The 120,201-nt window shown below is 38.0% G+C and overlaps 1 protein-coding gene across 8 annotated transcripts; it reads right to left on the bottom strand.

The window, feature by feature from the left end:
• Nucleotides 1-34,484: 34,484 nt before the first annotated feature.
• Nucleotides 34,485-94,506, bottom strand: ENTPD6 (ectonucleoside triphosphate diphosphohydrolase 6). 8 transcript variants are annotated; one of them, XM_072634639.1, is made up of 15 exons: nt 94,338-94,506; nt 81,254-81,575; nt 77,344-77,420; nt 75,520-75,663; nt 69,194-69,269; nt 67,994-68,029; nt 66,540-66,628; nt 65,505-65,584; nt 64,878-64,942; nt 62,859-62,951; nt 47,228-47,368; nt 46,369-46,409; nt 40,934-40,990; nt 37,223-37,335; nt 34,485-36,379 (listed from the first exon to the last, which is right to left on the bottom strand). In XM_072634639.1, the coding sequence occupies exons 2-15, from the start codon at nt 81,543-81,545 to the stop codon at nt 36,274-36,276; spliced, it is 1,410 nt and encodes a 469-aa protein (XP_072490740.1). In that variant the 5' UTR covers nt 81,546-81,575; nt 94,338-94,506; the 3' UTR covers nt 34,485-36,273. The 8 variants fall into 8 exon arrangements, with proteins under 8 accessions (XP_072490740.1, XP_072490741.1, XP_072490743.1 ...); XM_072634640.1 differs by lacking the exon at nt 94,338-94,506 and adding an exon at nt 93,997-94,201; XM_072634642.1 differs by lacking the exon at nt 37,223-37,335.
• Nucleotides 94,507-120,201: the final 25,695 nt, after the last annotated feature.

Here is a 120,201-nt window from a genome sequence, read left to right as displayed (position 1 = left end):
TTTTATGAAGAAAAACTCAGCTTAGTAACAAATGAAGCCAGTCATGCTTTCCAAAAGAGTATAAATCTGGCAGTTACAACTTAGGAAATTATAGTAAGGAAAGGAAGAGATTTTGAATTTCTGTTTTTTATTATTTTCTGTCTTTAGGTACTTGTTAATCTTGAGAACTGTATATCTATTATGAAATATAAAAGAGATATACATAGAAGGAACAGGTATAAAGTAAATGATGTGATGATAAAAATATGATTTAAGTGTGCAACAGCATTGTAACAGGAGATACAAAAAGGAGGAAGCAGAAAATGATAAATTATATCATAGGAAGAAGAACAAAATTATAGTAGAGGGAAAGAGAGGAGAGAAATGAGCATTGTTTGAGAGGTACTCTCATCTAATTTGATTCAAGGAGGGAACAATAAACTTAAGTATATAAATCTAACTAGCTCTATAGGCAGTAGGAAGGGAAGGGAGAAGAAAGGGGAGGGGAAGCTAAAAGGGAGGGAAGAAATAGTAAGGGTAAAAGAGAGTAAAAAGAAGGGAGCTGAAAGAAGGAAGGGAAGACTGCAGGAGATGGTGGTGAAAAGTAAAAACTATGTTGAGGAGGGGAAAGGAGACGGAAGAACTAAAAGCACAAACAGTGGGAAAGAGGATGGAGGGGAAGACACAAATTGTAATCATAATTGTGAATGTGAATGGAATGAACTCTCCCATAAAACAGAGATGGATAGCAGAATGAATTAAAAGCCATAATCCAACATTATGTTGTTTACAAGAAACACGTTTGAAATGGGGGATACACACATGGTAAAGGTAAAAGGTTTGATCAGAATATATTGTGCCTCAGCCGATGTAAGAAAAGCAGGGGTAGCAATCCTAATCTCAGACAAAGCAAAAGCAGAAATAGATCTAATCAAAAGAGATAAGGAAGAAACATATATACTGCTAAAAGGCACAATAAACAATGAATCATTACTAAACATGTATGCTCCAAGTGTTATAGCTTCCAGATCTTAGAGGAGAGGTTGGGGGAGTTGAAGGAAGAAACAGACAGCAAAACTATACTAGTAGGGAACCTCAATCTCCCCTTCTCTGAACTTGATAAATATAACCTCAAAATAAACAAGAAAGAGGTTAAGGAGGTAAATAAAACTCTGGATAAGGTAGATATTATAGATCTCTGGAGAAAACTGAATGGGAGTAGAAAGGAATATACCTTTTTCTCAGTGGTACATGGCACATATACAAAAATTGACCATGTTCTAGGGCATAAAAACCTCACAATCCAGTGCAGAAAGGCACAGATAGTCAATGCATCCTTCTCAGATCATAATGCAATAAGAATTATATGTGATAAAAGGCCATGGAAAGATAAACCAAAAATTAATTGGAAACTAAATAATTCTAAAGAAGGAGTGGGTTAAACAAGAAATCATAGAAACAATCAATAACTTCTTTCAAGAGAATGACAATAATGAGACAACCTACCAAATCTTATGGGATACTGCAAAAGCAGTTCTTAGGGGAAGTTTTATATCTTTGAATGCCTACATGAATAAAATAGAGAAAGGAGATCAATGACTTGGGCATGCAGCTGAAAAAGCTAGAAAAAGAACAAATTGAAAATTCCCAAGTAAATACCAAATTAGCAATACTGAAAACCAAAGGAGAGATTAAAAAAATTGAAATTAAGAAAACTATTGAATTAGTAAATAAAATGAATAGTTGGTTTTATGAAAAAAACTAATAAAATAAACCTTTGGTCAATCTGATTTAAAAAAAGAAAGAAGAAAATCAAATTACTAAAATCAAAAATGAAAGGGGTGAATTCACCTCCAGTGAGGAGGAAATTAAAACAATAATTAGAAGTTACTTTGCCCAGCTTTATGCCCATAAATTTGACAATCTAAATGAGATGGATGAGTATTTTAAAAAAAATACAAATTGCCCAGATTTACAGAAGAGGAAATTGAACACTTAAACAACCCTATCTCAGAAAAAGAAATTGAACAAGCCATCAATGAACTCCCTAGGGAAAAAATCTCCAGGGCCAGATGGATTTAGAAGTGAATTCTATCAAACATTTAAAGAACAGTTAATACCAATACTATATAGACATTTTTGAAAATTGGGAAAGGAGTCCTCCAAAATTCTTTTAATGATGCAAATATGGTTTTGATACCTAATCCAGAAAGAGCCAAAACAGAGAAAGAAAATTATAGACCAATTTCTCTAATGAATATAGATGCAAAAATTTTAAGTAAAATTTTAGCAAAAAGAATACAGCAATTTATCATGAGAATAATACATTATGATCAGGTAGGATTTATACCAGGAATGGAGGACTGGTTCAATATTAGGAAAACTATTAGCGTTATTGATCACATCAACAACAAAACTAACAGAAACCACATGATTACTTCAATGGATGCAGAAAAAGCTTTTGACAAAATATAACACCCATTCCTATTAAAAACACTGGAGAGCAGAGGAATAAAGGAAACTTTCCACAAAATAATAAATAGTATCTATCTAAAACCTTCTGCAAGCATTATATGGAGATAAGCTAGATGCATTTCCAATAAGATCAGTGGTGAAAAAAGGATGTCCATTATCACCACTATTATTCAATATGGTACTAGAAATGTTAGCTATAGCAATTAGACAAGATAAAGAAATTGAAGGAATTAGAATAGGCAAAGAAGAAACTAAGTTATCATTCTTTGCAGATGATATGATGATATACTTAGAAAATCCCAGAGATTCATGTAAAAAACTACTTGAAATAATAGACAACTTTGGCAAAGGTACAGGTTACAAAATAAACCCACTCAAATCTTCTGCATTTCTATATATTAGTAACAAAGCCCAACAACAAGAGATAGAAAGAGAAATCCCATTTAAAACTAGGGTAGACACTATAAAATATTTGGGAGTTTACCTGCCAAAACAAACCCAGGGACTATATGAACACAACTATAAGACACTTTTCACACAAATAGAGTCAGATCTAAGTAAATGGAAAAACATCAGTTGCTCATGGGTAGGCCGAGCCAATATAATAAAAATGACAGTTCTACCTAAGTTAATTTACTTATTTAGTGCCATACCAATTAAATTATCAGATAATTATTTTCTAGAGCTGGAAAAAATAGTATCAAAATTCATCTGGAAGAAAAAAAGGTCCAGAATATCAAGGGGACTAATGAAAAGAAATGCTAGGGAAGGTGGCATAGCGCTACCAGATTTCAAATTGTATTATAAAGCAGCAATTATCAAAACCACTTGGTACTGGCTAAGAAACAGAAGGGTAGACAAGTGAAATAGGCTTGGTACTTAAGACACAGTGAACAATGAATATAGCAATCTACTGTTTGGTAAATCCAAGGACCCCAGCTTCTGAGATAAGAACTAGCTGTCTGACAAAAATTGCTGGGAAAACTGGATAAAAGTATAGCAGAAGCTAGGCGTAAACCAATGCTTGATACCATACACAAGAATAAAATCCAAATGGGCACATGATCTAGGTATAAAGATTGATACTATGGACAAATTGGTGGAGCAAGGAATAGTGTATTTATCAGATTTATGGAGAAGGGAAGATTTTTGACTAAAGAAGAGATAGAAAGCATTATGAAGTGCAAGATGGATAATTTTGATTACATTAAACTGAGAAGTTTTTGCACAACCAAACCCAATGCAACCAAAACTCTGAGGGATATAGAAAGCTAGGAAAGAATTTTTACAGCTAATTTTCACAGCTTATCGGGGATAAAGGCCTCATTTCTAGAATATATAGAGAACTGAGTCAAATGTACAAAAATACAAGTCACTCCCCAATTGATAAATGAACAGCCAATTTTCAGAGGAAGAAATTAAAGATATCTATAGTCATATGAAAAAATGCTCTAAATCACTTTTGATTAGAGAGATGCAAATCAAAACAACTCTGAAGTACCACATCACACCTATCAGATTGGCAAACATGACAGAACAGGAAGATGATAAATGTTGGCGAGCATGTGGGAGAGTTGGAATACTAATACACTGTTGGTGGAGCTGTGAGCTGATCCAACTATTCTGGAGAGCAATTTGGAACTATGGCCAAAGGGCTACAAAAATGTGCATATCCTTTGACCCAGCAATAGTGCTTCTAGGACTGTATCCCCAAGAGATAATAAAAATGGAAAAGAGTCCCATGTGTACAAAAATATTTATAGCAGCACTCTTTGTGGTGGCCAAAAACTGGAAATCAAGGGGATGCCCATCAACTGGGGAATGGCTGAATAAATTATGGTATATGAAATGTAATGGAATACTATTGTGCTATAAGAAATGATGAACAGGAAGACTTCAGAGAGGCCTGGCAAGACTTATATGATCTGATGCTGAGTGAAAGGAGCAGAACCAGGAGAACTTTGTGCACAGAAACGACCACAGTGTGTGAGAGTTTTTTGTGGCAGACTTGGAACTTCATCACAATGCAAGGACTTAAAAAAAAAATTCCCAATGGTCTTCTAAGGCAAAATGCCTTCCACATCCAGAGAAAGAACTATGGAATTCAATCACAAAATGTAGCAGATCATTTTGTGTGTGTGTGTGTGTGTGTGTGTGTGTGTGTGTGTGTGTGTGTGTGTATTGCGTTTTGGTTTATTAGATGATATGTCCCACTCATTTTAATTCTTCAACACAGCATGACTATAGTGAAAATGTATTTAATGTGTAGAACCTATACAAAATTGTATGCCATCTCAGGGAAGGAGGAAGAGGTAGGGGGGAGGGGGAGAAAATAATAATCTAAATTATATGGTAGTTATTGTAGAACACTGAAAATAAATAAAATTAATTAATAAAAAAAAGAAGAAAAAATATTCTATCTTTAGGAAGAAATTGAATAGGGTTAATCTTCTGGGCACATAATAATGTAATTGCCAGTTCAAATAGGAGGGGAGTTAAAGTAATTTTCATGCATGCATTTTTTTTAAAGTAACAATTCATATTAAAATGCTTGCAAAATTTAACCTTCTCATACTTAATGAAGTTTTCTTTTGGACCCATCTCTAGAAGTGTGCTACAATGGTGATAAGTGAAGTAGGAATCAACTGGACATCAGAGAAGCTAGCAAATCTATTTACTTTAGCTATAGTTTTTAATTGAGGGCAGCTAGGTAGTCCAGTGGATAGAGCATCAGTGCAGGAGTCAGGAGGACCTGAGTTCAAATTTCACCTCAGACACTTGACACTCACTAGCCATGTGAGCTTGGGCAAGTCACTTAACCCCAATTGCCTCATTCTGGATCATCTCTAGTCATCCTGATGAATATCTGGATCCTGATGAATCACTGGATTCAGATGGCTCTAGAGGAAAAGTAAGGTTGGTGACCTGCACAGCCCTCCCTCACTCAAAACAAAGTCAAGTGCAAGTCATTTCTCTGATGGCATGGTCTTCTTCGGCAACAAAGGATGAACACACACGCACACACACACACATACACACACACACACACACACACTTTTTGATTATATAACCACTTTTACTTGCTAGCGTTGATTTGAACCCTTAATGGAAAATCCATTAAGAAAACAGACAACAGTTTGAGTTTTGATTTAAAAGGAAATTTAATAAAGGTATTTGCTAATATTCTTTTGGAATAAGACCAACATTTTTAACATATGTGGCTTTCAGTAGTATTGAACTGGTGGACTTTGAAGAAAAATGAAAAAAAGTTATAACTTAATATGGTGGAAAGACGAGTCAGGATTTGGATCTGGAGTTAGAAGACATGACTTTGTAATGGCAATTTAAATGGGAAGATCTTTCCCATTCATTAATAGGTCCATGTGACCTGCTAGGTCACATGGAAGTCTGCGTCACATGAGCTGGTGGTGGGAGGAGCTTGCTGAATGAGTGGAACAGGAAGGGGTGGAGCAGAAAGGGTGGAACAGAAAGAGGAGGATCTGGAGCAGAGCTGAGAGGAAGTTGGTCAGACTAGTCAGAACTGAGGGAGAGAAAGAAAGCAGGCAGCTGACTGTGGGTTTTTGTTTGTAGGAAGGCCCTAGCAGGGAGAAGGCTTGGGGATGGTGTTGCCCTCTGCATTGTTATTGTGTATAGATTTCTTTGTTGCTATGATGGATATGGCTTTCTTGTGTTGGGGTTCAGCTTGCTGGTGTTTGAATAAATGTTTTTTCTTTTGCCTTCTGTAAGGAGAGTCTATTATACTTTGTGATTCAGAACTTTACTGGCATATTCAGTCTCTACCAGTTCTGTGAATATTGCCTTGGTGATACATTTGGTATCATGAACAGGATTGCAAGGTATAAAATCTCTATTTGGAGGCAGAATGGCTTTAGAGGAAGAAGCAGATATTCCAGGATGGGAAGATTTACCTTATTCCTCCCTAATAAGGGAATGGGCTAAAAGTTCTGGACCATATGAAAACTGGGAACCAAGGTTACAAAAGGGAGAACCTACAGATTTGGAAAGATGCCTACAAGGGATACCAATAAAATCTGGGAAGAACTGGCAGGGGTGTGTAGGAGAGGCTGGATTTTATTGACAAGTTCCGGTACTAAGTGTAAAAGCAAAGACAAGCTACTGAAGGAAAAAATTCATATGAAAAAAGAGTTAGCTAGTTTGCATAGGAATTCTCAGTGTTTGGGCTCTCCTTTAAAAGAGAATGCTGGAGGGTCACAGGTGGAAGAAAAGGCTGTTCATTTAGCTCAGGAGAAGAACCAAAAGTCTGGCAAAAGAAGTGTGCATGCAAACTTTGTATAGACCCAACCTAGTTGCCATGATGATGACTTCCAGGAGAGTGTGTGGGAGGAAAATGTAACAATGTCATTGGGGAAAAATGAAACAATGGTGTAGGAGGAGGCTTCTCAGGCAGAAGCACGCTCAATATAAGGCGATAACAGGAGAATCAGTGGGGCAACACAGTATTTAGGGAGATCATTTTACTCAGCAGGAGGTCACAGATATTTTGAGTTGGTTCACCCAAAGGATGGGAGAATTGTTAATATCTTGGATGGTGAGAATCAGTGATGAAGGGGTCAGAGGACTATCGATAGATGGTGTGGATTGCTTGAAATTCAGAATCCTTTTGTACAGCAAGGTTTTAGAGATTACAACATGCAAGGAGATAACAACACAACTAATCTGTTAGCTTCAGCTGCAGAAGGATACAGTGAGCAGTATCCTACTAACTTTATGTGGTCTAATGGAGATAGACCTTGGTATTTACTTAGAGACTGTTTGAAAAAGTTAAAGGAGGAGGTAATAAAGACAGTCATAATGACTGAAAATGCAGATGCCTACTATGATACCACTTTGGCAGTTCCTCATAAGAATAAATAGTGCAGATGGCTCCTGCTGCTTATAAGCACCTAGTTCTGACTTTAATAATTGGGAAAATTGGGCACCTTCTCTTGGAGGTGCTGGACAAGATTTCACAGTTAAGTGACTTAGGGGACTGGGGAAAAGATAAATTTCCTTGAGAGAGAAGAGTAAACAGCCAGCAGATTCAAAGTCAGAATAGACTGACAAGGAAGGAATTGTTTACTGCTCAGTTGAGAGCAGGGGTAGATTTTGGAAGCATAGATGGGATTCCAACTAATGAATTATAAAAAATATACTGAGAAAAGGGGTTTGATATTAGACTGAGCAGGGGAATAAGAACTGCCCCTACAAATCCTCCTGAAACATTGTATCCAAGTTCATTACACCTGCAGGGAGAATGGGAGGTTGGCCAGGCCAGCTCAGATTAAAGAAAATATGCCTCTAGCCAGAATGATGACTCCAAAACTTCGAATAATAAAATAACAGTGAATGAGGATATGAGAGTGGGTTCGTGGACTCCAAAAGCATGGCTGAACCTATCCACCCCGCTTCTGATTATTATCTCCTTGTTTCTTTTTGGCTTTTTGTCTACTCACCTTGTTTGTCAGACTTGTTTTCTCCAGACTTAATACCTTATACCTGCAGATGCCTGATCACTTAAGCTGGATGTCATCCCCTGTCCAATATGCTGTGTCACTCTTGGATCAGTCATAGACTGAGCTCCAGATACTGGCTGAGGAAATGACCCCTCAAATGAGAAATCTTGGGGTAGAGATAGCTTTACATCCAATTTCAGCAGGGAGTAGCTATGGAAGAAAAGACCTTCACCACTTATCTCAAGGGATCTTGGGCCCCATTCATTTGAGGGGGAAATGATGGGGTGCTTGAGCTCAAACCCCACCCTGAGATTGTTTTACATGCTTATTTTCTGTTATCCCTGTTAAAGTTCTGTCAACGTTAAAGATTGACACCAGTTGCCCCATTGACCTATGTAATGAATATGAAAGATCTTGGGGTCAGATGTAATGGTAATTTAAATCGGAAGATCTTTCCCATTCATTAATAAGCCTGTGTGACCTGTTGGATCACATGGAAGTCAGAGTCACATGAGCCTCTGGTGGGAGGAACTTGCTGAATGGGTGGAACAGGAAGGGGTGGAACAAGAAGAGGCTGAGCTGGAGCAGAGGTGAGAGGAAGTTGGTCAGAGTAGTCAGAATTGAGGGGGAGAGAGAAAGTAGGTGACTGGCTATGAATTTTCATTTGTGGGTAGGTCCTGGCAGGGGAAAGGCTTGGGGGTGGTGTTGCCCTCTGCAATGTTATTGTGCATGGATTTCTTTATTGCTATGATGGATTTGGCTTTCAGGTGGTGGGGTTCAGCTTTCTGGTGTTTAAATAAATGTTTTGGTTCTGTCTTCCCTGTGGAGTCTGTTGTATTTCGCTATTCAGAATTATGCTGGCATATTCATAGCCACTGTAAGTACTATGAACATTGCTTTGGTACTATAGTCAGACTTCTCTTTCATCCTCTGCTATTTATCATTTGTGTGATATTGGGAGAGTTGTTTTACTGTGTTACTCCTACTTTTCCTCATATGTAAAATAAAAGGATCGGCATAAATCATATTTAAATTCTAATTCAGATTTCTAAATTGAAATTCTAACCCTAAATCATATGACATGTTTATGAATTGGGGAAAAATAGAGCCATAGGCTTTCAGACTGGAAGAAAATAATGGGATGCAGTTGGATCAAAAATAAATGTTTTATAATGCCATCCATTTTTCTTAAAACTGTTGCTTTCCTAAAGATCTGAAATTTTCTTTTATAAATTCTCTGAAGTCTCCTCTCCAACACAGATCAGGACTTTGGAAGTCATAAGTCCTGTTTATATTTTTATCTTTTCCAATGATTTGGTCTAAAAACCTTTTTTATAAATCAACAAACATTTATTTTTCTCTTTTCCATCCCCCCACCAATGGGAAAAATACTAATAATAATAAAATTCTTATAACAAATATGCATAGTCAATTAAAACAAATTCCCACATTGGTCATGTCTAAAAATGTATGCCTCATTCTTCATCTTGAGTCTATTGCCTCTCTATCAAAAAAGAAGTAAATATTAAGCTTCCTCTGTCCTCTAGAATCATGGCTAGTCTTTGCATTGATTAGAGTTCTTAAGTCTTTCAAAGTTGTTTTTCTTGATAATATTGTTGTTGTATTAATTTTTCTTTTGGTTCTGCTCACTTCCCTCTGTATCAATTCAAACAAGTCTTCCCAGGTTTCTCTGAAAGTAATCCTTTCATAATTTCTTACAACATATATTCCATTATATTTCTATATCAAATTGTTCAGTCATTCCCTAATTGATGGGTAGTTTTCAGTTCTTTTCTACCACAAAAAGAGTTACTATAAATATTTTTGTGTAAACGGGTCTTTGTCCTCTTTATTTGATCTCTTTGAGATAGAGGCCTAATTGTACTATTGTTGGATCAAAGGGTATGCACCCTTAGTGACTTTCAGGTCACAATTCCAAATTGTTTTTCAAAATGGCTGGAACAATTCAACTTCTCCAGCAGTGCATTAGTGCACCTGCTTTCTCATGGCCCTTCCAAATTTTCCATTTTCCTTTTTTGTTAATATGATGGCTGTGAGGTGAAACCCCAGATTTGTTTTAATTTGCATTTCTCCAATTATTAGTGATTTGGAGCATTTTTAAATATAGTTATTGACAGCTTGTATTTCTTCTTTTGAAAACTGCCTAAATATCCTTTAACCATTTTCATGTCAAGGACATGTCTTCTTCTTGCAAATTTGAATTAGTTCCTTATATAGCTTGGAAATGCAACTTTTACCAAAGTAACTTGTTGCAAATATTTTTTCCCAGTTAACTGTTTTTCTCATATTAGCTGTATTTTCTATCAATGATTCATTATATCACCTTTACTCTTCATTTAGTTCTAGTCTCTATGTTCCTCTGAATTCTGGCATATTTATCTTCCAAATCAGACTAACACATGGATGGTTTGGAAGTACTGTTAGTAATAATGAAATCATGTCTATAAAATACTTTGGGCTTCTGAGAAGGTACTGTACAAATACAAGACAGTATTTATAGCTCACCTCATCTACCCTGTGTTTATTGTGCCTTCCTTTCACTTATCTGGTATTATTCTGACTTTTATATAGCTAGGCAAGGAGACTTGTATGGTTGGGCTTGTTCAACACTACATAAATAATTTGTCAGAAAACCAAGAGTTACAGGGCATAAGAACTATATGATGTATTGCAGTTCTTAAACAAAAACTTTTTATCTACTAAATCAATAAAAACAAAAGGAAAGACCTGTAAGGTATTCGTATGTTCAAAGGAGGAAATTTAGGCCTGGAAGAAGTCCAGTTCACATTTTTTGTTTTGATCATTAACTTAAAAAAAATTATTGATATAATTTGCTTTTACATCACCTTCATTTCCAAATATATCTCTCCCTCTTCCCTCCCCATAGAAGCTTCCCTTGTAATAAAGAATAAAAAAGAGAGGGAAAGTAGTTCAGCAAAACTAACCAACATATTGACCAAATCTGACAGTACATATAATGTTCTGGACTGTTGACCTGAAAACTTGGTTAAAGAAAAGGCAACAGGCTAAATGCATACATTTTATGATTTAATTAATTAATCAATTCCCCATGAGGATAACAGCTACATAGCACTATGGAGCCAGGATCAGAACTGGCTGACTCAGTACAGAAATTGACTGTCTTAAGTACATTTTGTCATGAGAAAGGAGTTTTCACATGGTAAACACATTGTAAACAAAGTGGTGCCGATTGGGTTTTATGACCCCAGGCTATGGCGTCTTCCTTCCGTAGCATGCCTTTGTGATTCAAGATAAGGAAAAGTCCCATTACCCAGATTGCAGACATTCTGTCCTAAACAGGCCTTTGAATTTGTTTATCTTAACAGAGTTTGACAAAAGCTGAAGACATACCCCAAGGTATTTGTGTTTTTCTCTTAACACTAGGATGCTAGAAGAAGGGTCTGATAAGGAAGTCCCATTTGCCCATCAAAAGGCATCCTCTAAACAAAGGAGACTATTAGGTTCAGGCTCTTCTTAATTCAAACTTTGGCCCTTATTAAAGTCTAAAATTTATATTAAATATTATCAGGACCTATAGTGTCTTATTTTGGCAAAAAAAAAAAAGTGAGGGAGAAGCATTTTTAACTCTATTCTGTCTTCTCTTCTTTGGGGTCAGACTTGCTCATTATAATTATGTAGGGTCCTCTCCTGAGAGACAGCAAGAAAGACAATGCATGGAGGGGACTGATGTGTAATAAAGTTTGAAAAGTTGGATGGAGACAAGTTGTGAAGAACTTTAAATGCCAGAAGTTTCTACGTTTGATCTTAGAGGCAGAAGAGAGTGACTGCAATTTTTTGAGTAGGGGTGGGGGTGATGTTGACATGGTTAACTGTGAGATTTAGGAAAATCATTTTGGTGGCATTTGACCAGATGGTGGTAATATCTGTCTCAGCCTCAAGGTGGAGTGGGTGTGGGGGGTGGGAGGGAGTGTACAGATTAAGAAGTTTTAGCTGCTGCTCTAGTTTAGGGGGATAGATGTTGCCCTAGGCCTGGTTCCTTTGTTATTGCTGCCTTCCTCTTAATGCTCTCTTGGTTATCTCCAATTAAATCATGTGACCAATGCCCCAAACAAAAGATCTATTGTTTTCATCTGTGGTTCTTTTGTAAAGCCCCTTTAATTACTAGCAATAGGTCCTAATAATTGGTACTGGGAGGGAGAGAAGGGTGAGGAATTAAGTTTTAGACATCTTGATTTTTAGTCAAATGATGGACACCTAGGTTGGATATTTAATGGTAGCTGGAAATGTTCTGGATCTTAGGATACAAGATGGAGTAGTAGAGAGAGACTTGGAAGGCATCCACTCTCATCCACTGGTGACTGTAGAAATGGACGAAATTTCTAAAGGAGGAAGTTTCTGTAGACAGGGGAGTGCAAAGAGGAAGAAGAAAAACCATTGAAAGGTTCAGAAGTGGGAGTGGAAGTGGGAGTGCCTGAAACACAAAGAAAGTCTGGAGCATTAGGAAACAACTAGAGGAACAAACTACACATTGTGCGAATTGTAACTTTTAATTACAGGTATACACTGGCTAAAAGGTTATTGATAAATACACTCCACTGTCTGTTTTTTAGAGCTACTGCTAACTTCCTTAAGAAGTCCAACTATCCAAGCTTTTAAGTTTCATTTGAACTAGCTGTTTCAGGTCCCTATTTCAAAACTATTGAAGAAACTTTTAGGAAACTTGACCTGCCTTCCACTTAAAACTAACAGTGAAGGTGATGGGGATGGGATGTAAACCCCTAAAAGCAAAAGACCATGTCTTTGGGATCTGGATCCCCAAAAGGAAAAGCCCTTAGACTTTCCCACTAGGCCCAGGTCCCTGGCGTTCACCTGGGGCAATGGGCCCTTCCCAGTCAACTAACTGCCCTTTCATTGTCTGCACCTAACCCCACCCTAGACCACCATTCCTTTAAATCCATCTAGACCCCTCTCTGTTCCCACAGTCTTCTCTATAAAAGATCCATCTTGCCTCCATGAAAGTGCTCAGATTCAGTCTGGCCTGCTTGTCAATACAAGCATCACAAAGGCTCAGATTCCTTAAGAGTCTAGTCAATGCTCAGATCATTTAAGAGTCTATATGGAGGATTTTTAGAATCACGCCCACCTTCTATCAGTGTTCTAATAAACCTTGTCTTTGGCTGAAAAAAGCTTAGGTTGAATTCATTTGGCCAGGACTCACATATCACTATTTTGGGGTCCTAGCACCCCTAAATCTCACAAAGGAATGAAGCATCTTTTTGCCCCTCCTACCCATGTCTATCTTTTTTTTTTCATGTGGAGCTACCAGAGCACAGATAACACAAATATTGTATATGTTTTCTGTTCTGTAGAAATTTCATGAGCATTATACTAAAATCTTACCATAGTAAGAAAATTTGGCTAAAAGTATCAAACTACCTGTAATTTCATGCAATTTTTTAGCTAAAAGTCAACTTCCTAACTTATTAATTCCTAAGATTATATCAAGTGAGCTGGAGCTGGGGAGAAGGGGTCCAAATTCTTCCTTCCTATTCTACTTATATAGCAAACTTCCAATATATCTACAAACACTTTACTCTATATTAAAAGATTTGGTTATTCTACTTGATTTCTCTGTTTCTTTTAATGCCACTATCATCTCCCCAGTCATTCAGGTTTAAAATCTAGGAATCACCCCATTGTTTCTTCTTGCTTGCCTGTCACCTCCCACATTCAATTTGCCACATCTCTGTAATGTTTTACAGAACTACCAGGAGCTCTAGTATAATGGTGATCTTTTTTCTTGAGGGTGGGGGGGGTGGGAGCAGTCCTTTAATTAGAGGGATTTGGGGAGATATTCTGAGCAATATTGTCAGGTTTCTCTTTGCAGCAAGGACTTGACTTTTTGGAAAGTTGAGAAGTAAGCTTTCTTCTTTTCCTCCAGCAGAAAATGACTAAAGAATGTGTTCAGCCTTGCACTCGTTGGGAGCTGACTTGCAATATTAGTGGTCTCCCCACTTTATTTCATAGGGGAAACCAATTTAATGCAAAAAACTCCTTAGAATATAGTTTTTAAAGACAATTAATAATTATAGCTAGCATTTTATAAAGTGCTTTAAGGTTTGCAAAGCACTTTCTAAAAGCCAGCTCATATAATTCTCCCAACAATCCTGAGAAATAGGTGCTATTATTATTCCCATTTTACATGTGAGGAAACTGAGGCAGACAGAAGTTAAGTGACTTGCCTCAGTCACATAGGTAATAAGTCTCTAAGGCAGGATGTAGACTCAGTTCTTCTATCAAGCATTCTATCCATTCGGAGAGTACTATCTGTACTATAACTTTGAAAGTGTTGGGGTTGTGGAATACTACTGTGCTCTAAGAAATGACGAGTTGGTTGATTTTAGAAAAAATAGGGAAAAAAGAAAAACATGGAAAGACATGCATGAAATAATGAAAAGTGAAATGATCAGTAACAAGAGAACATTGTCCTAAGGACAACATTAAATGACTAATTCATCTTGAATATTGTAAATACTCAAACCAACAAAAGATCTATGAAGGAAGATGCTAGCTAACTCCAGAGAAAAAAGGGATAAAGAGAGATATATATAATATGGTTTTACAAATGCATATTTGCATTTAAGCCTTCTCTAGGGTGGGAAGGGAGGAAGAAAAAAAGTGCACAGGAGAAAACAAAAGAAGACTTTAGAAGGAAGCACAGAAAAGCCAGGTAGCTTTGGAAATAATGTGTAATATTTATTACATAGGTGTTTTTTTTTAAAGTAAATCATTTGAAATGGAAATTCATGGTTTTATATTGAATCCCCTCTTTATATTTTGTTGTGTACATGAAAATGCTCTTTTCTTTGTTTTTCTGTATTTAAGTTCAAAATGAATAAAAAATTTTTTGAAGAAAAGAAGAGGTTGGGGTCAAAGGGTGTTACTCTAAAAAAGCTATTGAGCAATAAAATTACACCTGTGTGATGACTACAGGATGCTTTATTTAGAAAATACCAGAAAAGTAGCTAAAAAAAAACTAATTGAGGTAACCAGTAAAGTAGCGGGATATAAAATAAACCCACAAAATCAATAGTATTTCTATATAACAGTAGCAAAATCTAGAAAAAAAATAGAAAAGAAGTCATGTTCAAAATAACAATAAAATGATAAAATGTAACAGTTATTCTTTGGAGGTATATACAACATCTGTATTGTTACAAAGCACTCTTCAAAGAAAGAAAGAATGAATCAATCAAATAACCATATAATTTAGTGCTCATGGCTGGCCCATATAATGAAAATTACAAGCTACCTTAATTTCCAGATTTGGTGCTATGCCAATCAAATTATATATGAAATTATATGTTCTATAGAGATAGAAAAAACAATAAAATTCATTTGAGAGAGCAAAAGTCTAGAATCTTAAAGAGAATAATGAGAAAAAAAAGTAAGAATGAAGGAGAAATAACACCTCCAAAACCCAAGTTACCCTATTATGACCAACAGGTGTTCACTGCCATAGGGCAGAGGACTTTCTTGCCAACTGTATTAGCTGGAGCTAATTCTCCCAAACAATGTTTCCCCTTACCAGAGTAAACTTCCATCTTGACTTTCCCTTTTTATCGTCACCCTTTCTGCCTTTCTTCTTTCTCTAGTCAGGTGCCAGAGAAATGCCTGTGGATTTAAAGTCATCTGGATTCAGTACAGGCAAAGAGCTGGGTATTAGTCTAGGGGTAATGGCCCTCTCAGGTAAGTCAGTCTGTCATCAAGCATTTATTAAGGCTTAGTATTGTCAGTGTCAGCTGGGTTTTGCCGCTATCCCTGCATTAATCTGCTGAGGATCAAGGAGCAACCTTTGGAAGTGGCCCAGAGATAGCTGAGACACATGTATTCATCTGTTCATCATGCTGTATCTGAATATGAACTTGGTGGCACCAATGCTATAGAGAAACTGAGCTAAATCTTTTTGTTTTCCCAGAGGCTGAGATGACATAGCGGACAGTATGTCCTGCAAGTGCTGAGAGATGTCTATGTTTTTTCTTGCTCTATCTTTGAAATAAATATTCCTTTGTAAAAGCTAGTCTGCGTTAAATGGTTTAGTTAAACAGGGCACTAGTCACAGGCCCTTAACAATGGGAGGAACATACATGGCAGGGGCTTAAAAGGCAGTAGAGGAAACACACTAATTGTTTAAGATACTCTAGAACCCCAAAGGGAGATGTAACCAGCCTGGCTCTGGAAGAGAGAGCCAGAGCACACTGCACTACAAGCACAAACATGATCCCTGCCCTAAAGAAGCTCACGATCTAATGGAGGAGACTACATGCAAACCACTGTGTACATATAAAATGTATGCAGGGTGTTGGGGCCCAGCTCTGGACCGTGGCCTCCTGTAGGGAAAGTTGAGACACCTGGAAGTGCTAACCTGCTTACGTGGCACTAGCTGGTCTAGTAAGCTGCATGGTACTGGGAATGCCTCGGGAACAGGATAGGCTCTGCCTACGGGGAGGAACATGGGAGGAGCTCAGATGCCCAAAGATATACTGGGTGCATTGAGGGATCTGGGGAGTGATGTAGCCATTAAAATGTGTGCAGCTGCCAACTCGGGTGCTCTGTCTAGTTATTCCCCTCCCCCACAGGAGGGGCCAGAGACGTCTGAAGACTAACAGAGATCTAGATCTAGATCTTGAGGTAAGATTCCAAGCGAAGCCCAGGGAGGGAAAGTTAGCGTAGGGAGCCCGGGATATTTAAATTAGTGTAGAAAGCCTGGGACAGCAGGGTAAATGGGAGATAGTATGAGAAGGAAGGAAATGTTGGCAGAGGGACCTAGAAAGATACCTTTTGATGTGAGATTTGAGCTGTCTTGAAGGAAGCTAAGAGGTGGATTTGGGAGAAGGAGGAACATTCTAGACATGGGAGACAAAGAGTGAAAAAGTATCCAGTGGGGCGACAATGTCATCTGTGAGAGACAGTAAGTAGGCCTGGATACCTGGGATTATAAAGTCTGTGGAGGGCAGCAAATCATAAGGTAGGGAGGGGCCAGTTGTGAAGGGTTTTAAAAGTCAAACCAAAAATTTTATATTTGATCCTTGAGATGATAGAGAGTCATTGGAATTTATTTAGTGTGTATGTTGTGTATAGGTAACAAGGTCAGATCTTTGGTTTAGAAAGATTAATTTGACAGTTAAAAGGAGGGTTGACCGAACTGGAAAGAGACTTGAGGCAAGTAGATCAATCAATAGGCTGTTGCAAGAGTCCAGTCATGTAGTGATGAGGGTTTGCATCAGGTGGTGGCAGAGTCATAGGAGAAAGGGCGGCTATGAGAAATGTTACAAAGTTAATATAAATAGGACTTGGCAACATATTGAATTTGGGAGATGACTAAGAGTGAGGAGTCAAAGATGACAATATAAGATGTCAACATGGGTGACTGGGAAGATGGTGGCATTCTTAATATTAATAGGCAAGTTTGGAAGAGGGAATGGGATTAGAGGGAAGATAATAGTTTCTGTTTGGGGCATGTTGAGTTTGAAATGCGTACAAGATACTACTTGAGATGTCTTATAGGCAGTTGTTGGTATAAGACTGGAAGTCCAAAGAGAGGTTAGGGCTGGCTATCTGAGAATTATTTGCATAATATACATGAGTTCATGGGAGCTGTTGACATAACTATGTGACATAGTATAGAACAGAGGAAGAAGGGAAAAAGATTCAGAACTGAGCTTTGGTAGACACTATGTTTAGTGGGCATGACCTTAAAGATATAGCACAGGACTGAGAAGAGGTGGTCAGAAAGGTAGGAGAACCAGGAGAGAGCATTTTCATGAAAGCCTAGAGATGAGAGAGTAACAGAGAGAAAAGGATGATCAGTCCATATGAATCTCTTTATCTGCTATTTTGAGGAACTTAGTGGACAAAAGATAGTGCTACATGTTTCTACTCCAAAGTCCACAAACCAAAATAAAAATCTTGGCTTTCTGGACAGAGGTGTAATCAGCTAGCCCTGATAATTCTGTGTGTTTAAGTTAGCTGCTGGCGTCTGAGCAATTAACCTCTTTGTATGCAATCAGAGCCTAAAATAAAAAAAACAACTAATTAATGTCTTTTATTATTGTGAAAGTAGTGAAATATGAGCTAGACAACAATTAAATGAATTCTAAACACGCTGAATCCAATCAGATAGCTAGAGTACTGGACCTGGAGTCAGGGAGACCTAAGTTCAAATCCAGCCTCAGATACCTACTAGCTCTGTGACCTTGGGCAAGTCACTTAACTTGTTTCCCTCGGTTTCCTCATCTGTAAAATGGTGATAATAATAGCACCTACTTCCTGGGATTGTTATAAGTTGCAAATGGCTCAGGAGAAGAAAGTGAGGCTGGTGACCTTTCACAGCCCCCCCACTCAAATCAAGTCAACTGCAAGTCATGTCATCATCTTGATGTCATGGTCCTCTTTGAGAACAAGACTAATACAACAACAATGAGTTGCAAATGAGATAATAATTGTAAAGTGCTTAGCACAATGCCTGGCACAGAATGAGTGCTACATTAATGTTAGCTATTATTATTATTGTTAAAGTATTATGTCATTTTGGAAGGTCTCCATGGAGTAACATAGAGATTTGTGCTTGGCCCTATACTATTATGCTAGTTATAATTTTTATCAGTGACTTGGATAAAGGCAAAGAGGTTATACTAATCAAATCTGCAGATGACCCATTCATCTCGAGAAAGGACTCCAGTTCTGGTACCTTATCCTGTCAGGTGATCTTCAGAATCTGCCTAAGGCAATTCAAATAGAAGCGATTCAGTTTCCTGGCATGGTGCTGATAGACTGTCCGTGTTTCACAGACATACAACGAGGACAGCACAACGGCTCTGTTGACCTTCAACTTCCTAGGCGGCCTAATACCTTTTCTCATTCATACTTTCCTTCAGAGCCTCCCAAACACTGAGTTAACTCTGGCAATGTGTGTGTCAATCCTTGTTATCAATGTGTACGTCCCTGGAAAGTACACTACCAAAGTAAGTGAACTTATCCATAGTATTCAAAATTACTCCATTTGCTGTAACCAATGTAAGGATGATGCAGTGTTGGCTGATGGAGAACCTCTGTTTTCTTAGTGTTGCCAGGCCAAAATTAGCACAAACAGCAGAGAATTGATCTATACTCTGTTGCATAATGCACTTGATGATGAAGTTAGGATTCAAAAAGAATTAGACAGGCTAGAAATTTGGACCACATATAATAGGATGAATTTTAATAAGGAAAAATGTAAACTCTTATACTAGGATTCAAGAAACCAATTTCAAAAGCACAATATGGTGGAGGCATAGCTAGATAGCAATCCATCCAAAAAAGATCTGGAGGTTTTAGTGGACAGAAAGCTCCATATGAGTCACAATGTAATATGACAATCAGGAACACTAATAAAATCGTAAGCTGCATCAAGAGGGGCATAATGTCTAGCTCTGGGAAGATGATTGACCCTCTATGCTCTAATGAGACTATATATGGAGTATTATGTTCAGTTCTGGGAATCATATTTTAGGAAAGATATTGATAAGGTAGAGAATAGTCAGAAGAGGGCAACAGAATGGAGGGTAAGGGGGACAGAGTCTTGAGATCATGCCATATAAGAACATAGATTGAAGGAACGAGGGACATTTATCTTGGAGAAGAAAAGACTTAGGGAAGACATATTAGTGGTAGAGGAGTTAGCCATGTTGTTTTACTCTAGTGAGTAGAACTAGGAACAAGGAGAGGTAGATTTAGAATTGATAGAAGGAAAAAATTTCTAAAATTTAGAACTACCAAAAGAGGAATAAGTTTCCTTTTAAGGCAGCAGATTCTTCCTTACTAGAGGAAGACTTCCTTACTCATCAAGCAAAGACTACTTGACTACCTAGATAGAATGGATTCTTGTTCAGTTATGGGTTGGACTAGATGCCTTCTGAGGTCCTTCCCTGTTCCTAGATTTTTTTATACAAGATCCCATGAGATTTGTTTTTTGGATATATGAACATAATAATCAACAAACATTTTGTTTTACAAAATGGAATTGTGCATAAATTCTAAGCTCCTGTCATGTAGTTTTAAAGGCAGTTAGGTGGTACAATGGATGGAGTGCCAGACCTGGAGTCAGAAGGACCTGAGTTCAAATTTGACCTCAGACATTTACTAGTTGTGTGACCCTGGGCAAGCCACTTACTTCTGTTTGTCCCAGTTTCCTGATCTGTAAAATGAGCTGGAGAAGGAAATGGCAAAGCACTCTAGTATCTTTGCCAAGAAAACCCCAAATGGAGTCATGAAGAGTCAGACATGACTGAAAAACAACTGGATGACAACAAAGTTACCCTGTTTATATCTCCTGGTTTCTGTTAGTTTGTGTATTTCAAGTGGTTTTGGTGCTCTTTTCTTTTTCTTTTGTGTATCTCTATTCTGACTCACTAACAAGTCCCCCCCCACACCCCCTCCTTTATAACAAATAAGTATAGCTAAGCAAAACAAATGAAAATGTTGACCATTTGTGAAAATAAATATTTCATTCTGTCCCTCTAGTTCATCACCTCTCTGCCAAGAGCTAAGAGGCTTGTTTTACCACCAGTCTTTTATAGTCATTACTGGTCACATCATTGATGAGAGTTCTGAAGTCTTTCAGAATCATTATCCCTTATAACAATATAATATTATATAATATCTTTTAAAATAAAATTTTAAATTTGACTGCACATCAGTTCATATAACTATTATCAAGCTTCACTGAATCTGTAATATTAATTTCTTTTGCCACAATAATATTCCATTATATCCATATGCTACAGTTTGTTCATTCATTTTCTCAACCTCACTGTTTTCAGTGCTTTTTACAACAAAAAGGGCTACTATAACACATGTGGGTCTTTTTCCTTCTTTGACCTCCTTGGAAACTCTACAGTGTTACAGATGAGAAAAATGAGGGAAGAAGTGACTCACCCATGCTCACGCTCATAGCAAGTAACAGAGGTAGGATCAGGACCTAGGTCCTCTTACTCCAAAACCAGCATTCTTTCCCACTGTACCATATTGCCTCCATGTTGCCAAGGTCTCTATTTTGGGAGTATGATTACTCCACTGCTACAGATCATAATACCTTTATAATTTCTTAGATAGTCTTGAGGATTTGCCATATGTGAAAAATGCATCATTTACCCAGTCTAGTGATGAGTACCTCTGAACTTATCTGAGTTTCTCTGGTGTGCCAAGAGGCACACAGTTGGGCTCATTCTTAAATCTCTTCTAGAGAGGTATAAACTGGTACTCCATTGATCTAGCTTTCAGAAGCTGGGGCACTTCTAGGCCACGATGAAGCATTGGAGTAGACCTTTAGTGTAGCGGCAACAAATAATTTAATATATATTAAGTTAAAAATCTCTTACAGACCAGTTAAATATTTCCCTTCCTTTTCCCCCTTTTCTTCTCTCTCCTTTTCCCTTCTTTCTCCCCTTCTCCATCTCCTCCTCTCTTCCTTCTCCCAAGTTTACTCAGTTGCTATAGTCGAGTTTACAGTTTGACTACAACCAGTAAAAAGAAATCATCACAATAGAAATCATTAGTGTTGGCACAGAGAATTTTGTGGAAGAAAACTAAAATTGTAAACTAAAAGAGTTCTAAAATAAAATAAAGCTAAGGTTTGTCTTCCCTATTCCAAATGACAGTGAAAGTAGAATGACTCAGAGACTTTACTGAACTATGAATCATTCTAAGACTTATTGATGACCTTCTCGGAAATGTTCATGCATTTTTCAAATGCTTTGAAATTAAACTTGGCTAAAATGCAAAAAACATCACAGTCATATTTCTAGCTTACTTTAAATTATCTTTCTTTTCCTCATCTAAAAAGTTCCATTAGCATTTAATTAGTTGGCTGCTGTGGGGGGTGGGGAGAAGGGAACTGGAAGTCTTATTCAGAAAGAAGTCAGGGGAAGATGGGTGCATTTGTGTGCCAGGACTGTGTTAATTTCTTTAAGACCTAGCATAGTAAAGGTTTACAGTTTCAAATACCATTTAAGAGGAAAAACATCAAGGTGCCTACAAAGAGAAAATGCTTACAGACCACATCACCTTAAATCACAATAGTCTCAAGGCTACAGTACCCTGAAGCTGGAAGGATGAAATTTTAGGAGAGAATCATTGGACATACTGTAATTTCTCAAATTGTTTTGCAGTTTGCCTCAGTGAACAATCGTCATCTGACTAGAATGCACTGGAGCTTACCCAAGCCTGCCTGTCCTAACAAGAGACTAGAGGAAGCACAAGGGTTCACTTTGCTGGCTTTTATTCTTCCTGCCTCCTTCCTGCCTTCCCTTCCTCCAGCCCCAACCCCAATCCCAACCTGCAAACACACACTCTCAACACACACACACACACACACACACGCACACACACACACACACTTTCTCCTTTCCTCTTCCCCCCTTTCCTCTCTAGTCTTCCCTCCCCCCAGTTTCTGTATTGGCCTTCAAGTCATGTCATAATCTTGATGTCATGGGCCTCTTCACAACAACCAGCAACATTCTAAGCATGAAGCTCCCTGAACATCATGAAAACTATACCTTAAGACCTTTGTACCTTCAACTACTTATCTTTGTTGGAATTGTACAAGGAAAAAAGTATAGGCTGTGTTTGTTGTTGTTTACTCATACCTGACTCTTTGTGACCCCATTTTGGGGTTTTCTTGGAAAGAATACTGGAGTGGTTTGCCATTTCCTTCTCCATATCATTTTACAGATGAGGAAACTGAGGAAAACAGGGTTAAATAACTTGTCCAGGGTTGCACAGCTAGTAAATGTCTGAAGCCAGATTTGAACTCATAAAGATGAGTCTTTCTCCAGTGCTCTATCTGCTGCAACACCTAGCTGCCCCATAAGCTGTCTTTAGACATTGTATAATAAAGACTGAAACTCTAAGGAGGTATCATTTTGCAGTGAATAGATTATTGCATTTTATAGGCATAAACTTGAGCTTAAGTCTTGGCTCTGCCACTTATTTACCGTGTAACTTGGGGCAAATAACCTCTGAGCCTCAGTTTTCTCATTTGTAGAGACAGAAATATTTGCACTATTTATCTCAAGGGTTGTTATGAGGTAAATTCAATTTATTTATTAAGTACTTACTACTCTAATGTTTCATTGTGCCATGGAGGTCACCTAGAATGCTATCAGAACACCAACTTTCATAGAGTTTAGACAATCTTCAATTTCATAAAGTATCTTGAGATGTAGATTCAGACCTAGATATTCATCCAGACCTAGACTCATTAAAAACAAGTAGGTGGGAGGATTCTGGGAAGATGGTGGAGGTCAGAAAATTCTAAGCTCTCCAGATTTTCTCCCCAAACAAGATAAAACAGTGCCTAAGGACTAACATAGAGTAGTAAAAATAAATAAGAGCAGGGAAAGAAGAGTGGTCTTCCTGGGACAAGTGGAAATCTGAAGAAAAATCCTAGGATGAGGTTTATTCCCTGTGAAGAATAATCACCTCCAGGCTAGTTCCCCTTAAACAAGGAGGCTGCCTCGGCCCCAGCCACAAGAATTTTTACCCATGAAACAATGAAGGAAATTGGGCATCTGAAGTGGGGAAGATCAAGGAAACTTCTGTTGACAAGGAACTGCCAGACCTAGCCGTGCTGCAGAGATAGTTCTTGGCAAGAAGGAACCAGTACACATCTGGTGAATGTAGAAGCAGTGGGTGGGGTACTGATGGCTGTAAGCCGTTACTGGAGGCTAGAGAACTTGGTTTTGGTTCCAGGAGAGAGGGGAGAACTGAAGGAAGATCTGAGGACAGAGGCATCATCCCTTATATCCCAGGACTAGAGCTGATTTAAAAAAATAAGCTACTATAGGGGAAAAAAATGTGCAGGCAAAGGAGAAAGTAACCATAGAAAGTTACTGTGGGAATAGAGAAGATCTGGGTTCATCTTCAGAGGAGGATACTGAAGCAAAGAAGCCCTCTTCTATCCTAAAGAACCTGCCCCAAAAGAACTCATAGAATTTAAAATTTTTTTAAAACCAAATGACAGGGGCGGAGCCAAGATGGCGAAGTAGAAAGACGCACATACACACAGCTCCGAGCCCACAAACCACAGAGCGGCTAGAGGGGACCAAGCCAGGGCGAATTCTGCACCCAGAGACCACGGAGTATTGGAGCGAGGGAGATTTCTGCTCCGGAGAGACCTGCAAACCTCTCGCGGGGGGTCCTTTGTGCCGTGGACTGGGCGCCGGGACGGGGAGCAGAGTGCAGTCCCGCCGGCCACGACACCGAGGGGAAGAGATCCGAGAGGGCTACGGGGACGGGATCTCCAGCGGCCACGCGGGTCCCCCCACCCACAGAGGGACCTGCAAACCTCTCGCAAAAGGTCCATCGCGCTGCAGACGCGGAGCCCAGCCCGGACCTGCGGCGGCGGCGGCGGCCACGGCTCCGAGAGGCACAGATCTGAAAGGGCTCCGGAGGCGGGATCTTCAGCGGCAGCACGGGCCCCCCCACCAACAGGTGACTGACGGGGGTAGGTGAGAGAGTCTCTTTGGCGGGTTGAGAGGGGAGTGAAGTGCCCCCAAGTCTCGGGCCCCCCCCCCGGGAGGTGGGGGCTGAGAGGCAGCTGCAGACGGGGGCTCCCCAAGCGAGCGGGAGCCTGGATCCATTGTGGAAGGTCTATGCATAAACCCCCTGAGGGAACTGAGCCAGAGAGGCGGCCCTGCCCATGACCTCAGCACCTGAACTTAATTTAACACTGAATAGCAGCCCTGCCCCCGCCAAAAACTCTAAGGCGGGAAGCAGCATTTGAATCTCAGTCCCCAAACGCTGGCTGGGAGGACCAGGAGGCGAGGTGGGTGTGAGGAGAACATTCAGAGGTCAGGCCACTGGTTGGAAAAAATGCCAAGAAAAGGGAAAAGAAATAAAACTATTGAAGGGTATTTTAGCGGAGAAAAGACACTTCCTCCCTTCCTTTCTGATGGGGAGGAACAATGCTTGCCAACAGGCAAAGACACAGAAATCGAGGATTCTGTGTCCCAGCCCACCCAATGGGCTTGGGCCATGGAAGAGCTCAAGAGGAATTTTGAAAATCAAGTTAGAGAGGTGGAGGAAAGACTGGGAAGGGAAATGAGAGGGATGAGGGAGAAGCATGAAAAGCAGATCAGCTCCCTGCTAAAGGAGAATCAAAAAAATCTTGAAGAAATTGGCACCTTAAGAACTAGCCTAACTCAGCTGGCAAGGGAGGTGCAAGGGGCCAATGAGGAGAAGAATGCTTTCAAAAGCAGAATTAACCAAATGGAAAAGGAGATTCAAAAGCTCACTGAAGAAAATAGATCTTTCAAATCTGGAATGGTACGGATGGACGCTAAGGACTTTTCGAGAAAGACAGATATCTCAGAACATACCGCGCAGATTCGAAAAATGGAAGATAATGTGAAACATCTTATTGGAAAAACAACTGACCTGGAAAATAGAATCAGGAGAGACAATGTAAAAATTCTGGGACTACCTGAAAACCATGATCAAAAGAAGAGCCTAGACATCATCTTCCATGAAATTATCAAGGAAAACTGCCCTGAGATTCTAGAACCAGAAGGCAAAATAAATATTCAAGGAATCCGCAGAACACCGCATGAAAGAGATCCAAAAAGAGAAACTCCTAGGAGCATTGTGGCCAAATTCCAGAATTCCCAGGTGAAAGAGAAAATATTGCAAGCAGCTAGAAAGAAACAATTCAAGTATTGTGGAAATACAATCAGGATAGCACAAGATCTGGCACCCTCTACATTGAGGGATAGAAGGGAATGGAATAGGATATTCCAGAAGTCAAAGGAACTAGGACTGAAGCCAAGAATCTCCTACGCAGCAAAACTGAGTATAATACTTCAGGAGAAAAAATGGTCTTTCAATGAAATAGAGGACTTTCAAATTTTCCTGATGAAAAGACCAGAGCTGGAAAGAAAATTTGACTTTCTAACACAAGAATGAAGAAGAACCATGAAAAGGTGAACAGCAAAGAGAAGTCATAAGGGACTTACTAAAGTTGGACTGTTTACATTCCTACATGGAAAGACAATATTTGTAACTCTTGAAACATTTCAGTATCTGGGTACTGGGTGGGAGTACACACACACACACATGCACACACACACACATACATAGAGACAGAGTGTACAGAGTGAATTGAAGAGGATGGGATCATATCTTAAAAAAAAAAATGAAATCAAGCAGTGAGAGAGAAATATTGGGAGGAGAAAGGGAGAAGTTATATGGGGCAAATTATCTCTCATAAAAGAGGCAAGCAAAAGACCTATTAGTGGTGAGATAAAGAGGGGAGGCAAGAGAAAAACATGAGGTCTACTCTCATCACATTCCACTAAAGGAAAGAATATAATGCACACTCATTTTGATAGGAAAACCTATCTCATAATACAGGAGAGTGGGGGACAGGGGCACAAGCAGGGTGGGGGGGAAGATGGAGGGGAGGGCATGGGGAGGAAAATGCAATATGAGGTCGACACTCATGGGGAGGGAAAGGACCATAAGAAAATAGAAGTAATGGGGGACAGGATAGGATGGAGGGAAATATAGTTAGTCCTATACAACTCAACTAGTATGGAAATCATTTGCAAAACTAAACAGATATGGCCTATATTGAATTGCCTGTCTTCCAAGGGGAAGGGGTGGAGAGGGAGGGAGCTAAAGAAGTTGGAACTCAAAGTGTTAGGACCAAATGTAATGTTCTTACCACTGGGTAACAAGAAATACAGGTTAAGGGGTCAAGAAAGCTATCTGGCCCTACAGGACAAAAGAGAAGACGGAGACAAGGGCAGGGAGGGAGGATAGAGGAGAGAGCAGATAGGTCACAGGGGCAATCAGAAAGCTCGGGTTTGGGGGGGGAGGGGATAAAAGGGGAGAAAATTTGTAACCCAAAATTGTGTGAAAATAAATGTTAAAAGTTAAATAAAAAAAAAAAAACAAATTACAGAGATTGAAGAAAAACTAAAAGAAAAAATAATTATGAAAAAAATCAACCAATTAGAAAAGGAGATACAGGATCTTAAGGAAGAAAATGACTCCTTGAAAATCAAAATTAGGCAAGGAGAAGCCAGCAAAGTCATAAGAGAAAAAGAAATAATAAAATATAAAGGATGAAAAAATAGAAGAGCATATGAAGCATCTCATAAGAAAAATAACTGTCCTGGAAAACAGATCAAGAAGGGAAAACAAAAGAATAATCGGACTGCCTATAAGCTATGATCAAAAAAATAATCTTTATACAATAATACAAGAAATAATTAAAGAAAATTGTCCTGAAGCATTAAAACAAGAGGGGAAAGTAGAAATAGAAAAAATTCACTGTTCACTACCTGAAAGAGATCATAGGAGGAAAGCACACAGGAATAGTATAGTCAACTTTCAAAACCCCCAGCTCAAGAACAAAATATTACTTAATTAGCCTTCTGTGGGGGTGGGAGTGGGGGTGGGGGTGGGGAAGGAGTAAAAAAGAACAAAATAAAAAGTGCACAGCAGAGAACAGAAAAAAACTTAGAAGGAGGGAGAGAAAACATGGACAACTCTCAACACAATGCATAGTATTTTTTATATAGGCTTTCTTGAAATGGAAATTTGTTACTTTATATTTTGAAGCCTCTTGTGTTCTGCTGTGCATGCAGCAATGCTTTTTTCTTTTCTTATTTTGTATTATTTTAGTTTTAGTGTTTAAATTTGTTTCTTCTTTTCTCATTTTATACTTAAGTTTAAAATAAAAAAAATTACAAAAAAACCCAACAACTAGGTACTTTCTTATTAACCACCCTGCCCCATCTATCTCAGAACACAGTTTTCTCTTAACCATATTTATTCTATTCTTTTTAAGGTTCAAGTATAATTTATTCTTTTATGTTCGTTTGTGGTTTTCTTTTTTTTAAAAAAAATAATTTTCTTTAATAAAGACACAAAAGTGAAACAGAGATTAAGAAGTCCTGCTTTTTTTGGGTGGGGTTATTACCTCTAATCAGCACATTATCTGTTTCCAAACAATGGGTGTGCCTCTTCCTATTCTCCTTACTCTAAGCGTACCTTTTAAAACTCCTTTTCATTGTTCAGATTTTTTTTTCCAGAAATCTGAACTTTCTGAACTTTAGTCTTCCTAAAACTAGTCTTGAAGTTCCATGCAAATTCCATTATATTTGTCCTTGTGTAGCTATGCTTCCATCTTCAGCACTTACTTTGACAAATCCATGACTTTATTAATGTGGGGGGGTACTCTCTCCACAGGTACATTTAGATTTTCTCATCCTATGTGATTCTTGTCTATGGCTTTCCATAAATCTCCCAGAAAAGCTACTCAAAGTATTGAAGGCTTCTGTTTCCTTTTAATATTTCATGGATACCAGGGTAACAGTCAGTCCATCCATCAGTTTTTACTTATTCTTCCTATATTTCTGGGCCACCTTCTCTTTTGGTCTTCTATATCCCTAGTGATAGTCACATACTAAAGTCTATTTATATCCATAATATATCTTTCTATTGTGCTTTGTGGTCCTTAAAATATTGATTTCTTTTGAGGTCAAAACATGTAATGATTCACAGTCATATAGCAGCATCAAAAGAACATTGTTATCAAGTAGATGGGCTTTGATGTCCAGAACAAGTTAGGGATTGGAAATACCACACAGTTTCCCATGTTCAATCCAGTCCCAAATCTTTGTATTTATTTCTGGGCCTAGTTAATTTTCCACTTATAATATCAGTCCAAGACAGAAATATTGGACTAATTCAGACTTTTCATCCAATTATGCATCATAATTTGGACAATAGATATTTCTTATCCACTTAGTTCTTCTGATGTATATTCCAAGGTTGATCTCTTCTGAATGAAGGTGAATCTCACTGAGGAGACCTCTTGCTGCATAATATCATTTGTACATAAGAATAGCTGCAAAATTTTCTTATCTATGGGATATTCCCTTCTACTTGGATTTTGCATAAGACTTTCTCCCCAAAAGTGGTAAACACTTTTGGCAATCAATCAATCAACAAATATTTATTAAATAACCACTATATGTCAGGCACAGTGCTAAGCAAACATATATCTTGGTGTTTTATTCTGCATTTGATGCTCAGAGACTTCCTGATAAAAATTATATATAGGTAGCATCTTTCAAGGATTCTTGCATGATATTAAAAACTGTGTAGGAAGAACCTTGTTGGAGGAAAGCCTTTAAGCTATTTTGTCCTAATCAGTTAGTCGATAAACATGTATTAAGTGCCTACCATGTGCGAGGTACTACACTAAGTGCTAGGGATAAAAAGAAAGGCAAAAGACAGTCTCTGTCCTCAAGGAGCTCACAGTTCAGTGGGGGAGACAACACATAAATAACTGTTTACAAACAAGCCATATACAGGACAAGTTAGATATAATTAACAGAGGGAAGATACTAGAATTAGGAGCCACTGGGATAAGATTACTATAGAAGGTAGGATTTAAACAGGAACTTGAAGAAAAGCCAGGAGGTGGAAATTAGGAGGGAGGATATTCTATGCACAGGGCACAGTCAGTGAAAAAATCCTCAGTGTCTTGTTTGAGGAACAGCAAGGAGACTAGTGTCCTGGATGGAAGGGTGGCCATGAATGTGTGTGGGAGGGAGTCTGTAAGGTGTAAGAAGACTGGAAAGATGGAGGTGAGTCTAGGTTTTGAAAAAAAAGCCAAAAAAAGGATTTTTATATTTGATCCTGAAGGTGATAGGGAGTCATGTAGTTTATTGAGTAGGGGAGTGACTTGGTGAGACCTGTGCTTTGGGAAGATCACTTTGGGAGCAGAGTGGAGGGTGGACTGGCATGTGAAGAGATCTGTGGCAGGGAGACCCACCAGTAGGCTATTGTACTAGTCCAGGTGCCAGCTGTTGAGAGCCTACACCATCGTGGTGGTGTCAGGTCAGAAGAGAAAAAGAGCCATATACTAGAGATGTTGTGAAAATAAAATCAATAGGCCTTGGCAACAGATTAGATATGATCTAATTGGGTGTAGAGACTGTGTGCAAGCCTGGGTGACTGAGAGGTTGGTGGTTCACTTGGCAGTAATGAGGAAGTTTGGAAGTGGTGGGGGAAAGGTTTTTAAGGAAAGATACTTCAGTTTTGAACATGTTGAGCTTAAGATGTTGACAGGATGGAGATTCAGTGATTTGCCTAGATTCACACAGCTAATTAAATGTCTGAGGTAAGATTTGAACTCAGATCTTCCGGAGTTCAGGTGGCACTATGCCTCTTACCTGCCCCTTGCTGATTGATTTTGGGATGTACATGAATAACAATCTCCTGGGATGAAATGTGTTGTGGTCTGCATCAAGGAAAGAAGTATTCACACTGATAATCCTTTTAGCAATCAAAATAAGCAAAAGTAAGTATAGTTACTGATGTCTTTTGGTCATTTTTGGGGGGAGGGGTAATAGTATCCCCTACTACTTTTTTCACTCTTATAGAATCTTCCCCTCTTCAAGATATCTTGAAAATTGAATTCTGGGTGTCTTAAAATCATTTTGCACACAAATTTCTTCTGTCTGTATTTGGTCAAATCCAGCTGCTCTTGCAAACTCTATTTTATGTGGACATTTCCATTTCCTTACATAGTACATTAGTAACTGAGGAGGCCAAATATGGAGGTTTCACTGTCATCAGTGATGGCAAAAATTGCTATAGACATCTAAGCTGGGGCTCATGCCAAACTTTCTAGATGCTTATCTTCCCCTTTACTATATTTCAGTTTTATTTTTAAGGTTAAACTTACATGAAGCCTTCTTCCATTCTCTTTTGCATAATATTAGGCAAATAAGCATATATTTGGTTGTCATGTTTTACCACTTGGCAAAGAGATCAAGTACTTTCCGACTGAGGTGTGTTCTGGGTTTTGTGCTCCTTTTTAGATAATTTCTTTTACACTGGAAAATTTAAGAAATTATGATCATCAGAATTAACTTTATTTTTGTATCCATTACTCATTTTTCAAAGTCAATGGTTGGTTTAAGATATTGATGCTGTCCAGAAAGTCTCTATTTTTTTGGGTTTTTTGCTTTAATTTTGTGAGTCTAACAAGGTATCTATTCCTTAGGCATTTCACTCATTGCCACGTCACTTTTATGGAACTTCTTATATGGGGAATATTCTCTATCTCAAACCTTCCAACCTAGAAACTTTCACTTTCCTAGTTTGTTTGCAACATGCCTGTGACATTAGAGGTAAGAAACCTTTCAGACTCACCTCTATGGAATATCTCATCTGAGCTGAGCTGCTCTGAGTCAAGGAGTAGAGATGGACCAAAATCCTGGAGGTTGGAGTAATGTTTGGTAAGTTCCAAGTACCTTCTTCCAAAAGATCATTGTGGATTCTCTCCTCCTGCCTTGGAGTGAAGACTTAAGCATCCCTAGCTGTATCCCTTCTCTCTTTAGCTTTGGAGTATCATAGGGGGTGTGTGTGTTATCTGTTCTTGTTTTGGAAAAGTCAGCTTTCCCCTAGTTGGTGGTATGTGTGTTGATGCAAACCTAGAACTCTTCATCTTTAGCTTCTGTCTCCCTCTGTGCTTCCATAAATGTCTTCAGTTAAGTAACATGGCATTTCCTTCAATGTATCAAATAAGATGACCTACTAATTTTAGCATTGACTGACTTGTCTAATTCTTTTGTGAAGCCTTTTAATTTTGGTCTCAGAAAAGGACCCTTATAGTTGTATAAGAACTTGTAATTGCATTTTGTCTTCTCATTTTTGTCCTTCCATCAATTTTGGCACTAATATATGTGCTATTTTCAGCTGATAATATACATACAGATTGCATACAAAAAACTACCTTTGAAATGACTTCTATGTCAGTAATTACTCATTCCATTTGTTTAGAGCTTGTCAGTTTCACATTTTGTTGTTTTTCAAGGATCATCATGAACATCAAGTGCCTTCCACACTCAAAGTAAATAATATTTGAAGTTCTGGTCTCTGATTTCTTAGCCCTAATGCTTACTTTCCACACAGTCCCCACCCTAGTTCAGGTCCTAATAACCTTTTCCCTGAACCAGTGCAACAGTCTTCTAATTGCCTCGAATCTCCTTGCCTTAAATCTTTCTCCACTCCAATCCATCTTCCTCAGTCACCAAACTGGTTTTTCTAAAAGGTCTGTTGTCATCCTCTTTCCTCTCATTAATAAGCTCCAATTGCTCCTCTTTACCTCCACCAATAAGAATTCCTCTGTATAGCATTTAGAGCTCTTCTCAACCTGGTTCCATCCTACTTTTCCATACTTAATAACTTCCCTCCTCATGCTCTAGTCCCCTACCATTCCTTAATGAGACAATTTATCTTCTCTCTGTGACACTGTAGTGTTCCATAATGGGAATATACTCTTCCATCTCTCTCTTGAAATCTCTAGCTCCTTCAAGACTTAGCTCAATCATCACCCTATGCTTGAGGTTTTTCCTGGTCTTCCCAACATTTTTTCCCATGTAGGTTTACCTTGCTTCTGTTTTTTGTATGTACCTATATATGTACATGGGGTCTTCCTCACTAGAATGTAAGTTTCCTGAAGCGCTGACATTATTTTACTTTTTGTCTTGAAATGGCAGGTGACTGAAAAGGACAGAAGACCATATTGTGTTTTTATGGGTTTCTGTGGCCAAAAAATTCAGTATGTGTTGGCCAAAGCTGTGGCGATGAGCCTCTCCACACTTGGACAACAGACTATGACCAAGACTGTCATCAAAAGACTTGACCTTGGTAGTACTTGGCAGAGCTTATGCACAGCCTTTGAGAGCCTGTTACATACCAGGATGAGGTTGAGGTAATTTTCTTTGTACCCTTTAAAAAAATCTGAGATCAGAGACCTATCTGTGCAACTACCTTTATTGAGGTGCCTCCTTTCTTTTTTCCTTCACTGGATCTTGTGTTGTCAAAGTTAAATTTTTGATATACATCCTGCCTAACTTTTCACTGAACTTTCAGATTTGTTTTTCTAATATCTAGATCACATCGCTGAGTATAAACTGTTCTTCCCTAGCTACTAAGAACTTTAAGATGATGGCAATTTTTAAAATAACATGGTACAGAGCAAAGAAGATTGCACGTGAAGAGCTGTGCTTGTGTGAGGTTCCTCCTTTTCCCCTTTCTAGGTGACTGACCTCACATATTACACCTCTGTAAGCATGTTAAAGGGGGATGATTTTTGTGTTGTTTAGTTGTTTTTCAGTCAAGTCCAACTGTTCGTGACTTCATCTGGAGGTTTTCTTGGCAAAGATATGACAGTGGCTTGCCATTTCCTTCCACAGGTCATTTTACAGAAGGAACTGAGGCAAACAGGGTTAAGTGGTTTGCCCCAGGTTAGACAACTAGTAAGTGTCTGAGGCCAGATCTGAACCTGGGAAGATGAGTCTTCCTGATTCCAAGGCCAGTGCTCTATCCACTGCGCCACCTAGCGGCCCAAATGGGGATAACAATACTTTCAAAACCTACACTTCAAGGCTATGTACGGAGGGTCAAATTAGCTTTTGTTTCACCAATCATTTCTCTAGAGGACAGAATGAAGTGTGAAGTTGCATTTCTCTTCATTGTTACAGTAGTCAGCTAGGCAAATTAAGGACGGATTGATTAAATGCCCAGCTTTTAGCTAAATGAAATTTTTATTAGAGACCTAATACTTATTCTTATACCAATATATTCTGGCTCTGCCAGTTTCGTGATATGCAACAGAAAAGCAGCAATCATGAAAATTTGGCCAGGTGGTATATAGCATAATCTACTAACGATATAATTTCTATTTTTCTTTTTATCTTTACCTAGGTGCCCCATTCTTATGTTTTCAGATTTGTGGAGTTCGTAACAGGTGCTTTTAAAAGGTACAATTTTATTTGACAAATGCTTATTAGTAAGTATCTAGCATATGCTTTTATCTTCATAGAAAATCTAGGAGACAGAGTAGTGTTCTCATCTGTAAACAGGAGATAACAACCTAAAGGACTTGCTCATGTTAAACAACTAGTCAGTAGTAGAGTCGGGACCGGAGTTCCAAGTTTATTGGCTGTCAACAGAGAGTCCTTTCCTTTTTTGGACTAAGGTCACTCATTGGAACTCCCCTCCGACTTCCGTACATGGGCACAGCTCATTCATGAGGAATGAAATAAGCATTTATAGAGCACCTAGTATGTGCCAGGGCACTATACCAAGTGCTTTACAATTATCATCTCATTTGATCCTTACAACTACCCTGCGAGGCAAATGCTGTTATTACAGTCATCCTTACTTCACAGCTAAGAAAACTGAGGTTGGCAGAGGTTAAGTGATGTGCTCAGGGTTGTAGAGCCAACAAGTGTCTGAGGCCACATCTGAACCCCTGAACTTCCTGACTCTAAGTTCAGCACCTTCTCCACTGGGCCACCTGGATGCTTCTAACTTCTAAGAGTTGTTTTTACTGATGCTAATACAAAATCAATTAAACTGGACATTTAATGACTATACCTTTTAATGTCTATTCAGAGAGAAATCACTCATCAAGCACACAAAGAATTAAAGATGACAGTTGCAAACTTTTTTTATTTTGGGGAACACATAAAACACTTAGCTGTTTCAGGTATTTATGCGTACAGATGGTTTTCAGAAAATGATTGATGAGTACCTAAAAGGTGTTTTGGCAGAATAAGAACAGTGTCCCCTCCACCATAAACTGTAGGTAACCAATATATGGAGACAGCACCATGGAGGCAGTTTACAGTCGGATGCTTAGAAGAGATCACTGAGGTGCGTTAGTAGTTAACACTAGTAATAATAGTACCTAATGCCAGTAGTATCCGTACCTAAAATGCCACTGCATGTTAATAAATATCCTACAGTCTGTAATTTTGAGAAGAGTGGAAAGGAAATTCTGGGACCTTGAGTCCAGTTTCGGATGGAATAGAAAAATTTTCACAAATCCAGCGTTTGATGCTTCAAAACATTTCCCTTGGTCTCCCTATAGCACTGACACTGTTCCAGCTACCAACCCAGCTTGGCTGCAAACCTGGCTCAATGCAGCAATACATTCATTTGGACGAGGAAGACAATGCCCAGAGGAGGAGGAGGGATACTCAGAAAGTCTAAAAACTCAGTGATCCTTCAAGTAAAGAATTGTGGGAAAAAAAACCCAAAGTAAACACATTTATATTCATTAATACTCATAATTATGCTTATAATTTAGTTTCTTGTAGCCAGTGGCATATGAGATGAAGATGCAATTATTCCATTTTCTATGGTTCCCTGGAGACAGCATAAGTGTTTGCAATCACAGTGACAACTCTTCTGGTGAAGAAAGATTGGATCCAAAACCCAAACCTTGCTAGCATTTAGCAGGGCAGGTTTCTGGAAAAACTGATTTGAATATACATAAAGAAATAAACATTTTCAATCCTAAAGCTCATTGTAGACCACCCTTAGGATCAGTCTGTCCTACTGGGGCTTAATTTTCACTTTGTCAACTCAAAGGGAAGACAAAATCCACCAAGTTGTATGTTATCTCTTCGCCAACTTTTTCTCCTAGGAGTGAGTGAATGGAGAAGTTAAGGTCACTATGGAAGAAAGCAGGTAGGAACAGAAGTATGGGATGGAAATAACCCATGTGCCATGAGAGAGGGGCTTCACAGTATTAGAAATGCTGAAAAACAAGGGGATCTGTCAGTGTTGTCCTCCTTTTCACAACTTTCTGGCCAACTGTGAAGCAGGTTGTCATCTACTGACTGAAGAAAACTGGCCTAAACCTAGTTCACATCACTCTTCTGTCCACATAAAACTAGTGAGAGACAGAATAATCCTTTAAGTAAATGGAAAATGCCCAGGTTACTCATGCTCCTCTAAAAGAAGTCTGCTGTGCCATCAAGTGTGGGTTGTATGGACACTGAACAAGTTGTACACCTTCAAAATTGGACTAAAAATGCACTCTGGATGGAATAAAACAAAGCACGTTAACATCAACGTAGGTGTCCCAAGGGTTAGCTCTGAAAAGGCAACACAATGCACCAACAGAAACTGTTCAAAACATAAATAGTGAAGTCTTTGTTACAAAATCAAATCATAATAAATTAAGATCTAATTAACACAATTGGAAAACATTTACTCGGCTGTTCACCAAACTGTTTCCAAATGCCATTCAATAGAAGATGGAGTCACGTAAATTCCACAAAGGTGTCAGGTTCTCATGGAGACTGTAGCAACTCTTGTGGAAAAACTTAAAGAATAACATCACTGACCCCTCATTAAGGTGCTCAAGGGCTCTGCTCAAAAAGGCTTGGCAATGTTCTCTAAAAAAAAGGCTCACGTGAAGGTCTCAGGCACTATGAGACTTTGTTCTGTTGTCTGCTGAGTGAATCAATGTAGTGAAAAGTAGCTCCCAGAGCCCAACTGGTTTCGATGTCATCAATTTTCCGAGCCAGCTTAAAGAAAAATGAAAGAGAAAATGATTACGTTAAAGAGTGCGAATAAAGCTCATGTTTAGAAGAGTATGGTTAAAGGGCATATTAAAAGTGGAAAGAATGCTGGACTTGGCATCATGAAGACCCAGGTTCAAATTCCACTTCTGACACTTGCTGGCTGGCATGATCCTGGACAAATCATTGAATTGTTTTTAGTCTCAGTTTTCTCATTTGTAAAATGAGGGGTTTGGCCTTTTGAAGTCTCTTCCAGATCTAAACTGTTCCCTGGAATCTGCTAAAATAGGTTACATACAGGACAGTCACATCTGATTTTTACTAATCAATACATCCTAGCTGATATGGGATACTAGAAAGTCAGATATTCTAAAGTACGATTTGATCACATCGCTGTGTAGCTTATTCTTGTTTTCTTTTAAAAAACCACAACCAGTCCAACAAGTAAAAATTTAATTAAAAAAAGTTTATTCATCAAAAAGGTATGACTTTATTAAATTTTATTTACTCTTTCACATAAGAATCTATGTAAAATATATTAAACTACGCAGATGATGTGACCAGATCATTATGAAAGTACTCTTTTTGGTATGAACTCCTTGGAGTTCTTAACCCTTGGTATGGTGAGAATTTATTATTACTATAACATTTAAAAGTTCTTTTGAGTTCTTGTAGCTATTGTTTTTAAGTGAAATTTATGTTAATATCCTTTTCAAATTACCATAATAATTTCTAAAAGGAAATTTCATTGGAGATTTCTGTGGTAGGATTACAGCTCTTACAATTCTGCTGTAAAGCATTATAATGCTATTTTTGAGACTGTCAGGAGTACAAAAGTAGCACTCTTACCTTAAGCACTTTGGTTTTTGGAAACCCAAATTCTTGAAGTAGCAAACTAATATAGGTAAGGTCCATACAAATAAAAGCATTCTCTTGTGGGTTAACTTCCATGGTTCTACAAACTAGGGGGAATACAAAAGGGAAATCATGCTCCATTTCACAGCCAGTTTTGAAATAGTTAACTCAAGAATAGGAATTAGCTTATTTTTGTTGATATGCTAAATATGGAAAAAGCCATATCTTTCCCTTATCTTCTCTCTTTACTATGACTCTATACATGATTTTAAAAAGTCACTGTGAATACTTACATTACAAAAGCAACACAGAATAGCTCAGAATAATTCTCTGTGGCATTTCTGAGATCAACTACAAAAAATAGCCTCTTGGTGATTTCCTTCTATGAAGGGTTATTGATAAACAGAAAAAAAAGAATCAATAGCATATGACAGGAGCAAAAATCAACTTAAATGATTGAAAGTTTTTTTGGGAGGGGGGAGAGAGGACAATATTTAAACATCTGATTTTAAAATTAAGAATGGTAACATAAAATGTTAGCCAATTAAAAAGATATTTAAAATGCAGTTTCATTTCCGTGTTGCAGTTAGCTAAGGCCAAGATTGATAAAGGAAAGAGAAGGGAGGAAGGGAATGACTGAGGGGAAAGGGAACTGAGAAAAATGGAAAGACAGTCACAGAGAGGGATAGCCTGAGGGAACAAGAGTGAAGAAGGGATCGAAAGGGGCAGAAGAAATAGGGAAAAAAACAGGAGGGGAAAAAAGCCTTAGTAGGTTAAGTAATAGGTAAATCACTATCTTATTATGAAATCCAATTATATTGAAACTTCGAGCTTCTGAGAAAGAGTATTTTTATCACTTTTTTTTTGCTAATTATGATTATAATTCTATTCAGAGATCTTTAGTCTCCATAAGTTTCATGCTGAAGGAATTCTTAAGCTATGACATTCCTAATATTGTTATAAATTTGCTGGGGAGAAATTATTCTCTGGGTATAATCATACAAGTCATTCCCCAATTGATAAATGGTCAAAGGATATGAACAGGCAATTTTCAGAGGAAGAAATTAAAGCTATCTGTAATCATATGAAAAAATGCTCTAAATCACTATTGGTTAGAGAGATGCAAATCAAAACAACTCTGAGGTACCACATCACACCTATAAGATTGGCAAACATGACAGAACAAGAAAATGATAAATGCTGGAGAGGATGTGGGAGAGTTGGAACACTAATTCATTGTTGGTGGAGCTGCGAGCGCATCCAACCATTCTGGAGAGCAATTTGGAACTATGCCCAAAGGGCTACAAAAATGTGCATACCCTTTGACCCAGCAATATCGCTGCTAGGACTATATCCCCAAGAGATCATAAAAATGGGAAAGGGTCCCACATGTACAAAAATATTTATAGCAGCACTCTATGTAGTTGCCAAAAACTGGAAGTCAGGGGGATGTCCATCAATTGGGGAATGGCTGAATAAATTATGGTATATGAATGTAATGGAGTACTATTGTGCCATAAGAAATGATCAACAAGAAGACTTCAGAGAGGCCTGGAAGGACTTATATGACCTGATGCTGAGTGAAAGGAGCAGAACCAGGAGAACTTTATGCACAGCAACAACCACAGTGTGTGAGAGTTTTTTCTGGTAGACTTAGATTTTTGTAATAACACAAGAACTTCTGAAAAAAAAAAAAAATCCCAATGGTGGACCTCAAGGCAAAATGCCTTCCACATTCAGAGAGAGAAATATGGAAGTCACTCACATAATGTAGCAGATCATGTTTGTGTATGTGTATCTGTTTGTGTATCATGTTCTGATTTGTTATACGGATTCTTTCATTTATCTTAGTCTGACTACATAGCATGACTATAGTGAAAATATACTCAATAGGAAAGTATATGTAGAATCTATACAGAATTGTATGCAGTCGTGGGGAGGGAGGGAGGTAGTGGGGGGTGGGTGGTGAGGGATAAAATCGCAATTGTATGGCAGTGATTGTTAAACATTAAAAAAATAAAAAATAAAAAAAAAAAAAAGAAATTATTCTCTGGGCTGCATTGACAATGACATTGTTAAAATGGATAAAGCATGCCTTTGCCCTTTTCATTTCAATATGTTTATCAATAACTTGCAAACACAAAAACACATCAAATCTAGAGATGACAAAGCTAGGAAAAATAATTGATATTCTGGATGACAAAATCAGAATACAGGAAAATCTCAAAAAGATGGGCCAAACAGGTTTAAGAAACTGAATGAAAAATTATAGTACTGGGAAAACATGACTGGAATACTCATGGTGGAAAAGAAAAAGGCTTAGGGGTTTAAAGTGACATCAAGCTCAGTGGGATGGTCAAGAGTGAAGCTGGTTATTAAAAATGCTAATAAGTCTTAGGTCATATTAGAAGTACTGTGTTTGGAATATGAGAGGATAAATGTTCTTCTTTCAACTGATTATGTATTTTGAGTATTATGTTCAGGTCCAGTTGCTATACTTTATAGATTTCCTGTTGAGGTCATACAAAAGAAGCAAGCTGGACAGAGAGGGATCATTTTATGAGATAAATGGTGAAAAGAATTGAGGCTATTCAGTCTAAAAAAGAGAAGACCTGGTTGGGGGTAGAGGGAAGCAGCTTTATAGCTACATTCACATATCTGAAGGGCTGGGCTGTTGCCTGCTTCTTTATACTTCTAGGAGGCAAAACTACTAGGACTTACAGATGCAAATAAGAGGGAAGCGATTTTTGGTTCAATGTAAGAAAGAACATTTTAATAGAGGTGTCTAGAAAATGGTGCTTTGTGAGGTCCCTGAAAAGACTCAGGCATAAACTGTATGTCAAGCATGTTACCTAAAAGAGTGCTACAGGGCAATTTCTTCATGGAGTGCGTTGAATTTGAACACAGATAAGATTCCTACAAACTCCAAGATTCTATATTGTGTCCTGGAGGTCAGATGAAGTCCAGCCAAGGACTGGGTCAAATCATGGACAATTACACATGGGTTATTTTATACAATTCAAGATGATTGCTCTGGCTTTTCTTGGAAGCCAAAGAACGTTTAATTCAACACATATTGTTGAAAGTCTATTATGTGAAAGGTGTATTTCTTTAAGTGAATAAAATCTTAAGAAAAATAACATTTAACATTCTTCTGCGTAAGAGAGAATTTAAGCTTCTTGAGGGAAGGGCTGTTTCTTTTTTGCCTTAGTCTCACCAGAGTACAGCGTATACGTCAGAAGTTAATATTTGTTGAATTAAAATGCAATGAATTTTGGAGCACATACATGAATAATTTCAAAACTGCAGTTGCTGAAGTGAGCATTTGGAACCTACAAATTAGCGAAAGTAACATTTCTGACCCACGTACAACTAAATTCTGTGGCACATTAGGATGTATGAGATGGCAATCTCTTATCAACTGGCTACCACTTGTGTGCTTGTAAGAACAACAGCTTTTACACAAAATAATGATCATAAAATATCGCTGGAGCAAGTTGTGATAAGCAAAATTTATAACCAATCACTTCATATCTGACATTGGAGAGAACAATTCATTATTAGAAAGATGGTAGGGTCTAGTGGACAAAATCAAGAAATGAGAATCCAGAGTATTAATTCTGGCTATGGGGCTTCTTCTATGGACATGGAAACTGTCCTTTGGGGCCTACTTTCCCCACATGCAAAAGGTCTAACTTTACTTGCCATATTTTGCTGCAATTTCAAAGTCTTCAACTGTGAGATTGCCTCCTTTCTCCTTATCTGTAAGAAAAGAAAAATGCTAATTTTTACAAAGATTCTGGTCTAGGTCATCACACACAGGAACCTGTGATTTCATCAGCTAGCAGGGGTGGGGAACTTGTGGCCTTGAAGCAAGTTTTATAGAACAAATCCTTTCATTAAGGGGATTTGTTCTGTGAAGTTTGGATTCAAAGGGCCATACCTGAGGACCTAGAAGGCTACATGTGACTCTGAGGCTGCAGGTTGCCCACCCAAGCTAGGGAATACTCCTTATGGAAATTCCTTCTACCAATGCTGGACGTGATCTATGATTTAGCAAGTAAATCCCCTTTGGAGTCAGTCATCTGAGAGGCCATGCAACTTGCTGAGGGTTACACAGCTAGGGTCCCAGGCAGGTTTTGAAATCAGGTCTTCTTGGCTCCAAACCCAGCTACTCTAATCATTATACCATGCTGAGGATTATACAACAATGCTAAAGACTGCCCTGTAGAGCTGTAATATGACTTACCACTATGTTTTAAAAGTTCCATAAACCATTACTGTAATTAGCCTTGTCTAATCAAGCTGTTTTTAGGAAAGAGTGGCTCTGAAAACTGACTCTGAAGCAATTGGTGCTGTATTTATTTACTGATCATAATCTTTTCTTAATAGGACAGAGCTTCACGAAAGGTATGCATTCTCTGCAGAATCATAAAGGGGAAAGGGAAAGGAGGGGAAACATAGTCAAAGGACCTTGGAAGGTTCTTTGATTATGAAGGTGTCAGCCAAGAGAGGAAAATCACCAAGCAGATACTTCCTTGTTCTAAGGATCAAAACAATTCTAAATCTAGGTTTATAAAAAATTCTGAAGTTCAAGAAGCTTGTTCTTCAGCTGCGGAACTGATTTGGTGGTAGCCTCCTAGAATAATTTTTCTGAGTCTAAAAAACAAAGCCAGTAAACACAGTTGGCTATTCCTTTAAAGATCCTCCTTGGAACAGTAAGATCTCTTTCATGGTATTCAGCAGAATGAGAGCAGGCATTAAAAGCTTGATTCATTTCCCTTTGAGAGGTTCCCAAGAAGACTATAAGGTCTTATTCTGAGATCATCTGTCTGATTTTTTTAAACAATCTTATGTTTGGGTTTATGCCTTCAAATGACTTTTGTTATCTTTAAAAGAGACAACTTGAGAGGCTCGACACACAATCCAAAGATGACACTGTTTAAAATATTTTTGAAGCTACTCTTTGGGAAATGGCTTTGGAGCTTTTGACTTAGTTTTTTTTAATATGCTCAGTGGTGCTAACTAGATGATTTTGGAAATAATCCAGAGCTTATTCCAAGCTAAGTTTGGTGATCAAACAAAGTAATACCATTTTTGATTAAAAATAAATTGAGGTGTGACTCTCTTTGCATCTGCATGCACATACATACACATGTGTATTTATGTATACATGCAAGTATGTATATGCACAAGAGACACATGTATATGTGTACATGCACACATATACATTTTATCACACCTGTGATTTTTTTTTGGGGGGGGGGGGGGAGGTAGGGATTTACTGGTGAAGAATTTCCTGCAGATCATTATCTTCTCTACAAATCACTGTGATACAAAATTGGTTGGGGCACCAAGAACTTAAGTAACTTCTTGCCCAGGGTGAAATAAATTTTAAAACAAGATAAAAGGACATTGAGCTGGAAGAGGTCTTAGAGATTGTTTAGTCCCCAGACTCTTAACAGATGCCCCAACAGGTGTGTAAATTGATTTCAGGGAGTACATGAAATTGGATGGGAAAAAAAATTTAACTTTATTTCAGTGTTAATGGTTTCCTTTGCAATTTTTTGCATTTTACTTTATACATTTGAAAACATTATTCTGAGGAGTTCAGAGGCCTTACCAGATGGCCAAACGGGTCCATGATTCTAAAACTATTTTGAACAATGGTTACATCATTGAAATTAATTGTGTAGCTTGCCAAGGTGAGAACACTATTTTGGAATGGTAAATTCTGCTATACTTTTCCAGGGGGAAGGGGCAGTTTCATTATATTCTGGTACCCTGAAGGAACGAACTCAAACATGAATGTTTTGCTATGCTTGTTTTAGTATACATTTCCCAGGATATGAAAAACGAACAGATTAAAGGGCAAACGGTATGCGTTCCCTTTATGGCTATGTTATACGAACTGTAGTCTAGCCTGGAGTTTTATAACTTTTTTAGTTTGTGACACCTGTGAATTTGTTGGGATATGAACAAGGGAACATATTTTCTCTTCCTCAACTCCCAAGCCATCTGTCTACCCAAACTGCCAAAAACACTGTATAACCACAGAAATATGATCTAGTTGTCTTTCTTTTTCCACCATCACTTACCATGCCATACTTTAATCAACATGGTCAAAAACTAGCAAAGGGCACTGAATGCTGATACATACAGTGTTTAAAGTATTTTAAAGATTTTATACGTATTTCTGCTTTGGAAACTCTTACAACAACCTTGTGAGGTGGGCACAAAAACATCTTTATCTTCATTTTACAAATGAAAAATTCAAGGCTCTAAGAAGGTTCAGTAATTTGAGAAATGGCTACATAGCTGGATACAGGATTTGAATCCAGATCTTCATAACTCCAAGTCCAGCACCCTATCAACTATACTACAAGAAACACAGATCATCCTACCATCAAAAGAATCTTCAGGAAGAAGATGAAGCTAAATAAAAGAACAGCTCATAGGTTAACCATTCTTAGTGAGGTGAATAAAGAAAATGGTTGAAACATCTTATAATGGGACATTTTGTCAACCTGTGTTTCAGTGCTCCTGGTAACTTACAAAAAGACCACCAAGGAGATAACTGCATTTTACACCATAACATCTGATGCAGATGATAAAGAGGCAGAGACATTCTCCAAAGAATTCTATTTAAGACACTCCAAATTTTATACACACGCACACACACACACACACACACACACACACACACACACACACACACACACACACACACACACACGACCTCAATCCAAAAGTAAGAACAAAAGAGAGTGAAAATATGTTGACAAATATAGCTAAGGAGTAAGGAATTAGAGAGGCCAAAGACTTGCATGGTACACAGAAGTCTCACATGTCTATATATCATTAATCCTTTTTCTTTAAAGAAAAAATTCCTCAGACACTGGATATGTAAAACACTAAAAAAACACTAAATCACAAAAAAAGAAACAGACTATATTTTAAAAGAGGATGATGCATGACTAATGTGGGAGTTGTTTCTGAATCACCAGTTTGTGTACAGTCAGATCACTGACATGTTAGAACAAAACTCTAAATCACTAATTAAGCCAGAAGAGAAAAAATTAAAAAGATATAACATGCAATTAGATCTTTGACCTGCCTTATTTAAACAAACTCTCGATACCAGGAAATAGGAAGTGGATAGAAAAAATGATGTTAACACTAATTATAGCTTTTTCATAAAGATATATAATCAACTGTTATGAGGTCAAAAGTGCTTAAAGGTCTCAAGTCTACAAATATATGACTTACTTGGGAAGTAGAAAGGTATGGTAACTATGAGCAATACTGATCTGGAATATAAACTTGTTTTAAAAAGTTGTTCAGAGGAGGTTGTTTGGCATTATTGCCTCATATAAGAGTAAGGAGGACTACAGAGGAAAATTAGTTTAAAGGAAGTTTGGTAAACATACTGAGGGCATTTGAAGAAGAAACTGGAAGGAACATAACAAAGGGATGAGAATGGTAAATATTTTTACAACAAACTCTCTTCATCATTACAAACAGTGGAACCAACCACATTTGAAGAAAACAGCACTGGGCATGCTCATAAAGAAAGTGGAAATGGCCCTGAAGAAAAATGGGAGAGATCCATTTTAATTCTTCCATGCAACATGACTAATAAGATGAAAATGTATTCAATAGGAATGTATGTGTAGAACCTATATAAAACTGTATTCTGTATTGGGGAGGGAGTGGGGAGGGAGGGGAGGAGGGGAAAAAATCTAAGATATATAGAAGTCAATGGAGAACACTGAAAACAAATAAAATAATAATAAAAATAAAAATAAATAAAAACTAAAAAAAAATAATAAAAAAAAGAAAAATGGGAGAGGATGGTCTAGACTAGGAATATACAAAGAATGTCTGTGCTGGAAGTGACAGAATTTTGAGCGGACAAAGATCGATTCTCAAGTATCTGAAGGAAGGGAAGATACCAAAAGCATGGGGAGAAAACCCCAACCAAAAATTCAGACTTTATTATTAAAAAAAAAAAAAAAAAAAAAAAGGTTGACCAAGAAAACACTAATAATTACTACTGAACAATACATCTACTCTTTTACCTATGCAAAAATAAAAGAAAAATAATCCAGGATTAACAATCTGAATCTTAAATTTTTAAGATTTTTGTCATAAATTTTAAATTATATTAAAATCTCCAACAAGGAAATCCACAAAAAAACATCAAAATTATACAAGATTCATTGAAAGATGTAACTGAGTTAACTTTGTTTGATGATCATTAATGACAAGTGAAGGATAAGAGAGCCAGATGTAAACTTGCCAAAGGTATATATAATAGTCATGGAAACCTAACACCAATTCCACATTAAAGAAGGATTCCTTATAGATGACAAGGTCCCCTAGCTTCTCCTTTTACCAGGTGAAAGTCTGTTAATTGCATCAAGCTCTGGAATATTGCAGAAGCTAAATGAGATCCAGTAATCCAAAGGAATATGTCCTATCTCACAGAAATATACAAAGCGAATGAAGAATATTGTGCAGACTATGAGTATGCAGCTGAATAGACAACCTACAGAGCAGCTCATTCATCAGTATACATACATCATGGACAGTATAAATGGACAATGAACCAAGCACAGGTTTGAACAGGAAGAAAATAGGTTGTGATGCCTTTTGGGATGCTACAAAGATACTTTAGTTAAACTAAACTGCTTCTGGAAACAAAGGTCCACTTCTTTAATACCAATGTGTGTGTGTGTGTGTGTGTGTGTGTGTGTGGTTACAAGTTACAGTACACTTTAGACTCTAAAAGATTGAAGGACTGTTCAAAGGGCAACAGAGAGATTCATAAAGGGTATGAGCAAGCTGCAACACATTATAAACAAAGAAATATGCTAAAGAAGAGATGCAAAGGGTGTAATCAAAGAAATGTCTGGGTGACAAAGAAGTTGGGTTGGTCATATGTCAAGATCATGGGATAGCTGGTGGTTAGTCCATGTGTTCCATTGGTATCATGGTAACGTCAAAAAGGTAGAGAGGAAGGCTCCCAGAATACTGTGTGGACCTCCTGCAGAACACTTATGGGAAGACATAGACAAAAATCACACAAGAAAGGCAGGCATAGGTAGGTTGTTCTATACCATTGAAGGAATACTTACATTAAGATCACAGTTCCATTTGAGTACTGCATATCCAGAGCCTATTCGAAGATGGTAATTTCACATAATGATTCAAATTCTTATTTCTTCCTAACTCCAGACAGTATATTTCAATTTGGGTTTTAGTTTAAAAGGAAATGACCAGGTTCACCACTTATTTTTCAATTCATCTACTTTATATATGCTACTTACCTCTCTACCTAACAGTTTTATTTTCTACCAAGTGGAGATCAAGACTCTTTCCACCCAACCCCAAGTCAATAGCACTTTATTAAAGGGTCCATGGTGCCCTCTAATGAAATGGACTTAGTTATTCCTCACGAGGAGATCAAAACTCTTAATCTTGGCTTATCTCATTAGGATATACAGCCCTCCCTCACTCAAAGCAAAGTCAAGTGCAAGTCATGTCATTATTTCTCTGATGGCATGGTCTTCTTTGGCAATGAAGGATGAACACACATTAGGATATAGAAAGATGAATTAGATTATGTCTCTAGACCATTCTGAACTACTCAGAACAAGCTGGTAGAATTCAGTAAGTTGGTCCCTTCCACTGCAAGTCTTTCTTAGAGGACAGGCTTGAGATATAATCAATTAGATGGAAGTGGTGATACAAAAATAACTTACATTTGCATAGTGCTTTAAGGTTTGCAAATTCTTTCCTCAGAAAAATGATGCATGCTACTTTCAAATTTCAATTAAAGTAGGGGCAGTGATGCTCTGTCCAGGTATCTGTCCCTAAGGCAGGGTTATGACACTGCCTTTCTGGAGGTCACAAAAGAGATCTGGCATTTGGAGACCATCCTAACTCTGGCACTACTAAACCGGGCATGAAAAGGACAAATATCATTATTCTTACCTATGAGACCAACATTCGCTGCAAGATCATAATAGTAAGAAAAAGCATAAAAATCCAAGTTCTTGACTTCTTCAGTTTTATGCACCTTATTATGGAGGATTTCTGATACTCGTTTAGAGCACAATTCATACAAGTGAACCCCTGAAATTAAAGGAAACACACAATTGGTTTCAGTTTCTGAAAATCACTAAGCAAAACTTAAAAAGAAAAAAACTTAAAAAAAAATATATGTGAGGGTCTAATGGTGTTCTGCATATTCAATTTGTGAAGTCATTCAAATTAAACACAAAACAAGATGCCAAATATGCCAAAGATTAACTCATAAGCTTCTTGTTTTCTTAATCAGATCTGGAAATTACTAAACTATTAAAAGATGATGGGGAGAGTAAGTTAATAGTTTATGAGGCTGAATGAATTTTCATTATGTTAGTCCTGAATAGAAAAAAAATTCTAGACTACACGGCTAATGAGATGATGATAATAACTGCTGGTATCTTTTTGGAGCTTTAAGATTTGCAAAGAGCTTTACATACTTCAATCTTCATAACAATCCTATGAGGTAAATGCTATAGGTATTATCACAGACATACTGCAGATGAGGAAATGGAAACTCAGAAATAGTAAGTGCTTTGCCAGTGGTTACATAGCCACTGTAAGCATCATGGACATGATCTGAATCCAGGGCTCTCTACTGCACTCTTCACAACAATATATAATCTCATACACTACCATCCATAAATGGGTGCAAGTATATGAACGATTAATATCTCCTGTTCGGAGAAAAGCCATTAGTGTGAGCTCGGTATTCTCCTCTTCTCCATATTGCACAGTCACTTAATATTATGATCCTTTACTCTTGCCTCTGATAATCAGGTGGCCTTTCTCCTCATCGAGGCCTAATCTGAAATGTGCTCCCCCACATGTGCACTTAATTCCATCCCTTTCCATCACCTTCAGTAGATTACTCCTGTAGCCATTCCCCATCTTCAATTTCTCCCTATCACTGCTTCCTTGCCTGATGCCTAAAAAAACACTCAAGTCTCCCCATCTTTTTTTTTTTTAATTAATTTATTTAACTCTTAACATTTATTTTCACAAAATTTTGGGTTCCAAATTTTCTCCCCATTTGTCCTCTACCCCTACCCCAAAACACCAAGCATTCTAATTGCCCCTGTCACCAATCTGCTCTCTCTTCTATCATCCCTCCCTTCCCTTGTCCCCATCTTCTCTTTTGTCCTGTAGGGCCAGATAACTTTCTACACCCCTTTACCTGTATTTCTTATTTCCTAGTAGCAAGAACAGTACTCGACAGTTGTTCCTAAAACTTTGAGTTCCAACTTCTCTTCATCCCTCCTTCCCCACCCACTCCCTTTGGGAAGGCAAGCAATTCAATATAGGCCATATCTGTGCAGTTTTGCAAATGACTTCCATCATAGTAGTGTTGTGTAAGACTAACTATATTTCCCTCCATCCTATCCTGCCCCCCATTGCTTCTATTCTCTTTTGATCCTGTCCCTCCCCAAGTGTTGACTTCAAATTCCTCCCTCCTCCCATTGCCCTCCCTTCCATCATCCCCCCCACCCTGTGTATCCCCTTCTCCCCCACTTTCCTGCATTGTAAGATAGGTTTTCATACCAAAATGAGTGTGCATTTTATTCCTTCCTTTAGTGGAATGTGATGAGAGTAAACTTCATGTTTTTCTCTCACCTCCCTTCTTTTTCCCTCCACTAAAAAGTCTTTTGCTTGCCTCTTTTATGAGAGATAATTTGCCCCATTCCATTTCTCCTCCTAATATATTTTTCTCACCCCTTAATTTCATTTTTTTAACATATGATCCCATCCTATTCAATTCACTCTGTGCTCTGTGTGTGTAGTCCCACCCACTACCCAGATACTGAATAGTTTCAAGAGTTACAAATATTGTATTTCCATGTAGAAATGTAAACAGTTCAACTTTAGTAAGTCCCTTATGACTTCTCTTTGCTGTTTACCTTTTCATGCTTCTCTTCATTCTTGTGTTTGAAAGTCAAATTTTCTTTTTAGCTCTGGTCTTTTAATCAAGAATGCTTGAAAATCCTCTGTTTCATTGAAAGATCATTTTTTCCCCTGAAGTATTATACTCAGTTTTGCTGGGTAGGTGATTCTTGGTTTTAGTCCTAGTTCCTTTGACTTCTGGAATATCCTATTCCATGCCCTTCTATCCCTTAATGTAGAAGCTGCTAGATCTTGTGTTATCCTGATTGTATTTCCACAATACTTGAATTGTTTCTTTCTAGCTGCTTGCAATATTTTCTCCTTGACCAGGGAACTCTGGAATTTGGCCACAATGTTCCTAGGAGTTTCTCTTTTTGGATCTCTTTCAGGAGGTGATCAGTGGATTCCTTGAATACTTATTTTGCCCTCTGGTTCTAGAATCTCAGGGCAGTTTTCCTTGATAATTTCATGAAAGATGATGTCTAGGCTCTTTTTTTGATCATGGCTTTCAGGTAGTCCCATAATATTTAAATTTTCTCTCCTGGACCTATTTCCAGGTCAGTTGTTTTTCCAATGAGATATTTCACATTCTCTTCCATTTTTTCATTCTTTTGGTTTTGTTTTGTGATTTCTTGGTTTCTCATAAAGTCATTAGCCTCCATCTGTTCCATTCTAATTTTGAAAGAACTAGTTTCTTCAGTAAGCTTTTGAACCTCCTTTTCCATTTGGTTAATTCTGCTTTTTAAAGCATTCTTCTCCTCATTGGCTTTTTGAACCTCTTTTGCCAATTGAGTTAGCCTATTTTTCAAGGTGTTATTTTCTTCAGCATTTTTTGGGTCTCCTTTAGCAAGGTATTGACCTGCTTTTCATGCATCTCTCTCATTTCTCTTCCCAGTTTTTCCTCCACCTCTCTTACTTGATTTTCAAAATCCTTTTTCAGCTCTTCCATAGCCTGAGACCATGGTATATTTATTTTGGATGTGTGGGATATAGAAGCCTTGAGTTCTGTGTCTTTCCCTGATGGTAAGCATTGTTTTTCCTCATCAGAAAGGAAGGGAGGAATTATCTGTTCACCAAGAAAGCAACCTTCTATAGTCTTATTTTTTTTCCCTTTTCTGGGCATTTTCCCAGTCAGTGACTTGACTTCTGAGTTTTCTTTCCACACCCACCACACCTCCAGATCCGCCCAGCCAGCCCAGCCAGCACAGCCAGCACTTGCGGTCTGAGATTCAAATGCTGCTTCCCAGCCTCAGAGCTTTGGTCAGGGGCGGGGCTGCTATTCAGTGTTGAGATTAAGTCGAGGTGCTCAGGTGGGAGCAGGGCCGCCACACAGGGCTTAGTTCCCTCAGGGGTTTATGCAGAGACCTTCAACAATGGATCCGGGCTCCTGCCTGCTTGGGGAGCCCCTGTTCGCTGCTGCCTCCTGAGGGGGCCTGAGTTATGGGGACACCCCACTCCCCTCTCGACCAGCCAAAGAGACCCTCTCACCGACCCTTGTCACCTGTGGGTGAAGGGACCTGCGCAGCCACTGGAGATTCTGTCCACGAAGCCTGCTCGGATCTGCTCCTGTTGGTGCCGTGCGGCCAAGGCAGGGCTGGGCTCTGCTCCAGGTTCCGGGGTGTGACGGACCTTTCATGTTGGTTTTTCAGGGCTCTCTCGAACAGAAATCTCGTCCGCTCCGTTGTTCTGTGGCTTCTGCTGCTCCAGAATTTATTGGGAGTTCTTCTTTACAGATATTTTATGGGCTGTGGGTTCGGAGCTAGCATATGTGTATCTTTCTACCCCGCCATCTTGGCTCCTCCCCAAGTCTCCCCATCTTTAAAGAAAACATTACTAGACCCAACCATCACATCATTACCTTCCATATTCTGCCTTTCTCAGCCAATTTCCTAGAAAAAACTACCTATACTCATTGCCTTCACTTCCTCTCATTTTTTTCTAACCACTTTTAAATATAGCTTCCAATTGTACTATTCTCCAAAATTACCAATTATCACATAATTGTAAAATCTCATAGCCCTTTCTCAGTTTTCATCTTTTGTGACCTCTCTTGAAAAAGCTGACCACTATTTCTTCCTGGATACTTTCTATATATTTTTGGTTTTCCTGGATGTTCTTTTTCTTGGTTCTCTCCCTACTCCTTCCCAGTCTCCTTTGTTGGTTTAGCATCCATATCATTCCCACTTAACTTGGTGTGCCAAAGAGTTCTGTCTCTCTACACTCCCTCACTTGGTGACCTTATGAATTCCCATGGGCTTACATCACATCTGTATAGGTGACTCCCTGATATAGCTAGTTTCTCTCCTGAGCTCCAGTTTCACATTACTCAGTATTCATTAGACATTTTGAACTGGATATTTCACAGGCATCACAAAATCAAAAGGCCCAAGGAGAAATCATTATCTTTTCCCCCAAACTCCCATCTCTTTTAATCTCCCCTTCTCCCTCCAATCTCTTAAAAATTCATCATTACTGTCAGGGGCACAACTTCATAACCTTGGTATCACTTTTGCCTACTCATTGTCACACAGCCCACATATCCAATCAATTAGATACCAAATCTTATTTTTGTCTCTCCCAAATCTCTTATATCCAGCCCCTCTATAATCATCTCTTCTTCTCTCACTTGGACTAATGAAACAGCTCTCCAAATGGCTTCCTGCTTCAGGTCTATACTTCATAGAATTGGCCAAATGATTGTCCCAAAGCTTCTCTCTGACCAGGTCATTTATCTGATCAAGAAGCTCCAAAATCTTTCTGTAGCACAGACAAGGAAGAACTATAAGTAAGCTTGTTGAAGATGGGGACCATTTCACTTTTGTTTTTGTGTCCTTGGCATAATGTCTGTTACAGGGTGGGAACCGAATAGATTCTTGTGAATTGATTGAAACAATAAAATTTTATGGCTCTGAAAGGGCCTTAGGGGATTGGGAAAACAAGAATGAAGTTTCCAGAGCAATGGAAGTCCAGCAATAACTACAATGATATAATTATTTGGATTGATTTTGCACAATTCTTCCGAAAAGTTCTGAGTTCAGATGTTAGCCAATTTATCTTCACAATAGTCATAGGAGATAGGGAGAGGCAAGTGGGGTGTCCTCATTTTACACAGAAATCAAATGCATAGTACAGGTAGGTGATCTGTACAAAGTTAACACATTAAGACAAGGTTTATGAGGTCTCTTGATTGGTCTGGTCTGGTTAAGGAAGATATATAAAAATTAACTGAAATTAAAAGCCAAAAAAGTACCTCTAGAAGAACAGGGAGGTTATAGGTAATTCTCAAATCATACATTCTAGTCATATACATCTCTTACATATGAATAATTCAAGTGGCCTACGGGTCACAGAAACTTCCTTTCCCTTCCTATAGTCAGTGATTAACTCTCCCTCCCTTTCCTTCCAATTGCTTTAGGAATGACCTAGAATAGGACATTCTTTCCCATTCTCTGCTCCATAATTACATTTCCCCAGGACCAGTTGGTCCAGAACAAGGCCTGGGATGGCAGGATTAGTGGAGGTTAATCCTTCCCACTCCTGAATCTCCTTTTGTGACTCTGCTTGGCAGCTTTCCCAGGCCTGGTCCTTCTCATCATTGTCCCCTCCAGAGGTCTGTCTCTTAACCCTAAAACTAGGGGGTGGAGCCAAGATGGCGGAGTGAAAGCAACGACTCACCTAAGCTCCTGGAAAAACTCCTCTGATTATATCTGGGGGGAGAGTCTGACCAGACTTTGGAGGTGTAGAATCCAGTGGGAGACGGACTTTGACAGATTCGGAGCCCAGGCTGGACTGGAAGGTCCACGGGAGGGATCTGTTCCGCGGGGGTAAGACCCCGGCGCACAGCGCAGCGTGGTCGGCACGGCAGGGCGGAGGGGACCAGAGGAGCCCGAGAGTGGCGGGCAAGACCAGCGGAGCAGGAGATAAGCCAGGCCGAGCCGGTGAGAGCCACTGAGTGCCAGACATCAGCGCAGCAGTCCTTGAAATCTTCAGCCTGAAGACGGACTTCGGTGGGTCACTACTTGAACTTCCAGGAACTGGGATGGCAGAGTGATCAGTAAGTGCTCTCTCCTCCCCCCTGATGACCCTGAGGGAACCATAAAATTCTTCCCCAGATTAATCCTGGATCAGCAGGAACAGCAGAAGGGGGCGGGTGGTCTCATAACACCAGAGGCTGGAGAGGTGGCAAAGGGGGATTCTTCCTACCGTGGTGGAGGCTATCTGGAGGGACAGACGACCCAGGGCAGAGAAAAATTCGCACTGAGACCCAAGCAAGCCTCAGCCGGGAGACGAGCCCCAGGAAGGGCGGGAACACGCATTAGCCTCTAGGCGTGCCCCAGCCCTCCAGGGGAAAGGGAAGACAATAGGGAAGCTGGGATCAGCATCCCCGGACCTTGCCTTTGCCTCAGGCCAGCTGAGGAGATATCCTGAGACCAGACCACACCTCCCACACACCTATCAAGCTAAACCCAGGGTTGATCTGGGAAACAAACAAAAAAAAAAAGCCTGCTTTTAGCCTAGACAAACATCAACTCAACTTAAAAGATCTGCATCTTCTGACTGAAAGAACCAAAAGCTACAACACTCAGCCAACATCATGAATCGGAAAAAGCAGACGAAAAGTGAAAAAACCATAGAATCTTTCTATGGAGATAAGGACCAAAACACAAACACCAAAGAGGTCAGAGCTGAGACTGTACTTCCATCTGAAACCTCAGATGGGACTATGAATTTCTCGCAAGCACAACTAGATTACCTGGAACGTCTGAAGAAGGATATAAAAGAAAAACTGGCCAATGATTTTAAAACCATAAAAAAAGAATTCACTGATGAGAATATCAATCTGAAAAAGAAAATTGAAGAAATGGAAAAGGAAGTTCAAAAATTAACTGGAGAGAATAATTCCCTAAAAGGAAGAGTTAATCAAACGGAAAAGGAAACTCAAAACCTAATAGGGAAAATTGATCAGATGGAAAAGGAAACCCAAAACCTAACTGGGAAAATTGGTCGAATGGAAAAAGAAGTACAAAAATTAAATGGAGAAAATAGCTCCTTAAAGGGAAAAATTGGCCAGATGGAAAAGGAGATGCGAAAGCTAACTGAAGAAAACAATACGATCAAGATTAGAATTGGGCAAGTAGAAACTAATGACTCAATGAGGCAACAAGAATCAGTCAAACAAAATCTAAAGAACGAAAAGATAGAAGAAAATCTAAAATATTTAATTGGAAAAACAACTGACCTGGAAAATAGATCCAGGAGAGAAAATCTAAGAATTATTGGCCTGCCAGAAACCCATGATGAAGAAAAGAGTCTGGACAATATCTTCCAGGAAATCATCAAGGAAAACTGCCCAGAAGTACTAGACTCAGAGGGCAAAATAGTCATCGAAAGAATCCACCGTTCCCCACCGGAAAGGGATCCCAAACTCAAAACCCCAAGAAATATAGTTGCCAAATTCCAGAGCTATCAAGTGAAGGAGAAAATACTACAAGCAGCCAGAAAGAAACAATTTAAATATCAAGGTCACACAGTCAGGATCACACAGGACCTTGCAGCTTCTACATTAAAAGATCGAAAGAATTGGAACCCAATATTCCGTAAGGCAAAGGAGTTGGGACTCCAACCGAGGATCAACTACCCAGCAAAGTTCAGCATAACATTTCAGGCAAGGAGAAAGTCATTCAACGAAATAAGGGATTTCCAGAGCTTCCTGACCAAAACACCAGAACTCAATAGACAATTTGATCTTCAAATGCAGGTCTCCAGAGAACCATAAAAAGGTAAACAGAGGGGAAAAAACAAAAACAAAAACTTGCAACTCAATTAGGGCAATCTGTTTACCTCCCTGTAAGGGAAGATGCTACCTGTTAATCTTGAGAACTGTGCAGCTATTATGATAAAAGGGATATATGTAGAGGGAACGGGCATAAAGTAAATGATGTCATGGCAAAAATATGATTTAAGTATGAGAAGGGAATGTAATAGGAGGTGTGGAAAGGGGGAAGCAGAAAATGGCAAATTATATCACATGAAGAAGTACAAAACTATAGTAGAGGGAAGGAGGGGAGGGAGATGAGCATTGTTTGAGAGGTACTCTCATCTGATTTGTTCAAAGGAGGGAACAATAATCTTAAGCAGATAAGCCTAACTAGCTCTATAGGTAGTAGGAGGGGAAGGGGGAAGAAAGGGGAGGGTGGCTAAAAGGGAGGAAAGAAGCAATAAGAGTAAAGGGGACTAAAAGGGAGGGGGGCTAAAAGAAGGAGGGAAAGGCTGCAGGAGGAGGGGGAGAAAAGAGAATACTATTGAGGAGGGGAAGGGAGACGGGAGAGCTAAAAGCACAAATGGTGGGAAAGAGGGTGGAGGGAAATACACAGATTGTAATCATAACAGTGAATGTGAATGGGATGAACTCTCCCATAAAACGGAGACGGATAGCAGAATGGATTAAAAGCCATAATCCAACAATATGCTGCTTACAAGAAACACATTTGAAACGGGGGGATACACATAGGATAAAGGTCAAAGGATGGAGCAGAATATATTGTGCTTCAGCTCATGTAAGAAAGGCAGGAGTAGCAATCCTAATCTCAGACAAAGCGAAAGCAGAAATAGATCTAATCAAAAGGGATAAGGATGGAAACTATATCCTGCTAAAAGGCACCATAGACAATGAAGCAATATCATTACTAAACATGTATGCTCCAAGTGGTATAGCATCCAGATTCTTAGAGGAGAGGTTGGGGGAGTTGAAGGAAGAAATTGATAGCAAAACTATACTAGTGGGGGACCTCAACCTCCCCCTCTCTGAACTAGATAAATCCAACCTTAAAATAAACAAGAAAGAGGTTAAGGAGGTAAATAAAACTCTGGATAAGGTAGATATGATAGATCTTTGGAGAAAATTAAATGGGAATAGAAAGGAATATACCTTTTTCTCAGCGGTACATGGAACATTTACAAAAATTGACCATGTACTAGGACATAAAAATCTCACAATCCAGTGCAGAAAGGTAGAGATAATCAATGCATCCTTTTCAGATCATAATGCATTAAAAATTACATGTAATAAAAGGCCATGGAAAGAGAAACCAAAAATCAATTGGAAACTAAATAATCTAATTCTAAAGAAGGATTGGGTTAAAGAAGAAATCATAGAAACAATCAACAACTTCATTCAAGAGAATGACAATAGTGAGACAACGTACCAAAACTTATGGGACACTGCAAAAGCAGTTATTAGGGGAAGTTTTATATCTCTGAATGCTTACATAAATAAAATAGAGAAAGAGGAGATCAATGACTTAGGCTTGCAGTGGAAAAAGCTAGAAAAAGAACAAATTGAAAATCCCCAAGTAAATACCAAATTAGAAATACTGAAAACCAAAGGAGAGATTAATAAAATTGAAATAAAGAAAACTATTGAACTAATAAATAAAACCAATAGTTGGTTTTATGAAAAAACTAATAAAATTGATAAACCTTTGGTTAATCTGATCAAAAAAAAGAAAGAAGAAAACCAAATTACTAACATTAAAAATGAAAGGGGTGAACTCACCTCCAATGAGGAGGAAATTAAAACAATAATTAGAAACTACTTTGCCCAACTTTATGCCCACAAATTCGACAATCTAAACGAGATGGATGAATATTTTAAAAAATACAAATTGCCCAGATTAACAGAAGAGGAAGTTGAATACTTAAACAACCCCATCTCAGAAAAAGAAATTGAACAAGCCATCAATGAACTCCCTAGGAAAAAATCTCCAGGGCCAGATGGATTCACAAGTGAATTCTATCAAACATTTAAAGAACAGTTAATTCCAATACTACATACACTATTCTTGAAAATTGGGGAAGAAGGAGTCCTCCCAAATTCTTTCTATGATACAAATATGGTTTTGATACCCAAACCAGGAAGAGACAAAACAGAGAAAGAAAATTATAGACCAATTTCCCTAATGAATATAGATGCAAAAATTTTAAATAAGATTTTAGCAAAACGAATACAGCATCTTATCACGAGATTAATACATTATGATCAGGTAGGATTCATACCAGGACTACAGGGCTGGTTCAATATTAGGAAAACTATTAGCATTATCGACCACATCAACAACAAAGCTAACAAAAACCACATGATTATCTCAATAGATGCAGAAAAAGCTTTTGACAAAATACAACATCCATTCCTACTAAAAACATTGGAGAACGTAGGAATAAAGGGAACTTTCCATAAAATAATAAGCAGTATCTATCTAAAACCTTCAGCAAGCATTATATGCAATGGGGATAAGCTAGATGCATTCCCAATAAGATCAGGGGTGAAACAAGGTTGTCCATTATCACCACTATTATTCAATATGGTACTAGAAATGTTAGCTGTAGCAATTAGACAAGATAAAGATATTCAAGGAATTAGAATAGCCAAAGAAGAAACTAAGTTATCACTCTTTGCAGATGATATGATGATTTACCTAGAGAATCCCAGAGATTCAAGTAAAAAATTACTTGAATTAATAAACAACTTTGGCAAAGTTGCAGGGTACAAAATAAACCCACACAAATCCTCTGCATTCCTATATATTAGCAACAAAGTTCAACAGCAAGAGATAGAAAGAGAAATCCCATTTAAAGTTAGGGTAGACAGTATAAAATACTTAGGAGTCTACCTGCCAAAACAAACCCAGGGACTATATGAACACAATTACAAGACACTTTTTGCACAAATAAAGTCAGATTTAAGTAAGTGGAAAAACATCAGTTGCTCATGGGTAGGCCGTGCTAATATAATAAAAATGACAATTCTACCCAAATTAATATACTTATTTAGTGCCATACCAATTAAACTATCAGACAATTACTTTCTAGAGCTGGATAAAATAATATCAAAATTCATTTGGAAAAACAAAAGGTCCAGAATATCAAAGGGACTAATGAAAAGAAATGCTTGGGAAGGTGGCCTAGCGCTACCAGACCTTAAACTGTACTATAAAGCAGCAATTATCAAAACCACTTGGTATTGGCTAAGAAACAGAGAGGTAGACAAGTGGAATAGACTTGGCACTCAAGATGCAGTAGGCAAGGAATATAGCAACCTTCTGTTTGATAAACCCAAGGACCCCAGCTTCTGGGATAAGAACTCATTGCTTGACAAAAATTGCTGGGAAAACTGGATAACAGTGTGGCGGAAATTAGGCATAGACCCATACCTGACACCGTACACAAGAATAAAGTCCAAATGGGTACATGATTTAGGTATAAAGATTGATACCATGAATAAACTGGAGAAGCAAGGAATAGTGTATTTATCAGATCTATGGAGAAGGGAAGAATTCTTTACTAAAGGAGAGATAGAATGCATTATGAAATGCAAAATGGATAACTTTGAGTACATTAAACTGAGAAGTTTTTGCACAACCAAACCCAATGCAACCAAAATCCGGAGGGATGTAGTAAATTGGGAAAAAATTTTCACAGCTAAGCTCGGGGATAAAGGCCTCATTTCTAGAATATATAGAGAACTGACCCAAATGTATAATCATACAAGTCATTCCCCAATTGATAAATGGTCAAAGGATATGAACAGGCAATTTTCAGAGGAAGAAATTAAAGCTATCTATAATCATATGAAAAAATGCTCTAAATCACTATTGGTTAGAGAGATGCAAATCAAAACAACTCTGAGGTACCACATCACACCTATAAGATTGGCAAACATGACAGAACAAGAAAATGATAAATGCTGGAGAGGATGTGGGAGAGTTGGAACACTAATTCATTGTTGGTGGAGCTGTGAGCGCATCCAACCATTCTGGAGAGCAATTTGGAACTATGCCCAAAGGGCTACAAAAATGTGCATACCCTTTGACCCAGCAATATCGCTACTAGGACTATATCCCCAAGAGATCATAAAAATGGGAAAGGGTCCCACATGTACAAAAATATTTATAGCAGCACTCTATGTAGTTGCCAAAAACTGGAAGTCAAGGGGATGTCCATCAATTGGGGAATGGCTGAATAAATTATGGTATATGAATGTAATGGAGTACTATTGTGCCATAAGAAATGATCAACAAGAAGACTTCAGAGAGGCCTGGAAGGACTTATATGACCTGATGCTGAGTGAAAGGAGCAGAACCAGGAGAACTTTATGCACAGCAACAACCACAGTGTGTGAGAGCTTTTTCTGGTAGACTTAGATTTTTGTAATAACACAAGAACTTCTGAAAAAAAAAAAAAAATCCCAATGGTGGACCTCAAGGCAAAATGCCTTCCACACTCAGAGAGAGAAATATGGAAGTCACTCACATAATGTAGCAGATCATGTTTGTGTATGTGTATCTGTTTGTGTATCATGTTCTGATTTGTTATACGGATTCTTTCATTTATCTTAGTCTGACTACATAGCATGACTATAGTGAAAATATACTCAATAGGAAAGTATATGTAGAATCTATACAGAATTGTATGCAGTCGTGGGGAGGGAGGGAGGTAGTGGGGGGTGGGTGGGGAGGGATAAAATCGCAATTGTATGGCAGTGATTGTTAAACATTAAAAAAAAAAAAAAAAACCCTAAAACTAGGATGAAATGCTCAGGAGATGAATCTTATACTTTAGCCCTTTGTGTACCCAAATACATAGCATCATTATGTTTATTTTTACCTACAAGGTTAAGATGAGGAAAAGGAGAAAGAAGAAGTAAAGGAAAATAGGAGAGAAAGTTTTTTATCTTTATCTGTTCTCCATTGTTATGGCAATGCCCTTAAAAATGCCCTTGAAAAAAAAAAGCCTTAAAAGGGCTATTGGATAGGGGAGAAGATATGAGCCAGTGTTCTTTTTCAAACAGGGCCAGGGGAGGAGGGAAACCCAGGTTAAAAGACCAACAACTGACATTTATACAACTCTTGAAAGTGTGCACATTTCATCTGAACCTTACAACAATCCTCTGAGGTAGGTCCTGCAGGTATTATCCTTAATAGATAATAGATTATCTTCATATAATAATAATATAATAATAGATTATACTCATTTAATAGATGAGGAAACTAAGGCTGAGAGAGAATGACTTGTCAAAAGTCACATAGCCAATAAATATCAGAGGCAAGATTTGAACCCAGGACTTCATGATTCCAAGTCTAACACTCTTTAGTGGACCAGGTGGTACCCAGGAGAGAAAAGGAGTAATGGGATAGACAATGGAGTTTCACATTGACAGGAAGTATTAGACCCTCCATGGTTATTCATCCTGAAATCTGTTTTTTCTACTTCACATCCAAACTCTTCAAACTGTTCCCTTCAAACTAGTCTAGATCATCTTTCCCAATCTTCATCACTGTTCTACTCTTCAAAAAGCTCCTAGTCTCCAACCTTTCACCCTCTAACCCTGAAGTCCTTCACCTGACTCACCATGGAGCCCCTATCCTATGCCACAGGAGTTATTGTCCATGGCTTGGAACTAGGAAAGTTCCTATTCTCAATGCCTACATAGAGGTTGGTGGGGGGAAGGTGGAACAGGGAGGAAGTTAAGGACTATGATGACCTGATCCTGCCAAGGCTGTTATGTGGACTATACAGTTCTAAGTGCTAGGAAATATAAAGGTTATAGAAGACCCAGTCTCTACCTTCAAGGAGATAGTATTATAGAGGAGTAAGATATCAACACATATTAATATAATAAGTGCACTAATGAGTCATAAAACAAGATAGCGTATATGGTAGGACTCCAAATATAATTTTATTATCAGACATGGATATTTATCTTTTTTGGGGTTAAAATCTGTTTTAAGATCCAGCTCAAGATCCTTCAGGAAGCCTTCTCTGACTTCCCTAATCAGAAAAGATCACTCTTTCCTCTAACCTTGCAAAAGCACATTTTAGCTGCCTTATGTATTAATAGTTTATTCTCTGCTAGATTTATATTTCTGTAGCATTGCACATTTGTGTATATATTGTATCTTCTCTCTAGACCAGGGGTGGAGGACCTGTGGCCTTGAGGCCACATGTGGTCTTCTAGGTCCCTGGCCTTTTGACAGAGTTCAAGTTTTACATAACAAATCCTTTTCTTATGGGGATTTGTTCTGTAAATTTTGGATTCAGTCAAAGCGTGGCACTGGAGGACTTAGAGGGCCAAATGTGGCCTTGAGGCCACAGGTTTTCCACCCCTGCTCTAGACTGTAAAATAAACTCTATTAGTGCAAAGACCATGCCTTAATTATTTCTTCTTAATTATTGTAATAATTTTCTCCAGTGCTCTGCAAATCACAAGTGCTTAACAGGTAAGTTTTGTATAAGGGTGCAACACATGTATAAATGGTTGTATTTTCCAACACTAGACTTAACATACTTCAGGTACAGATAATTCATAAATTAAATGGTTTTGTTGTGAAGTGGTTTGGGAACGTAAGGGTTTCTGTCACTGTTTCTACAGGAAAACATATTCCAATTTCTAAACTACTGACTTATAAATATAAATTATTTTTTGCAATAGTCTGTTCCTAAAATAGGGGACTGCCTAAGGTTGAGTAGCAGATTCACTATCATTTGAAGGAACCCACTGACAGGGCTATCTGCAGTAGTTTCATTTTTTTCCTTGCTAGGCAGCATGGAGAGAGATGAGTGGGAAATTATTTCTGTGGCAACAGTTGCCAAAGCGAAAATGCCAAAATTCCACCCCCTTTCCTATTCACAAACTTGGCAAAAGCATTATGTTTCTTTGCCAACAGCACAGATACATTTGTTCGGCTCCAAATCCCAAGGGTGGGTGGGTGATTGAGTGAGTGGAAGAAGAATTATTTTGCCAGGTCCTTGGGACGGCAAGAGCTTGTTAGGAAAAGATACCCTTTCTGGAAAAAAGGCACACAGGGCTGGCAGGGGATGTAGAGAGACTTATGGAATACCAAATTGTATGCTTAGACTTAGTATTGTTGCCTAGTGCAGTGGTTTCCAACTTATTCTTGGCTTAGAACTCTACATCTAAGTTTTTCTTTCTTTCTTTTTTGTATGCTTTAAAAATTGTTTTATTATGAATGAGAAAATGACTAACACGGACATTTCCATATACAAAGGCCAGGAAGAGAAAGGCATGGGAAACTGTGACTCTTATATACAACTTGTTCATCTAATTAAATTTCACAGCTCACTCTCCACTTCTCATCCAACTTCCTTCCCTTTGTGTTCTGTCCAAGACCCTGTACGTTAGGTGCATTCTTAGGCTGTGAGGACAGTGTGACTATTTAACTTGATACTGATGGGATAGTTCTCACCACAGCTTAATGTGTATGGAGGCACTTAATAAATACTCTCAGTGATTATGATGACTTTTATGAGCCAGTCTTTATGATCTTCGGGCTTGAAAGAATTCTTGGCTTCATGGAAGACTCTGCACTGATACAACAGTGAACCAATAAGTAGGGGAAAAAGCATAGGAAAATGACCCTTGTTTCTGCTAATTTATCACAAAACCCTGGGGAGAAAAATCTCTAGAACTCTTGAGACTATTCTTTCTTTTTTCATGACACAGGCTTGGTGACACTTCCTTTTTCTAAAAGGTTGCTGAAGCAAATTTAAAAAATACAAGGTACTAAACTTCTCAGAAGGTTGTTCTTTAATCTGTCAATATCCTGAAAGTGAAAAGAATAAGCAGAAGGAACAGCCATACCTGTTTTGTGCCCTGAAATTTTGTATGTTATTTCAGCATGTTCCCATTCTCCATGAAAAGTGGAAGGAAAGCAGGGGCTAACCAACTCCTTGTCTGAAATCAAAATCATAAATATCATGTTACAAGGACAAGACACGGAACCAGCATGGGCATTTGGATTCCAGCACAGAGGCATTCCACTGTGTTGCTGGTCTGGAATTTCAAATGCTTCTGAGTTGGCTTCTGAGGAAGAAGTCATACTTAAGACACTAAGCTTCCACTTGCAAGGCCTCTTTTCAAAGACTGAGTGATGAATTTTAGTTTGAGCAAAAGAAAAACTTGATTTTTGCCTACCAAGTTTTCCGTAAAACATTAGAAAAAGTTCCAGATTATTCCAGAATAGAAACGAGTGATTTACTAGTGACTAGAGATTTAGACAAGACATTCAGATATGAAAAACAAAAACAAACCTCTCCCCCTCCCCCAAGCCCTCAACAATTAGCATTTGTACAAATAAAACATTACTTTTTAAGGAAATAGAAGTTTCTGCCGAGAACCCAAATCTTTAACAGTGAATAGCTTTTCATCCCAGCTTCCTGACCTATGATTGTGAAGGGCAATATGGAGATTGGGAATTAATATCCTAGGTAGAAGAAGAAAAATTAGAGCATCTGTCATTTTCAAGGACAGGAGAGCAAGGAACCACAATAATGACATGACTCCACATCCAATGAGAGCCTGAGCTCTAATGAACCTACTGTTAAATCCTGTATGGTCAGCTGAGAGGTTGCTGACCACTGAAAGACAGGTCCACATAGTCTGAGCCCCATAGAGTACCTTGTGGGTGGTGGCACCTTTGTGATTATGAGCATCATTAAAACTGGAGATTGTTTCAGAATAAAATTTTAGAAAGGGATACAAGCAGGATATGCAAAGGAGAAATGAAATTATGATTAGCAGACAAATTTTCTAAGCTTTTGAAACTAGTGTGTGATAGAGAAGAGATGATGATCTATCAATGCTAAAAACTGGCATTAATTTTGGTATAAATTTAAAAGTCTTATTTCATAAAATGACACCTGTAGAGGAGAACCATCATTCATTTTAAGTTGTCAGTGTCCTACAACAATGGAAGTATGACTGATTTTCAGCAATTAAGGAATGAGAAGCTAGAGACAGAGTTGAAACTAAGCCCCAGCCTCCAAATTAATATAAAAAAGTATTTATGGGAATAAAATAATCTCCTAACATAGCAAACTTAAAATGAATTTTTTGAGAACTTGAATCATTAGATGAAACTATAAAATCTAGCAAGCTTGTTAATACTACTCAATTTTATAGCTAACTACAATAAAGTAACTCAGGATCTCAGATGGATTTCCATGTAGCGTATCTCATGTTATACAATGTCAAAAATCTCCCCTTAAAAGGCAACTCTAACTTTAGTTTATTTTATGAGTTTTCACAGAAGAAAAGACCTCAAAAGGAGAGTTCCCACAATGCTAAAATTCAAAGCATGCACAAGTAAAGAAAAAAAATCCTATCTGTAGTATAGCAATTTGCAAAGGTTACATAGCCATTCATTTGTGGTACTCACTATGGTAAAACTACATACAGGGTAATACAATATTTCAAATATTGAAAATTAGAAATAGTTTTATGACACTCAAGTTCAAGGCTTCCAAAAACCATCTTGCCATAAATGACACAGCTGGATTTCTGAAGCCAATAAGAAATTGTATTTCTGGGATCCATTTGTGACTCTATACCAAAAAACCTGCTTTTGACAAGCTGAGAGTGAGAGACCAAGAGCCACAATACACTCCCTATGAAAGGTGCAGGACACAGGATAGTGATTGTTGTGAATAGGGGCCCCTCTATACATATCCCCACTTCAACTATCCCCACAGGAGGGGAAGGAAGGCCATCAGATGAAATTCCTCATTGGTGAATGGGTTGCAGAGATTTTTCAAGGGCTGCTTATGGCTGATAGACATGAAAAGCAGAAATTTCAGAAACAGGTCCTTTCTTCCTACTTACCAGGTTTTCCCTCTGTTCCTCCTAAGATTGCAAGCCTTGCTGACATCAAACCAAGTCCCAAGTAGCTGTTGAAAATAAAATCCTTGGTGAAAGAAGGGCCTGTACCTCAGGGAATAAATACAATCATTTTGCAATGCATCTACCTAGCCTTGGTCAGAAGCAAGCTATTCAGGAAGGAGATACAAAGGTTGCTTTTAGTCTTCTTTTAGAAACTTCTCTTTATAGAGTTCAAACTTTTATTATGATAACCCTCAGAGGTTGATGTGTAGCAAGAGAAAATCTGGAAATTTTATTGCGTAATTTAAAGCTTCTCTCCCCATTTTCCTCAGATACAGTCCAGATTTCTTTCAGGAAGGATATACGTTAATGGGAACAAAAACAGCTAAGATGCTTCAGTTTTATTATAAACAAAAATGGATCTAGTATCTTCTTTGATAGCAATGAAAAAAGCCTAAAAAATGCACTTGGTTAAAAGGTAAGGGGGCTCGACAATGATTTTTAAAACTGGAATTGTAAATAGTGAAGTTATTTCATTGAATATGAACTTGGGAAGCAAAGGGAGCATACTGTGCCTCTCATCATTTCTTTGTGACTAAACTGTCAACAGTACTATTTTTTATAACAAACCTGTATGAATATAGCTTGTAGGTACTATTGAACATCTGGAAGGATGTTATATACTCAGCTGGGGATGTCTGGAGGGTGACCTGAAGAGCAACAGAAGAGTTACTGTGATAGATCAATACTGTCATTTCCAGAAGAAATCTTCCTCCTCCCATAAAACAACATTGGAAAGATCACAAACATTTACAGAACTACTTAATATAAACTATCTTGCCAAATTATACCACAAAAAACTTCATTTTAGCAAAAATCAAAATAAAATGTTTAAGGCTAAAATCCAATTTTTTTCCCTCAAGGATAATAATTCAGTCTGCCCCCCAATATGAGACCTAATCAAAACAATGAGAAATTCATAGAATCCAATGATAACTTTGATAAATTCAAATGATTCCTCTAAAGTGAGCAGAAGTAGCATAGCATTTAAAAAACACTTTACGTCAATAAAAATTATGTTAAATTTTCATACGACATTTATTTTGAAAAAGCTTAAAGTTTTCTGTTAAACAATATTATCTGGCTCTTCATGTCACAGAAAAAATTTTTGGGAGGCAGATGGCAATGCCTACAAAGTGCTTTTAACTCTAGCCTAAAAGATACTAAGTTATTATCTTATTTATCACCCCATTAAACTGCCTGCCAAATGGAGTGAAAGAACAAATTTCCTTACCACAATCTATGGTTTCTATTTAGGAAGTGGAAAACAAAGCCTTTGGCTTCAGTAAGATATTAATAGAACTATATAGATGGCTTCATATAACTTGGCTAAGCATACATTTTTTCCTGGGCATATCCAGTGGTTTTTCTTGAATCCATATTACCCAACTCCATGATGGCTTTAAGAAATGTAGAAAGAGACTTTAATTTGATTCTTAGGGTACTGTCGTAAATCCCATATCAACCCGGCATCAAACAAGGCAACTAAAACTAAGAAATATAGTTTGCTACAATAGTGACTATATGTACCAATCCTGAAAAGCTAATACAGCTTATCGTGGGTCAATGCTTCATTGCAGAAAACAGACAGTAGGATCAGATTACCTCAATTTTTGGAAGAAATGTGATTTGTGTTGATCCACCTCCTAAATCCAGCATGCCTACACTGTTCTTTCCTGGAGTGTTTAAATTGCCTGAAGTACACAAAACAGGAACAAAGCAATGCTGCCTCATGATAGCTATTAAGTAGGTATCACAGAACAATGTAAATAAAAGCATAAAAAGCCGAAATCTTAAGTGGAGAGACTAAAATGCTACAGAGAGTTTTAATACAAAGATATTACATGTTTTGAAGGAAATAGTGACTTGGTCATCTACAACCTTAGTTAAAATAATTATAAATTAGCACCAAGAAAGATACTGGGATTGATCCACTTAATGGGAAGGTGATTAATAACTGACTCACTCCCTGGAGAATCATTCTTTTTTTTTTTTTTTAATCTACCTACTAAACAAACTCTTATGCACAATTATTAGATCCTAGAAATGAACTCTATTCTTTGTCACTGGCAAGATAAGACTCCATGATAATTCTACGTTACAAGATGGTTCTTTTAGGCAATACAGTTTAAATGCCTTAGTAGAGAGACAAAAATCAAATTATATCTTCTTGGATATTTTGAATAATATAAGTAAAACTGTCTTTTAACTTCCTAACAGGGAGGAAACTTTACTGCACCATGCCTTTAATGTTTCAATTTCTTCACCTGCCTTTATCTACCTCACATGTTTATTGCAAGAATCAAATGAGACCATAGGATCATGTACTTAGATCTGGAGAGGCTCTTAGAGTTCAGTGTCTAAGAGGTTATTATATGATTTGCCATGCTGAGCAGATAGATTTTCTATCTTCCAAATCAATGCTCTTTCCATTACACCACACAGATTTCCAAGTAGACAATAGACATATAAATGCTTTTCAGAACACTAATTAAATGTGAGGTAAGAAGGTAATTAGTAAGCATTTATAGTACTCTTAATATTGGGAAAGCACTTCATAATTAGCTTTATAAACTACTCCTCAGAAACATGGCCTAAAGGAAGGATTTCACATTATCTTGGATTTAGTATTTTTTTTAACCCCTACAACTAAATCTGGGTGAATGAACAATGTCTCCACTGGTACTTGATGCTTCTGGATATGATGGTGCAGGATAAAAGGTCCGGTAAATAGTTCTGCCACAGCATGGGCTTGAAAAGTCAAAATGTTAATTCTCTTCAGCATTAAAGTGGAAATGTACAATCTTTAAGTCCAGGGCAATTTTGACCTTGTTGAGGCATGTATTCTTTTAAATTCTATTCATTAACGTAGTCTGTGAAAATATTGTACTGGAACAATGAGAAATTACAAAAGAAATTAAAAAATTCAAGTCCCCCAAAACAAGATCTTGTGTTCAGGAAGGCCAATTGAATATCCAAACTTGGAAGTGAAGCAGAGGCATCTTTAAAATAACACTCTTTAGGTCTCAGCTTTACTGGACTATTACATTAAAGCATACCTGTTAAAAAGTTCACTGTGATCCATGCTGAAACTCCTATAAGAAAAGAATTTCACAAATATTTGTTTGGATAAAATAGTCATTCATAAGACATAGACATTTTAAATATATAACAATGAATGAATAAATGGAAAAAAATTTTATTAAGTGCTAAGGACTATGCTAATTGGACTGTCTAATTCCTTTTCGGTCTGAAAGCCATGAATTTAACAAAGCCATTTCACCCAGTTTACTTACAGCTCTTTGTAGTAATTAGTAAATGGATCTATCTTGTCTATCTTTTTATAAAAACAAACTCATACATATGTATCCATATGATATATGACTGCACCGTATATATATGTATATGTATGTATGTATGTATGTATATATACACACACACACAACCACACACACACATAATACTTACACGTAATATGTAATCTCCAAGCAAAACAGAAACAGACTATAATTAAACTGGAAAATACATTTTGCTATAATAGTGATTACACATACCAATGCTAAAAAGTTATCAAATATATACTATATTTCAGATATTCTCTCTTCCTCTAGTATTATGTATTGAAAAAAACATTAAAAATAAATGTCTATTATTGATCTTTTCAAACATTTAGCAAGTTTTCACAGGATGTTAGATCTTTTCCTCCTGATACTCCATACATTTCCCTTCCCTACTCCAGTATCCTTGTTCCTACTCAAGAGAGGGGAGTCAGAGAAATGCACCTTTGTGTAAATAAGAGAAAACTAGTAGCTTTTCCTTCCTCCATTTCTTAAACTGTTAAATTCCTTTTTAAGGATAGAAAGAAGGACGGAAAATTTGAAAACAAATTCTGTTCATTTCTTTTGAGAAGCAACTATCTACTTTGACGCAATTTTTATTTTTCAGTATAATAAAAGAAAGAAAATCTACATCAGTTACACTGCAGTGTGAATTTTCCTTTCCACATGGAAAGATCAAATATGAGAGATGCAAAAGTGAAGTATCCAGTTTAAGAATTGTCATCCAAGGAAAGATAGTGACACCAAAAGTAGTGTTGCCATTCAAATGGCTTTATGGATGTTGATGCAATACAAAAATATTTTGAGGATTGAAACATGAGATATAACTTTTACTTAACAAAATTCTTTAATCCACTTGACATTTTACAAAGCAAATAAGTCCAATATGCACTAAGTAAGAGGTGTAATTTCTGATCTTACCTTCATCAGTTCCATTCATTATGGAAACACAGTCATCTCCTACAAGGAAAGGAGATGCCTGGAAAACCTCTCTTACCTAAATTTTCAGAAAGAAAATCAATTTCATTATTTATAATTATTTTATGTCACAATTCTATTAAATGGAAGAAGAGATGAGCACCATGATGATTTCTGGGTTTCTTTAGCACAGTGGAGCTAAGAGAATAAGACTAAAGTTCTCTCTTACAGTTTCTAAATCTTCTGCTATGAGATATCCTAATCTATTATTTCAAGAATCAAAGCTGGGTTCCAGATCCACACCGGAAAGGTTTATTCCAAAGTTATCTTGGGAGAACTTGCTATAATCTAGTCCTTATTCAGAGAACTCTAGAAGTTGGGTTGGTTTATAAGGTCTACCAGTACCAGACGCCACTATACTACAAAGTAGTATTACAGTTTAAAAACTGGTTAAAAAATAGTTTGATCAGCAAAACAGATCAGGTACACAACAATACAGAATCACAGTGTTTGACAAACCCAAAGACCATAGTTCTTGAGAGAAGAACTCATTATCTGACAAAATTTGCTGGGGAAATAATCTGGCAGAAATTAGGTTGTCATATCAAATACCAAGGAAAGTTCCAAATGGATATATGCCCTAGATATAAAAGGTCAGATCATAAACAAATTAGAAGAAATTACCTTTCAGATCTATGGAGAGGGGAAGAGTTCATGACTAAATAAATGATAGAGAGTATTGCATGAGATAAAGTGGTCAATTTTGATTATACAGAATTAAAATTTTTGCACCAGCTAATCTAAATCTATATAAAATTAGAAAGGACAAAGGTAATTGGGGGGAAAAATCTTTACAACAAGTTTCTCTTATGAGGGCCTCATTTCTAAGACATGGAAATAACTGATATGTTATATCCTTTATCCTGATAAAGGATGTGTAAAAATATTTTTCAAAGGGAGAAATCTAAGCTACCAACAATCATATGAAAAAGTCACTAGTAATTAGAGAAATGAAATTAAAGTAATTTTGAGGTTCTATATCATACCTATAAGACTGTCAAACGTGACAAAAGAAGAAATAGTAAATGTTGGAAGGGCTGCAGGAAAACAGTGCACTAGTATGCTATTAATGAAGCTATGAACAGGTTCAGTCACTCTGGAAAGGAATTTGAAGCTATGCTCAGAAATTTACCAAACTGCATATGTTCTGATATAGTTCTACCACTATTAGACACATACCCACAAAGAAATAAAAAGGAGAACAAAAATATTTATAGCAGCCCTTTTCATGGTAACCAAAAATTCAAAACTAAGGCGGGGGGGAGTGTTTTCATTTTGGGGAATGGCTAAACAAATTGTGGTATATGAATATGCTGGAATATCTTTGTTTCATAAGAAATGTTGAACGGGATAATTTCAGAGGAAACTAGAAAGGTCTTTATGAACAAATGGAAAGTGAAATGAGAACAAGGAGAATAATTTATATAATAACAACATTATAGAGAAAAAGACTGAAAGACCTTAGAACTGATTGATACAATGAGAAATCACAAGACTAAAAGAACGATGAGGAAGCACACTGCTCATGTCCTGACAGAGGTGATAAACTTAAAATACGCAGAGGCATACATTTTCAGACATGGTTAACAAAGGAATGTTTTGCTGTAGAGATGTATTGAGGGATCTGCATGATGGAGTTTAAAAACTGTTAATAGAGGACAATGGGAAGGACCAATTAATTAACTTGTTACATGAAAAATTAAAAAAAAATTAAAGAACAGGAGATTGGAACAGGAGGTGTTATTAACAGCTGATATTTATTTAGCATCTTAGAGTTATAAATTGTTTTATATACGTTATGAAATTTGACTTTCATGTTCTCTTTGGGTTTTCTAGATAGAAGTAATACCTCCAAAAGCATACTTTTGTGCATACTTTTTTCCTAAAGCTGCAGGAGATGGAAAACCCGGGGAGATGCCTCTAGTTCTAGATCTCTTAACACCAGGCACCTTGAGAATTTAACAGGAATTCCGTGTGGGACCCAAGGACCCTGCAGTTTCTTAGTGGTAAGTCAGGAGTGACAGGACTGCTCAGTTGAGCATTCTAAAACAATTTATAATAGTTAAAAAGTCTACCTTGAAAGCAAAGTTTCTGTATCATGGGGACTTGTTTTCAAGACTGGTTTAATAACAGTATATATAAAGGTACTAAAAAAAACTAATTTGACCCAGGAATTCCATTGCATTAGCCTAAAAGTATCATGACAAAGAAGAAAGGATGCATCTGTACAAAAATACTTATACCTGGTTCATTTGTAATAGCAAAAAGTTAGAAATAATCTTGATGTTTAACAATTAGAGAATGGATAAATTATGGATTATAGCATTGTAAAACAACATAAAAATGTGGATATCAGGAAATATAGAAAGTCAGTCAATCAACAAGCATTTATTAAGTAAGCATGTACAGTGTGCCAGGCACTGTGCTGAGGATATAAAGAAAGGCAAAATAAATCATTCTTTGCTTTTAGGTACAACTGGGAAGCAACACAGAAACAACTATATTCAAATAAGATATATATAGGATATATATAGATATTACATATATAAAACATATGTAATATACATATTACATATATACATATGAAGATATATAACTGGGGATAATCAACTGAAGGAAGGCACTAGCATTTAGGAGGACTGGGAAAGGCTTCTTGTAGAAGGTCAGATTTTTGCGAGGATTTGAAGGAAGTCAGGGCAGTGAGGAGGCAGAGATGAAGAAAGGAAGCATTCCAGGCACAAGGGACAGTCAATAAAATGCAGAGTTGGAAGGGTGAGTGTTTCATATAAAGAATAAAAAGGAGTCTAATGCCATTGGACTGAATAGTATGTGGGCAGAGGGAGAGGAACAGGGAACAAAATGTAAGACTGGGAAGGGAGAAAGAGGTCAAGTTATGGAGGGCTTTGAATGTTAAAGAAATTTATCTTTGATCCTGGGGTAGCAGAAGTATTGGAGTTTACTAAATGGGTATGGGTGACACATGGTCAGATCTACGCTTCAGGAAGATCAATTTGACAACTGAAAATCTAGGGAGATGAAGCAGGAAGATCAATCAGAAGGCTACAATTATGAGGTGATGAGGGCCTGGACCAGGGGTGGTAGTATCAAAGGAGAAAAAAAGAAACTATGAGACAAGCTATGAAGACAGAATTAACAAAACTTGTCAACAGACTATGGGCGTGGTTAGAAAGAGTGAGCTGAAGATGATACCTAGGTTTTGAGCCTGGGTGACTGGGAGAATGGTGGCATTCTTCATATTAACAGGAAAGCTGGGGAGGGTTTTTTTTGGTGGGGCAGAGGCAGGAGTTAAATTTTGGGACATTTAGGTTTAAGATGTCTAAGAAAAATCCATTGAGAGGTCTAATAAATAGTTGGAGATGCAAAACTGGAGGTCAGTAAAGAGATTATGGGTGATAGATTTGAGAATCATCAGTATAGAGATAATTGAAACCAAGTGAGCTGATGAGATTGTCAAGTGAAAATAGTATAGAGAATAAAAGATGGAGCCTTGGGCAACATCCAAATTGAGTGGGCATGGTTTGGGTGAAGTTACAGCAAAGGAGACTGAGAAGGAGCAGGTCAGATTTGTAGGAAAACTAGGTGAGATAAGATATAAAAGTGACAGAAACAGAAGCTCTCTCTCTCTCTCTCCCTCCTGCCCCCTCAATCTTTGCATGTGTATGTGTATGGTATGTGTATACATATATACATATACATACATACATGTGTATGTATGTATGGATACGTATATATATATATATATATATATATATATATATATATATATATATATATATATATATTACACACAAAAAGCAAACAAAGCCAAAGGAAGTGGAACTTCAGAAGGAGAAACAAAGTAAATTTTTTTTTGTTTGCTGGAATATAGTGGGAGATTTACTACAGATTTGGGTTAATTGTTGAAGGATTGGTATTTGATGAAAAATCTGAGTTTACAGTTACTTAAAAAAAAAATCATGTTTCAGTCAGGTGTTAGTTTCATATGCTATACTTTGCTAACAGTATTTCACTTATTGGGTTTTAACTCCCCGAATGTGTATTCCAAAACTCTGAGTCATGTTGTCTAAACTCCAACACTTGCTCTATAGGAAAATGTATCTGAAATAACTCTAAAACTCAAAGGAAATATACAGCAGCGATATCCTTACAGATGATCAACAAATAAATAGATAACTATTCAGGAAAACTATTAGAGGACACACACACCTCATTACAATCACATAATTCTATCGCTAAATCCAGTGCTATCTTGTCATGTTTCATGGATCAAAGCAAGATTTTTAGGTTATTCTTTTTTGGAGGGGGAGAGGAAAGGAGTGCCCACTAAAAGTGAGAATTGAAATCTACCTTTGAGCAAATAGGTAAAAAGTAAAAGGAATGGGGAGGATTATTTAACTTGGAAAATGGATGGCTGAATGGCTCCTTAAATCTCTGATTTATGAAGACACTGTATTGTTACATCATGATACAAATTGTTCATGGTGACTAAACTTGGCCTAAATTGAAACATAAAAGTTATGTTAGCTTAAGAACTGAGACTATTAAGTTTTAAAAGTTTATTGAGGAATGATATTAAAATCCGTGTGGAAGCACTTAATCAGATCTATTTTAAAGAAGCTATGTATATATACTCTGACCTGAAAACAAGGTTGACTAAATAAATTATCTGAGAACAGTTAGCTTATTGTTGAAAACAATCAGCAAATCCTTTGGTTCGGTGTTTCTATTACTCCTTAAGACGTGTCATTTTCCCCACTATTTCCTTCTTCTCTTCTCCTTTTCCCCAGTTCCCCAAGCTATGTGAAGTTTTTTCAATTAAAAAAAATTTTCTTGATGACTCCTGTTTTTATATCATAGTAATTTATAGATATACTACAACCTTCCCTTTCCTCCCTCCCTACTCACAGATGGCAATAAATCCTCTTTTAATAAAAATGATTTAATCACTCATATACTATGAATTTTTTTCCAGTCATTCTCCAACTAGTGGACACTTACTTTCCCCCCTTTTCTGATTCATCCTCTGCAATTACTTTCTTTATATAATGAACATGCCTCAAAAGCAAGGATTAGTTTATTTTTATATTTCTATTCTCAATATTTAGCAGAGTACCTGACACACAGAAGACATTTAATAAATGCTTGCTGTTCACTGACTGAACGTTTTGTTTTTGACCTCCCTGGAGTATATACCCAGTGGTGGATTAGTGGGTCAAGGGATATAAATAATTAAACCATTTTTATTGCCAATTTTTAATTGTTTCCTAAAACAGCTAAACCAACGCACAGTTTCCACAACAGAGTATTAATTAGTACTGCCTCTCTTTGCACAACCCTCCAACATTGTTTCTATGTTTGGTCACCTTGGTCAATTTTTAGAGTGTGAGGTGAAGCCTCAGACTTTCTTTGATTTGCATTTGCTGTTAATGATTTGGAGTATGTTTTCAGACACTGCATATTTCCTTTTGAAAACCATTCATATCCTTTGATCACTATCTCTGGAAGAATGTGTATAATTCTGTCAGTTTGTTGGATTTTCTTAGATTAGACTTAGTGGGATTTGATACAAATATTCTCTAATACTCTCTAGCCCAATAATTTCTCTTAATCCTATCTGTATTATTTGTGCAAAAGCCTTTTAATTTTAAGTAATCAAAATTTTCTGTTTTGTCTTTTATGATTTCCCTCTACTACTTATTCAGTTACAAAGTCTCTTTTCACTATAGTCGTACAAGTTCCTGCCTTCTATTTTTTCTGATTTGTTCAAAGATTTTCACAATAGTATTACAATCTCTAAGTCTATGATTCTATGTAATTAAAAAACTGGGAATCCAAAAATTGGAGAATACTTAAATAAACTATGGTACTTTAATATCATGGAATGGTATAATACCATTAATACTGGCAAGTATGAGGAATACAAAGAAATCTGACCTTAAGGAATAATACAAAGTGAAAAAAAGTAAAACCAGAAGAATTGAATACACATGAACCACAACCACAGAAGAAGAAAAGTGAATATTAATGGGCAAAGAATTTTGATGTGGATTCAGAGGAGGTGGTAATGGTGAAAAAAAAAGTTCTTTATTTTATAAGCTAAAATTAAAAGTGTAAAAAAATCATTGAGCAAGTTAATTTGGTTGTGCCATTGTTCACTATTAAGTTTCTAAAAAGACATTTAATTTAAAAATGCCTAATCCCCAACAAAAATTCTATCATTTTTCAAAAGGGAAACTGGACATGATTACCTTCTGTAGCAACTTCTGAGCCTTTTCACCTGGTAAGAGACGCAAACCAGCTGTTGCCTTAAGAACTAAAGGTGTGACCTTCCACATATCGAAAGGAATTTCTTCTTTAGCAACATCCAGTAGTTCTTGTATTCCCTGAGTGCTCTGAGATTTTAAAAGCAAAATATGATACTGACATTTTCAAGCTAGAAAAAATGTAGTTTTCTTTAAGACTCAGTTCAAATGTTACTTTCTGCACAAGGCCTTTCCTGGTCCCCCCCAGTTGCCAGTGCTGATTCCCACAGAATTTCCTTGTATTCTATAATATTCCTTTGTATGGATTTGTATAAACCTATATTAATGTATATTACCTCTACCATTAGAATGTAAGCTTTCTGAAGGCAGAATTTATTTTGCTTTTATATCTTTAGTGCCTAGTACAGTGCTCAGAACACGGAAGGAGCTTAATTAATGTTTACTGACTGACAGAAATAGAATAGAATTCAGCTTACTTATATTGGGAAATATTAAAAGACAATGGTAGTAGTATGTGACGGAGCACTATCACGTAAATATCATTTCTGATTTATAAATCCATGGGACAGAGCAGTCCTTTCAGTGTTTTACCAGTGTGTAACCACCACATAGCTCGCTCTGTTAGTCACATATCACCCACCATTTCCTAAACTGTTTCCCAACAAAATTGAATTGAATTCAGTTCTCTATAAACCAACTAGCAATAATATAGCTATGTAACTTAGACACTTAATTGTTATATGTAGTAGTGCTATCATCTTATTTGTGGCCCATGCCTGAGTAACCCTTGCCAGTAATCCAGTAATTCTGGATATGCTTTTCAACAGTAAAATAAGAGGTGAAGCAGTGGACTGAATGACCTCTAAACTCTGCCAATTCTAAGCCTATGTTTGCAATCTCTAAACACGGCCATGCTACTGTGTTTGGGACTACAATGCACGTACCTCAGGAACAATCCATTATTTTATGGTTTGAGATGACTTAGCAAAGATCTTGTCATATAACAGAAATAGCATTGGACTAAGAGTTATGAAACTGGGGTTCTCACTCTAGCTCTGCTACTGATTTACTACATAACCTCGGGCAAATGACTTAATATCTTTGGGGGACTCAAGTTTTCTCATACATAAAGTGAGAGGGTTGACTAATGTGACCTCTTTCACCTCTGGATTGTTTTATTAAATAGCTTAAAAGGAACTCATGGTAAGTTTTATAGTAATAATAAAAGCTAACATTTATATGTACTATGTGCCAGGTATTATACTAAGTGCTTTATAATTATTATCTCATTTAATTCTCACAACAACCCTGAGAGGTAGGTGCTATTATTATCCCCATTTTACAGATGAGGAAACTGAGGCAAAACAGGTTAAATGACTTATCCAGGGTCAAACAGCTGGTATGTATCTGAGACTGGATTTGAATCCAGGTCTTCCTGATAGTTCAGTTCATTATAACCCCAATGGAATATTAATCTCAAGGTAGGTCAGAAATGTTTAATTCTCAAGCAGAATATGGCAGTAGTTTTCTGTAATTTTGTACTTATCCTTCACATATAAACTCTTGGTTGAGGGAGTTTTTCCTGCATACTTTTTATAAAATACTGCTAATTTATAAAGCTATTACTTCTAAAAGGAGTATGACTCCATAAAATAATTACTATTAGCTGAGATTACACACTCTCTTTTCTCTTGCTCCACCAAGAAAAAAAAGTTACTACATTTCTATAATTAGAAAGAGGGTTGGTTTGAAAATTAGTGTACAGGAAAATTTCATTTAGATATAGGGCATTACTGAAAGTAAAGTTACCTTATCAACATCATCAGCATAAGCCGAAAGTCCTGGCTTCAGGGCTTTGAAAGTTTCATGGGTCAAAATAGGAGTTTCTAGGAGGAAAAAGAAGTTAAAAGGAAAAAAAACCATGTTTATGAAGTTTATTTAAATTAGAACTTTTTGTCACTAGTAACACTATGAAATTCTGTCACGGCATTTGTTAGTATTGATGATACAATTTTTAATAGCAGATGTTAAAAAAAAAAAATATCAAAGAATCAACCCCAAACTGTTTCGTAACACAAAATTTCATATGTGGGGAAAATATTATTCTTTTCATTATCTTTACATTTGACCCTTCCAATCCCACCTAACCAGAGAGATTTGAAATGTGATATAATGGTGTTTATTCCTTCTTTGAGATCTAAGAGTACTTCTGCTCCAACATACTTTTACTTTCAAGAAAGTTCCCATTTGATGATCCACCTAACGGAGAGGAACAATGCTACAGAAACCTAAAACTGAATAGAGTAACCAAACATCATCTTTCTCTGGCAAATGCATTTTATCTAACTTTCTTATAGCCTTTTTATTTTGAAGGTTAGTTTGTATTTCCTGAGCATGTTCCACTTGAGGAACAGATTAAAAATGACTGAAAATAGGTATTAAAAACATCACAACTAGAGTACAAACATTTATGGTGGATAGAATGATGTAACCAGAAAAACTCTGGAGGAAAAAAGGATTTTTTCAAAGATCTGACTGCCTCCTTCTGCATGTGTGTGCACATACACAAACACATACGTAAAATTAAAAAAATCTTGCCTTAAAATTTTCTTACTTCCCTCTAACTCTGGTTTTTACAGCTAATTCTAAATATAGCAAATGTGATGACTTTATGTGAAAACCAAGTTTTTTTCTTTCTTTTTGGAGCTCACTTATGTAAGTGACTATTGCTCAGTAGTGCTTAATTTTTTTTTCACTAACGCCTTTTTAAATTTTACATCAGTGAGTTCAGGAAATACTAGCTCTTTCTTTGTAACAAAGAAAAACAGTTAAGCAAAAACACCTGAAACAGGAAATGTGTTTGAAAATGTACATAACACTCTCTTCTTGTAGAGATGTTTTATTATTTATTCTCTGGGAATATTATATTTTTAAAATTTACTCAATGTTTGGCTTACTTTTAGTTATCTTTTAATTTACTTTGCTGTCACTGTATATATTATTTTTTGGTTCTGTTGATTTCACTCTTTCATATAAGTCTTCCCAATGCTCCTCCAAACTTCTCATTTATCCTTACTCTGCAATAATATTACATTATATATTTGTATTCCTAATCCTTTCAGCCACTGACTAAATGATAGACAAGCACTTTCTTTCCAAGTATTTGCTATCCCAAATAGTGCTGCTACTAATATACAGGTTTATAATAAATCTTTGTTTCTGTCTTTGACCTCACTGGAGTATATATACAATAGTGGATCAAACTTCTTTTTTTAAGCTACTGCATATAACTTCTAACCTTCAAACCCAAATGAATTTTATATCTAGTTATTTAAACCTGAATTAAAAAAAAAACAAACCCTGTCCTTAATAATTCACAAGCCAGTCCAAAGATGGACTAAAACTTCTAAATTACAAGGAAAATTTGATAAATATTAAATGCTACAAATTTGTAAGGAACCCCTACCTAATAGGCTACTGATTCAGTATCAAGGTCCAGTCTGGCTACTCTTATCCTTATAACTCAGAACACAAACCCACTAGATCATCTTTATGAGATCTGATTGTCCAAACACTGGAGAAAGTTTCTAACCCTGTACTGTACATCTACTGCATGTGATTTCCCTAAGACCATTTCCCTAAGACATCTCACCTGTCTGAATCTTTGGTGTCTGACTGTTCCCCTCTGCTTTGACTGGAATCTCTGAACAAGATCTCTAGTCTACTTGACTTTTGGTATCATCGTCTTCATTAGCCAAACTTCCCATCCTAGCCTCTTTTCTTTTCTTGGCCTTCACTTACTTATTATTGACCATGTTATGGTAGAATTAACATTCAAATTCAGGGACTACATAAACTATGAGAGGTGGCATAACTGGTAGTCAAGGTCAAAGTCTAAGATTCAAAGCAAAGTGAAGCAGGCACAAAGGACTCAATCCAATGAAACAGCATTCAGAATCAATGTTTAGAACCATGTGGAACACCTGGGAGTGAAGTTATTTTGCTCACCACTAAATGCTTTAACTTTCAGATTCCCAGGTTTATTCATAGTTTGGTTTCACTTTCTCTCTGGCACTTTTTGGTTATTAAAGCAGCAATACTCTTTTTTGTTACCTAGTTCTTCAGGAATTAGAAAATCTATAGACACAACTTCAGACAGTCAGTCAGAGAATTTTAGAGATCATCCAGTCCAAACTCAAGTTACACACAAGCCAATTGCAGTACATCATCTTGCTAAAAGACAGAGATTTTTTTTTTCCATTTAAGAAAATGTACAAAGGATTCATGATGCAAAATGCCATCCACATTGAGAGAAAGAACTATAGAATTATGGAGTTGGAATGCAGAATAAAGCAGTCTATTTTCTCCTTTGTTATGTTTTGTTTTTCTCAAGGTTTCTCCCATTTGTTTTAATTCTTCTATGCAACATGACTAATGTGAAAATGTGTTTAATAGGAATGAATGTGTAGAACCCATATAAGATTGCATGCCATTTTGGCGAGAGATGTGGAAGGGGGAGAAAATTAGGAACTTATTGAAGTAATTATTGAAAACTGAAAACAAATAAATTAATAAATTTAGAAAAAAAATACAACATAGCTGGGCAAATGGAGAAAATGAAATTATCCATTCAAATATACTTCCTGAGCCTCAACAAGAATACTTAAAAGCCTATTAATACTGCAATTCACTATCATAATCATATCTTCTTTGTGATTCCATTTCTTTCCATTTCCTTCCAAATTTTTAAATTATAAGTGAATCAAGAGCTCTTGACTAAATGATAAAAAATTTCACTTCACCTTACTGAAAAAGCTACAGTCAGAATGTAAATTCCCAAGGGAAAACAGTGTCCTATGGCTCTCCGTAGACAGAAAGTCTAGCACATAGCTGCTCCTTAGCAAAAATACTTGATAAATTAATCTGTGTCTTCTATATTGTGCTTAGAGCATTCCACCAGAAGAATTCAATAAGTTATACAAGTGGTTATAGATAAAATGACACCATCAAAACATAACACAACACATATTTGGTGCTCCCACTCTTCTCAAAAGGAGCTCTGGGAAAGCCGAGAATCCTCTAGGAAAAAAACAAAATACTACCCCTAAATCTCATCTAATTCTTGTATGTTTCATAAAAATGTTACAGAAAATCAAACAATAATTTTTGGTTGGGAGTTCAGAGACCATTTGAACTAACTGCCTCATTTTACACGTGAGCACATAGGAAAGGATAAATGACTTTCTTCCCTTCTTTCTGATCCTGAAAAGATCTTCAACCTGTCTTTTAATGTAGCTTTATGCTCTGGGGACCGGAAACCATATGTTAGGAGGGTCCTCACTTTATTTTGAGAAATCTGTCACTCCAACAACATTTCCTCAGAGATAACACGGTGGAATGGAATAGTCTCCAAGTAAGGGAGATTCAGCTTTGAGTCCCACTCCTGTCCCACAAGGCTGTGAGGCCTTAGGCTAATCACTTTACCTCCAGTGCCCTAGGTATATCTCTCTAAGACCAGAAGTTGCAGAAGACTGCTGATATGTATAGGTAGAGGGGTTTGCTCAATATGAGTTCCCTTGATGGAAGAAATCATAGCTCCAGATGAAAATACCATGTTATCAACCAACAGAGAATGGTGATATGAATAATGAAAAACAAACAAACAAAAACCAAATAGCAAAGAAACAAGGAAAATAAGGCTGGTGTTTCTTGTTCATACCTTTTGCAGTTTGGGTAAACTGAAAGACATGTATTCGTGTTCCAGTGCTTCCAGCATCAAACATAATTCCATAGAACACTGGACGATCAGCTGTCACCAATTTCTCATAGTACTGTTGATTTTTTGTCCCCATAGCAGTAGTCTCTGTTATGCTGAAGATTCTTTGGGTAGCAAAGGCCCACCGCCATTTTACATATGCAACATAAATGAACAGACATACAAATAGTCCCAATGGATAAGCAATTTTTGATATCTTCATGTTCCCATGACCATTTCTCAATATTTTTCTCATTTCTTTGGATATGAAAATTCTGTGTTACAACTGCAAGAAGGGAAAAGCAAGAGACATATTTTAGACTTCATGTTTTTTGTTAAAAGAAACATTTTATGTGTAAGCTTCATTGTAACCAATGAATCAAATCTCAACCAGAAACTGTTTCAAATGTTTTCTTTTCCTGGAACCAGAAACAAAACCTGAAACATTTTGAAGTGAGGGTGAAGCAATTGGATCTTTGAAATAGTCTCACAACTTCATTGCTGAATCTTAATAATAAGCAAAAATCTTGGTAAAGACTGATCTGTTATACTGGTCACTGACATTATTTCTTTCTCTCTTTTATGTGTATAATTTTGAGTATCACTGTAGTGATATCACTCTAATGCTTCTGCTGATCTTTGTCAGCACACTACTTTTTACAAAGTTGTGATCACTGTACAAATTATTTTGTATTTTTTTCACTTATTTCATATACATCTTTTCATGCAGTGATGACTTGGTTTCACATACTTGTTATTTTCCACAGCAACACAATATTCCATCATGTTTACATGCTATAGTTTGCGTATTTGCTAGTTGCCACCCTGGGGTGTTTGGGTTGTTGGCAGTCTTTTGTAATTCTAATTAGTTGAAATAAAAATATTTAAATGGTCCTTTCTTTCTGATTTCTATCCTTGGAGCATATTCCCTGAAAATACAATGACTAGGTCAAAGGATGTGAATTATTTTATAGTCTTTACTCAGATTGTCTTTCCAAAGAATAAACCAAACTATAGTGCCACCAGCAATTGATTTGCATATTTATTTCCCTGTATCCTTTCCAATGTCAGGTTTCACAATTTTTTTTTCTGGATGAATGTCCCTTCAATGATATCTAACAGCAGGGGCAGCTAGGTGGTGCAGTAGATAAGAGCACCAGTGCAGGAGTCAGGAGAACCTGAGTTCAAATCTCACCTCAGACACTTGACACTCACTAGCTGTGTGACCTTGGGCAAGTCATTTAACCTCAATTTCCTCATCCTGGATCATTTTCAGTCATCCTGATGAATATCTGGTCACTGGATTCAGAAAGCTCTAAAGGAGAAGTGAGGCTGGTGACCTGCACAGACCTCCCTCACTCAAAACAAAGTCAAGTGCAAGTCATGTCATTATTTCTCTGATGGCATGGTCTTCTTTGGCAATGAAGGATGCACACACACACCTAACAGCAATTTTATTTGGTATTTCTTTAGTTACTAGAGATGATATATATTTGAAAATGTACTGTCTGTATTTTCCCCAAAGAACATGAGTAAAATCTCAATACCTTCTACATTTGTGCCAATTCTTTATAAGTTATAGACAGTAAGTTTCTGTTTGCTATGTTGTTCACACACTACATAATGAGTGGTCCATACAATGTTTAATATGTCTTTTTTTTCTTTCTATTTCTTTCCTTTTCATCTTTGTTACCTTTTGCAGCAAAAAAGTTTATTATAATATAAAACAATGGCTTGCCTTTGGATTTCCAAATGGCTCTCTTGCTGTTTATTTACTTCAGGCAGTCACCAAGCATTTATTAAGTGCCAGGCACTTTGCCAAGTGCAAGGGATACAAAGAAAGGCAAAAAACAATCTCTGCCCATAAGAGATTACAATCTAAAGGGTGAAGACAACCATGCATAAATAACATGCATACAGGATAAAGTGGAGATAATTGACAGAGGGAAGGCACTAATATTAAGAGGGACTGGGAAAGGTTTCCTGTAGAAGATGGGATTTTAGCTGGAACTTAAAGACAGGAAAGAGACAGAGATGAAGAGAGAATTCCAGAGAATATGGAGAATAGTCAGTGAAAATGCAGAGTAAGGAGATGGAGTACCTTGTTGAAGGAACAGCAAGGAGGCCAGTGTACTATATACAGTGACGTCTTCCCTCACCTCAATGTATTTTGTATCACAGAGTATACAGCCAGCCAGCAAGAAGACTGGGCCAGGTTATAAAAAAGTAGTATAAGGTATAAGAAGTAAAGAGACCAGGTTATGAAGGGCTATGAATGCCAAACAGAAGACTTTATATTTGATTCCTGGAGGTGAAAGAAAACATTGGAGTTTACTGAATAGAGGAGTGACATGGTCAGATATGCACTTCCAGAAAATCAATGTGACAGTGGAAGATGGTTTGGAATGGAGAGGAGCCTGACACAGGGAGATCAACTAGCAGGCTATTGCTACAGTCTGGCAGGAGGGCCTGGACTAGTGTGGCTGCAGTCAGAGGAGACAAGTGGGTTGCAAAGGTAGAATGGATAGAACTTGGAAACAGATTGGATATAAGAAGGTCAGAGTGAGGAGTTGAGTATGACACCTGGTTTATGAGCCTGGGTTACTGGGAAGATGGTCCCTCCACAGTAATAGGAAAATTAGGAAGAATGGAGATCTTGGGGCTAAAGTTAAGAGTTCAGTTTACAACATATTGAGTTTAACATGTCTACAGGGCATCCAGTTTGACAAGTCCAACAGGTAGTTGAAGATACAAGGCCTGAAGTTAGGAGAGAAGTTTGGGCTATCTAAGTAGATCTACAAATCATCAGGATAAGAGTTGATAATTTCAATCCATGAAAAGTAATGGGATCATCAAACAAAACAGTATAAGGAAGAAAAGAGGGCTGTGCTGGGACTCATGATTAGAAGGGGTGACCTGGATGAAGATGTGGTAAAGGAGACTGAGAAGAAGCAGATCATACAGGCAGGAAGAGAACCAGGTTAAGGTAGTCACAAAAATGTAGATAGAAGAGTGTAAAAAGAGCATTACTGGCAATGTCAAAGGTTATCTTAACAGAAGTCAAGAAGGATGAGTATTGTGAGGCCATTAGATTTGGCAATTAAGAGGTCACTGACAAGTCTGTAGAGAGCAATCTAGACTATGGAGAGTTAAGACGAGAGTGAGAAGAAACAAAGCAGGGGCACCAATTAGAGATAGTCTTCTCAAGGAATTTAGTCACAAAAGGGAGGAGATATATGGGATAATAGCTAGCAAGGATGGATGGATCAAGTGAGGGATTTTTTTGAGGATGGGAGAGAACATTAATTCCTTGAAAACTCCATTAAATTCTAGTTAGGGCTAAAAGCATGTTAGTTACAAGCATTCCAGATGAAATAAATGATTTATTAAATATATAGAACCTTCTTAAAGACAGAATAACTTTTATACATTTACTTATTTTGGTTAAAGGTGTTTAATGACTGATTAAAGTCCAATTCTTCAGTTATTATCCTAATGTTATTATAATGCTATTATAAAACAATTACAAATTATTTAGATCTGAAATAGGTTGAAAGGCCTATAAGAACAGGAGACAGTATAATTAGTAACTGCAGCCTCAGAAGCACAGCATCTAGGCAGTCATAAGAAGTATTTTCTAACCATTAAAGATTTCCAAAATTGAAATAGATTAGCTAGTACAGTGCTGGAACTTACTAAATATTTGCTGAATGAATGAATCATAAGTTTGAGAGTTCTCTACCACTGGGAGGGTTCAATTATAAGAGATATCACAGAATCACAGCATTGCAGAGTTAAAAGGTGTCGCCAGTCCAGCCTATATCTGACAGACTTGCTATTATATCATCCAAGTGTTCACATAACCTTTGGCTGGAGATCTCCAGTGAGGGGGAACCCATTACGTCTCAGAGGAAACTCACTACACTTTTAGACAGCTCTTATCGTTGAGTAGTTTTTTCTTATATCAAGCCTAAATGTCTCTTTTAGCTAATTCTACCAAATGCTCCTGGTTCCTTCCTCTTGGGGCAGAACAATCCCCTTTTCACACATCAGCCTATCAAATACTTGAAGACTATAATCTCATGCCATCTTCCCATCACCTACCCCAGAATTCTAATTTCCATGCTAAATTTAGGTTGTTTCATTCAGTTTTCTTTCATACATGGCATAAGGCCCTGTACCATTTTGGTTGCTCATCCTCCTCTGAACACTCACCAGAATGGAACATAATCCTTCAGATGTGGTCTGACCATGGCAGATTATAGGAGGATAATCACTTCTTTATTCCTGGAACTGATTCCTCTCTTAATGTAGTTCTAGATTGCATGGATTTTGGGGGTTCTTTATTACACTGCTGATTGCTAATGAACTTAGACTCCACAAAACCCCCAGATCTCTACCAGAAAAATGTAAATTCAATCATGCCTTCCCTTGCCTAAACTTGTGAAGCTGATTTCTTGAAACCAAATGTAAGATGTTACATTTTGCTTTATCAAATGTCATTATATTGCATTCAGCTCAATGGCCTATTTTATCAACATCTTTTTGAAAAGTGACTGCCACATGATTAACATGTTATATGCTCCCTAGCTTCATGTCACTTAAAATTTTATGAAAATGCTCACCATGCCTTTATTCAAATCACCGATAAATTTTAAATATCACAGAGGCAAGCACACATCCCTGAGGTACTCCAATGGGGACCTCTGGGCCAAAATTCAAAAGAACCATTCAAAACTACTCTGAGATTTGTCATAAATTAGTTCCAAATTATCTAATTTTACCATCACATAGCCCACATTCTCTCCATAAGAATAGCAAGAAATACTTTATTAAATGCTCCACTAAACTGTATCTATGGCATCCTCCTGGGTAAAAGACATAGATTAATCTGGCAAACTGAATGTCTACCTGCTCCACAATCATCACTTCTTTAAATCTTTAAATCACAAGGCTTTAAAAGTCTGTACTAGAATAAATAAATAAAGTCAAGTTCACTGGACTACAGGCAGCAGGTTCCATTCTCCTCTTTGTATCTTTTTAAAATCAGGACATTTAGTTTTCTCCAGTTCTACAGCACCTCTGTTGTTCTCCATGATCTTTACAATATTGCCAATGGCTCAGATATTGCATCGACCAATTTTCAGAATCAGTAAATGTAGTTCACTTGGGTCAGATAAGTTGAATTCATCAAGCACAACTAAATACTTTCTTACTATTTGCCTGCTTATCTTGGGTGTCAGCTCCCGAGTAGCTATTTTTGTTTTGTTGTTTCCAGTAAAAGATCATTCTTGGCAGAAATAGCAGAAACAAAATAAGAATTGGGGAGAGCTACCTATTCTCCGCTGTCTACTTGAAAACAATGTTGTAGAGATTATTCTATCTGGTAGGAGACTGGCCTGGATGACCTTCAATCTTGAGATTTGAGAGTAAAAAATATATATACATATCTATATTATATATAAGCATATATATTATATAGATAGAATACATAAACATATTACATATATAATATATAAAACATATATTATTAAATAATACAAATAAATCATATATGTATATAAAAATATAAGTTCCTCAAGGTGCTTCTAGAACAAAGGACAAACACAACCTCTGAGTGGCAGCTCCTCTCCTCTCTTTTCTTCTCCTCTGCTGTTCTACCCGGGGCAGATACACTCCATGGCCAAAAGCTGCCTTTTTTCCTTTGTAAAGCTGGCTACATTTCTTACTCAAAGACCAAGCCTTAAACCCAATTCACTCTGGAGGTCATAGACTGGGACAACAAGTCCCCACCCACCTAGCACAGAGTAAATGTAATTACTGAATAGTGACTGTTTCTGTTTTACCCAGGAATCCTGAGGATCTCCCCTTCTCAGTCTGACTTTTTTTTTGATTAAAGGGGCCATCCCTTGAGTAACTACTTAAAGAAGCCTATTCATTGAATGGGTGTATCTCACTCAAAGCGAGAATGTGCTAAGACCTTAGCCTGAAAGGGTCAGGGTCTCACATTGCATCCTGGTCCATCTCCAGCTTCCTGATGAATGTCACACCCCTGGACCCAGATGGCTCAGGAGAAAAAACTGAGTTTGGTGACCTTGCACAGCCCTCCCTCACTCAAAGTCAACTGCTTGTCCTGTCATCATCTCGATGTCATGGTTCTCTTCAAGAATGAAGGCCAAACAGAGCAACAACACGCTCCTCAAGACAATTTTTCATTTTTTTCTTTATATCTCCAGGGCCTAACACATTGGTCCTTACTAATACACAACGAATTGAGGGAAGAGATTGTATCTTATAGTTCTTTGTATCCTTAGTGCTTCTTATGGGCTATCACCCTGGAAGAAGATGCCCAGTGGAGCATCCCTGGTGGATGTGTACTTGGTCCTATGCTGTTTAACATTTTTATCACTGACTTGATTAACAGCAGAGACAATGTGCACATCAAATTTGCAGATGATGCAATGCTGGGAGAGCTAACATAAAGGATGAAATAACCAGAATACAAAGATAAAATCTGATAGTGATAAATGTAAACTTTATAATTGGGTTCATAGAATCAGCTCCACAAGTACAAGATGGAGAAAGATAGACAGCAGTTTGTATGTAAAGATGTTGGGGTTTAATTAATGTACACTATACTATTAATTAACAAATTATGGCAGCTAAGAAGGTGAATCCCATTTATGGTTGCATTAGGAAAGGCAGAGTACTATGAACAGAAGTGATGGTCGTGCTCTACTCTGCCCTAGTCAGATTAAGTCTATAATATTATGTTCAGTTCTGGCCACTAGATTTTAGGAAACATATCGATAAGCTGGAACATGTGCAGAGGAAAATAAAACTAGGACAGTAAAGGGCCTTCTGTTTATGCCAGGAGAGGATTATTGTTATTTGAAAAAAATGGGGATATTAAGCCTGAAGAAGACAGCATATGAAACTTATCTTTATTTTGTCTTGTCCTGTCTTTTTCCCTAGATAACAAAGAGTAATGAGTGCAAACTGCAAAAGGGCAAATTTAAGCTTTATAAAAATAACATTTTCCAACAACTGAAACTATTCCAAGTGGAGAGCAATGCCTCAGGAGGTGGAGGCTCTTTAACTTTAGGCCTTCAAGGACCGGCTAGGTGGCCCATCGTTAGGGAAGCAGGGGTGCCTTCTTAGTTCAAGCATAAGTTGGATTACATGGAGTCTGAGGTCTCTTACAACTCTTCATTGATTCTATTTGGTGAACATCTGATACTAACGATGACTAAGCAAGACATTTTCCTCTTTGCGAAGCTGAAACAACATACCACTAAAACAAAACACTAATTCTATGAAATGATTCTACAAGACATTTTATATAATAAAATTAAGTTAGCATTCTTTATTTGCCTAATAAAAATCATTTCTAACTCTAAACAAATGACTATTTTAATCAATAAATATTTGAGAACCTGCATGTAAGATACTTTGACAATATAAAGAAATGTACGACAAAGTCCTCGACCCTCTAGGAGCTTATAGTCCATGTGGGGCTATAATATGTGTTAAAGATAATTACCACTACAGGGTAATATATGTTAAGTGCTATATAAGTGGAATGGCCAGTAAATGGTAGAAAATTTGGAAGAGGGAGTAATTTCTTTCAATTTAAAGGAGATTTTCATCCCTGAAGGGATGGTAAATAGAGAAGATGGATCTGGAGGTGGAATGGAAAGACAGGTAGAAAGGAGAGGTAAGGGAATTCCAGGTACAAAATTCAGAGTCAAGAAATCTCCAAGTATGGAGACTTATTTTGCCTGAAATTAAGGGTTCCTGTAGAGAAACAGTAATAGGCAGGCAAGGTAGATTAGAGTACCTTGAAACCAACCTAATAAGTCTGGACTTTATCCTGTGGGCAATAAGGTATGACTGATAATTTCTGAATGGAGGAGTAGCACAATGAAAAGGGTGTTTCATAAAGCTTACTCTAGTGGTGAAAGATATGTTCAAAATGATGGCTCAGGAATAAGGAATGAGGGAAACCAGAGACTTGAGGACCACACAGGATCTTCATAACTATGCATCACGAATAAATGATTTAGATAAAAGCACAGTTAGAATGCTTGTCAAATTTGCAGTTGACTAGAAACGAGGAGGCAAGGTGGATGAAAGGGTTCATCAATGTTATATCAATATTTTCATAAGCTAGACAGAATATTAATAGGATGAAATATAATAGACATAAATATAAACTCTTACTCTTGGTTCAAAAAACCAACCTCACAAATAACAAGCTGGGAAGGCATGGTTATATAGCAATTTGTCTGTAAAATGATCTGGTGGTTTTAATGGATTGTATACTCATGTGACTTGGTATGCAACAAGGTCCTGGGCTGCAAAAGCTTCTGGGAATAAGGCAGTGATTGTTTGCCCCAGTCAAACCCCATCTATAATATCGTTAAGGATGCCACAGTTTAAGAAGGACATTAATAAACTGGAAAGTATCCAATAGAGAACATTGAGGGTGGTAAAAGTCCACGTCATATAAGGTTTGGACAAAGGAGATAGGAATGTTCAGCTTGGACAAGAGAAAACTTGGTGGGGAATGAGAGATGTGTTCCAGTATTGGAAGGGCAACCAGATGGAATGATTAGATTTTTTTTTTTCTGCTTTGCCCCAGAATCAGAAGCAAAGAGTGGGAGTTGCAAAGGGGTAGATTTAGGCTTGATATAAGAAAAAACTTCCTAAAAATCGGAACTATCTGAAAGAACAAAGGAGTGCTATCGGTTCGCCCTCATTGGATGTTTTCAAGAAGAGGCTAACTGACCTCTTGGTGTGGCATAGTGGGGATTCTTTTTCAGGTAGGAGTTGGATTAAATAGTCACCATGGTTCCTTAAGTAGCATGAGGTTTAAAACAACTCTAACCTGACTCATTTAGAGAAGTTACTGATACCAGAAATGCAAAATGGGTAAAGTAAAGGACATCAGTATGGATTATCATGGTTTTGAAGACAAGTTTAACCAATGTAAATGAACTGCTATGAAGAGCCTAAAAATGACCATCATTATCAAACACTTGATTTCTTCCAGCAGAAAATGAACAGTATTGGTTTAGAACAGAAACACATTTGTAAAATATTAAAGAGGATGTTGGAAAAATAATGAGCAGTATTACTTCTTAATGATAACAATGATAGCTAGCATTTATATAGCACTTTAAGGTTTACAAAAAGATTGATAAATAATATTCATTTTATACTTGAAGCAGTTATTATTCTACCCATTTTACAGGTGAGGGAACTAAGGAAAATAGAAATGAAATGATTTGTCTAGCATCACACACTTAGTAAGTATATGAAGTTGGGTTTGAATTCTGTTCCTCTAGAGTCGTATCTTGCTGCATCTAAGTAACTACACACATCAGAACAAGACCGCTCACTTGGGAAGAATAAACAGCTGAACTTAACTGAATTTATACAGGAAAGACCACATGAAGCAGGCCTTTAGCTGGGCTTCATAAACACTTACAAAAGTAACAAACGTAATCTTCCAGTTGACATGACTTTGGTTTGGGAGAGTCTGCTTAGTGCTTTTACAAACAAGGGAAGAGTTGGGGCTCTCACTCAAATATTCCCTTTGTACAGCGGCTTCTGAAACCCCAGAAGACTAAAAGTCACGGAAAAGCCACGGGGCCCAGAAATCACATTTCCTGACAGCCCTGAGTCAGAGAGATTTGGAAAGACAGCAAAGTGCCTCAGGTGCTCACTACTCACATGATGTTTTCCTACCTATGGCTTTAGGCAAGGTCAGAAAAGGTTAGACATGACAGGCATGTAAATAACAAAAGTAGGAAAAACGTGGTTCCCTTTAAAAAGTGTCCTGTGTGACAGCATTGACTTTGGTTTGTTGTTTTCACATAACAGTGTAAGCTGCAACCAATGTTATATCAGTATTTTCTCTATATATGTGGATTTAATCAACCCTACAGTCTATATCTCAGATTATTTAATAAGTCACTGAAGATAAAAACAGTTATATTAGCAGTTATATTTAGTGACCTCTTTCCAGGTGGAAAGTGTTGAGAATACTAGAAAATGGCTCAACTTTAAAAAAAAAAAATGCTTGGATGGAGGTTAGATTTTTGTGTATATTGAATGCATTTAGTTAAGAAACATATTATAGAATATCTATTTCAGAAGCACTGAGCCTTGGGGGGTATTATGGGAATAAAAAGTAATCGCAGCATTTTAAAGTTGGAAGGGACCCCAGTGGCCACCTAGCTCAACCCATACTGCTCCCAAAAGAATCACCATTACAATATATCCAACCTTCAGGGCTCTGCTAATTATGTAGAAACTATTATGGCAGCCCATTATGCTTTTTAAGAGTTATAATTTTGAATAAATTTTGGAAGGCCCGTGGCGGGTGTAAGAAAGAGGCCTAGCCTGAAAATACCGCTTTATCTATAAAATTCTATCACTGATGTTTTATAATCATTTGGGTTAAGATTTAGACCCTTTAAAAACACAAATATTTCTGGGAAGAGTAATACACATAGCCATTATCAGTCATTAACATTGTAGATGAATTAATTTCCCAAAACTTCTACCAAACATTTCATGGACTTTGCTAAGAGGGGTAGAATACAGTACTGGGGTCTAGGATGGAAAGAAAAAGTCAGCAGGGAGCAGCGTAAGGGCATTGGGTAAGGTTCTGTGAGAGGGATAAATGGTGCTTTAAAGGGGAAAAAGGCCACCAAGAACTTTTTTTGTGTGTACCTTTAATAAAAGGTGAAATGAGGTTAATCAGAATTCACTAGAGGAAGTGAATTTTGAACCCAGTCTTAAAGAGGAATGGCTATTGTCTTCCAGCCAACTTTCTAGGAATTAAATTTCCTGAATAAACTTCCTAATAAATTTCCTGAAACATTAAACATTATTTGGCTTGAGAATAAACCTTCTATTACCCCACCTACTCTGCAAGTAGAAATAAGAAGCAGCCTATCTGTTAACTAAGTACATAAGGATTTTGGTTGAAGAAAATGAATGGGTTATGATGAAAAATGACATTGAAAACTTAGTGAACACGTTTGAAGTATATTAAAGATATAATCTAAAAACCACCAGTAATTCTTTAACACCCTTCGCTGCTGCTTTCCCTCTCTTTTCCACAAAATGTCCATTCTGGTGTTGTAGAAGGGTAGCAATTACATCAAAATCTTATTTAACCAAAATAGGATCCTTTAGCCCTACCTACTGTTTCAAATTCCAGATAGGCTCAATGTGATACACTTTTAGGAGTCCTCCACCTACGATATTGTTTACTTCCTCCCAGTCTTCCATGAAAGCATAATATGGAAGGGAAAAATTATTCCTTTTGGGGAACAGGGAAAGAGAAATATTTCTTGATTTATCATTATTTGAATGTTAACTTAAGGCATCAGGTCATAGTTTTTTTTTCTTTTTCATACTTTGCTATAGTGGAAGCTAATATCTAATATTAACAAGGAAGTCTCTCTCCGAACAAATTCAATTAACATTTATCAAATGCCTTATATGTGCAAGGACCTGGGAATAAAATGGTAAAAACCAGCCTATTCTTTGCCCTCAAAAAGCTAAAAATGAAAAGGGGGAGGTGGGAAAGGGGACACAAGTGTCATGCATGTGATAAGTGAAAAGGAAGGGACCAGAAAGAGATCTTTCAGCTTGGGGAGGGAGTAGAGGCTTTATAAAGGTGTCATCTAAGATGGGCTTTGAAGAGGATTTTGATAATGACGTGGAAGTAGGTGTCCCAGGCATGAGAGGATGGATTCCAGGAACGCACTGGGGAGGTAAAGGGCAGGTTACAATCTGGTTACTGAACTGAGTTCAGTCTGGCAGGAACACAGTGTGCAAAGGAAGATTTAAAAGAGAAAGGTAAGCTACAACTAGAAAGTAAATAATGTTGAGGAATTTATATTCTATATGCAATGAGAAGCCTAAAGAGGACAAATCCATAACCTGGAAAATTAACTTAAAAGTTTCATTTGCATAGCAGAAATCCCCAGTAGTGAATTCTGCCATCAGCATGGCACTCGAAGCATAGGTAGCTGTAGAAATTGCTGGCACGATGATAACATTCAGTACAAACAACCCATAAAGCCCCTGGTCTTCCACAGATGTGGAGCCACCTCTTGTCCCATGCAACCTCACCAGGGCAGGGCTCTGAGGTGGCTCGTGTACACTAGGGGTGGGGGAAGCATACAGCCATTTTCCTGAAATGCTGGAGCCACTGCCCAGGAGAATGCAACTCTTGAGGGCAGGGGGCAGTTTTTCATTTGCTTTTGTATCCCCTGGATTTAGCCTACTACTTTGCATATGACATGTTTAATAAATGCTTGCTGAAATGGAAACAAATTGAAATTCACGCTCACTCCAATCCAATTCAGTATTTTAAAGAGTATCTACTACAAGCTACAGGTTCAGACAAAACGAAAACGTCCTGGTAAAAGAGCTTGAAATTTGGGGTGTGGAGGTGGGGGCTGGAACAAAACATGTTCCGTGCCTGGGCATCAGCTAGATGGCACAAGCGGATTGGACACTGGAGTCAGGAAAAGCTGGGTTCGAAGCCTGACTCCGACACCCTCGGTTTCTACAATGGTTAATAGGAGCATCTTCCTCCCGGGACGGTGAGGACCAAGTCAAATCCCTAAAGCGTTGTGCAACCATTAAAGCGTAAGACACACGTAAGCTATTCTTATTACCACAGCCTGGCGTCGGGCCGGCTTTAAAGGCATGGGATGCTCAACGAGTCCCACCTCCAGACAGCTCCAAGTGGAAAACCCGGGGCCCGCGCCACGGGAGGGTGCGCTCCTGCGGCCGATGCCCCCCGGGGGGGCACAAAGGTTCCCCAGGATTGCGCGGGGCCGCGAGGCTCAGGTCACACTGCGCTCCTGGAAGCCCGAGCTGCCCCCGCCCGGCCCTGCCTCCTTCCCTCCCCCAGTTACCCTCCGCCCGCCGGCCGCGCTCTCGGGGACACCCCCATCCCACCGCGAGGGCAGCTCGCTCCTCCCCCAAGTAGTGTCGCTCCCGGGCCCCGACTCACGGCGGAGCCGCAGCTCCCCAGCCCTCGTCCGGCTCCGGCTCCGGCCCCGCTCCGGCCCCCGCCCCCAGCGGCCTCGGCGTCAGGCGCTGCGGGAGGCGGAGCGTGGAAGGCAAAGCCACAAAGCCTCGGCCGAAGCGCGCAGGCGCCCAGCTTTGGTCCCAGCCCGTCTGCGGGGTCCTGAAGGTCGTGTCTTCTCCCTATCCGGGCCCCGCCCTCTGTGCTTTTCCCCAGAGTCGTCTTGTAGATATCAAGGGCGAGCCGACGTCGGAGCCCTAGTCTACCCCCACCTCCTCTGTGGACAAAGGGGGAAACTGAGGCCAAGGGGAGTTGTGACTTGCCCAGGGTCACACAGGTTATTCCAGTCCAGGTCCTCTGACTCCACGTCCAGTTCTTTTCACCCAGCCAGTTTCCTTGCTTTGCCTTTCATTTAATTATTCAAAAATTTAGAGCTGGAAGAGGATCGTTAGAGGTCAAAGCACCTCTTGAGTCCTCTCAGTACTGTCCTGCTTGGCCATCTCTCTCGCCTCCAGCGGTTCGATTCCTAACTCTGCAGACGATTTTCAGATCTACACACCTAGTCCTAATCTCTTGAGTTCTCCTTTTAAAGCCCTTCACAGCCTGGTCCTCTCCTACCTTCCCACACTTGAAAGTTTACTCCTCTCTACGAGAAGTCCACGACCCAGTTAGGTTGACTTAACTTTACGGGATTTATTACTCCTTGCACAGGACACTCTGTCTCTTGACTGTGCCTTTTTCACTGGCTGTCCTAAGTACATCTTGTTGATAATGAAGGCATTAACAGTGTATGTATATGTGTGTGTGTGATGAAGACTGGGAAAGTCTCCTTAGAAAAGATGGAATTTGAGCTGAATCTTGAAAGAAACCAAGGACCTAGGAGATGAAGGTGAGGAGGGAGATCATTGCAGACATAGAGGACAGCCAGTGAAAAAGGAGATTGGGGGTATTCCTCCGTGAGGAGTACCTAGAAGGCCAGCATGAATGGTAGAGTTATATGCAAAGGATTAATTGTAGAAAGACTGGAAAGGTAAGAAGAGGCCTGGTTGTGAAAGGTTTTAAAAGCTAAACAGAGGGTTTTATGGTTTGAGGCTGGAGGTAACTCAACTATCACTTCCTCCAATGTGCATTTCTTGATTTATCTGGCTCAAACTCATCTCTCCATTCTGTGCCTTTTGATGCTTATCTTGGCATTTAGTTATGCAATGCTTTGCAATGTTCTGGATTGAATTTGAGAAGCCACAAGGTTTTTAATGATCCCAATCTGTTCCTCAGCACAAATATCCATCTCTCTTCAACACACATATTCCCTCAGTGAAGCTATATTACAACTCTTGGAATACCAAAATCTCCAAAGAATCAAAATAATGCAGAGGTTTGTGAAAAGATGCCGGTTGAGCACACGTAGATTAAGGTTATTTCCAAAGATTACTTTTAATAAATGAGGAAAGCAGGTACAATTTTGCAGTGACATGCATTTACTATGCAACGTTTGCATTTTTTTTTAAACCATGGCCATCTAACTGCTATCTATTCTCTTCATGTAGGCTGTTGTCTTTCCTAAAAGTGAAATATTCTATCTGTCTCACCAGGCTGGTCCTGTATAACCTGAACATAAGTATAACAACTGAACCTGTTGTTTCACTAGTATAGGACAAAACCAGGGAAGGGAATTCCCTCTATCAGTGCAAGTTGGTGCCATCATATATCTTGTATGTAAGTTTTTGTGTTTTTTTGTACTTTATCTTCTTCCTTAGATTGAGGAGGAGGGCAGTGTTTTTGCTTTTATTTGTATCTGTTAGCATAGTGCCTAACACATAGTAAGCACTTAATAGATGCCTGTTGATTGACCGACTGAAAGGATGGGTAGGATTTGCATGTACACAAAGGAAGGAGATGGAACTCCAGGCAGGAGGAAAAGCAAAATTTCAGGAGATAGAAATTAGCATGTTTCTTCCAGAGAATAGGAATGCAGGGTTCCTGTTAGGATTAGAAGATATTTGAAGTTTGCATCTTCTACTTGTTACTTGTGTGACCTAAGGTGATTCCCTTAAACTCCCCCTGCCTCATTTCCTACATCTATAAAATGAGAGGAGTGATCTCTAAGATTCCTTTCAGGTCTAAATCTATTATTTTATCTTTAAATGACATTCAGTATAGGTTTTTATATTCAAACAATGCTTTATTAAAATGTTCAGTGGATAAAAAATCTGATATACTTAAGGATCAACATACACATTCAGCACGCACCACAATGCCACCTCAACTAGCTTCGACTCCTACTTCATTTCCCGTGACTTAAGGGTAAACCATCTTCCTCTCCAATCCCCACCACTCATTCTATGTTCTTTGTATAACTCAACCCTATCTTTCTAATGTCTTATTCCAACTCTGTCCATTCCTTCCACTGTCACCTAGGGAAAATTAACAAAATTACATAACTAATAAACCTCTTTATTGTAGACCTCTTCCTCTACTGTTCCTTTTCTCTTTTGGCAGACACAGAGAACTGCCTCCTTCCTCTTATATCCTTGGCATATTTTTCCCCTCATTCTCCTTGCTACCTTCCCTCATATAGCATGACACACTAGTTCTAAAACAGGAATCAGAATACTTCTCAGTCATCCCCATTGTCATTTCCATATTCTCCCTCTGCTGTCATCATTCAGCAACTTTGCCTATTTTGAAGTTCACTCTATTTAAATTGATCAACCAATCCACAAACCTTGTGACTGTTTTCTACCATAGGTCATATTCCTTTTTTCAAGTAGTTCAACACCCGACTCACAGGTTTCCTCTATACCTTATACTTTTATATTTTCCACCTTATATCTCTTATACTATTCAAACCTCCTAACTTCCCAGTTCCTCAATCCACTTAACCCCTACAACCTACTCCTCAGCTATACATAGGGATAATCACACTATTGATCTTACCATTCCCCAAGATTTTAGAAATTTCTTTATCTGCTCATAACGTGCTATCATTCCATCTCTTCCTATACTTTACTCCTCCTAAACTTTTTCTTTGTCCTCAGTTTGACCTCTGGTCCCTTAATCTCTCAGTACGGTTCCAAGTCATCACTCTTCTGTCTTTCCTAATTCAAAATCTCAGTGTTAGTTTACCAGTTCATTTCTACATAATCTCAGCCAAACTCATGAGATATTCTTTTGATCCTCATTGCCTGGAAGGCAGGAATGCAAAAAGAATAGTAACTTGAAGATAATCAGAAGCATATCTTCCTCTGTTTGTACCTGTTAGTACAGACCTGTTATACCTGCTAGATTTCTGAAGGCAAAAGAGTGATTCACTTTGTATTTGTATTCTCAATGCCTAGGACCGTGTCCAGCATATTTAGTCACTTAATAAATGGTCATTGGTTGGTTGACCTGAATCTTCATTCCATTTCAGACATTTTTATAGATGATCACATCTTAAATCTTATCATAGATAAGAATCATGCATAACAATGCTACTTCTATGGTTCTGTTTTTTTAACTTCTCTTATTCTTTTTTAATTTTTTTGTAATTAATTCGTTTTCAGTTTTTAACAATCACTTTGTAAGTTTTAAATTTTCTTCTCCTCCCTCCCCATTCCCTCCCCAAGATGGCATGCAATCTTATATGGGCTCTACACATACATTCTTATTAAACACACTTTCACCTATTAGTCATGTTGCATGAAAGAATTAAAACGAATGGGAGAAACCATGAGAAAAACAAAACAAAACATAACAAAAGAGAAAATAGTTTCCTTCATTCTGCATTCTGACTCCATAGTTCTTTCTCTGGATTTGGATGATATTTTGCATCATGAGTCCTTTGGAAATGTTTCAGGTCGTTGCTTTGCTGTGAAGGGCTGTTTATCAGATATAGTCCTTGAACACTGTGGCTCTTACTGTGTATAAATGTTCCTCTGGTTCTGCTCATTTCACTCAGCATCTACTTCTGTGATTTTGAATTGAGAAATTCTCTCTCTGATAATAGTTTGCATCTCTCTCACTGCCACCAAGTCCTAAATTTAATGCTTACCTTGCCCTCCAGTATGTGTTCTCCTTCCTATTCTCTAAATCTAGCACCCTTGCTCTGATCTCATTTTCTTCCTTGCACAAGCTTAATTCTATGTATGCCAAATTTAACTATATATTATTCCCTACACTCATATCCTTTGGCTTTTTGTCTAATTGTTTTATACCTTGCCAGTCTTTGAGGAAGAGGTAGGTGTTGTGTTTAACAAGATCAGCCTCTCTGTTTGTGACTTTGATCTCATCTCTTCCTGTCACTTTTAGGTCATTTCCTCTTCTCTCTGTTTTTGTTTTTAAAATTAATATTTTTCAATGAATAAAAATTTATCTTTTTTCCTTCCCAGCTTCCACTGTAATTGAGAAAGGAAGAGAAACACATATGTAGTCAAGCACATCAAATTCCCACACTGACCTGGTCCAGGAAATATATCTTGATATGCATTTTGAGTCCAGTATCTCTCTGTCTGGAGATACATATTTCATTATGAGTCTTCTGGAATTCTGGTTAAGCATTGTGCTGATTTGAGTTCCTAAGTCTTTCCAATTTGTTTGTCTTTACAGTATTGTTATATAAATTATTCTCCTGGTTCTTACTCTGAATCAGTTCATGGTCATCTTTCCAGGTTTTTCCAGAAATCTTCATTTCTTTTTCCCCCCCCAGAGTTAACGTTTTTATTAGCTTATTAAATGAACCAGAACCCTGGTAGGTAAAACAGAGGAAAGTCCTTGCTCTTAAAGTATTTACAATTTTACTTTTGGCTTTTGCTGTAATGAACTCTATTTCCCCTATGTACCCTCTGTAAAAGCAAGCATAGTAGGATCTTTTGCTGTTTTTGTTTTAGTATACTCAAGAAGTATAAAGTCTCTGATGGAATCTTGCCTTTATCAACCAAGAGTCTTTACTAGGAGTAAAGTACAGAAACCAGAGTTTCTTTAACTAGAAATAGTATATGGATTTGTATTGTTAATGTGATAAAAGATCTTCCTCATCCCTTAATGAGCCTGCCCATTAGGGGGAGTTTGATTAGGGAAGATTTGTGGGAAGACCCGCACCTTTTGTTAATGAGGCACTGGTTCTCAAGGGTTGGGATGCCCTCTGGCTCTAAAAAAGGTATAAATACTCTGACGGTGAGGCTTTACTTTGGGGCTTAGTTTTTGGAAGAACCTTTGTGTCCCTGACAAGATTCTGCAAGCCCCTCTGGCTTTGGAAACCTGAATGTTGATGCTTCCCTCTTTAGCAACTATGGTCAGACAGTTGAACCTGTCTGCTGATTTGTGGTACGTGTGTTGCTTATGTCAGACAGTTTAGAAGCGCTGTCTGTTGATTTCCTGAACTATGTGAATGATATATGTGCTTGATTAAAGGAGATTGTTAACCCCTCAAAAGATGCTTTTCCTTTTGGATCTAAGAATTTGTATATCGGGGTGCTTACTATTACACTTTCTTCCTATTTGTTCCCTAAAACAGAACTTCAATATGAGAAAATGTCTAGTGCCCCATATACCAAAGAGGTGGTACATAGCTAGCATGTCTACAAAAACTAGCATTCATAGCACTTTAAGGTTTGCAAAGTGCTAAACATAATGGGGTTCAGACGCTGGGAGCCTCCTTGAGCTCCCCTTGAATCTTCCCACTTAATCTGGCCTTTCTTACACAAATCTAATCTCCCCATTTGTGCAGGCAGTCTCAGGAAGCCCACGGGCTTTTCATTATCATTCCACTCAGGTCTTTGTTGCACCCCCCCCCCCCCCCACCCCTGATCCCATGAAAACCTCATTCCCCAGGCTGCTGACCTCCCATCAAGATCTGTATCCATTCCCTTACTGCCCCTATCAAGATCTCTGGATTGCCCCTGCTTCCCCACCCAAACCCTCCAAGGTCTGCTATTTCCTGATAGCCTCCAGCTGTTTCCAGCCTTTGACCCTCCTTGGATTCCCTCCTAGGATTCCCTCCTGGACTTCTCCTCAAGACCCTTCCTAAACCCCTCCTCCCATCACCCTGGACTACCAGACCCCTCCCCCCCCCCCCCCCAGATTCCTCCTATACTATTTTCTGTATTTAAGTTCTATCTTGCCGCCATGCGGGCGCTCAGATGCAATCCAGCTCAGACTCTGTCTAACTGAGATTCTATCTGGCCCGCTTATGAATACAAGCGTCACAAATGCTTAGGCTCCTTTAGAGGCAACCCAATTTGGCGAATCTTTAATAAACTTTGTTTTCTTTGGCTTTAAGAAGGCTTGAGTCAAATTCATTTGAGCACGACCCAGACTGTTGGAATCTTGGGGTCCCCATCACCCCTCAACCTCTTCAAACTGCTACCTCATTTGATCCTCACAACAACCTTGTGAGGTAGGTACTATTTATTATCATGTTTTAGATGAGAAAACTGAGGCACAGAGAGACTAAATGACTTGCCCAAATTTCTGAGGCAGAATTAGAACTCCAAATCCAGTACTCACTGCATTGTACCACCTAGCAGCTGTTACATGCCAGCATTCTCAGGCAAAGGTGGGAAGGAGTACCATATAGATTTGAAGAGCACATATATGTATGAACTACCTCTCTTTTCCCTTCATCATACCTAAGACCTGGGGCTGTAGATTTGGAGAAAGTGGCCAGCATGATTGTGGACCAGATTGCTGAAAGTTGTTATCTTTAGCAAGGAAACTGGACTTATATGCTATCATTCAGGTCTTATGGTGTGGGAGGGGACCTGAGACAGTTTGTGGCTAAGAAAATACCCCTCAAAGGCTCTGGGGAACAGGCAGATGCTTCTAGTCTAGCTAAGGGAGGGCAGGAAAGGAACCTCAGAAGACCCCTTAGGGGAAACTTTCTTGCCTCTAAACCATATGGCTTCCAGCCCAACTCTCTAGGAGCAGAGGAGGGAAGAGGAAAGATAGAATTTCACCTGTAGACATCATGGAAGAAGCCCCCATGTACATTCACCCCTGTCCTTACCTCATCCTCTCTGAATCACAGGTAGACAGCAAATAAGTCAGCCACAGAATCATTCGCCAGGTTCTCCTCTACCAGCTACAGCAGGAGTGACAGGCCTAGGATCATCTCTGAGCCAGATCACTGCTGGGCTTGGTCAGCTATCTCACCTTCATCTGTAGCATCTTTGACTATTGAATGATGCCAGAGAGAACCATCTACTTCCTCTGACCCTGTGGTCCCCTTCATTTCTTACAGGATGATAGTATTCCATCACAGTTATGTATCATAAGTTGTTCAGCCATTCCCTGAAGGATGGATAGTCCTTCAGTTTCCTATTTTTTGTTTCAAAAAAAAGGGCTACTTACTTTGTTTTGCTAAGAACTATTCTCTTCTTTCCTACTAATTTCCTCTCTCCTCCCCTCCTCCTTTTCCTGCCTTTTCTGTTGAATGAAATGTATTTCGTACCCAATTCTGTATATATATTTTCTTTCCTCCTTTGACCAATTCAGATGAAAATGAGGATTAAGCATTACCTGATCCCTTTTATTTCATTCTTCTCAAGACTCCTTTTTCCACTCCTTCCTCCTTGTTTGTATCAACATCTTCTTGTGTATCCCAATTGTGTGAGAGAATTTTCTCTATTTTTCCTGTCCCCCCATTGTATTTTTTTAATTCCCTTTTCATCCTTTTATGATCATCAATATATAACAAAACCACTCCCTGTCTCTCTATTAGACTCCATCCATGACCCCTGATTTTGAGGGGGAAACTCATCTCTCAATATTAGAATGTAAATAGTTTTTCCTTGTTTACTCCCTTATGATTGTTTACCTTTTTATGTTTCTCTTGACTCCTGTGTTTGCACTTCAGAGTCTCTATGCAGCTTTGGATTTTTCATCAGGAATGCTTAGAAGACCTTATTTTCTTAAAGGTCCATTTCCTCTATAGAATCATTGTTAATTTTGCTGGCTAAATTAATTTTGGTTGAAAGTGTATATTTTTTGCATTTTGGAATATGATATTCCAAGTTTTATATTTTACTGTGCTAGCTGCTAAGTCTCATGTGATCTTGATTACAGTTCTTTAGTACTTGAATTCCTTTTGGCTGTTTGCAGTATTTTACCATTGACCTGGAAGCCCCGGATTTTGGCTATAATGTTCCTGGGGTGGGGTGTGGTTATTATTTTGAGGTTTCTTTCAGGAGGGGACTGGTGGATTCTTTCTATTCTGCTTTGCCCTATGATTCTAAGAGATCTGAGCAGTTTTCTTTTATGCATTTTTGAAATATGAAGTCTATGCTCTTCTTTTGTCATATAGCTTTTAGGTCATCCAAAGATTCTTAAATTATCTTTCCTTAAGATAACTGATAACTGACTCCAGGTCAATTCTATAAGCTAGCTCACATTTTTTTCAGTCTTTTGACTTTGATTTAATATTTCCTGTTGTCTCATGAAATCATTAGCTTCTATTTGGCTGTCTAATTCTAATTTTCAGGGAATTTGTTGCATGGATAAAGTTGTACCTTTCATGGTAAGCTGTTAATTCCCTTTCCAATTCTTTCTTCTACTTCTTCACTAATTTTTCTTTTGAAGCCCTTGTTTCATTTACAGAAATATTTTAAACTCTTAGAAAATCCTCTAGTTTCTTCTCTTCTAAAAACTCTAGTTGAATCTAGTTCTCAAGCTGTGTTTTTCTTTGAGGCTTTCCTTATAGATATTGTGGTTATTCCCTTCTGAGTTTTTTTTCCTGAGTGTCCCCATAACTATTATTACTTTTTATGATGGGATTCTTTTATTCACTCCTTATTCCAGTCTACTTCCTGACTTTATGGTAGGAAATTTGCAAATTTCTTGAAGGGAGGTCTGTAATGGTAATTTAAATGGGAAGAGCTTTCCCAGTCATGAATAGACCCATGTGACCTGCTTAAGTCACATGGAAGCCTGTGGTGGGAGGAGTTTGCTGAAGGGGAGGAGCAAGAGCAGAGCTGAGAGGAAGTTAGTCTTGAGAACAGTCAGAACTAGGAAGGATGCAGGCAAGTAGGCAGTTGGCTAGCATGAGTGAAAGATCTTGTTTGGGATTTTGTTTAAGGGTTTCTGCTTGTGATTTGTTTAATGAAGCTAGGTTTGTGGGAAGCCTAGCGGGGGAAGGCTTGGGGATGGTGTTGTCATCTGCATTGTTATTGTGTATAGATTATGATGGATTTGGTTTTCTGGTGTCTGAATAAATGTTTTGGTTCTGTCTTCCATGTGGAGAGTCTGTTATATTTCATGATTTAGAATTGTGCTGGGATATTCATGGCTGCCCTAAGCACTGTGAATATCACATTAGTGCTACGATGTCTCACCTTACAATCTCTAGGTTTCTATTACTGCTTTCTTGGGGTTACTGTGCTTTTTCCAGGATATCTGGAACAGCTCAGGCTGGGGACCTGCAAGCTTTTAGCTTTTTGACCTATTCTCAAAATGATCTGATCAAGGATAAAGTTACTGTCCCCACAACTAGAATACTCCATGTGTCCCCAGTGTCTGCTGACTTCTGTCTGTTTCCCTATCCTGACTTGGGCTGAAAAACTGTGTGTTTTTACTTGGATATATCCTCCTGAGTACTCAGTGTGGAGCATTTTCTATATCTTTTTGGAGGTGTTTGTTGTGACTTAGAGCTTGGCTGTATGCACTTCTTGTTACTGCACTATGTTGGCTCAACTTCCTGTTCTCTCTTCTCTCCTCTCCATCTCTCCTTTGTCTTCCTTCTCTTCCTTTCCTCTCCCCTCATCTCTCCCCTTGTAGAATTCCCCAGTTTCCAGTTCCCACACTAGACTTTTCCTGTACCCTTTCTCTTGAAATTATTTGTCATATAGTTTTTATTTACTTATGTATTTCCCCAGGGACATCTCCCCAACTTGAATTCATAGACAAGGTGCTCCAGAAGAAGTCTCTCCAGGTTTCTGGCACTCTGTGGTTCAGCAATTCCTCAAACTATGTGTTTGGTTTTTAATAGTCAGCAAAGGGACACACTTATTTCAACACAAAAGCACTTACCTAGAATAGTAACATAAGAAGAAAGTTTACAATAGAACACTCCTTCAATAATCTCAGGGTGCATTCTCCTGCAAACTCACAAACAGTGAACAAGTACAGAGATCCTGAAGGAGATGTTCACATATAGGGAATGTAGGTGGATAAGTAACTCATACCTTCAATGCTACAAAGTCCCTGGTGCCCTCTCCTGATGCCCCCCTCCTACCCCCTTTATTTGCTTCTCACCAGGGGAGAAATTCACTAGACTGATTACTCTGTGTAGTTTGTTTGGACTACTCTAGCAGTCTCTGCTGACACCATGTTCTGGCTAAGCTGGAATCCTTGGCAAGGGCACTGCTAAGCTCTTCCAGAAAATAAAAACAGAACTTTTGCCCTGTGACAATTGGAAAGTGTCCCCAGTTCTGTTTCTTTTAAGTTTCAGCTCTGGGGCCTGCCCTCTCCTAAGTGGCAGGAAGCCAAGTCTAAGAACTAAGCCATCTCTTCCAGCCTCCAAGGTCAATTGCCCGATTTATATTTTAGCTCTCTGTCTCCCGATTGCCCACATAAATGAATGGTTGGAAAAAATGTACTGGGGCACCCATAATCAAGAAGGATCAAGTTCATTGTCTCTGCCAACCTCATCCAAATTTTCTGACTCTTTCATTTGTGAATTTGGCCACTAAAAGGATAAAAACCTACAAACTGAAAAAGGTTCACTCCGAGTCTGAAAGGTACTTTGTCCTACAACCTTATACTTATGTACCTGTTGTATCTCTTTAGTTGACTATAATCTCCTAGAGAACAGGATTCATTTCGTTTTAGTTTGCCTAATACCTGGCTTAGAACTTCGCACATAAATAATGAATTTATTTACAAATATTTATTTCAGCAGCTTATTCAGACTCTGGATCCAATGGCTTCTTCTCTCCCCCCCACCCCCCCAACTCCCCACAGAGGTAACTTTGGAGTCAGAATTGTGCTAATCAGATATTTACACCTGCTAAGTTTTCTTCATTATAGTACCTAGAATGCTGATGTTATTCTTTGTACATGGTATTGGCAAGGATCAAGGAACTGCAAGCTCTTCGGTCAGAACCGCAGGCAAGGGTCACTGGTCTTGCATGAATCTGGACCTCATTCCTCATTCATCCAAAATGAAATCAGCTCTAAGAACCACATGCATATGCCCTTTCTCTCAACACGGAATGGACTCCAGGGATCCACACTCAGATATTCTTATTTTCCCCCTGCTCCTGTTTCTTTTTTCCTCTTGATAACTTCTCCATACATCACAAACTCATCAAGGGGTTAGATCTCTCACACCAAACTACTCAGTTTCTATTTAAATCTCTAAGAGGCAGGGGGAATGTGGATAGCTGTTTGTCTTTACTTCTTACAGGAGTTTAGAGTACTCAGCTAGTCTGACTGTGGGAGGCAGGAGTGATCTATTTATTACAGTGATGTTTTACAATCTTCAAACTGTGTGCCCTATAAAACTTCATCTTGCCTTTATTGGTTGTAGAATATTCTGGTAACTGTTATATCCCTATGAATCACTGAGTTTAGAGATTCTGAAGTCTGGGAGTGACTTTAGGGCAGGAGTAGAATATGTTCTTATGTTTATTTTTTTAGCTCAAGAAATAGCCAGTTTGATCGTTTTTAAGTGAATGTGGCAGCAAAGTCATTGATTCAATTCAGATATCTAAGCTACAGAAGTACCTAGGATTCTTAAGCTAAATGATAGGCCTGTGTTTGATCCTAAATCAGGTTAAAAAGTACAAAGACAAATTAAGTAGGGTCCTGGTTATGAAGAACCTTGATATCCAATAGGGAAAAAGATGTGTTCTCAAATAACTACAACGCTGTTTAAGAAAGTTCATAAGAAATATTAGAGGGAGCTTCCTTATCTTGATTTCCCTGCATCAGTGAAAATATAGACCCAGATTACTCCTCTCCTATTCCGACTCCCTCCCTTCCTCTCAAGAAACATTATATGTTGTTAGCAGTTCCAAGACTGTCAGATGAGTTAGGAACCTATTAAAATAAACTTGGTAGTGGCAATGAGAGTGGAAAGTGTTACTGATCCCCTCAAAAGGAAGGATCAAATGTGAAATGCATTATTAAAAAAGAGAATAAATAAGGCTTGACTGAAAAGCCTAGAGAGGAGTCAAAGTTCACTTGATCTGAGAGGCCATTAACTCCTGAGGAGTGCTGTTTGGAGTGAGAGGATCTGAGTTTAAATACCGGCCCTGCCATTTATTACCTATGTGACCTTGGACAAGTCACTTAACACCTCTAGGCCATAGATTCTTGGATTGTTAAAACTAGGGGTTGGACTAGATAATTACTAACAGCCCTTTTGGTTCTAGAACTATGGTTGATACTAAGGTTGTCAAAAAATGTGAAGTACTGATAGGGTGGTGGTTTCTGGGGAAGAAGATAACTGGTTATAGGTAAATTGAACTTGAAATAAAGGTGAAGGAAGATATTGAGATGGCAAGCGTAGGGGACTGAAGCTTGGAATAGAGATGAAAGCTGAAGAAATAATTGACTAAGAAGTTATATTGATGCCATGAGCGTAAATACTTCAGAAGGTGAGACATTAGGGTATTCTTGCATGTATGACTAACCATTAAAGAACAGAGAAAAGCAGTCGTCAGAGAAGTAGGAGGACTACCAGGATAACAGTGGCACAAAAGTTGAGGGAGTAGTTTCAAGCAGGAAGGCGTAACCACCAGTGCATATTGCTACAAAAAGTTTAAGGGAAATTAAGATGAAAAAAAGCCGTTGGATCTTAGTTGTCTCATTTTGCAAGTTTATTTTTGCACCACTAGGTGGCAGTCTACTACCTAGATTTCCATACTGAATCCAAAACCTGAAGCCATTTTCAAGGTAGGGGAAAAATCAAATTCACATTTTTTTTTTGAGGTGTGAATCTCAGATACAGTCATTAATTCGTACATATAATACTAGTAATTCAATGGACACTTTTATGAATTTTAAATCCTTTCAAAATATCATTTAAAGAACCCATCATTAAACTCAGTTCTTGGGGAAATGATGATTTTTAAAAACTCTCAGATGGTGATAACATACTAAATAATTTTAAAAAATAACATAGAACAGTAATGTAATAAATGAAATGTTGTTATTCCCTGCTGATTTCTCCATGAATTTGTTCAAAGGAAATCTCAATTATTTGTTCTAGGTCTTCTTTCTACTCAATGTGTTTCCTTCAGCTCCCAGCTAAAATCTGACCCTCTAAAAAAGCACCTCCTGATCCCCTGAATGTCAGTTGTGTAGTAACTCCCTTTGCTCTGTTGATTATTTTCAATTTATCCTGTATATATGTTTGTGCTTTATTAGACTGTGAGCTCCTTTAAAGTAGTTTTTTGGGGTCTTTCTTTGTATATGCAATGCTTAGCAGTGCCTGGCACATAGTAAGGACTCAGTATATTCTTGTTGACGGCGAAATGTTGAAATATCACTTTTCCTTTCAAACCATTAAAAATATATTTTAGTGATATCTTTTGTTTTTATCTCACCTATGTTTCTCACTGTATTGCTCTGTGTCCAGAGAGCATTCCCTTGTAACGAAATATTAAAAAGAAGAAAAAAGTTCAGCAAAACTAACCAACACACTGAAAAATTTCAGTGTTTTATGCAGTGTTGCCCACTCAAGGTCCCCCATCTTTGTGAAGCATCACGGGCTGACCACTGACTATCAGGCATTTCTGTAATGTATCACAGGCCCAATTTAGAACTGGAAGGGACTTCATTGAGTCCAACCCATACCTGAAAAGGAATATCCACTATATATACCCCATCATTGGTCATCCATCTTCTGCTTGAAGACCTGTAATTAGGGGAACACTCTGCTACCTGAGATAGCTCATAACACTTTTAGAAAGGGCTGGGTAGCTCTAATTGTTAGGAAACTTTCCTTGATTTCAAGCCTAAGTGTATCTCTTTGTGACTTCTGCTCACTTCTTGTGCTTCTGTATCCTGGGCCAAATAGAAGTAGTCTGCTCTCCATTCCATGTGATAGCTAATAATAACAGTAGCTAACATTTACGTAGTACCTATAATGTGCCAGGCACTGAGCTAAACACTGTGCAAAAATTATTTCATTTGATTCCTACAATAACCTTGTGAGGTACATTCTATTATTCCCATTTTATAGGAAACTGAGATAAATGGAGGTTAAGTGACTTTTCCAGGATCACACAGCTAGTATTTGAGTCTGCATTTGAATTCAGGTCTTCCTGACTCTAGGTCCAGCACTCTATCCAATGTATTACCTAAATGCCCAAATGTTAGCCCTTCAAATACTTGAAGGTGGCTATTATATTTTTCTAAATTTTCTCTTTTTTAGGCTAACATTTCCATTAACTGATCCTCATATGACATGGATATAAAGTCATTCACATACCTGGTTGTCCTCTGAACTGTTTCAAGTTTATCGATGTCTTTTCTAAACTGGCACCCAGAATTGAAGACAGAACTCCGGATGTGGTCTGACCAAGGCAGAATACAGCAGACCTATTGCTTCCTTATTCCTAGAAGCTCTGCCTCTTTTAATTTAGCCTGAGATGGCATCAACTTTTTTTTTAATGGTTGCTACAATTGTACTGCTAGCATATTGAGCTTGTCTAAAATCCCCAGATCATTTTTATACAAACTGCTAACCATTCCTCTCCCATCCTATGTATGTGAAGGTAATTTTATGAAACCAAGTAGAAGATGTTGAATTCATCTTTATTGAACATTATTAAAATTAAAAAAATCTGAGTTTAACAAATATAAATTAAAATTAGAATTTTCATATTCCAAGTAATATAGACTGTGATGATATCCTTGATATGTATGTAGATAATACTTGTAAAGATTTTATAGAGATGGAAAATTAGGCATATAGATGAATATTTTTTGTGTGCTAACTTTTGTCCTAATGGGTAATTGGCTCTCCAAGACCATTATTTTAGGAAAAGCCAGAGTCATGCTTCATTTCATTCCTGTTTTTCTGGCCATCTCCTTCATTTCCTCTCTAACTTTCTTACATTCCACCCTGTACCTTTTCTTACTCTGCTAATGTATAGTTTATTCCTTCCAGTTCTGATACCATGAACTAAGATCAAACTCATGACATTGTTCATGGATAGGGTCTATCAATCTATTTATCCACAACCCCACTAATATCCCTGTGTCTTTCCAAACCAAAGTGCTTTTCCCTAGCCACTACTTCTGTTTGGGTGTTGTCTCTTTCATTAGAGGGCAGGGACTATCTTTGCAATTTATATTTGCGTCTCCAGAACATATAGTAAGCACTTAATAAATTTTTTCATTTATTCATTCATAATAGACAAGGTTTTTCAAAAATTTATTATCCTCCCTTTGTTCGCATATTTTGAGAATTCGAATCTCAAGACCCTCAGAACTGTGTTGTCTCCAATATAGATCTCTTCCATGTATACTTCGTTTAGCCCAACTGTTAATCATCCAATTTTTGGTTTTTTTGGTTCTGTTTACATACTTTGTTTTGTAGTACATTGGTGACTGTGACATTGGGGTTCAAATTTGGTGTTTATACTGTTACTAATTGAGAAAAAATTATTATAGAAATACAGCTCTTTTCCATTTTTCATTTGTTTGCTATTCTCTTTATAGATTCATTCTTAAATGTCCTCCAGATGTTTTGCAATAATTTGGTCTCTTGCCAAGTTGTCTATAAATCTTTATTTTTGTCTTTGCTTCTCTTTGTATAAAGTCCCTCTGCTCTTAATATTCCAACATCCCTCACTATAAGATTTTACAAGTAGGTTTATATTTGGAAAGTGGGGAGGGCAGTGGAGAGAAGGCTGTCTTCCCTGTCTCATGAGATGAAGAGGTTTTCAAAAGCCACCAATTCTTGGTATTCTGCAAATCAACATTGCTTTAATCTCTACCTTACTTTATTAATTTTGATTCTACCTGTCCTGGTCAACAGCTTGTATCTCTGCTTCTGGTCTCGCTATCAAGCTCTTTCAAGCATTGTTTCCAGTCCCTCTTAGGTAAGGTATGGGCAGACAGCAGCCTTGCTCACAGTGTTATCCTTAATACTTGACCACCCAGTCTCTGAGACTAGCATGCTAGACAAAGGTCACTGAGTGATACCAGTTCAAATCCTGATACACAAAGGAAGGACCCCAAAATGAATTTTGTCAGCATTTGTACAGATTTTGAGAGTGGGACAAATACTGACCAGATTAAGAAGGGGTCCTAGTCATCTGCAAATTTTATATCCTAATGTAGAATCTTGGATTTAATAGTATCAAATTTATTAGTAAATGATGCCAAGCTGACCATGAAACTTTAATACTTCATTGTGATAATACCTAATGATGATTAACCCCATCATTTAAGGAAGGCAAAGAGCATATACTTTTCTGTTTGAGAGGGAGCTTGAAGGTTTGTGCTAGTTTTCACAGTATAAAAGTGAAAATCATGATGGAGAGCAAGAAGATGCCAAATTTGTGCAACAAATTCTTTAAAGGAATAGTATCACTGAGATTTTCCACCAAGACCTGGGCTGTGATGAAGAGGAAGGCAAAATCAATGATCCAGTGATGCTGATCTTCTACAGCTGTTCATAGCAGGACTCCATTTCTGGCTGACCCCCATGTCTATAATGCTTTCCCTCTGTGTCTCTGTTTCCTGACTTTTCAGGCTACCTTCTATACTCAGCTCTAACTCCATCTTCTACCAGAGGCTTTTTCCCATTCCTATCTATTCCCTACTGCCCCAGCCTTCCCTCTGAAATTGCCTCCAATTTACCCTGTACAAATATACCTAATTGTTTTCATGTTGTTTCCTCAACTTGAATGTGAACTCTGAGATTAGGTACTATTCAGTTACCTTTTCCCTTTGACTTCTGGTTCCCTTCTCCCACAGGTGAGTTGCTCTAGGATCCACATTTTAAGAAAGCTCCTCGTCCACCATGCTCCCACACTACCTTTTCAACTCCCTTTTATTTGTTGTTCCTTACATAAAACATTCTTCATGACCCCTGTAATTTTCACTAGCATGTCTGGAATGCCCTCTCTCCTTATCTCTATCTTTTGGCTTCTTTCACATCCCAGCTAAATTCCCACCTTCTACAGAAAGCCTTTTATGATACTTCTTAATTTTAGTGCCTTCCTTTTGTTGTTCAGCTATATTTCATCATGTCCAACTCTTCTTGATCCTATAGACTTTTTTGTCCATTTTTTTTGCAAAGTGGTTTGGCATTTTCTTCTAGTGTGTCCCAATTTTACACATGAGGAACTGAGGCAACTAGGGGTTAAATGACTTGGCTAGGGTTACGTAGCTAGGAAGTGTCTGAGGCTAGATTTCGAGCTTAAATCTTCCTGATTCTTTGCACAGTGCTCTATCCATTGTGCCACCTAGCTGCCCCTTTCCCTCTGTATATTATTTAAAATTTATCATATATAATATGTATATATATATATATATATATATATATACACATATATATCTTGTTTGTACATAATTATTTGCTTGTTATTTCTCCCATAAGATTGGAGCTTCTCCAGTGTAAGAATTGTCTTTTGCCTTTCTTTGTATCCCCAGTGCTCAGAGCAGTATAGAGTAGGTGTTTATTAAATGCTTATTGACTGATGGCTATGTTCCCTCATTAGAATGCAAGTTCTTTGATGGTAGGGACTGGTTTTTTTTTGTTGTTGTTTTGTTTTGTTTTATTTGTATCTATTGCACTTAGCAGCATCTGGCATGCAGTAAGTACTTAATTAGTGCTTATTGTTGACTTTACTGGATGTTTTCTGACCATGATGCTCATTGATTTTCTAACCATGGCTCTCTTGATGACATTTTCTTTCTCTTGACGCTCTCTTTAATTGAAACCTTATGCTGGCTGTATTTGTTATAAGGTATTTAGTAAGGAGTAAAAGGTCTAGCATTTAAGAATGCTTTCTTTTCCTGGCTAGTTTGAACAAAGTGTTTATAAAAATGATCTGTGAGCTTTGGGGACAAAGTAAAATGTGGTTATTTGTCTGGTTGAATTGATGTTTTTGATGCCAAAGGTCCTTGCCACAAATTTGTCATGACCTACATACTTGACCTATATTGTATGTGTTTGATAAATAAAGTTGCGCTAATTAGAAACATGAACAAAAGCAGTTTATCTATATTTTGCTTCCACAATAAATTTCTATTTATGTTTAGATAAATGAGAATCCAAATATGTTGAGGGATCAACTTATTTTTTATTTTGAGAATTTCCACATATTTCTTTGATGCAGATAAGAACACTGCACTATCTCTTCTTTTTTATTTGAGAATTTCCACATATTTCTTTGATGCAGATAAGAACACTGCACTATCTCTTCTTATGGACAGGCTATTTTATGGGGACTGGGGATGAACTTTCTAGGAAACAGAACTGTACTTCTCCCAGCGTGGTTCTACCTGGCTTGTCCGTCCTCTGAACATCTCAACACTCCCCTGACCTGCAAATGATTTTACCCCAGTATTCAAAATTCCTAATTGTATCTCTGGCTTTCATGTAAATAAAACATTCTAGGTCTATTTGAAAACTTCTGAATCCAGATTTAATAAAGTTGGTAAAAGCCTTTTTCAAAGAGTGCAAGTAATAGTCTTGTTTTTAACACCTGCATTCTGCTTTGTTCCATTCTTGTGAATTATACTTTTTAGAAAATGATATTTAGAAGTTAGTAAATTACTAACTTGTCTCATCTATGAAGTCATTGTAGAAGACATCCGTATAGAAACATGGAGGCTCGGGATGAGAAGAAGTAGAATTATTCTTTCAATATTGCATTAAATCAATGATATCTTTGAAATATTTATGCCTTTTTATTAAACAATGATTAAGTGATGGGGCAGTGAGTCAATAAACATTTATGAAGCACCTAGTATGTTTGAGGCACTGTGCTAAAAAACAACAGGTACGCACAGTCTAATGGAGGAGATAGCATGCACACAACTATTCACAACAAACTCTATAAAGGACAGATAATCAGCAGAGGGAGGGAACTAGAAATAAGAGGTGTCAGTAAAGGCTTCCTGTAGAAGGTGGGATTTTAGCTGGGACATAAGGAAGCCAGAGAAGATAGGAAGTAGACCTGAGGAGGGAGAGAATTTCAGGTATGGGGAACAGTCAGTGAAAATACTCAGATTATCTTGTTTAAGGAATAGTAAGGAGGCCAGTGTCAATGGATCAAAGAGTACGGGGGTGGAGTAAGGTATTGTAAAGTATAAAAAGTCTGGAAAGTTAGGAAGGGGCCAGGTTGTGAAGGGCTTTAAAAAGCCAAAAAGAAGATATTTATATTTGGTCCTGGAGCAATAGGGAGTCACTAGAATTTGTTGAGTATATGTGTGTGTGCATTTGAAATAGTCAAAAGATCAATTTGACAAGTGAGTGGAAGATGGCCTGGGTGGGAAGACTCTTGAGTAGGTAGACTTACCAGCAAGCTATTGCAATAAATAATCTAGACTTGAAGTGATGAGGGCCCAGACCAGAGTGGGGGCAGTGTCAGAGGAGAAAAGGGGCATGTTCAAAAGATGTTATAAAGATAGAAATGACAGGATGTGACAGCTGATTGGATAAGAAAAGTGAAAGGGAGTGATGAGATGATGAGGATACCTACATTGTGTGACTGGGAGGATGGTGATACCCTTGACAGTAATAGAGAAGTTAAGAAGAAGGGAGGATTTGGGGAAGATGATAATAAGTTTAGTATTAAACATGTTAAATTTAATATGTCTATGCCATATCTAGTTTGAGATGTAGAATAGGCATTTGGAGATGTGAGAATGGAGGTCAGCAGGGAGGTTAGGCCTGGAGATGAAGATTCAGCAAAGGAGACTGAAAAGGATGTTCAGACAAGTAGGAGGAGAACCAGGAGAGAGCATTTGTTACTGCTCTCTAGAGACCTAGAGAAAAGAGATTTTTCAAGGAGAAGAGGGTGATTGAAAGTGTCAAAGACTGCAGAGATATCAAGAAGAATGATGATTGAGAAAGGGCTACTAGATTTGGCAATTAAGAAATCATTAGAAATTTTAGCCAGAGCTAATCCAGTTGAACAATGAGGTTAGAAGAAAAAAGTATAAAGGGTTAAGAAGAGAGGAAAAGAGTAGAGACAAATATTATAGATGACCTTCTTTAGGAGTTTAGTCACAAAAGGGAGGAGAGATGATAGAGAGAAGGGATGGGTGGATCAAGTGAAAATTTTTTGAGGATGGGGGAGACACGGTCATATTTGTAAACAGTCAATAAACAGGGAGTAATTAAAAATGTGCGAGAGGATAGGGATGACAGAAGATGTAATGAGATGCTTTTGTATGTAGAGGTGTTTGCCTTGGCAAGAAGAAGGACCTCCTCTTCATATGAAACAGAGTTCAAGGAGGAAATGGTGGCAGAAATCATGTGAGTGATGTGAAATAAAGAGGAGGGAAGAACAGGGAGGTCTCAGTTAATGGCCTTAATATTTTGGTGATATATAAAGCAAGGTGGGGCAGCTTGGTGGCGCAATAGATCTCCGAGTTTCAGGCCTAGAATCAGAAAGACTCATCTTTCTGAGTTCAAATCTGATTGCAGTCACTTACCAGCTGTGCAACCCTGGGTAAGTCACTTCTCCCTGTTTGCCTCAGTTTTCTCATCTATAAAATGAGCTGGAGAAGAAAGTGGTAAACCACTCAAGTATCTTTGTGAAGAAAACCCTAAATGGAGTCATGAAAAGTTGGACATTACTGAAAAACAACTGAATGAATGAAGCAAAATTCTCAACTGAGAGGGTATGGCTAAGGGTTAAGAAGGGTTAAGGTTTTTCACCTTGAGGGTGGAAAAGGTTTGAGAAAGCTGCTTTCATGAGAAGGATAGTAAATTGGTTGCGGAGTATAATGTTAATGGAATAGGAAGATCTTCCCTGTCCATTAATAGGCCTATGTGTTTGCTTTGAGCTCTGGCTCAGCTCACAGCTGTGATACAGCCTGAGTCATATGGAGTCCATTGTGGGAGGAGTTTACCCAACAGAATTTTAACTGAAATAGAAGGCTGGGGAGAGAGAAGTGAGTGTGAGCCCATGGAGGGAGGAATTTTTGCTGGTGGAGCTTGTTTTGTGGGGAGATCTAAAAGAAAGAATGCTTAAGGTGATGGTTCTCTCTGGATTGGTGATAAGTACCTTACTAAATCTTACCTTCTGGTATTCTAATAGTGATGTTCTACCTACATATTTTGGTTTTGCCTTTGAGGAAGAGAGTTTATTACATTTTGCAAATCTACTCTGGAAATATGTATGCATATTCATAGCAGCTGCTACAGGTATTGCACTGGCATTACAGGGAGGTGTAAATGGATTGCTCTACTGTATCAAGGACCCAGTTAAGATTATGTAGCATGAACTTATAGTGGACCTTGTTTTTGTGGTTTTGTGATTTTTTTTCCAGCTTTGTTTAGCAGCAAGTAAATATAAAAGAAAGCAGTGAAGGGTTGGTGGAGTAATCTAAGACTAGGGTTTTGACAGACAAGAGCTTTATTAGGATAAAGAGATAAGAGACTTGAGAGAAGAAGACATTGTACAACTGAGCTGGTTGACCAAGGGGAAAAGAAGAGAAGAGGGTATAGCCAGTGTAGGGGTGATGGCCTCAGAAAGAATTGAGAGGTGTTGGAAGTCATGGTGAGGCTGAAGAACAGGGATTGTAGTTGTAAGCAGAAATGGGATGACAATAGATTATGAATGGATAAAGAAATTTCAGAGTTCATGAACATGGATGTGTCATACCTGTGGTATGTGGTAAAATCAAGAGTATGGTCATTTCTGTGTCTAGTGCAGTGGGTTAGAGGAGGAGGTCTTTGGAAATGAGTAAGTCAAGGAATGAGAAAGCTTGGTTTTAGAGGGAGTATCAATGTGTACATTGAAGTTCCCTAGTATGAGAGCAGATGTTGGAGAGGGATGAATATGATGAGCCAAATACTGAATTCATTGAGAAAGGAAGGACAGTTACCAGAATCTTGATTGTTTGATAAAAATAGATCAAATGAACCAAAAACAGGAAAGATTACTGAATGATGGTGATAGAGGGAAAACCAGGAAATGACATTGGGGAGCAAAAGAGTAATCCAACTCTCCCACCATGACCAAAGAAAGTATATACAATGTTGGAAAGGGTACCAGGAAAACTGTGTCATCAAGAGGAAGCCAGGTGTCAGTGAGTACAAAGAGATGGAGAGAGTGAATAAGGAAATGGTTTAAGTTGAAATCTAGTTTGTTACTATGAAGCAGTAATTCTAGAGAACACAGTGGAAGGATTGGAAAATTTTAATTTGGAAGGTTAGGGAGGTGAGGTTGAGTTCAGGGAGATGGAAATAAGGGAAGAGAGAACAGGATAAACAAAGGCACAGACTGGAGTTACTGGAATGTGACAGGTATAACAAAGTGAAAGATCATTGAGGGATAAGTTCAGGTGGGTTATCATTATTCACTTATTTGTCCTCTAGTGGAGTTGTCCCAGGGCATTAGGCTGGCATTAGTGGCATATGGAAGGACAGCTAGGTGTTACAATGGATAGAGCATCTGGAGTCAGGAGAACCTGAGTTCAAATGCAACTTCAGATGCTTAATAGTTGTGTGACCCCAGGCAAGTCACCCAACTCTGATTCCCTCCAAAAGAAAGAAAGGGGGTGGTGATTTGGAGAGTGTTCAGACAGGGGCAAAGCAAGCCTTGTGGGGCATTAAATGGCTGGACAGGTGCCTGGAGTGGGACTGGGTGTTAGTAAATATTTAACAACTGATTCACATTTTTAAGCTTAATCTGCATCATTAACATTTTTTTCCAATAATTTCTTGTCTAAACAATAAACAGAATAGTAAAAAAAGTCCTGATTTGGAGCATTTGCCAATTTCTGAGGTATAAATGTTCACACTGAAAATTTACATTTAACAACTGGCTCATAAAACCTAGTTCAAGCTGGCTCTAGTATACCCCTGCTGGAGTTTGATAGAGATTTGAAGCCAAGGAAGATACTGTGGAAGTGGAAGTGACTGGAGAGAGGACCACTGGAGGGTAATGGAGGTTTGCAGACAAGGTAGGCCCTCTGGGACTGCAGGTGGCAGGAGATGATGCTGGTAATCATGCGTCATGAAGCTTCTCTAACTGGATTTTGCCTTGTCCCACAAACCTATCTTGCACCATGGATAGGGAACCAGTAGCCTCGAGGCCACATGTGCTCTTTAGATGGTTAAATGTGGCCTTTTGACTGAATCCAAATTTTATTTAACCCCTGATTTAACCATTTTAATCAAAAACTGGCTAGCAGAAGCTTTATAGAAAAAATAATGGCAGGCTTCTTGTGTTGGGGAAGAAAGAAGAGTAGCTCAGCTGAGGGATTGCTTTCCTTATAAGAACAGACTACACAGCTCTTAAAGCTGACTAGGAGTCAGCATGATATTCAACTTCCTCCTGTTTCCCTATCTCACACAATGGGAATGCTGCTAAATTACCCAAAACTGTGGGGGTCACTTTAAATGGGCCAACTCTCTTACATCAACTCATACTCTTACTGGTTAAAGAGACCCCTGTATTTGGATCTCAGTTCCTCTACGTTGTATAATAAAGAATGCCGTCAAGCCTTGTTTATACTGAAGTGCCTCATACTGATAGATAAAAGAAAAATACCATCAACTGAGGTACAGCTTCAAACAAACAACTTGATGTAGATAATCTTTTTTTTTCTCCTTAACTAACAGTCCTGGCATCTCTTACTGTTGTGAACCTACGCATGCCTGAGGACTCAGGAAACCCCATGTTTAACAAGACAAATAGAGATTACAACCTCTCTTAAATCCCTGGATGGAATGTCTCTAGTTTGCTTACTGGAGAAAAAGTCATTTGCTCTTTTCTTTACTTGTCTGTTCACTTTTAATTTGCTTCTCCAATTAAACTCTGCTTTTCCACTAAATTTAAAGGCATTAGACTTTACTAAGTAGGTTACAGTTGCTGCACAATGATTTATCTTTGATGCCAAGCAGTGGTTACTGACCCAGGCATGCTAGCCCCCAAGTGGAATGTTCCATTCTCATTATAGGGGAGATAGAATTAGGGCCCTGAAACTTATCCACATACTTGCAAACACTCAGGATCAGAAGTGTTAAGCATAAAGTTACAAGAGGAAAAAAAAGTGACTCTCAAGGTTTCCTCTCCTATTCCCAGAAATAAGAAAACAGACTTTTGCCCATCAGACTTCAAATTCAAGCCTTAGTTTTTAAGCAAACTGTTGTCTTTTGGCCTGTTGAACACATCATTTTATCTAACGGTATGAGGTTTTGAGAAATCATGTGGTCTTTCATTATCTTGGCACAGAAAAGAGAGAGCAAGACTTTTGCAAATCATTATAAATGGCCTCAAAAATGTTTTAAGGAAAAAAAGAAAGAAACACAGTTTGTTATGACTTTGGTCCTGTCTGGTTTGTCCCTTTGCTTTTCTGTCTGGCAAAAGATGCTTCACCTCTCCATTGTGTTTGTGAATAGTGGGGGTTTGAAATTTACCAAGCAGGCCTTCCAATCCTTTCTTATTCATTACTTCAATTAATAATTAGTTGCCTGAAAAAAAAAAGAGGCAATCTGTTTCAGTGAGGGGGAGTTCCATTAGGAGAATCATGAGCCAAGCCAATTAGCATCTTGGTTCTGGCTGCCTTGGGAATTTAATTTAGTTACTCGGCTGATTTAAGGTATCCAAATATTGTTGTCTTGTGAAGGGGAAAGTAATGTTTGTTAAATGAGAGAAGTCCCTGTGGGCGCATATGCTGTTGATATTTCTGCGTTGTTCTGGGCTGGAATGGGTAATAGGGCCAGGTTGCTTTTGTTTCACCCACATGTCCTTTATATTCTCATGACAGGACGTAGCAGCTGGCCTCAGGCTGCCCAAACCTTTGCCACCCGTGGTGGGCGTAACTGCTTCCCCTTAAATAGTCACACACTTGAACAAGTCCATTGTTTGCCCAGAAAGCATTTCAACTGCCCATTACCAGTCATCCTTAGCACAAAAAGATGTGGAATCACTGTGTGGACAACCTGTCTGTACAGCATATTGTTTGGGAGCAATTAATCTGCAAATTGGCAGTTTGCAAATTGTCCCATGCATGAATTAGCTACATTGCTCTGAAAGGAGTGTAGGACCAAGGAAGACAGGGCCAGAGGAGATCAGAGAAGGAAGTCACATGAATAAATAGGGCAATTGAATTTGTGAATTTTGAAGAAATTATAGGACCACAATTTTAGGTCAAGCGGTAGAACTTGAGAAGTCATTTTGTGTGTTCTCCCCACCTTCAGTCAGTCTCATTTAAATCATCTGAGTCTGATGAGGTTTTATCCTCTTTCTGAAGGAAATTCCATGGTCTTTCCTAGTCATTCATTCTGTGTTTAACAACTGTTGCTTAGGACATTTTCACTTAAATCTAATGAAAGCCTCTCATGTAGTTAAAACCTGCTTCCTCTGATTTGTTTCCCAGAGGTGATTAAGAACAGCTGATGAATCATTCTCTGTTCAAGAGTCCTCTTTAATTTGAAGACATTGATTAAATCAGGCTACAGCCTTCTCTTCTCCAGGGCAAATAGTCCATAACCTTTTTGGCTCTAGATGGGTTGAGCAACTTAGTTTTGATGAACCCATAGCTTGCTTTCAGTACAGTCTGATTGGACACAAGTCAAGTTGAGTTCTGTTTGAATTACCTCTACGATGATGGTCTGAGTAACAGGTCAGAGGGATACAGTTATTCCCTCTGCAGTTTTAACTGGCTTTCTTTGCAACATTATGATAGTCAATAGTAATCATTTCCCTGAAGAAATGAGAAATCC

Source organism: Notamacropus eugenii, chromosome 1 (assembly GCF_028372415.1).
Source record: "Notamacropus eugenii isolate mMacEug1 chromosome 1, mMacEug1.pri_v2, whole genome shotgun sequence".
Taxonomy (NCBI): Eukaryota; Metazoa; Chordata; class Mammalia; order Diprotodontia; family Macropodidae; genus Notamacropus; species Notamacropus eugenii.
This window is presented reverse-complemented; position numbering and strand designations above follow the sequence as displayed.

What these genes read in the sequence shown, in the direction of transcription:
- ENTPD6 (XM_072634639.1), bottom strand. Translation starts at nt 81,545, where the DNA reads ATGAGAAAAATATTGAGAAATGGTCATGGGAACATGAAGATATCAAAA. An exon ending in TACAAGCTATATTCATACAG is followed by an intron (nt 64,943 to 65,504) that starts GTTTGTTATAAA and finishes TATTTTCAACAG; the next exon opens with CTACTTGGGACTTGGTTTGA. An exon ending in AGCGAATGTTGGTCTCATAG is followed by an intron (nt 46,410 to 47,227) that starts GTAAGAATAATG and finishes ATCTTCGAATAG; the next exon opens with GCTCTGGATATGCAGTACTC.